A 144,179-nucleotide genomic window follows, 5' to 3' on the forward strand; every position below is an offset into this window, starting at 1 on the left:
AAAGAGAGGGAGAGAAGCATCGACTGGTTGTCTCTCCTATGTGCCCTGACTGGGAACCAAACTTGCACACCAACACTCCAACCAACTGAGCCACATTGGCCAGAGCTATTTTTTTATTTCTTAAAAAAAGTCATATTTATACTCTGTATCTGAAAAGTCTACTATCTAAAGTAATTGGTGATCTAACTCTGTTGTTGACTTTTGCTAATTCTTACTAACTATGGCTTGATTTTGTGAGTGCTGGTAATTCTTATTTTGAACTCATGTGGTTGAGTCTCAATCAGGGTGATTCAGAGTGGCTTACAAAGGAATGCTTTCCTCCCAGGATGATTTATGCTTGCTTCTGCAAGGTGCCTGGAGTCTCTTAGACACATACTTGTCAGTACTTGTGACATCTACACACACACACAGTTGCAGTTCAGTCCCTGACAGTAATCAAGCCCTTTGATTTAATGTCAACTCTACTCTCTTCTTCTTATCTGCAGAGGAAAATCTGGGTATTGTCCCTTTTCTCTCCCCTACCACCAGCATTTGCCTCCAAGTACTGCTTGCCAGTAGCACCCTATCAGAAGAGATTGTCCTGTTGTAATTTTCAAACTGCAACTCCTGAGGCAGGGGTGCTGGACTGGCTGCAGCCCCTTCCTAATTTTTTTGCCTAGTAAATATGGACTGAATACAAAAGTTTGTGTGGCACTGTAATAGAGTATCTTCCTCCCTTTTGCCTGTGGCGGAAGATAGAGTCATAGAGGAGGCAGTCTGGCTGCATCTTGGCAGGAACCGGGGCCTTCAGAGCCCATGACTGGTGTGGTGTGAGGGCTGCCTTCTGGCTCTTCACCTGGACTTCCCTGGCTTGGCTTTGTCTTTGTGGGGGAGGGGGGTCTCAACTCACAGCCCAGGTGTTTACAGGACCCTTTCTCCTTGGGGTGTAAACTAAAAGTTCAGGCCACCCAGCATCGTGAGCATACCGCATCTTTGCCCAGCTTTGGTTTAGTTTCGTTTGGTTTCTTAGCCTCTCACGTTTCTCATGCACATCTTAGAAATCAGGAAATTGAGGAGAAATTGCTTGCAGACTCAGTTCTCTTTGGCTCCTTTTTCTCTGTCTTGGCCCATCAAGTCCCACAATCTTGTATTCCTAACTCCATTTTTATTTTTTGTTTGTTTTAATCCTCACCCAAGGATATGTTCATTGATTTTTAGAGAGTGAGGAAGGGAGAGAGAAAGAAACATCAGAAACACAATGTGAGAGAGAAATATCAGTCAGTTGCCTCCCTCACATGCTCTGACCAGGAATCAATCAAATCTGCAACCTAGATATGTGCCCTGACAGGGAATGGAGCCCCCAACCTTTTGGTGTACAAGACGATGCCCCAAGCAACTAATCCATTTGGCCAGGCTCCATTGATTTTTTTCTTTGACTGAAGCAAACTATTAACAGTTCTGTCTAGGTTCCACACCCCATGCCAGGACCTGAATCAGCAGCTGCTCCAAGGACACAGGAACAGGTGTAAAGAAAGGAATCACTTTGCTGCATTTCTCTCCTGTCTAGCATCTTGGCCCTTCCAATCCTGGCAACTCTGATTGCTCTTTGAGGCTCAGACTACTTTCCATTTATTTTATTCGGCTTTCACAGCTCTTCAGCACCAGGGTTATTCTGATACAAACTACTCCTTCACAGCCAGAAATGGAAATCCTCCTCCCTCAAGTTTTTTTTTTTCCTCAAGAAATGTACCAGGTGGCATATTTTTTATTTAATGAAAATGTCTTTCTATTGGCTTTAAATATGAAAGATAATTTGACATAGAACAAAATTCTTGCTTCACAAATACCTATCCCTCAAAAATCTGTAAATGTTGTTCCATATTCTTTGTGCATTTAATATTTCAGAGACAACTCTTATGTGAATCTTTTTGTTCCTTTGTAACAAGTGTTAAAATTACTTAATGTTTGGAGCAGGACACCAAAAAGGATGATAGCTACAAAGCAATGTCTGCGTAGGTTTTCCAAGTAGGTGGTTGAGAAGAGATTTCAGGATTTGAGCCTCCCTGCAGAAGATGTGGAGGAGGAGCTGGGATGACTTGTGAGGAGGATTGGGGGGGATGCCTTTGGAATGTGTTGTGAATCCCCACCAGGGGACGGAACCCTCCCCTCAAGTGTGGGTGGGTGAGGGACTTCAGTGGACACTTCGGATCCTTGAGAAGATTCCCACCTTGAGATAAGGAAATCCTTTTCACACAGCCTTTGATTAATGTTTGTATATTGGCCATGTTTAAAAAGTAGCAAATACCGTATGGTCTCACCTAAATTAAACATGCCCAGAAGAAATATTTTAAGGAAATACACCAAAAGGATTATTATACTTGGAATCTCAGTGATTTTTATTTTTGTCTTCATATATTACCTTATTTTGCCAAAATTTACAAAAACATACTACTTTTTATAATTAGATAGCCTGTTTTTAAAATACCTAAATATAATGATTTTAACATACACTATGTACGCATTTTTAACATAATACCATGTAAAAAAATCCATATTGGAAAAAAAACCTGGATAGAAACACTCCCCCCGAAAAAAACCTGAACTTGTTTTTCTTTGGATACTGATTTCCCTGTATATATTTTCAAACTGTTACATAAGGCGGGAGGGGACTTGAAGAAAATGCCAGATCCAGACACCTGGTAGGTCTGTGTATTGGGGGGCCTGAAGGGTGCACAGCAGTGTTCTCTCCTGCTGCACAAAGTTAGACGAGGCTTCATTCTGCAGGTCACGCGGCCACGTGTTTGGTCCTTTTCCTTCGACACCTTCACCCACTCACTGCGCCTTCCCTCCTCTGGGCTGCTCTGCTGCTCACAGTCAGCCCCTGTTAACGAGCTCTTGGTACACATCCTCTCACATTTTCACTCAATTATTTCGGCCTTCTTTTGTGAGTCCCAATTCCCCAGCAGCCCAGGACATCCTCGAGGGCAGGAATGTGACTACACCCATGCTCCTGCTCTAGGCTGAGCCAGTTTGGGGCTTTTCCCAAATGCGATTAAACTGACAGGCGCCTCTGCACACTCTGCCTTCCACAGCTTGCTACGTGCTTTGCCCCGTTCTATGAAATTCCCAGCCCCTTGTTTTCCTTGAAGACTCAAACAATGCCAAAAGGCACAAAGAAGCACATAGAGGAGAGAAACAAGGTCTCTCTCCCAAGTCAGAAGTTAGTGGTCTGGGGGTAGGGGAGGGCCATCTTTGGCACCGTCAGGTCCTTAATGGCTCATGACCCAGAAGCTGCCTTCAGATCAACAGACAAGTGAATTGCAATGAAAAATTCATCAGCTTCTGCTCATCCACAGCCCAGATCAGCAAGGAACACGTGACCTCGGCAGAAGCCAGCAGGCAATTAAGGCAGGCACTGCGGCAGAGGGGAGGCCAAGCTCCGGACCCGGGGAGAGCCGTGCTGGCTTAGCCTGCCGCCTGCAGCACCCACCTGCCCAGGAGCGCTCATCGCAGGGAGGCGCATGGGCTTGGCCCCTGAGGCTGAGAGCTGTAGTTGTCTCTAAAATGCTAATGGAAAGCACGTCCCAGGCTCCCGGGACCCGCCGCCCCTCCCCCACCCCCGCCCAGTGTGTAAATAGGCCGGCCTGGATACTGGGCAGCCCAGCTGGAGCCTATTCTCTTGCCACCAGCTACCAGCTACCTTAACCAACGCTCAATCAGAGAGCACCGGCTGGTGTGTGGTTGGCCAGAGCCCTCCGGGGCTGCAGCCCTCCTAGCTGGGGTAATGAGGGAGGGTGGGGGACCAGAATTAGAGACATGCTACAGAGCCGCAGGTGTCTGGAGGCCTCTGCAGCCCCTTCCATCTGGGCACAGCGGAGACAGACGTTGCGTGGGTCCCCAGAGCTCGCCAGCTCCGCACCACGCTGCCAGCTACACTGCTGCGGCTACAGGGAAGCTCCACGTCGGGGACTGCAGGGAGGTATGCTGGCCCGGCATATCCGCTTTCCAAGTCTGCATTTTGAAGTCATTTTCCTAAAATCAAACTTTAAATAACCATGGATGACTTTCCTATGGGCCACGCAGTACTGTGAGATGCAGTATTCTGACCGCGTTGGGATGCGCAGCATTTTTTCTGCTGTTTTGTTTTCGAATCAAATGCGGTGGTTAAGGAGGTTTTAGATTCAGGTCAAGCTCTCCCAGGACCACCAGGTTAGGAATGCACTAGATCTTAAGCCAACAGCGCCATCTGGTGGTTGTTGTCAATAGGTATGGGGAGACAAGATGAGTGATGTAATGGTCCACATTAGTTCTGTTGAGAGGGCTCTGCAGCAGAATCTGCAACGCCAGGCATTTTATACTGCAGTTTTCCCTGTAAATGCATCATCGTAAAAGGGGTTCCTCCATAGGGCCAATGTTATATATTGTAACCGAAATTTCCCTCTTTAACTGCAATCTATTCTAGAGCTCCTTGTTTTGAAGCTGAAGGGGATATGAAAACCTAAGGCAGCCTCTTTGATTCACAGCCTTGAACAGGGGCGGTCTTGTGACCTTTTCCTGGTTCAGCCCAGTAGGGACCTGACTCCATGCCTCTGATTCCAAACTGCATAATTGTTTTACATTCTTGTGCTCTCGTAACAGCGACCAGGTCTTCTATTCTCTGAGGACTGAAAAACTGACTCCTCACCACCTGGAAAACTTGGGGGGCAGATTCTCTCAGGGGCTCCCTCAGGATTTCATCTCAGCAGGGCACCCTCTCATTCTCCCATTCCTTTGCTGTTGCTCTTCGCTTTACCCTGCACCCTAACCCTGGCCAAAATCTTGAGCTGTTTCCTCGCATTCATCGGCCAAGGTCACCCCACTGGAGCACGGGCCAGCAACAAAGTGAGGCTTTTGGACTTCAGAGGAGCCTTCACTGCCACTCAGTGCTTTCAGCATTTGTTGATTCCTGCATTGCAGATATTCCAAACGTTTCCTTTTGATCTTTAGCTCTTGCCCTTCGCGATACCTCACAGTTGCAGAAACAAATTCTCCTAATTTCCAGAGGCAAAATTTGCCTCTGGCTAGTTTCCTCAATGTTGCCTCTTTTGCATTAAAATGTTTGCAAATGTTTCTTATTTTTTTCATTCTCTCTTGCATCTGGGGGGGCGGGGGGCGGTGGTGGTGAGGAGAATCCTTGTCTTCTCCAAACTGAATGCATCTACTTCTACCTCTAACATAAAATATTGAGCCCTCCCCAAAAAAACAGGAAAAGAAAAAAGAACTCAAAAGAGAAAACACAAAATCAGAAAGGAAACTTCAAGAACACATCAATAACATTCTCAGGACAATGAAAAAAAGATATTGCTTTCCTGAAAAAATAAAGATGCCACAAGAAAAGTAATACTCAGTAACAGGAAATACTTATTGGAAATTAAAAAGTATGAAAGCAACAATGAAAGATCCCAGGGAAGAATTAGAATAAAAACTTAGGGACACCTCCAGAAATTTGAACAAAAAGGTAAAAATCAGATACTCTTAAAAAAAAAGAAAACTGGAAAGTTAGTACAAAAGGCAGCATCAGCTACATAAATTGAGGGGCTCAGTGTGAAATGACAATGTGGGATCCCTTGCTTAAAAGGCATAAAGAATTTCAATATGTTAACAGCAGAGCATTAGCTCATGCATAGGGCTGGTGCACTGGAAACCGTTCTCTGGTCCCTCTCTCTTTCCTCATAGTTTAGGAATCTCATCAAACCACACCATGAGGAATCCTCCTGATCACAATTTTCAACTGCAAGATCACTGTTTTGGGGTTGCTGGGAGGCAAAGCCTCATAGAGTTAGAATTGTGCTGTCCCATAGGTTCTACTTCTCACACTTCCTAATTTCTGTGAATGCCTCTGATCAGCAGGCTTGAGTAGAATTCAGCTATCAAAGGGGTCTGAAAATACAGTGACTAGTTTGAAAGCTCCCAGTCCTGGGGGTGAGAAGGAGAGGGTAGCAGGAGGAGGCACAGAGACCTTCTATAAAATCTCTCAAAGATGAAACTGGTAATGTAATTGAGAGTATTAGCAGGAAAGTCTTTGGCTGACTATGATTGAATCATTGGCAGTGAAACAGAAAACTAGGAGAACAATAAAAAAGTTTAAATAAGTCAATTACAAACTCCAGGGGAAAAAAAACAAGAAAAAGTTGTGCAATGAAGGAAATAGTTACAATTCACTACTTGGTCCAATTGTGGACAATGTTTCCATGGTCATAATAAGATAAATTCTGAATACTGATTTACCAAACATAGTGTATAATTTTATTGGCATGATGTGTAAATAAATAGAAGAGTGCATGAAAGAGGAGGTGAGTTTGAGCTCTAAGTCATCATCTCCCAATGGCAGTTTTTAACACATAACTTCAAACCTGAGGAGAAAGTCAAGAAATAGCACTTTAAGTTGGTTATTTATCTGTATCCTCAAAGAAAAAACTGAGTGGTTCAAATAGGGAATGGGTATCTAGGATGGAAGTGGAGTAATAGTACTGCAGTTTGAGGTGGTAAGCCCCAGTGAACCATATCATTTGCTATAATGATGAACATATATTCCTTTGAAAAAACATAAAATTTAATAAGAAGTTTTTAACTTCATAAACACTCTGCCCTCATTTAAACAAAACCCTCTACTAATCATAGAGCAAGCATTGTAGACACAAACTTATGGTAACGATGAAAAGAAAATGCCATTACTGTAGTAGGAAAATGATACTTGACAGCACTGAGGGGCATGATTTATTTATGGAAGGCAAAGTTGACAGAGCGAAAACTATTATCTTTAGCAAGCATTCTTTACCCTAAATCCATATAAGTCTGGCTGTTCTTTGGATGAGCAATTGTGGTTACAAATACTGTTTTAGGAGGATAATATACAGCATGTTATTTCAGACTCTCAGCCATACCAAGACTGTTAGTTAGATAACTTTCAAATCCATGCCAGTTCATCAGAGCTAAACTGTGTCTGGATAGAGACATTTACTGCTTGGCAAGTATCTACCCTCTTGTAGTCAGACAGGGCCCTGTGACCTTCTGGCCAGTAGGCTATGCGTGGAAGAGACTTGTGTCCCTTTGACCAAGCATTGAGGGGGCGGTGCTCAGCTTCTCAACCCTCTCCCCTGCAGCCTTGGTGATTACTGGGGAGAGAGTCACAAGACGGCAGCAGTGTCTCAGGGCACGGAGTGACCACAAGGAGGAGGGTTGTCCTCAGTGCCACCCATCATTCAGTGGCCCAAGTGGTTCAGAAATAAACTTTTATTGTTTTAAACACCTGAGATTTGTCATGCATCTGTTACTTAAACACAATCCAACCTATTCTTGCAAAATGTTCTTTTCTTTGTTTCACCTAACATGTGTGATTTAGGAAGCTCACTTACTGACCCACCATCATAAATCCATCACTGGGTCATTTAGGCCATGAATCTAGCCAGAACAATGAGTGTATGCCAAGCCCCCCACTCCCTGTTACACAAGGCCCCTAAGATGGCTTTCTCTAAGATGGTTGTTGGGAGATGGAGGTACAGCAGGTGGCCACATTACAGGTCTTTTCTTGGGTGAACTTAATTTTGAGGGGACAGAACCCACAACCAAACAGCCATTATATTGTAGTTAACTGGCAGCTCACCAAGGAAACAACTAAAAGGGTTAGGCTGTTTAGACTGAGTCCAATATTTCAATCAATAAGTCAATAAAGTTAATTCAAAGCCTGATGATTTCAGTCATTGAGCCAAGTATAGCATGACACTAAAAATGAATGGGAGATACAGTTATCTTCCCAAAACAAAAAAGAAGGACCACCATGGGAAAGCACTGTAAAACATTCCTGTACAATAGCATCTCAACAAATACACAATAATATACTTCAAATTTCATGCTTCTGCTGAAGCCAAGGAACTAAGGAGACCAGAGAAATCACTCAGTGGAGGATTCACAGGGACGGTGTTTCAAGCTGGGCTTTGTAGGAGCCAAAACAAGTATGAGTAGAAAGGTGAAAAGAATATACACCCGATGAAACTATGGCACAGAAGAAAGTGCAGGGGAGAGCAGGGCATGAGTAGAAGACAAGAAGATCAGTGTGAATGGGATGGTAGTTCCTATAAGGGTATAAAAAGGATGTCAGTTGGGTAGGGAGAAATTAGTGAGGGACTCTGAAGGCCAGTGAAATAGACCATTTAAGGAGAATTACTTAAAGAGTTTGATATAAAATAATATGGAAAGGGGAGAGATTATAGAGGTGGGGAAAGGACCAAGTAGGACACAGTGCCATGATTAAACTATGAAATTATGGATTGGGATAGTAGTTGGGGTTTAGAAAGGAGGGAGAAAATCCAAGAGACAAACTCAGAAAGATTTCAAGATGGATTGGATGTGAAGGTTAAAAGGAAGGTGATGCGTTTTCAAGTTTTCAAGCATGGGGAAATGAAAGGGTGTCTATTTGGGGGTAAGTGAAGAACTTCCAAACCCAACACTAGTATTTTCCTATAATCCCAGTGGGAAGAACAAACTAAACCAAAGGAAGAGATAGAGAAGAGCAGGTAGGGAGAAGGATGACCCCAATCTTTTAGCTTTTGAAGGTGATGATCAAATGTTTACTCATCTTAGTATCCTCCTTCTGTGTCTAATATAAGGACTAGCCCCTGGAACCAACCAAAGAATAGTTATTGAATGAGAAAGTAAATTGATTCAAACTGACTTAGCTTTTCTGTAGACTAGAGATGTCAGAGTGACCTGTATCCTTCCACAACACACTGCAAGGGGTGAGGTCTCATTCAGGTATCACCAAAGGACTTCTCATAAGAAACTCCATCTAAGTGGGGAAGGAGCCAGGTTTAGAAAGATTGAGCTCATAATAACATCTTAGGCATCAGAGGGAAGGTGTGGTTCAGCATTGATGGACAAAGTGTGTCCTGCACATGTCTGAGTCCTGAGTGTAGGACCTTAAGATGAAGGGTTGCTCCCTGCCCTTCAGTGGAGCATAAGTGCCGGCCATGACACCATGCAACTTTAGTGCCTCAAGTTTGGGGTCAACCATCATAAAAGCATGAAAAGCTATAGTACTCAGAAGAGCAAAGATGGAAAACAACATGCTGACCATTTGGAAAAGCAGGATGGAGGCTGCAGCTCTGTCACTGCACAGTAGAGACCATGGGAGTATATTTATTCATAAGGTCACATGAAAGTTCTCCCCACATGTCCCAGAGGTACTTGAAGAGGTGGGAAATACTGCAGAGAGCTGAGGTCTAAGCATTAGTACACTGACACCATTCTGTCTTAGTCAAGAAGTCATCAGAGGCTTTGCCCAAAGTATATGAGACTGTGATAGATAGCACCAAAGCAAGTGTATATTGCAAATATTTAAAAATACATTCCAGAGGGGCCACTGCTGCCCTGGGAAAGGGGAAAGGAAGCATTAATAGCTATCCAAAGCTTCTGATCAATAAGATGTACCCCATATGTTATAAATCAGTTTGTTACCATAGTAAAAAGAAATGTGCAAGGAATTAGAAAACAATGAACTGAGCCACACAGAAACTATTGTACAGATTTCTGCCTCACTCACATTTAGCCTCCCAACATGTCTTGCACTTTCCTACCTGTACTTACCCACCATCCAGTCTTTGCATCTTCTTTACCATCTTGTTCTGGGAAATGTGCACAGCAAGCCTGTGGAGTTGGGGAACACCATGGAACACATTTCTGGGATGATCATGAGTCTCTGGGCGATGCTTCCTTGCAGGCTTTATGAAAAGGGGCAGACTCCCCAGGTATGTGCCTTTGCCCTTTCTCCTTCCTCTACTTACGAAGGATGTAGAGTGGCCATCATCTTGTGAATACAAGGCTTGAGACACATGAAGACTAAAGCCATGTGCCCAGGATGGCTGAACGGAATAGAGATAGAAGGAGAATAGGGCCATGATGGCATCAAGGAGCCATTATACTAACCCTGGGTTGCTTACCTGAAGACATTAGGTTAAGAGAGAGAAATACTACTACAGGGGAGTTCCAGCAAAATGGAAGTGTAGGTAGGTATGCTTCACTTCCTCCCACAATCAAAAGAAGGCTAACAACCAATTTAAGAACAAAAAACAGCCAGAACTGCCAGAAAACCAAACTGCATGAAAGTCTGACAACCAAGGAGCTAAAGAAGAAATATTCATTCAGACTGGTAGCAGGGGTGGAGATGGGGAGCTGGGCAGAGAGCACCTGTGGCAAGGCGGCAGGTGGCAGACTTGGGAAGGTGGGGCAGTGACTGGTGGACTGGGATATCCCACTTCTGTGTGTGCAAAAGCTGGGAGAAACAACTAGGGGGTGAAACAAACCATGCAACCCAGTGTGGGGGAAAAAGCCACAAAACCTCTGGCTGTAAAAACCTATGGAGGTTGCAGCAGCGGAGAAACTCCCAGTCTCACAGGAGAGTCCATTGGAGAGGCCCACAAGATACTAGAGCATACACAAAACCACCCACCCAGGAATCAGCATCTGAAAGGGCACAATCCACTTGTGGGAAGTGAGGGAACTGACAGAAAGTGGGGTGAGAGCCAAGCAAGGAGCATTGTTCCCTCTCTGACCCTCCCCCACATACAGTGCCACATTGCAGTGAGGTAAATTGCCCCGCCCTGGTGAATACCTAAGGCTCCACCCCTTACAGTGTAAAAGGTGTGCCAAAACTAAGAAATATGACCCAAATGAAAGAAGAGATCAAAACTCCAGAAAAAGAACTAAGTGATAAGGAGATAGACAACCTATCAGATGCAGAGTTCAAAATACTGGTAATCAGATGCTCACAGAAATGACTGAGTATGTTCACAAAGTAGAGGAAGAAATGAAGGCTATACAAAGGAAAATAAAGGAAAATATACAGGGAACCAACAGTGAAGGGATGGAAACTGGGACTCAAATCAACAATTTGGACCAGAAGGAAGAAATAAATGTTTAACCAAAACAGAATGAAGAAACAAGAATTAAAAAAAAAAATGAAGAGATGCTAAGGAACCTCTGGACCAACATTAAATGTTCCAACACCTGAATCATAGGGGTGCCAGAAGGAGAAGAGGAAAAGAAATTGAAAGTTTATTTGAACAAATAATGAAGGAAAATTTCCCCAATCTGGCAAAGGAAACAGACATGCAAGTCCAGGATGCTCAGAGAGTGCCAAAGAAACTGGATCCAAGAAGAAACACACCAAGACACATCATAATTACATTACCCAAGATTAAAGATAAAGAGAGAATCTTAAAAGCAGTAAGAAAAAGGGAGTTACCTAGAAAGGAATTCCCGTAAGACTGTCAGCTGATTTCTCAAAAAAATGTTACAGGCAAGAAGAGGCTGGAAAGAAGTATTCAAAGTAATGAAAGGCAAGGACCTACATCCAAGATGACTCTATCTAGCAAAGCCATCATTTAGAATGGAAGGGCAGATAAAGTGCTTCCCAGATAATGTCAAGTTAGAGGAGTTCAACATCAGCAAGCCCTTATTATATGAAATGTTAAAGGGACTTATCTAAGAAAAAGAAGATAAAAAACTATTAACAGTAAAATGATAACAAACACAATTATCAACAAATGAATTTAAAAAACAAAAACAACTAGAACAGGAACAGAATCACAGAAATGGAGATCACATGGAGGGTTATCAGTAGGTTAGGGTGGAGGGAGAGTGGGAGAAAAGGTACGGGGAATAATAAGCATAAGTGGCAGGTACAAAATAGACAGGGGGACGTTAAGAATAGTATGGGAAATGGAGAAGCCAAAGAACTTATATATATGACCCATGGACATGAACTAAGGGGATAGGGAATGCTGGAGGGAGAGGGGGTGCAGGGTGAAGGAAGATAAGGGAGAGAAAAATGGGACAACTGTAATCGTATAATTAATAAAATATACTCAAAAATAATAAAAAGTAAAAAAATTAAAAAGAAAAAATAATATTATGATTAAGTTAAGCCATTTGCTGGGCTTTCATTGCAGGTAGCCAATGCAATTCCCAACTGATCATCCACCTTTGCTCTTTTGTTTGAGCAGTTACCTGGCCTGAAGTGGTCTATTCCCTCTTCTTAGCTGATTGGTTGCTGTCTGTCCCCCCTGCAGACCCACGCCTGCCCTGGCCTCTGTGTACAGTGATCCCTCCTTCACCTACCCTGCACTGGTTGCTGGCTGTGTCACACGAGTGGCATTTCCATTTCCCTGGCGACTCTTCTTTTGTACAAGAAGCATCTTCTCAATGACATCATAATATTCTCCTGGCAAAGACCACACCTTACACATCATTGCTTTTCTTTTTTCACTCCCACAGAATCCTTCCAGGGTAGAAACTATGTTCTTCTGAGTGCTTGCTTCCCTTGTGGAATGCTGGGTTAGAAAGGCAATTTTATCCTTGTTTAAACAGTATGGAGGGTGAAGGCCAAAGTGGGAAGCTTGTTGAAAATCTTTTTAAAAATATAATTTCTGGGCTGAGGTGAGCAAAATGGATGAAGAAGGGCTCAAAATGTATACATTTCCAGGTATAAAATAAGTTAGTCATGGGGATATAACATTCAGCATGGTGACTATATGTCACACACACACACAGAGAACTTTTGTATTAAAGGTTCATGGGCTATTTGGTCTCAACTTCAAATTCATGTTGCACTAATTATGGTTTATTCAGCATCATACCACCAGACAGTGGCCCACACGCATGGCACCAGACACTGCCGCTCCGCTCCTGCAGCTGTTGTTAGAAAACGCCGGTTCTGGGGCGTTCTTTTATGTGAGCACTCCCAACTCCTCCCGAGGAATCGCTGAGTGGCTCATCACTCCCTTCCAACACTTCCCCTCTCCATCTTGTGCCAGGTCCATCTGGCTTCCTGTGGCCAAAATAGCATTCTGGGATAACGGTCCTAGAACATGCCAGAATGAATAGACGGAATAGCGAAACCCTTTCGGAGGCACTCGGATGATTTTCTGGAACAGAAAATAACAGCGGGTCTTTTCTGGACCAAATCCTTTGTTTGACCTTGTGTATCAATCTCGCTTTGCTCCTTCTGCCCTGTCGTCTATGCAGGGTCATGGTGGGTGACCTTGATTCTAATGCCCTTGCTGTTGCCTGACTGAGCAAAATTATGCCGGGGCCCCATGGCGTGTTTGTACCCAGCCGGCCCAGGTAAGAGCTGCAGCCGCGCACACAGATCCACTAGGCGCAGGACAGAGTAGGCTCCTCAAGACTCTGTTGTGTGCAATTTAAACCAAGGACTTCGGCCCTTGATGCACCCCAGTGACCCACCACACTACATTTAAATTTGGACTAACTTGGGGCCTGTATTAAAAAGGTCTGAATTATTTCTTATCTGATCCTCGAACACGTGGTTCAAATTCCAGGAGCTTTGCCAGAAGCTGCGGACTAGCCAGATAGCCACTAGGGGGTGCCCTACTAGCATTTGTAGTTTCCCCTTTATGTAGGAAGCAATAATAATGGGCACAGTCCAAGTGGGGACTGTTTCAACTTTGTTTCACTTCCATTTGCTTTCAGAAAGAAACTAAATTTAACATTGACCAGCAGTATTGAAACGGGGTGGGGATGGGTGGCAAGCCACCACGCAGGAAACCTTCTCAAGAAAGCCCCAGCAGGGCCCTCTAATCCAGAAATGTAGGGCACATGTCCATGAAGGCATGGAAGTTTTTTTAGTGCTACCCAAACAGGATATTTCAGTAGGGAAGAACCAAACGTCTTCTTTTTTATTGAAATTTTTATTGAGATGATTATAGATTCACATGCTTTTCTCAGTTTTCCCCAATAATAACATATTTTAAAACTACAGTGCAATATAACAACCAGGATGCTGACATTGATACAACCCTGCGATCTGATTGGTTGAGACTTTTACATTTCCTCGAGATTGTGTGTGTGTGTGTGTGTGTGTGTGTGTGTGTGTGTGGTTCCACACAGTTTTAGCACCTGCAGGCTCGTGCAGCAGTCACCACAGTCAGAAAACTGGGGGTTCCCACCACCACGATCATCCTCAGGTTGTCCTTTTATAAACATGCCCAAGCCCTGGCAACTGCTAATCTGTCCCCCATTTCTAAGACTTTGTCATTTCAAAAATATTGTGAATGGAATAATACAGTATGTAACTTTACAGGATTGGATCTGTTTTTTTACTCAGCATAATGTCTTGGAGATGTATTCAAATCGCAGTCTGTACGTGCAGCAGTGTACTTAACCACTCCCCTCTCAGCGCACATGTCTGCTGACTCAGGACTGGGCTATTAAAAAAATGCTATCGACTTTTCATAGTGTTTTTAGCACTGCTGGCTGAACGTTAAACATTATCATGTGCTAATTTTCTAGCTGTATATCCTCTTTGGTAAAACAGCTCTTCATCTCATATGTCCATTTTCCAATTGTTCTTTGACTATTGAATTTTGAGGATTCTTTGTACATTCTGGATACTAACCATTTGTCAAACATTTGTCACCTGTAGCTTGCCTTTCCATCCTCTTCACATGGACTTTCGCAAAGCAAAAGGTTTTAATTTTGAAGAGGTCCAACTTACTAATATTTTAAAATGAACTGTGCTTTTAATGTCAAGCCTAAAACTTTTTGCCAACCCCAAATTATGAAAATTTTATCCAATTTTTCTAAAGGTTTTATAGTTTTATATTTACCTTTAAGTCCATGATCTATCTTGGTTAGCTTTTAAGACATGAAGTTTAGGGAGGGGAAAGATGGCGGCGAGGTAGGTAGGAGCTGAACCCACTTGCCCTTGTGGGACACCAGCCAGTCTTCCGAGGAACAGAGTGAACAGCCAGCAGAATGCCAGCTGATAGGAAGTTTGGAAGCCAAAATATACAGAGAACATTTAAAAACAGACAAACTCAGGAAGATTGTTACAATGAAAATGAAAGTTTGAGAACTGGGTGAAAATTACAGATCACATGAGCCAGTTGTAGAGGATGATACAGATTTCAGGGGTAACTTGTAAACTATTCCAAAGGCTGCACAGTCCCAAGAGCTGCCACCCACAAATAAACTACCAAGAATGTCAGGGAGGATTCGTGTGGCTCCAGACACTCTTGGCAGCCATATAATGACTGCAAAGGGAGCCCATCTGGGAATGAAGCTGGTGGTGTGATGAAAGAATCTGTGTCTTTGACGGCACTGTTAAACTTTTTAAACAATGACCCTGCCTCTGGAATTCCTCACGTGTAAACCAATAAAAAGCACTTATTTAAACCAAAAAAAAATTAGAAGTTTAGGTCATCTTCTGGCTGGAGGGGAAGCTACGTACGTCCAACTGTTCCAGCACCACCACTTGCTGAAAAGCTATTTTTTTCTCCATTGAATTGCTTTTGAACCTTTTTCAAAACCACTTGGGCACTTAATGTGTGGCTGTATTTCCAGGGTCTCTATTCTGTTCCATTGACTTAATATGTCTTTCTCTCCACCTACACCACAATCTTAATTACTATAGCTATGGAGTAAAATTTACCCTCAAAATCACTAATTTCTGCCCTGATCAGTGTGGCTCAGTTGGCTGGAGCATTGCCCTGTATACCAAAGGGTCATTGGTTCAATTCCTGATCAGGGCACATGTCTGGGTTGTGGAATCGGTCACAGGTCAGAGCACGTACAGGAAGCAGCTGATCAATATTTCTCTCTCACATGGATGTTTCTCTCCCTCTCTTTCTCCCTCCCTTCCCCTCTCTCCAAAAATAACTAAGTCAAATCTTTTTTAAAAAAATAGACTAATTCCTGCCTTGGCTGGTCTGACTCAGTTGGTTAGAGTGTCAACCTATAGCCAAAAGGTGGTGGGTTCGATTGCAGTCGGGTTATGTACCTAGGCTATTGGTTTGATCCCTGGTTGGGGCACTATGGGAGGCAACTAATCCATGCTTCCCTCTCCCATTAATTTTTCTGTCTCTCTTCCTCTCTCCCTAACAGCAGTGAAAAATGATTTAAATAAAAAAGACTAATTCCTCCCTCTTTATTCCTCTTTGTCAAGATTATTTTACTTATCTCTTGCTGGTGTGGCTCAGTGGATTGAGCACTGTCCTGCAAACCAAAAGGTCACTGGTTCGATTCCTGGTTAGGGCACATTCTTGAGTTGTGGGATAGGGTCCCAGTTGGGTGCTTGTGAGAGGCAACTGGTCAATGTGTTGCTCATACATGATGTTTCTCTTCCTCTCTTTCTCCCTCCCTATATCTCTCCCTTCCCATCTCTCCAAAAATAAATAAATAAAATCTTTTTTAAAAATAAGATTATTTTACTTAGTTTCTAGCACCTATATTTCTACATAAATTTTAGAATAAGCTTGTTTATTTCTATCTATAAAAAATTACTTTGCTTATTTTGATAAGGATTCTCTTAAAATTATAGATCAGTTTGGGTAGAATTAACATGCTTACTATGTTGTTTTCCAAACATGAACTTTTTTGCTTTCTCTCATCAGCATTTTCTAATTCCTACTCCATAGGTCCTATACATATTTTACTACACTTATCCCTAAGCATTCCATTTTCTTTGGAACACTTATATATGATATGGGGCTTTTCAGTTCAGTTGACACATGTCCCTTGCTAGCATATAGAAATGTGGTTGATTTTTTGTGTGTGTTAATCTTATCTGGTGACTTTACTGAGCTCACATCTGTTGTAGGAGTTTGGTTTTGTAGATTCCTTGGGATTTTCTACATAAACAATTATGTTTCTGCAAATAGTTTCTTTTTAATCTCTATATCTTTTTTTTCTTTTCCTTGACTGATTCCAGTGTCTAGAACTCCCAGTATTATGAATAAGTGTAGTGACAGCAGGCATCTTTACTGCATTTCTGATATTACAGAGAAAACAAGTCAGTGTTTTTGGTTATGACATGGGCCATAGTTTTTTGGTAGATACTCTTTATTCAGTTGTGATAATTCACTTTCATTTCTAATTTGCTAAGAGTTTTTAATCATAAAAGGAGGTTGAATTATGTCAAATGCTTTTTATAACATCTACTGATATGATATATGATTTATAATTATGATATGATAGATAATACTGATTGATTCCAAATGTTAAACCAGCCTTGCATAGCTGGAATAAATCCCACTTGGTCATGGCATATAATTTATACATTGTTGAATTCAGTTTGCTAAAATTGTTGAGGATCATCCTGGCTGGCATAGCTCAGTGGATTGAGCGTGGGCTGCAAACCAGGCATCACAGGTTCGATTCCCAGTCAAGGCACATGCCTGGGTTGCAGGCCATGGCCCCCAGCAACTGCACATTGACATTTCTCTCTTCTCTCTCTCTCTCTTTCTCCCTCCCTTCCCTCTCTAAAAAATAAATAAAATCTTTAAAAAAATTGTTGAGGATCTTTGCATCTAAGTTTATACATAATATTGGTCTGTGCTTTTCTTTCTTTTGTATTGTCTCTCTAGTTCAGTATCAGGATAAAACTGGCTTCAAAAAATGAGTTAGCCCCTTATCAGAGATATTGTTTGCAAATGTCTTCTCCCACTTTGTTGGTTGCTTTTTTATTTTATTGATGATGTCTTTTGCTTCACAGAAGCTTTTTAGTTTGATATAGTCCCATTCATTTAGTTTTGCTTTTACTTCCCTTGCCTTTGGGGTCAACTTCACAAAATCGTTTCTAAGACCAAGGCCCATAAGCTCAGCGGTTATGATTTCTTCTACATATTTTATTGTTTTAGGTCTTATATTTATGTCTGATCCATGTTGAGTTCATTTTTGTGTGTGGTGTCACCTAGAGTCTAGTTTCATTCTATTGCATGCGACTTTCCAAATTTCCCACCACCACTTATTGAAGAGGCTTTCTTTTCTTCATTGTATGTTTTTGATTCTTTAGTCAAAAATTATTTGACCATGTATATGTAGGTTTATTTGGGGGCTATAAATTTTGTTCCATTGGTCTATGTGTCTATTTTTCTGCCAGTATCATGCTGTTTGGATTATTGCTGCTTTGTAGTATACTTTGAAGTCAGGGAGTGTGATACTGCTGCCTTTTTTTTTCCCCCTCAGGGTTGTTTTAACAACTTGGGGTAGTTTTTGGTTCCATAAAAATTTAATGACTATTTTTGTTCTATTTCTTTGAAAAATGCCATTGGGATTTTGATGGATATTACATTAAAATATACATTACTTTGGGTAATATGGACATTTTAATTACATTGATTCTTATAATACATGAACATGGAATATCTTTCCATTCCTTTGTGTCTTCTTCAATTTCTTTTAATAACATCTTATGGTTTTCAGTGTAGATAGGTCCTTACATCCTTTGTTAAGTTTATTCCTAGGTACTTTATTCTTTTAGTTATAATTGCAAGTGGAATTGTGGGGTTTTTTTCATTTCTATTAATGAAATTTCATTGTTAGTATACAGAAACACAATAGATTTTTGTACATTGATTTTTGAATCCTACAACTTTACTGTATTTGCTTATTGTTTCTAACAGGTTTGGTTAGGATTTTTCTATATAAAAAATAATGGCTAATATCAAAAGTATATAAAGAACACTTACAGCTCAGCAATAAAAAAGTCCAATTAATAAATGGGCAGAAGACCTAAGCAGACATTTCTCCCAAGAATGCATACAAATGGCCATCAGATAAAAAAAGATACTCAACTTTACAAGCTATAGGGGAAATGCAAATCAAAACCACAATGAGCTACCACCTCACACCTGTGAGAATGGCTATATCAATAATACAAGTAATCACAAGTGTTAGAGAGGTTGTGGAGAAAAGGAACCCTCATTTACTGCTGTTAGGAATGTAAACTGATACGGTCACTATGGAAAACAGTATGGAGGTTCCTAAAAAAATTAGGAATGGAGCCACCATATGACCTAGAAATCCCTCTTCTGAGTATCTGCCCCCCAAATTGAAACCATTTATTTGTAAAGATATAGGTACCTCTATGTTCACTGTACCATTATTCATGGCAATGAAGATATGGAAGCAACTGAAGTGTCCTTTGATGGGTGATTGGATAAAAAAAGATGTGACTCACATATACAATGGAATAATGCGTAAGAAATGATAAAATACTGCCATTTGAGGCAAAATGGATGGATTGTGAGAATGTCATGCTAAGTAAAAAAAGTTAGACAGAAAAAGACAAGAACCATATGCTTTCATTCATATGCATGATATAAAATAGAAAACAACAAACAAAAACTCATAGACACAGACAGCAGTATGGTGGTTACCAGAGGGGTAAGGGTGTGGTAGGAAGTAGAAAAGGGTACAGGGAGTCAAATATATGGTAACAGAAGGAGACTTGACTTTGAGTGGTGAACACACAATGTGATGAACAAGTGATATATTATAAAATGATACACTTGAAACATATAATCTTATTAACAAATGTCACCCCATTAAATTTTAAAAACTGAGTTAGGAAGTGTTCCTTTCTCTTGTGTTTTCTGAAATATATTGTGTAAATTTTTTTAAAAAACTAATTCTTACAAAAACTTGCATGCAAGTTTGGCCCTGGGCTAATGTTTGGAAGCTTGGGTGGCAAATATGTCCCTAAAGTGATAAAGCACTTTCCTTAAATGCTAACAGTGTTCACAGTGCCTAAACTGTCTGTTCGCGTGATGTGGTTCATGCTAAACCACAGCTTTCCTTCTGGCCATCTGGAATTTCTGGGACTGTGGTCGGTCATTCAGGCACTGTGTGCCTGCATAAGCAACCCTGATGAAAAAAAGCCTTGGACTTCTAGGCTCAGGCAAGCTTCCCTTGTAGACAAGACTTCACATTGGTGGTCATAACTCTTCGCTGGAGAAATTATTTTACTCCACTAGAAAGGACTTTCGAAAGCCTGCACCTGATTTCCTCGAAACTTTGTCCCATGTGCCTGTCCCCTTGCTGATTTTATTCTGTGTCCTTTTGCTGTAATGAATCTACAACAGTACGCTGAGCTTACGAGTCCTGCTAGTAAACCACAGAAACTGGGGATAGCCTCGAGGACTCCCAACACATGCTATGAAACCACTGGGGCCTACGGGTTTCTTTTTTAGAAGGGTTTTAATTATAAATTCAATTTCTTTAATGGTTATGATATAGTAAGATGATCTATTTTATCTTGGTTAAGTTTGAGTAGCTTGCTTTCAGAGAAAAAATCCATTTCTGCCAATTTTCAAGTTCATAAGCAAAAGTGTTCCAGCATTCCCTGATTATTTTTTCAATGGCTGCAAGATCCATGGTGACAGCATCTGCTTCATTCCTGATGATGGCAGTGATGTCTTTACTCACTGTATTTTTGTCAATATCGCTTAGAGACATTTTCATTTCATTGCTTTTTCCAAATTTTTGTTTCAGAGATTTTTCCTATTATTTTTCTACTTCCCATTTTATTGATTTCTGTTCCTTATTATTTCCTTTGTTATGCTTGCTTTGTATTTATCTTGCTTTTTTTTCTAATTTCTTGTAGTAGGAATGCAGATTTCTGATTTGAGACTTTCCTTTATTTCTAGTGTGGGCATTTAGTTCTATAATTTCTCTCTCAGCACTGCTTTAGCTGCGTCTCACATTTTTCTGTTATCTTGTGTTATCATTTTCATTCAGTTCTGTGCTTTTAAATTTTTTCCTTTGAGAATCCTCTTTGATCTGTGGATTATTTACAGTGTGTTGTTTAATTTCCACATGTTTAGAGATTTTTCTGTCACAATTTTGTTATTGACTTCTGGTTTGATTCTATCATGGTCAGAGAACACACTCTGTATAATTTATTTGAAATTTGCTGAGTTTTGTTTTGCGGCCCAGGATACGATATATCGGTGAATATTCTATGGGATTTTTAAAAATGTGTATTCTGCAGTTGTTGGGTGGAGCGTTCTATATACATCAATTAAATTCTGCCAGTCAGATAGTATTGTCCCAATACTTTATGTCCCTGCTGCTTTTCTGTCTAGTTGTTCTAGCAGTTGCTCAGAAAGTGATGTTGAAGGCTCCAATTATAATCAAGGTTTTTCTATTTATGCTTTTGGCTTTATCCATCCGAATTCATGTGTTTTGAGATTTAGTCCTTGATGCACACATATTTAGGATCATTGTGCCTTCCTGATGGATTGATCATTGTCTCAGTATGTAATGTACTTCTTCTCTGGTTATTTTCTCTGCTCTGAAGTCTACTTTATGAGTTAATAATGTGGCTACATTATTTCTAATTTCTTTACTAACATTTTCATTAACATATATCTTTTTCTTATCCTTTTACTTTCAATTTGTGTCATTATATCTGAAGTGAGTTTCTTAGAAGCAACATATAGGTTGGTTATTTTTTAAAATTTATTCTGCCAACCTCTTTCTTTTGATTTATGTGTTTAGATTATTTACATTTAAGGTAAATATTGATATGTTAGTTTTTGTGTTGAAATTTAATTATTCTCTGTTTATTTTGTTTCTTATTCCTATTTCTCTTTTCACATCTTCCTGTGGGTTATATAGATAATTTTTATGATTCCATCTTTATTTATTCATGTGGTTTCTTAGTATACCTCTTTGTCTAGTTTTCACAGTGGTTGCTTTGAGTATTATTCATTTTGGATATGTGACTTACATTTATGTGGATAGTCTACCACTATCCACATAAACACTGGGAGGGAGATGTAGAAGTCTCACTGCTATTTTGGCCCATTTGACTTCCTCATTTTAAAATATTGTCTTAAGTATTAGGTGCATGTTATAATTTTTGTTTCAATCCTCTAATCTGATTTTGCAGAGTTCAGGAGTTCCTGACTTCTCACACTAACTGCAAGTTTGGGGTCTCCAAAGCTTCAGGAGTGAGCTTACAGCACTCACAGTGCTCACTGAAAGCTGCTCATGGTTATGGTTTATTGGAGGAAAAGGAGATGGATTAAAATCAGCCAAAAGAAGAGGTACATGGGATGGAGTCCAGTCGTCCTCTCCCAGTGGAATTGTGGACAGTCATACCTTCTCCTGGCAATGATGTATGTCAATATTCATAGGGTATTACCAACCAGGGAAACTCACCTGAGTCTTAGTATCCAGATTTTGTATTGGAGTTGGTTATATAAGGTGGATGGCTGACCCAAGTCTCCAGCCACTCCAGAAGGTGAGCTGATACTAAGCGGCCCATAGCCCACACTATAAATAGACTGTCTGGTGTGATACAAGGTTCCCAGGTAAACAGCAACATTCTTACTGGGTAAGACATTCCAAGGTTAAAGATTACCTCCCGAGAGTCAAGTGCAAAGGCCAGACCTCTGTTTAGGTAAGGTTAATTCTTTACTACACAATTTGCAAAATTCATGAGGAAAAGGATAGTCTACTGCATACACCTGTGTTTCTACTCTTTCCATTGTTCTCTCTTCCTTCCTGATGATTCATAATTTCTTTCTTATTTTTAATAATTTCTGCTTGATGGTTTCCTTTACCCAATCTTTAAGGGTGCACCCAAAAGCAACACGTTCCTTTAGTTTTTCTTTGTCTCAGAATATCTTTATTTCCTCTTCATTTCTGAAGGAGAGTTTTACCAGATACAGAATTTGTGGTTACAGTTCCTTTCACTTAGCACTTGAAAAATATTGTGTCACTTCCTTCTGGCCTCCGAGGTTTCTGAAGACAAGTCTGCTCTCTTCTGAATTGGTGTTACCCTCCAGGCAATGTGCTGTTATTTCTTTCTGCTTTCGAGATTTTTTTAGATTTCAGAGGTTTAATTATGGCCTGCTTGGCAGGGATCTCTTTTAGCTTATCTTGTTTAGGGTTTTCTCATGTTTGTGAATCTGTTATTTTGTGTTCTTTGACAAATTTGGGGAGTTTTCAGCCATTATTTCTTCAAATTGTCTTTGAATCCAATCTTTCTCTTCTTCTTCTCATACTCTGATGGTACAAATGTTGAATCTTTTTATTGTCCCACAATCCCTGAGGCTTGGTTTATTTATTTCCAGTCTATTTTTCTCTCTGTTGTTCATATTGGCTGCATTCTATGGTTCTGTCCCCAAACTCTTTGATTCTCTCTTCTCTCAGGGAAGACTGCTTCCCCTGGTTGCTCATTCTTGGTGGGACTCCAAAGGGCCAGGTATCGGCCACAATGAGTGCGATCAGAGGACTCCCCTTCAAGGTAAGGGTGGAATTAGCCTCCCTGGGCTGCTTTCCACCACTAGGCTGAGGGGCGGGGGACAATGGTAGGTCTGGGTGGCCTTTTTCTGTGGCTGGGAGTTGTAAAATGCCCTGTCTCTATGCTGTTCCTCTAGGCCCAGGATCTTTAACACATTCATCTTTTTCTTTCAGAATTTTCCTTTGCTTCTGTCTTACATTATTTTCAGAGTTTATAGTTGTGTTTCAGAGGAAGAGTACAGAAAACGGGGATTCAAAACCTTGATAACCTTCCCTTAGAAGCCTACAGAGGGCTAAGCAGGAATGCCCAAAGTCCAGAGTGAGGGTCTACGGGTTGGAAGAGTCATTGTAATTGTGCTTGTATAGAAGCTGTGCACACACATTGGAGAAATTTCACAGAGTAAAGAAAGGAATTACAAGTAACCCAATGGCCAAATAGCACAGCATGGCCTATGGGTTACTAGGATAATTTTGTGGATCAAGAGAAGAATGGGAAACCCTTAGTTAAAGGGGAAAAGAGAGGCATCATATTTAAAAAATTATGAACTTCAATAACTGTTATTATACTACATCATTTACAAAAGAGGCACTGAAGCTCAGGGAGTTGCATTAACAGCCTCTGAGAGGCAGAGCTGGGCTTTGAAGCCAGGTCTTCCCATCCCTAGAATGAATGCTTCTTCCAATACACCTCCCTGCCTCCTATGAATGGGTCCAGACCTCTGTCTTTGAAATCAGGAGGACATACATCCTGGAAATAAAACTAGGTTGGCTTTCCTTCTCACTTTCAATATCTTCTCCCTTGTTGAGACTTGGTAGCAGTGAAGCATCTGGACTAAAACCAGGGAAAGTGCTAACCAAAGACTCCAAGCATGAGAAAATTCTGTTTTCTTTCAAAGAGCAAAGATGAAGCCATCTACCTAATGGGTATTTCCCAGGGGTCCTGCTCCTCACACTGCCCACTGCAGCCTCATTTCTTCAGAGGCACATACTGGGTCCAGTCCAGGCATGGTGCATGATTATTCCCACTGCCCCCACTCCCAGGCTGGCCCACCCTTAGTGAGAATTCCTCACCTTTGGTGCAAGCAAGTACAGTAAATCAGTGTGGCTGACATTGGAAGACAGCTAGGTGGGGTGGTGTTGCCATGAAGAGATGGCTGCATTGGTGTAAATACAGCCTATTGGGGAAGAAGGAGGAACTTGACACTAGAAGGCCATTTTTTTTGTTCTTCAGAGTTAAACACTGAAAAAGGCTGAGATGCAACAAGACAAATTCTCCTCCATCTTCATCTCCACTAGGCCCAAATTGAGACATTTATTAGAAATGACTTTTTAAAAGTTTAAATCTCTTCCATCTTAGAGGGAAAATAATTGTGTGTAGCTTGTGCATTCTGTATTAATGGCTATAATTAATCTGTTGTAGGTCTGTGCAATTCAAAATGCAATAGACAGGAGCTCTGGCTGCTCCTAGGCTTTGCAGCCTTTGGCTTCAGAACAAAGGCTGAAGGTTCAAAGGGGATGACACAGTGTCAAATCCAAGGGCCACCTTTTGTCAGTGACATTGCTATAGCTTCATCTACAATGGCCCGTGGATATCAACTTTTAGGGAAATGTTATGTTTTAAATATCAACTCTTCCAAGTCTGGCTATAAATCTCTTATGGAAGTTAAAGATGAAAAACACATTTCTTTTTCATTGGTCTCATTTGTCTAATAAATGCCTTAGGGACTCACGGCTCAATCAATGCTTCCAATCTCCTGAAATTAAGTTATCTTTCTTTCATGTGCTAGATAGAAATGATTTATGCAGGTTGAATAGTTTGGCTATCTTAGTGTTATTGACTGAATGGCACTATCATCAATATTTTTCCCTCCTGAGTTATTTATTTCAAGAACAACCTGGGATTTCTGCAAAAAAGGAAAATTATTTCACTAGAGATCATGTTTATAGAGGGTGCTTTCCCATTTACCCTTTGAATGAAAGTGTAAACGTGAGGCCAGTGGCCTTCCTCAGGTGAAAAGTAGATTTGGTTTTCTTCACATCAGAGCATTCATAATAAATTTAGAGCATTCATACATAAGATAACATAAATACACAAATTATGGTTACATAAGAAACATAGAAAATGTCTTGAACCTTTAATGAGAATACTTTTTCTTGGTATTTTTCACTTGTTGTTTATTATACAAACATGGCTAAACTATCATTATGTACTAGACTCAAGGCCAGCCTCTGTGGAAATAAAGGTGAATAGCACAGAGGCCTGGCGCCCATGCACTTTGTAGATGGAGAAGTACAGACATAAATAAATAGTGCTGATACAAATAATGTGTGTAAATGCTATAGTTGAGACATATAACTGGGGTCTGAATGGGCAGGAGTTGAGGATGAGGGAGCCCAGGTGATGCATGTTCTATAGCAGCACTGTCCAGTATGATGGCCCCTAGTTCCAAGTGACTATTGAGCATGAGAAAATTTTAGATTTATTTTATTTTAATTAATTTGAAATGCCCCTAGAGGCTACCAGAGTGGATAGCATAATTCTAAAGCAATGATTCTCAAGCCTTTAGTCTGCATCAGAACCACCTAAAGAACTTACCAGTTCTGATTCAATGGCCCTGGGGTAGGGCCCAAGAATTTGTGTCTTTACAAGCCCAGATGCCTCTCATGCTGCCAGTCCATGGATCTCACTCTGAGAAGCACTGTTCTCTAAAGTCCTTGGAAATCACCATAGTGCTAACAACTGTCCTTGGCCACATAGGCTTACTATGAAGCAAATGAAATGGGCTCTAGAATCCTCACTTCCATGGCCCTTTGGAGACTTAGGAGGGTCATCAGCAATGTGTTCACACAGGTCATAATTGGCAAAATTTGCAAAATCCGGGATTGATTAAGACCACCATCTGATAAACTGTCCATCACAGTCCCCCTCCTGTTGGCTGATATGGAGGGGCTAATGGCATTTAGGAGACTGGGCTTTCATTAGCTGCCTGAGTGGGGTATATCGTTGTGGTTTGCGGTCACGTGCAGTATACAGGCACTGCAGCTGTTTTTGCTGTAAGAATCGCATCAGGGGTGCTCCCACTGCATACTCTGCTGACCTGCGGGCACCCAGGATGAGGTTCAGTGCTGGAGGCTGTCACTTCCCAGACTCTCCATAGTACCAAACCAGAGTATGCAGGTTGTAGGAAACACAAGGTTTGAAATGGAGACTGTGGGGTGTTTTCAATCATCAAACATTTATAATTATAAGTGGAGGATTCAGTTCCCTATAGACATCTAGTCAAGGTGGAAGTTCACTGCTATAGAAATGTGCTGGATTCAGCTAATACAGAAAAAACAACCCATTTTCTCTTTTGTGTTATTTCTTGTTCTGAACAGAAGATATTTTGATACAGTTTGAACACACTGCAATTTTACTTGCAATTTGGGAAGGGGTTTTAGAATGTATCAATAAAACAAGACAAATTACAGAGTCCCAATTGAGTTATTTATTTTGGTTATCATTAAATATATTGAATCCAGCTGAAAATAAACAAAATATAAAATAAAATTCATAAACATAAGCAACATAACCAGTAGAAATTATTCTGATATTGAGAAATAACTTGTAACAAATATTCATATATTTGCAATTTTTTTTCTTTAAGAGGCCCCATAAATTGTGAAAGTGTTAGGCTCTACAAAACCTAATTTTACCAACGCCCTTCTTGAAGTATTTTTGAAGTGAATTGAAATAATGCTTCTATAAGTAAATTGACTTAGGAAATGCTTTCTCTACTATGGCACCCACAGCACCTAGTACATTGTAGGTGCTCATAAAACATTGCTAAAGAGTAAATGAAGAGTAAGTCCCTGAGTGAATAATGGCAAGCAATTATCTGAGACAGCTCCACAGGGGATAGGTCAGGAGGAACCTTCCTTTTACACAGCCCCTTTTGCTTCTCCTCAATAATTCAGATTTATTGGTCCTATGACAAACACTTCCCTAGATTCGGAAGGTGTAAAGGTGTCTCTGACAGCCCCTCAAGGAGCTCTAAGTCCAGGTAAGGGAACACACCTATATCAGACAGTGCCATTGGAGTGGTGAGGTAGCCTGGCGGGCATCAGAGGAGAGACACCACCTGGGCCCAACGTGGTTGAGACAAGTTCATGGAAAGAAGTTCTGAAGCAGAAGAAAGGAGGAGGTGGGGAAGAGCAGCAGAGGCGAGGGATACAGGTGGGAACCCACGTGGCTTGCTTGAAAGGGGACAGAAGGCCACCTGGTTGTTGTGAGTAAGGCCAGACAGAAAAGCCCTGAAGGAAAAGCTTGGAGCTACTTTGGGAAAATCAGCTGTGAAGGCCAACAGATCAAGGGGCTTGGCACCATCCTAAGCGTAGAAAAGAACACAAAAAGGGTTGTATTTATGGGAGCCAAGTGCCCAGAGAGATGCAGAACGCCTTGTTCCCATGGTACAGAGGACAGCTTGGAAAGAGGGACCCCAGTCAGGGAGACCAGACCACAGACTACTCCACTGGCTCAGGGGCAGGGAACACAGGCCAGGTCTGAGGAGATGGCACAGAGGCACAGTACAAGAGAGAGGGGCTCACTTGGGCTTTTGTTTTGTCCTGTTTTTTTTTTGGGGGGGGGGGTTTGGTTTATTGAGTGCCTGGTATGCAGCAGATACTTTTTCGTGGACTATTTCATTTAATCCTCAAACTAACCTGGGAAAATGGAGGCCATCACCCCATGACACATAACAAGGAAAGTGGGGCTCAGTGAGGTAAACATATGGCCAGGCAGGCAGGATTCAGGGGGTTCCAGTGAGCACATTGCTTCCTGGGTCATGCTCCTTCAATGCCCCACACTGCCCTGGGAGGAGAGAGACAGGTGTAGCAGGAAACAGCCAGCTTCTCAGTGAGCTGCAACATGGAAACTGAGAAAGGCCTGCCGGAGAGAGTTGGTGGGGGAAGGAGAGAAGTGGCCAGTTTTAACCAGAATCTTATGGAAGAATCGATTTGTCTTTGAGCAGCTGGAGGACAGCTTCTTTCTCCTTGTTCTTCCAGCCTGACAACTATTTTGAGCCCTGGGGCTATGAGAGAATCACTCCACAGCTGTCCCTGACATTTAAAAAATCTGTTCCTGGTTTGAATTAAGCGGAGTCTTCACTCTTGGATATGAAAGTTATTGCAAAAAAGCTTGTAGAAAACAGTTTATTTCAGCTTTTCTTCCATGTTGCAACTGACCTTCTAAATAAAAATGTGCAATATAAACAGACCTCCCTGTCCCTGTGAGGGAAAGTCTGGGAGATCAGACCCACGGCCATCCAAAGTTCCATGGCCTCATAGCTAATTCCCAGACAGGGGTTGCTCTGCCTTTCTCCCCCAAGGGCCAAGCCATGGCCCCACTCGAGGTTAAGCTAACACATGTGACCACAATACTGCTTCTACATCTGTGTTCTTTACTTTTTGCCAACTGTCTGAAGCTCAGTCCTTGCAGGAAATTCAGTAACTGGGGTATGCTCAGGAGAGAGTGCTTCTCCTGTTGTACAAGTGCTATGTGGTCATTGTAAAAGATACGCATGTCATAAAGATGTAAATCTAGAATATTCCTTCCTTTACTACCTCTTACAGGTTCTTATACTGTTGTGAAAATTACATGTAAATATTCAACATAAAATTTATAGTATGTATTTCAGGGATAGTGTCAAGTTAGACTGTGATGTATAGGATCACTCATGACTCTATGCTTCTATAAAACAGCCCTGGTGCCATCAATTCAGCTCAAAAAGCCCTTCTGAGGTGATGAGCAGTGGCTCTGAAATGCCTGCCCACAGACATGAGGAAGTACGTGAACCATTTTTACCAAGCCCAGACAAAATAAACAAAGTAAGAACAACATTAATGTCATTGTGAGGTTGCCAACGGTATTGATTATAAAGAGCTTTGTTTTAGTTTAAGAATGTGTCTTTTCTCCCTTTTTTTATTGTAAACTATCCTTTCTTTAAAAGCAACTATAGCAATAGGAGATGATAATTTGGGATTTCTTTGCTTATGTCATTTATGTCTTACATCAATACTTATTTAGCTTATTTTTAAACCATTTAAACATCCTTACCTGTACAATTAAGTGACATTAGTTACATTCACAATGTTATGCAAACATCATCACCATTTTCAGATTTTGTATCACCCTAGATAGTCTGTAACCATTAAGCAATAATTCCCCATTTCTCTTTCCCTCCAGTCCCTGGTAACTTCTATTGTACTTACTGTCTCTATGAATTCACATATTCTAGGAACCTCATATAAGTGAAATCACATATTTTATCCTGTAATGTGTGTCTTATTTCACTTAGAAAAATATTTTCAAGGTGCATCTGTGTTGTAGCATGTATCAGCACTGTATTCCTTTTCAAGGCTGAATAACATTCTGTTCTACATATGTACCAGTTTATCTATCCATTCATTTGTTAATGGATATTTGGGTTGCCTCTACCTTTTGGCTATTGTGCACACTGGTGCTATGAACACTCATGTACATGTATCTATCTGAGTCCCTGCTTTCAATTCAAGTGCTAATGTAGCAAATGGCCAACCTATTGGACAGCCCAGCTCTAGAGCAACCACTAACAACATAAAAGAAGGAAGGATAGCTAACAAGCCAACAGAGGAGATAAAATGAAATGCTAGAGAAATACTACATTAACCTGAAAGAAAGCAAACAAGAAAAAAGGTGAAATGGGAGGAGGTGAGGAGGGCTGGGGGGGTGGACTGGGATGGGGTTAAAAGGCAGAAAACTATACTTGAACAACAATAAAAATTAAAAAAAGAAAAAAGGAGAAGAATAAATAGAACAAATAACATATGTAGGTATGGTTGATTAATGTCTCATTACCTCCAGCTGGAAGAGAGCACAGGAAAGGGGAGCAAGAAGGCTTGAGTAATGCAAAGTTTTAGTCCCAAACCCACCATTAATATGCTTGGTGAACTTAGATAAGAGACCTAGTCTTTCTCACCCTGCATTTATTTACCATATAACTTATCTTTTTACTGGAGCAATAGAGTTTTATAGTTAAGAAAATGGACTTGGGTAGTAGCCCCAGATTTGAGCCTCAGATCTGCCATGTGTGACCCTGGACAAATTACTTAATTGCTCTAAACTTCAGCTTCTTCATCTGTATAATGGGTATTACATAATACTTACCTTAAATACATATAAAACACAATGTATGTCACCTTGGAAGCCTTTAAAATATTAGTTGTTTATTAGTAGTAGTTTCAATCCCTCAACTAACTCCAAGGACAATAAACTATGGGTTAGACATCATTAAAGGCAGCAAGGATTCAAAGGTGAATGGCAAAGTCCTTTACTTCCATAGAAAAGTCAGACAAAATATCTGACTCCTGACCGAAATGGCTATGAGGCTGAAGTAAGAAAGTCAAGAGAAGCACTAGGGTAAAAATATAAATGTTGTTATGTCAGTGTTCATATTATGATGTATAATCTTTTTTCTTGGCAAAAGACAGTAAGTAAGGTACCTGGAAAAATTATGAACATAGTTCTGGTCCAGTCATTCTTTCCAAAAATTAGTAGGCTTTATTTTACCAGTGAATAGGAATAAATTATTCTCATTTAACTTAAAAAGAGTAGGTTCTACTCATTCACAAAGAAGCTCAAATCTTCTGTATCTTATTCAGTTTTGTTAGGTATTTTGTTGATATTTTACTCACTGATATCATTTTACAAAGTATTATGCTTATTTCAAGTAGCAGCCATCTCAGATTGCTTTATACCACAGGTATGGTGGCCCTGGGAAAAACACAAGTAGGGGCTAACCATGGCCTGCACCACCCAGAAAACCCCAGAGCCTATGCACCCCAGTTACAGACCACATTGGAGTACCACCACCTTTCCCTTGCACAGCTGAGCCTCCACGGAGGGTAGAGGTTGATCAGTGGTCACAGTTAGTCCTTGAAGCTGCCTGGCCTGGGTAAATCTCTCCCATTGATCTTCCAACAGCAATCAAGGCTCAACCACAAGAGGAGGGTGTACTCATCCCACACAAACGGCACACATCAAGTACCTAGCTTGGGTCCTAGGGGAGGCTGGGCCACTGGACCCTATAGGACACCTACTACATTAGGCTGTCACGAAAAGTAGTCATAGCAACTCTACCTAATACATAAAAACAAACACAGGAAGGCTGCCAAAATTAGGAGATAAAGAAACATGGCCCAAATGAAAGAACATATCAAAACTCCAGAAGCAGAAGTAAACAAAATGTAAATAAGCAATCTATCAGCTGCAGAGTTCAAAATACTGGTGATAAGGATGCTCAAGGAACTTAATAAGAATCTCAGCAGCATAAAAAGGAACCAGTCAGAAACAAAGGATACAATAATTGGAAGAAAGAACAATTTACAGGGAAACAATAGTAGAGTAGATGAAGCTGAGTCAAATTAATGATTTGGAACATAAGGAAGGAAAAAACAACCAATCAGAACAACAAGAGGAAAAATGCATCCAAAAAAATGAAGATAGTGTAAGCAGCCTCTGGGATAACTTCAAGCAGTCCAATATTTGCATCATAGGTATGTCAGAAGGAGAAGAGAAAGCGCAAAAAATTGAAAATCTATTTGACAAAATAATGAAAGAAAATTTCCCTAATTTGGTGAAGGAAATAGACATGCAAGTCCAAGAAACACACGAGAGTCCAAAACAAGATGAAAGCAAAGAGACCCACTCCAAGACATATCATAATTCAAATGCCAAAATTTAAAGATAAAGGGAGAATATTAAAAGCAGCAAAAGGAAAGCATTTAGTTACTTACAGAGGAGTCCCCATCAGACTGTCAGCTGATTTTTCAAAAGAAACTTTGCAGGCTAGAAGGGATTGGCAAGAAATATTCAAAGTCACAAAAATCAGGCCTTATAGCCAAGATTGCTATACCTAGAAAGGCTACTATCATTTAAAATCCAAGGGAAGATAGAGTTTCCCAGACAAGAAAAAAACTAAAGGAGTTCAGCATCACCAAACCATTATTATATGAGATGGTTATATAAATATATGAGACTTATTTAAGATAAAGATCAAAACTATGAAGAATAAAATGGCAAAAATACACACCTATCAACAACTGAATCTAAAAAAACAAACTAAGCAAACAAGAAGAACAGAGACAGAATCATGAATACGAAGAGCATTTTGATGGTTGCCAGACTGGATGGGAGTGTGGGGAAATGGGTGAGTTGCTGAGGGGATTAAGAAGTACAAGTAGGTAGTTACAGATAGTCATGGGGATGTAAAGCACAGTATAGGAAATGGAGTAGCCAAAGAACTTATACGCATGACCCATGGACATGAACAATGGTGTGGGGATTGCCTGAGGAACTGGGGGGCACTGGGTGGAAGGGCAAAGAAGGGGGAGAATTGGGAAAACTGTAATAGCATAATCAATAAAATATAATTTTTAAAGAAGAAAAAATAAATAAATGGAAAGACCAAAAAAAGTATTTTGTTTATTTATGTATATGACCCAGCCCCTAATTTACAAAAGAGAGTTTTTCTTAATAAGGATTACCAGGTTTTTAGTATCAAATATACAACAAGCATTGTCCATATATACTCATTGGTGGGGTCAGAAGGAAGAATGAGTCCACCCATCCCATGAAGCTTCACCCTTACAATGGTTCCTCTTCTTGTGGGTGCTTACAAGAGAGCGGTTGTTGAGAAATAGTATTTCCTATTCATTCAAAGTATAATGAATTAGTCTCATATCTTCAACTGCTCTTAGCAAACATTTGGAGATACTCCGAGGAAGTCATATCCTCCCAGTCTCAGTAGCAATAGCGGCAGCAGTCCAGACCTTGGTGTTCACTGTCCAGAGTGGTGGCGGAACAATGCACCCAAAGAAATCTCCTGTTCCCACACAGCTTCTAAGTTAATCATCACAAATATAAAGAATTTACACAAGCAAATACAATATCTTATCTAAAGAATTCTTTTTGTGTGTATATTATAAGTACTGTATATTTTATTAGTTGTCTATATCATCCTCCTAGTAAACTTGAGTCTCAAATAAATCTCATGGCAGGCTTTTCTTTACCTGCACCAGCCCATAACACAGTTTATCCAAGGACAAAGAGCACATGTGAAAAGCAGGTAACAATAAATGTATGTTAATTATTTAGATTTTCATGAAGCTCAGCAGTCTCTTACTTTCTATTTCTTTTCTTTAAATTTGATATCATAATAGAAAAAAAGCAATAGCCATGCACAGGCATTTACAAAGGAAGAAATACGAATGATCCATAACAATAGCATGAAAAAAATATTCAACTATATTAGTGCAGAAATAAATATAAATAAATGTAAGGAGAAACAAATGTTTACTTACTATGTTGACAAAAACAATTTTTAAATACTAATGCCTAACTGCTGGTGGGATTGTTATATCATTAATATATCTGGAAACAATATGCTAGCAAGCATCAGAAGATTTAAAAATCTGGCAATTCTTTTTATCGAGCATTTCACTTTTAGAAATTATATTGAGGAAGCAATCATGCTTGCACAAAAATATAACAATAAGGAGATTTGCTATTGTATCACCTCTTATTTTTGCTATAATAATTCAAATGTCTAAAGCATAAATTGGTTAAATAGATCATGGTTAATTCATATGGTAGAATATTATACAGTCATTAAAAGTCATGTCATTTAAGAATTCTAAATGATCAGTGTTAAGTAACGTAAGTTGCAGTACATGCAGTTTGTACAGTATGGTCTTGTGTGTGGGTGGACTGGAAGGATATTTCCCAAAACGTCAATAGTGGTTATCTTTGGATATTGAGATTATGAATGATTATTTTTTTCTTTCTTTTCAGCTTCCCTGTCCTATCTCCCTACAGGAATAGATTTTCCTGTATAACACCAAAGTCCTTCAATCAGACTATATTACTTTAAGAATGAGAAGCAAAGAGAGAGAAAATGAAATTGTAAAGCTCTTAGGAAAAGATGGCGTCATAATTTGTCTATGATCCTTGGGGATCATAGACTCTCCAGTGAGAGAGAGAGCTGCTTGCTTTGCCTTACTTGCCCTGGCCCACTAAGCCCAGAGGTGCAGTTGCTGAGACTAAGAAGACAAGCTTTTTGGGCCATACCCATCCTCTGTTTTCCATCCATTCTGGCTAAATGGCTTCACTGAGTACCTACTATGTGCTAGGCACTGGGCATACAACCATCAGGAGGGAGAGAGAGAGAGAGAGAATAAAGGAAGGATGGAAAGACAGAAGGGATGGAGGAAGAGTTACTGGTTATTATAAGGGAATCTGACCTTAACTGATGAGGGCCTGTGAGCAATGCTGGGAAGAATGAGCTCCATCTGGCTGTACAGGCTTCTTTTAGGGGGAGTTTCCCAGTCCTGGCAGAAGAGCTTTCTCTGGAAAGCAGGCACTAAGCTGAGCTCTGAAGGAAGTATAGGCATTAAGGCAAGGAAGGGGACAGAAGCATTCCAGGGGAGGTAAGATCATGTGCTGGGGATCCTGGGGCAGGAGAGAGCAGAGTGATGCAGGAACTGAGGGAGACCTGGTGCTGGAGTAGGAGAGACCAAACCAGGCAAGGTGTGCAGACATTTCCATGGGCACCAATGAAGGGTGTGGGTAGGGCATCTCTTCCCAGATTTGCATTGCAGCAGGTATCTTGATACCAGCTGGAGAGTAAATTTGCAAGGAGGCCAAGGTGGATCCTGAGGGACCATGAGGACACTCATCTAGGGAGGCAGCAGTAGGGACAGCCAGACATAGACTCATGAGACCCTCACAGAGTCAAATGAAAAGCACGTGGTGATGGACAGACTGTTTTTAAGTGACTTCATCTTTGATCCCTGATGGGTAATCTCCAATCTTGGAGTTCAAAAAGTGTGAACAAAAGAAAGACCAGCTTTCTGAACAAGAAGTGAAAACTCAGCCATGGATTTTTAACACAATTACACTCCAGGTGAGCAGAAGTCACAGCCATAGAAAGCATCGTTTTGCCTGACAAGTACAAAGTGTTTTTTTTTCCTGCTTTTTTCATCAATAACCTTAAAATTCGAACTGACATGTCCTAAGCTTTAAAGGAAAAGCAAAGAACTCAACTTCTGAATATTAAGTGCCTTGCGGCGCTGACACCTGACGATGCGTCTCAGAGGTGTGTGGGGGAGGGGGACAGGTGCCATCATTAGACCCCTCTGGGGCTTGTCTGTTCACTGGCCACTGGCCACGGCCTCTCTCTTCTGAAACTTCAAGGTCCTGTTTTTCACTGTCACTTCACATTTCTAATGGGAAGATATTGCTCCTAAAAGAAGATAATTTTGTCCCATATAACCTCATCCTTATAGTCACCTTGCCACAAGGTTGAGGGCCTGGCTTTGGCTGAAGAGCCAAGTGTGTAAACTAGGTCACTGAGAAACTGTCTAGCCTGTTGCTCAAGCCTTTCCTAGTATCTGGTTTCCTTTAAAAAATATTAATAAAAGCAGTTACCATTTGTTGATTATTACTGACATTTTCAAAGGTAAAGAAACCTATAGTCAGAGAGGACATGTGACTTGCCACTACCACACAGTAGAGGTAAGATTTCCAGCCACACCTTTCTGACTACAAAGCCCCTTTCCTCTGCACTGCTTCTATTTGCCCCTGCCGTGGCACCCACTTTCCCATTGTTGCAAATCTTCTCTGACATCATTCTCTTAGTAGTGGGGATAATTTGCTTTCATCTCACTAGAGAGGAGGATATGCAAGCACAGAGGAACAGTAGTAAAGAAGCTGTTTCCTCTGGGGTCAAAGACTCAGGTTTAAGAAGCTGTCTGATTTCAACTTGGCTTTACCACATGTGTGATCTTGAACTAGTTACCAACTATGCCTCTGTTTCCTCATTTTGATAATGAGACTCACCACAGAAAAGTCCAGCACCCCTTAACTGAAATATTTAGTACAGACATATCTAAAATTCAGAATTTCTTTATTTAAAAAGAGTAATATGGTTTATGTTTTATAAGACCCCAGTGGTAAGAACCCATAGGCCACTAATCAATCACATTAATATTTCTACAATGAAAGAAATTAATATCCATTTAGGTATAGTGAATTAAGTCTCCAAATTAAGACTATTAAACTGATGAGACTATAAAGTCTAGATTAGACTTTTCCACTAAAGGAATTTTTAAAAACTCTTTTTTCCAAGACTTTGGGATTCCAAAGTTGTGGTGCGGAGAATTCATGTTGTCACGTCTACCTTGTAAGGCTGCTTGGAGGATTAAATAAGGGAAGGAATACGTATTGAATGCTTAGAAAAGTCCCTGGCACATAACAGGCATCCAGCACATTTGTCTATTCTTATTTACTCCAGAGGAGAAAAAGAAACACAGGCTACTTCAAAGATTATTATTTATACATCAAAATTACAGCTGAGTAAACTGACTACTTCGGGGAATAGAAAGCTCTCCCTGATTCCTCTTCAGAAGAATTCTAAGTGCCCCCCCACAACTACCCACCAAGAGAGAGAAGTCAAGAAAATCTCCTGGGGTCTGGTGCAAACAATGGGTAAGTTATTTCATTCCAACTACCACATGCCAGTTGAGTAAAGTATGCTCTCAAACAATGTGGCCCAAATATGACAAGTGCAAATTCCATAATGACCAACAGAAATCTGGTACCATCCACAGTTGGAGGTACACGTTGAAGCCTGAGTCCAGGGTTCAAGCTACACCAGCTAATTAGGACCCTTCTTCATACCGCATAAAGGAACTCTCCCCATTCTATACCATACTTCTGGTTTTCTCACTAATGCTTTTTCTTTAGCTTATCAAAATCACTTTAATCTTAACAACATGAAATCTTAACATCTGGATCTGAGGAGAGTTTTAGCTATAAGTTGCTAATTTCTCTCATGCTGCATAGAAATTTTGGACAGTGTACATGAGTCCTTTCAGACTGGACCTGCTCTCTCTGAATCTCAGAGCAGTTTCTTTTGCCTTAATCAGATATGCAATTTGTTGCCCTTTCAACATTGGGAAATTGATCAGACTGATCTGTAAAGCCTACTTCCTTCTTGACCTAGCATACATGTTCTCCAAATAAACAAAAATCATTTCTGTTTGTAGTTTGTCATAGATTTTATAGACACATTTAGGAATACAGTAGTTTGCATATTATGTCCCCAGAATAAATAAATGTTAATGTTAATAGGCAATAATAAGGCAAAATGAGGCAATAATAAGTAAATTGGAAGAGGCAGTGTTTCAGATAGGCTTGCTACAGTTTATCTATTGGGGCAAACAGTTATTGCAAAGCCCTGATAAACCACCAGTCTGGGGCAAAATTTTTTAAAACAGGAGTTTAGTTTATAAATGCAATAGTAAGCTGAAGATATTTCAGAAATCTCAGGCCAATTGTCTATGTGGAAACCAAGCAATTTTTCAAGAAGTAAAGTCTCTTTTCTTTTACTAAATAATTGTACTAAACAAATTTGCTGATTGCCTTCTCCCACTAGAAAGCAAGCTCTGTGACATCAGGGACTACTTTATTTTGCTGTACTCTAGGACATGGAACTCTATCTGGCAGCTAGAAATGTTTAATAAATATTTGCTGAATAAATAAGTGAATGAATCCAAAACAGGTAAATAAGTCAATTTAAAAAATTCCTGTTTTCTGTGGAAATCAGGCTGTTTCTACATTTTTCTGTCAGATACATACACATAATATATGATACCAAAAATCTAATGGGTTTTATGAGGATCTTACTATTTCCATGGGGTGAATCTTCCAGAAATCTGGGAGATTGTAGAATGATTCTGCTGAAAAGCTTGGTAGGCGGGCACCAACTCTACAAGATATTCATATAGCCCAGGTAACAGCTGTGTAAAAGTAATTAAAGAGTAAAGCCTCTGCAGTCAGCTGGGGAGCTGCTAAATGGTGTTACACAAGAAGGAGCTTGGCTTCCTGACTTCTGCATGCCAGAGGAGCTATTTTTAGGTTGCACTCAGTCTGGAAGCAAGAGGAGATCAAACCTGCCTCTCTTCCCACTGTCACGTGGCAGAAATACAGAGATAGGCCACAGAGCAAAAAAGCAAAGTGGGAGTGCTACACAAAGGGAAATTGTTGCTTAATAAATATTGGGGGGCACTAAAGGAGAGCAGCCATGGCTGAACACAGATGATGGTAAAAACACATTTGCTGTTGGAGACAAAGAATGCTATGGCATTCCGGTTCACAGTTAAAGAACAGTTAGGTGATCTACCATCAGCTGGCATATGAAATGTAGATAAAATAGGCCAAAAGCCCCTTCCATGCACTGTGGGAGTGCAGTGCCCACCCCAAGACTGAATCACTTTCCAAGCAAGCAGGATTCCTACGGCTCTTTGATGCAAACATGAAACTCCGCCTTTTCTAACTTCGTGCATGCGCGCGCGCGCGCGCACACACACACACACACACACACACACACACACACACACACACACACAGCATTTTTACGTGTGTAAGTCCCCACTGAACAAGAGTGGGTGACAAAGTGGAGAAGGCTGTCTCATAGCACACTGCACAACAAACAATCTAGAATGTGTCCTTAAAAGGGCTTCGGCTCTCCCCACCTGCAGACAGGCCACTTCACTCCACCCAACAGCGGCCTTTCACCCCCTCGCTCCCTACCCTTCTTTCCTCCACTGCTTTCTCTTTTCTTCAGCCTGCTCTCTGCAGCAAAAACTAGTCCATATTACTTTCTCTTGTGGAGCAGCTTCACCCTTACTTCCTCATGTGGCTGGATTCTTGTCCTCACAATCCCACATTTTATTCTTAAAGTCTCTCCTTAAACATGAGTTTTCTTCTTAAGAACATTTTTAGGGACAGCCATCCAGATAATAACATTTTTACACTTCAAAAAGATAGGCACCATCCCAAGCAAAACTCTATGAAAAGAGAGAAGCTTAAGGCACAGAGGAAGAGGGTTATCAAAAAAAGTAGAAGACAAATCTGAACGAGACCTGAACAGCACTTCCTTAAGGTGTTGAAAGTCAGGATCGGAGCCTGACAATGTATTTGGTTATCATTTACATGTATAAGACAGTATTTTAAGTAACTATCATAAATTGATTCTAATTTTATTCTATGGTTAGGGAACAGGTCATTCTCAATAAACTATTTTGTTATCATTACAAAGCTTCTAGTTAAAGAACTCCTCAAGACATCATGGACTGATTGAATTAAAGGAGCCATGACTGATGATTTCATTCACATCTTCGTTCTCAGAAAGCTGAGCTCCTTGAAGAAAGTGGTTTACTCCTTAATCCCTATTTGGGTGTGTTATATATTTTACAAAATGTTCTCTATCATATAGCAAATGAATGTTCTGTTAACAAGAGGATTTTAAAAAATTGCACACCCTGCAAGAGAACAAATTTTATAATCTAGAGCAGAAATTCTCAAACTGTGGCCCCAGACCAGCAGCATCAGCATCACCTGGGGGCTTGTTAGAAGTGCAGGGTCTCAGGCCCTACCCCAGACCTCCTGAATCAGAAACTCTAGGTGCAGAACCCACAATCCATGTGTTAACAAGCCCTGCAGCCAATGCTGATGCCCACCCAAGTCTGCTGACTATGGCTCTGGCATCACCATGCCTCCAGAGTCTCTCAATGATCCATTCTGAACATCTCTAAATGCCGGGCCCATCTGCTGGTGCATTGGTCGTGCCATGCTCTGCAGGATGGAATGGCTTAGCCTAGGTTGCTCTCCTCACTCCCTGTGCAGAGCTCTCACAACAACTTTTAGAGAACCCAAAGCTCCCACACGAAAGACCCATGTTCCTGTCCTAAACTACCAGTGCTTAAATGCTCCACCAGGGCCCACGACTCTAAACGTTAAGCTTCTGGCTCTCACCTGAGCTCTTGTTCACAGTGCTGCTGACTTCTGTGCACACACACCATGCCATGCTGCCTTGTCTCCTGAGAGAAACTCACTCTTTTGGGGGGCTCAAGTTTCACCTTGAGTTCTAAAAAAGCCAGTGCTTTTTACACCTGAGTATGTCAGACTTAGCAGGGGAGCTTATTAAAACACAGAGTGCTGGCTGGGCCCCACCCCAGAGTTTCTGACTCAGTTGGTCTTTTGCATGTAGCCCAAGAATTTGCATTTGTAACAAACTCCTGGTTGAAGTTGACATCATTGTCCAGGAACCATACTTTCAGAACTACCTTTGAAAGCCAACAGCATTATACTTATCTGCAGATGAGTACCTGAAAAAAAAATCCAGACCTGTCCTCCTGCCCCTTTCCCAAGTGACTAGTCCCTGACGTCCCCTAAGAAATGCAAAGCATCCATCCATTAAGTTAATGTATTTGTTTGTCTTTATTGGCAATTACATTCCATTTACTTAAAAAAAATTTGAGGTGACCTTAATTCTTATTTAGCCAACGGCAGAAATACTTAATTTGCCTAGTGTGCTCAAAGTAATGCTTTTCCTCCCAGATGAAATAGTGTTCTCTGTTGCTCCTAAAATCTGCCGACTCTGGCCCTGACTCTGATTTTCTCCAGCTAAGGTGCAGTTGGGGTGGGAGCATGGGATCACAATTCAGAAACCTTGCTGTCCTGAAGCAGGGCAACAATGGTAGTGGAAAAGGGGGACAGAATCCTGGCTTTGAAAAGAAAGTGAGATGTGGCATTAAGAAGCCCACACATGACCGAAACAATTAAAGTGAGGGTATCCCCACTCTTAAAAGGGAGGTCCTCACTTCCCCATCCTTCCCTACCCTTTCCACCAAGCTGGACCCAGACTCAGAACACAGCTCACTTCATCTTCCACTTCATCTTCAAAAACCATGTTTGCCATTCCCAGGGAAAGGCACTATGCTAGCAACTACACAAGTCACTGCTGACATCCTCACCCAGAGAGGGAAGTGGAGACCAGAGGAGAGAAAAATGCCATTATGTCAAAAGCCTCATTCCAGACCACAAATGACCTATGCTGCCTGCCAGCCCCAGGCCGGTTCCCAGTGCACAGCCCACATCAGAAACCTGCAGAGACTTAGGAACTTGCTGCTGGAAAACACAGTGGTAGCCTGTGGCTTACTTACCTTTACTGAGTTCACTGCTCCCCCTGGGGTTGGGGTTCTTAGGATGGCTATATTGGGGGACCTGAGTCATAAGGTCATATGTTACTTGCTAGTTTCTCACTGTGAAAGCAGAAAGTCAACATCCAACCTACCCCCAACCTAGACTAGCCTCACCCTGTTGATTCAAGTGCCAAAGGTCCTAGGGGAACAGTATTCAAATGCTTCTGCTAACTGCCTTTAGCTTCTCACAGTGGTTCCCCAAGAGCATAAAATATGAGAAGTGAAACTGAACATGTCACCCCCTTAATGAGGGGAGAGGAAGAACCACCCTGAAGGTCTTTTTTACTGGGCCTGTTATTTTTCTGCTGGTCACACACACGCCCTCACCATGAAGGGGCTCGCTGCTGCCTTCCTTGTCTGGACTCTTCTTTCTCCCAAGGGTGGTGGCAGTCAAGCCTGGCCCACACACACAGCCTGCAAGGACGGGGGCTTGGAAGTGCTCTACCAGAGTTGTGGTAAGGTTTTTCAACATAGCCATTTGTGCTTGGGGGGAAAGTAAGGCTCTCAAATGTGGGCTGCTGTAGAGTTTAGTTGGGTTGGGTAAAGAGTGAGGAGAGCAATGGCCAAACACTTTCTACACTTGCAATAGGTATGCAGGGGCCATTTGGAGCTCTTGGGAGAGAAGAAAAGAGCCTGAATAGAGTGACAAAGAGGACAAGAAAAAGACGCCAAGAATCTAAATATAGCAATTCACTAATATGACACAGCCTATAAAAAATACAAAGACCAATGAGTCTACAAACCATGAAATCTCACTTGTTCAAAATTAGAAAAAGATACTCCAATTCCCTCTCCTGCAACTTGTACACCTGGGTAGTTGATTTAGTTTGCAAGTTGAGTGAAAAGATCACTTAGGTTAAAGAGGACAGTCTGGCTCTTCTTATGACACTCCTAGACACTTCTGTTGCAGCAGCACCATTCGTCAATTAGGCAAAAACTTATCTTGTGCTATTAATGCTGGGGTTTCCTCTAGTGCTAGACATAACAAAAGGAAATGAACCTTGGTTGTTATTCCAATGGGGCAAACAGATAAAACAACAGAAATTGCAATCTAATAAACGGAATGCAAGGAATTGCTGTAATCAGTGTCTGAATGAACCCTGTGGGGATTCTATTAGTCTGTCATTACAGAACACCACAGACATGGTGGCTGAAATAGCAGACATTTCTTTCTTACAGTTCTGAAGACTAAATGTCCAAGATCCAGGTTTCAGAAGCATTGGTTTCTCCTGAGGCCTCTCCTCTTAGCTTTCAGATGGCTGTCTTCTGTCTGTCCTCACATGGTCTTTTCTATATGCCCACACATTCCTAGTGTCTCTTTCTTCTTATAAGGACACCGGTAATACTGGATTAGGGCCCACTCATATAACCTTGCTTAACCTTAATCACTTCTTTAAAGGCCCTATGTCTAACTGCAGTCATATTCTAAGGTACTGAGGGTTAGGACTTCAACATATGAATTAGGGGAGGGACCCAATTCAGTCCATTAAGGGGCACTGAGTGGGGAGAAATGAGCCTAGACTCAGGATCATATCTTGAATGAAGAGTAGAGAAACAGGGTCATGAAAATACAGGACATTGTGAAATACACTTTGGAGATAGACAGTGGGCCAAATATGTTTCAACTGAAGGAGGTGGAAAGGAGATGCTTGTTAAGCATCTAAGTTGTCCCTACTCTAAGCTGCAGAGTAGTGGACATGTTGTCTTTGACCAGGCAGCTGGTCCTTATAGCTACCACCCAAGGAGCTGACTATCTGGACCTCTCTGAGACAGCTCCACTTTTGGCTTATTCCTTTAAAAAGAAGGAACATGGAACATTAAAGTACCCAAAAATTTTTTGTTTTTTAATGTAAAAGAGAATGAATGGCTGGATGTTGGTGTGTTGATCTCATCACTCTTGCTCTTTCTGTGGGGATGAGATGCTTTCTGCTGGCTTCTAATCATTTTAGGTGCAGAATGGCAAGCAAGGTTTGAGATGAATGGACTGCTCAGGATTTGTTTTCCTAATTTATCCTCGCATAAAAGTTGCCATGGCTTGTCCCTCTCACTGACCAGCCTTCAGCCTACAACCAAGCCTGGCACAGCCTTTCAAGCTGCTGCCACAAGAGCCAAGAGTGGCTGGCACATCAAGGAAAGAACAGGAGCATAGCACTTGCCCCCCTGGGGATAACTCCTCCCTCTGCTCCAGGGAGTCAGTGAATGTAGCATAAGCCCTCCTCTGGAACCCAGAAAAAAGGAGTGAAGGAGATGCTATTCTCATCCAAGAGTAGGTGGAGGGTCAAACAAATAATGGGATAAATGCTTTGTATAAAGGGCTGGAATAGAGGCATGCATTGTATACCAGGGTTTATGGTGGTTGGAGCAAGTGAGGTTGGGAACTAAATCTGTCTGAGGAAGGATCATCAAGCTTGAGTTTAACCTTTTAAAGAAAGATACAAATGATAACTCTGACATCATATTCATGAAAGATTTCTTTTTTAAATATTTTATTTATTTATTTTTAGAAAGAAGGGAAGGGAAGGGAAGGGAAGGAGAAGGAGATGGAGAGAAATATCAATGTGTAGTTGCCTCTTGCACGCCCCCTACTGGAGACCTGGCTGGCAACCCAGGCATGCCCCAACTGGGAATCAAAATGATCACCCTTTGGTTCACAGGCCTGTGGCCAATCCACTGAGCTACACCAACTAGGACTCAAGTGCTTTCTATGTGTTGCTTTACAGATGTGTAAACTAAGACTTAGAGATGTCAGATAACCTTTCCAAGGCCACACAAGCAACAGAGGCAGAGTTACATCCCTGGAGGCACTGAGAAGGTGCTGAGTAAATATTTATGCAATTAAAATAAATTGATCCAAAGCCTATCTAACTCCATAGCTTTTGCTCTTAATTTTCTGCTATTGTTTTGCCTGAAGGTAAATGGAAGACAGGGGGGAAGGAGGGGATGTCATGTGTGAAGTAGGGAGATGTGGCCAGGCAGAGTTCAGAGCTCTGCAGAAGGATGGGAACATGAGGAGGTGAGAGATGAGGTGGGTGATGTGGGCAGAGCCCCAGTGTGGTGGTTAATTTTATGCGTCAACTTGATTGGGAGAGTGATGCCTAGAGAAATGGTAAATATTATTTTGGGATGTGTCTATGAGGGTGATTCCAAGAGAGATTAGCATTTAAATCACTGGACTGAGTAGAGTTGGTCACCCTCATCAATGAAGATGGGTATCTTCCAGTCTCTTGGAAGCCTGGATGGAACAAAAAGGTGCAAGAAAGGAACATTTGCTCTCTGCCTGACTGCACCTGACCACTGAGCTGGGCTCTGTCTCTTGCTTACAGCACTCCTGGTTCCCCAGGCTGTGAACTATACCATCAGCTTTCTGGGGTCCCCAACTCCCAGGTAGCAGGTTGTGGCACTTCCCAGCCTCGATAACCATGGGAGCCTATATCTCAAAATAAATCTCTTTTTAGAATATATATGTATTAAATATGATATGTAGCATCTATAATATGTATATATTACATATGCAATTCCATCAGTTATGTGTCTCTGGTGGACTCTGGATAATATATCAGGAGACCCAAACAAGGTTGAGTTGCATCCCTTTGGCAATGAGGAGAATGCATTTTGGAAAAGGTCCCTCAGGTAATGAGTAGGAGCACAGATATTAGATTGAAAGCTCTTTGGGGTTACAGGCAGGATTTGTAGTTTGTGGAATCAATAATTTAGGAAAGACATGATGGGAACCTGACCCAGATGATTTCAAGGGCCTTAATGTCAGAGGGGATATTTGATACACTTTGGAGTTAGCAGAAAGGAAAGCAGAGTCCTTGGAACTTCTCTAGAGATGGGTGCTGCTTCGTGTCTTGAAAGCCATCAAGCTGTCAGAACCCAACTGGTTGCATGCCCCTTCCAGATGAAGATGGTCCCCTTTCAGCCTCTGAATGCACAGTGGGGCAGTCCCTCCCACATCCCCAAGGACTTCACACTGATAATAGAGTGCAAAGGCTACATGTTGTGGTGCCCTGCCCAGCCCTGGTGTTTGGGGGCTTCAAGAATTTCAACACTCATGTTGGGGGGGTCAGCTGACAAAACAAAGGGTCCATTGTTTTCTGGGTTTACTGCTTAATTTTTCCCTACTATATTGCTTTGTAGTTTTAGTAGAAAGAGGAACTCTTAGGCTACAAATTCTTCTGAATAATACAAAACTTCTTGAAAAGAAAGAACCTCATAAGCATTCACTGGCCTCTGAATACTGACCAGGAAGTGAGCAAAGTTTTCTGAAAAAAAAACAGAAGTCTTGCTCTGTCCAACTGTTAGTGCTACAGTAAAGGAGAGAGCAACAGTCTTTACAAAGCAAAGGGGGAACAAAAGCAGCCAGGGGCCTTTCTCTGGTTAAATCATAAGACACTTTGTAGACCTAGAAAAACCCCAGGGACCCCACCTCATGCACATGGCACAAATGTCCACCAAGATATTTATATGCTGCCTCTACCACACCAAGACAGGAGGTAGATTACAAAAGCACTCATGATGAGAAGATTAACTAGCAGTGATAGGAGCTGGATAAAGGGAGGGAAAACAAGGGGAATAATAAAACCAGGGCGGTCAGGACACACAACAGATGAGGCAGTATAAGGATAAGATCTTGGGTCTGGATCTCATCCCAACCCTTGGGCAATATTCTCTAAGTCTCCTGTTATTGATTGTAAAGAGGGTGTATGAGTTTCCTATAGCTGCTGTAACAAGTTACCACTTGGTGGCTTAAAATGACACACATTTATTCTTTTAGAGTTCTGGAGTTCAGAAGTCCAAAGTCAGTTTCCCTTGGTCAAGGCCACACTGTCTTGGAAACGCTAGGGGCAAATCTCATTCCTTGTCTTTTCCAGCTTCAACAGCTGCATACTTCGCATTACTCGGCTCACAGCCTCTTCTTCTATCTTCCAAGCCAACAACATAGCATCTTGCTTCAGCTATCACATTGCTTTCTTCTGTGTCAAATCTCCCTTTTCTTCCTTCTTATGAGGACACTTGTGATTGGCATAATCTCACTATCTCAAGATCCTTAATTTAATCACAATTGCTAACTTTCTTTTGCCAGTTAAGGTAACATTTAGTGGAAGAAATGGATATCTTTGGAAGTCATTACTCATCCCATACAAAAGGATAGTAAACTAAGCTACCTCTCAAGACTATGAGGATTAAGTGCAAAGGATTGCGTGGAATGTTCTGAGCATGTACTGCATGCTCAATCTTCGGTGCTGATTATTTTTAAGATATTTTACAGTTGCTAGAGGTATATTTGACTCTGAGCTTTCTTGATACCAAATCAAACAAGGAAATGGTATTATTTACAAGGTAAAAACAGTTTTTAAGGAGATGTCCAGCTTTTCCTGGTACCTGGATGAGCTATGAGGGAAATTTCTCCTTGGAGAGATGACATCCTGGGCAGCACCTTGATAGGGGATGCCACAGTGACTCAAATTTGTGATTTCTTGTTGTGCACCTTGGTATGGAACAAGGGCTCATTACTGAAATGCAACACAGGATCAGTTTGCAATGGGCCACAGCAGAACCTCCCACAAATGCAGCACATGCAGGTCTGGGGTGCTCAAAGGGCCTGCCTGCAGGCAGGGATGAGCTGCACACACTCCAGGCAGCCATCCATAAACATCATTAGTGCTGCCATTGTTGTTGCTGCTGTGATGGGGTTCTTGACAAGGATTGGAGAGCAGAGGTCCAGCTGTGTTTTCTGCAAGAGCCTTGAGTGTACACCTCAGCATTGCTCTTAACATGCTCTGACATCAACCAGGCAGAGAGGAGGGTCATAAAAAGTAAGGGGGTTGGGACACATTCCTAAATGACTTCCTGTCCCCTTTTTAATTTCTCTGACACTGGTAGTCATCCTGGCCATTCAAGCAGCTCCTGGGAGTTGTTGGGGGCAGGGCAGGGGTCAGCAAGTAAAGCCCTCAAGCCAAATCCCACTTGCTGCCTTGCTTTGTCTGGCTGGTATGATAAGAATGGTTTTTACATTTTTAAATAACTAAAATTTTCAAAGAAAGAATCATATTTGTGGCATGTGAAAACCATATGAAATTCAAATTTTTGTTTTGATAAATAAAGTTTTATTGGAACACAGCCGCACTTTCTCATTTGTGTATTGTCTATGGCTGCTACATGCCACAACGGCATTGTTGAGGAGTGTGGTAGTAACTGTGTGGCTCACAGAGCCTAGTATATTAACTATGTGGTCCTTTATGGAAAAAGTCTGCTGCTCCCTGGTCAGGGTTAGGGAGGAATCTCTCAAGCTCATCACCAGATCAGAGGCTCAAGTTCTAAGTCTTCTGGATGATTCGAGCCACAGAGGGGCTATATGGTCAAGTGAACTTGACACCTAGGCCACCATGATTGCAAGGAATTTATAGGATACCTTTGAAAGAACCATTGTTGCCCTAAAACTCTCCTGTGTCTGAATAACATTTTACAGTCTATAAAGTCCTTCCATTTATAAATTCAAATCATTCAAATTTTACTAACAGCCCTGTGAGGTACGTAGGATTTTATTTCCATTTCCCAGGTGGAGAAGCTGAAACACATACATATTAACTATCTTAATTAAGTAATATACTGGAGCCATGACACAAACCCAAGTGTCTTACCTCATACTCAGTGACTTCAGACTAGACTGTAGAATTCTAACAGTGAGCAACTCATGTTATCTGATTCCAGAAACACAAGATGGGGACAGAGAAGGCACAGCTCAAAAACCAAGTCTTTTGGTGAAGAGATAAAATACCCAAGTATTCTATGGACTAGAAAAGGAAGGAAGAGGAAGTAGAGAGGAGGAAGGGAAGAGGTGAAGGAGATTTATCTTCTGATTCAAGGGTTGCCGACCTTGCCCCACTCCAGCAGCCGCTTTCTACACACTCTCAGAGCTGGGCCAGTCTGGTTCTTACCCAGTACACACCAGGGACCTACAGCAGCCATAGAGGAGAAGAAACGCTCATGTCCACGCTTTTCATCCATGTGTACCGAGTTCTCTTTTGTTGCAAAGGTGTCTGTAGATAACACCTACCAAATTAAAATGACATCTCCCATTCTCTTATTAGTGACAGACTATTTTTCAGTCAGAACACTCCTATACAGTTGGCATGCATATTCCACAGGGAAACCCTACATCCCCCACATCTGACAGCGGTTTCCTCTGTTGAGAAATTAGTGAGTGGTGAGGAGGTGCAGTGTAAGAACCCTGTCTCTGGCAGTAAGCTGACGTCTATGGGTGATCCCTAGGGGGCCCAGCCAGCCACCTGGGAGGTTCTAGGGTCAGGGGACCATAGCATTCAGTCACATGCTTCGAACGTGTAGTGAACACCTGCTTTCCTCTCCTTGAAGGCAAGTGGCCTTGTCCATAGCTGCATAAATAGGTTTTGTGTATTGCCAAAGTTGCTGCAGGGCAGGCACTTTACCTGACCTCCAAAAAGTCCTTAATTAAAAAGTCAAAATCAGGTCATGTTCACCAGGATAATCCATCAAGATAGTCAAACAGGACAATTAATCAGACTTTAAGAATGCAAACCAATGCTAGCAACATCTCCTCCAAAACAGAGGGTAACTTGTAAATGACCTAGCTACAGAGCAGAATGAACAGGCATGTTGATAAAATGTTCATAGGAAAATTTCAAAATTGCCCTGGTAACAAAGGGACGGAGAAAGAAAACCCTGCTTTTCTCAAAACCTAATAATTCTGAAGTAAATGGAGCATAAGACAAACCCCAAAATAGCAACAACATTGAAAAATAACAGTAGTAATGGAAAACATCACTGGCTAAGTAGTCCTTTAGCAGTACTTTAAAATACTGCGCACAGAAAGTATTTCTCTATTAGTTTATTTTCCAAGACTAATAGGGATATTAGAAAAGTGCAATTTTTTTAAGTAGACAAATAACCAGAAAAACAAAGATGAAATTTCAAAGAGTAAACTGTGGGCATGCAGGATTAAACGGCAAGCTGCCTAAAGCAGACTTGGGCCTTTTGGCCCACATGTAAAGGCAGGAAGTTGACCAAAAAAATTATTTATGTATATAGTACATAATACATTAATATGATATATAATATAGCTACACTGAGATGCAGTTGTTTTTAAAGGGAATGGGGAAAAATTAAGGGTGAAAAGGAGCTAGAACAAAGCCTACTGGTGAGTTTCTGCTATGGAGCCACTGGTTCCTCCTTGTTAATTCTCCCAAGCATTTTTTCAAAGAGATGCTGAATAACTTGAGAATAGGGACCTAAAGAGGGAAAAAAGCTAAGAGTCTGTGAGTCTAAGAGGCCTCTTCTATGCAGACAGGAAATGTCTTCCCAGGTCTTTCCATCCTCAGGCAAAATCTTGATGGGCATCTTTGCTGCCATTTTGGAGGAGGATCTTTGGAGAGGTGGGAATGGGGGAAGGCTGTCCTCTAGCTCTGCAGCTATGTTTGTAGAAACTACGGCACAGACAATACACAAAGCAGCTGCCAGTGTGCAGTCCTGGGCTGGAGGCCTTAACATTCGGGCCAGCAAAAGGGGGAGGGAGGAACAAGGCAGGTTTTTTCCTGAGGCCAAGAAAGGCAAAGGTGAGCAAGCTGTCCCAGTCCCAGCTTGTGCAGCTGGAGCACCTCACAGAGGCTTGCAGCCACCAGGCTCCAGGGACAGAGGGGCTCCTGACTTACAGAGCCCTCAGCAACTTGATAAGAGCAGTGTGAAGCACACAGCAGGGTCAGTGGTCAGGGTCACACAGATGAGGGGTAGGCACTCCCCTCCAGAACTGAAACAACATAGTGAAGATTTTAATGGAAAGAAAAGGGTGACTTGCTCAGGAACTCTGTGCCACCTGGGTTGTTCAGTTCTTTTCTGGGATTCCTTGTAAAGTGATGTCCCAGGCCCCTGATCTAGTAATTTTGTTCTGGGATCCCAGAGAAGCCACATGGGCATCATTGGAAGGTGCACTCTGGGGTTTACCCAGAAACAAGTACATGTATGTCCATCTGGCTGCAACCAGTAGGTGATTCCCATGCAATGGGCAGTATGCAATCAACATCTGCCAGCTTCCTTGTGTGGGATCCAAAAGGCATCATTGTGGGTTCCTTCTTGAAATTCTATCCTAGTACCCCTCCAGTGTCTCTCTGCCTTCAGGACAAGAGCAAGCAACTGGTAAGCAACCCCGTGGCTATGAGGAGAAAGAAAAAGCTCCTAGCCCAGAAAGCACTGCTTCCAATTACAATTTATAGCTGAAGATTCATTCTCACACTGCCTGCTTAGCCAAAGTGCTGCCAGTGGGCTCCCTTACTTGAAGCCTGGCATCTCCCCTTTATGGCTAGGCAGGAACTGCGCCAGCCCTACTCAGAAATCCAGAATGCAGTGTCCAGGGTTCCCACTGTAGTGAGCCATTAGACTCCTTTCCCATGGCTGGGAACTTTCTTATTCAAAGGCTCCTCTGTATGTGTTCCATTTAGTCTTCCTATACTGTAGTGAAAATGTCCCTTTACACAATTAAACACTGCCTGCATAATTAATAAATCAAAGCTTTGTAAATTAAATTTATTGCTGACATACATACATTGGTCACATATTTACTAATAGAATTTTAAGCCTTTAATCTAATACAGCAGATTGCCTTAAATGCTTTAAAAGCAGGCAAAGCAAACACAAATTATCACAATGATTATTCTACTTATTATATTTTTCTTAGTTTCAAAGCATTAATAGCATGGGTTTATATTTATTTCTTCATCATCTTACATTGATATTTATTTTTATATGTATTCTTATACCTTCTTGGAATTACAGCAGTACTTAGTTCAGTATTTTCCTAGGTGTCTAGTATGCTCTAGACCAGAAATAAAGACCGTCATCTCAGACCAGCTGAGGGTGCAGGTTATGAGTTACCAACCGATTCTGGGTTTGTTGGTTAGTCAGCAAGCTCTCTTTACTTAAACTTGACCTATTAGATCCTCAAGACCTTTTAAGCCCCTTCCTTTAAAAAGTTCCCTCTCCCCTGGTGCTTTTTCCTCAAATGGTGTGTGTTTTGCTGTGCCATTGTGATGTTACTCATAGTCCTTGTGTTATACACTAACCTGGTCCATCAGCATTGCTGAAAACTCACACCTGCCATGGTAATGTCAAAAATATAATTAGAGGAGTTATTTAAATGAGTTGATAAATTTTGTCTGCACAGCCCTGGCTGAGTGACTAAGTTTGTTGGAGTGTCATTCTGTACTCCAAAAGGTTGTGGGTTTGATCCCCAATCAGGGCACATACCTAGGTTTCGGGTTTGATACAAGTGATCAGTGTTTCTCTTTCACATCTCACCGCCCACACCATCCTCTCTCTCTAAAACCAATTTTAAAAAATATCCTCAGGTGAGGATTAAAAAATTTTGTCTGCAAAGTTCAGATATATCTGTAGAACACTTTGCTGACTCATCATCTTAGGACTGTCTCTCTACTTGTATATTTTATGTGATCGCTGATGCTGATTTGACTGTTGTCCAGCATTCTATCTAGTTTTTATATGAGGCTACTTAAGCTTATCAGTTCTTCTGTTCTATTTTTTTCTGGCTCATTCACAACTCTTTGTCCTTACTATTACCTATTTTAAAAGAGAGCAAAAACTGCATACTTCTCTCTGATATAGCCATAGGGTTGGAGACACTCTGAATCTCCAAATGACTAAGGACAAGGCTTCATGCTCCTCTAGTGCTTAGGATGTGACCTAACTTCCTTCCTGTCATTGTTAAGGCTACATCACCCAGAAATGCTTGCTAACTAATTATTAAAAACAGAATCACAAAATATGAGATCTTCAAGAGCTCATATTCAGTACATCAAAATATCAAAATATGAGGTCTTCAGTACATCTTCCTTCCTAGTCCCAGCCACTGCCTGACATTGCTAATACCATTTGCTCCAACCAGCAAAACAGAAGGAAGTTTCCAGGTTGGGGAAACTTCCAACCCTACCCACTCTGAGTCAGAAATGAGCATAACAGGCTACACTAGCATGGCTTTCAATCTGTTATCAATACAATCCCATGGCCAGTGTAGCCAATCACAGATCACAGTGTCTGTGTAGCTGACGATGGAGGAGACTAGAAAATGTTCCAGCATAGGGCAAAGTTGCTGGAGTGGTTCTTGGGAAGAGCATTATGCTTGGTGAGACCAAAAGATCAGTTTCTGACAGTCAGCCTTGTGGCCACATATTGTGGTAATAGGTGTTAATTGGTTCTGGGGTAGGGCTATAACATGACCATCTATTTCTCCACAATCCTAGCATTTGCAGGAGAAGCACGTAGGGAGAGTCAGCATCATGCCAGTCCTTGCCCACAGGCTCAGGGTAGACTATGGACCTCTTACAGAATTGGAAAATGTTCATGCCAGAGAGAAACTCAGGGCTTCAGTCCAAGCATTTCCTTGTTCCAAAGAAACTCAGAGCCAGAGTGGTATGTGGCCTAACCACAGCCCCAATGCTAGAAGGCAGCAGAACCTGACAGGACCCTCCCAGGTCAGCTCTGCTTCCTCTCTCAGCATAAAAGCCATGAAGGGAACTCATACAGTTCACTTCAGGTCAAAGATAACACATACACCAAGACCAGGCCCTCTCGCCCACATCCACATCCCCGAAGTTCAGAGGGTCCTTTTTCTCTGCAGTGCTTCTCTTAAGGCATTCTGCACACATCCCTTTCAGCCCAGGCCCCTATAAAACAAGAGCCTCTGTATATACAAAAGCTCTGTGGGGCCTCGTTGACAACATTGAGAAGACCAACAGTTCCATAAATGTATTATCATGGCAGACTTTGCATAGAAATGACATAGTTTCACAGAGCAGTTAAAACAAGAGCTTGTTTAGACTAAGAGCTGCAATCTGTGGTATGAGCCTCATTCAGTATTCTAACAATGTTTAGAAAACAAATAACCGTAACAGAGGACAGCTGAAAAATATGACAGGTGACTTGAGCTCCTAAAGCCCTATAAAGCTTGACGGCAGCAGCCTGCTTCTCCTGGTCTTTTCTCATGTAGAAAAGCTTGCTGAGGACAACAAACATCAGCCATCAGCCAAATAACCAAATCTTTCCACCTCCCCACCCCGCCCACCACCATCACCTCCTCGAGGGTCATCTGGCTCGGTCTAGACTGTGGATGGAGGCTCTTTCAAAAAAGGAGATACTAGCTAGGAGCTTCAGTTCTCCAGAGATGCTAAAGTTCAGCCTGACCTACACTGAGCTGTTTGAAATCCAAATGGAATGGAAAATCAGCAGCAAGGATATTGTTCCAGGATGAACAATGAGGCTTTTCTGCCTCACACTTGGCTTTGGTTTTAACTAAATTAAAGAGCAATTCTTATGTAAGTGAGTGTGTACATTTCAAAAAAAGATATCTGAGAAGAAAATTCCCAATGGCTCTTTGTTTATTTGAACCAGCGATTGAATAGAACACAGGCTACTAACAAAAATGTGTCTGAGGTTTCAGAGCAAACAACCAAAATCATGAGCAGGAGGCTCCTCTACAAATATTGCCAGCTCTCAGGGACTCAGCAGTGCTGCCTTCTCAGAGCATGGACCTTCAGAATCCTGGATGCAGGCACAGGAGAACAAGCAGGAGGAAAAAGGCTGCAGTTACCTTCCTGTCAAACCAGTCACAGCCCCTACATCTCACCCATTCCAGAAAATGTAGAGCTATGGTCAAAACCTCAAATACCCTTATGGAAAAGGCAAATAATGAATGAAGTGGTCAGTTGTAATATACATACAATAGAAATTGACAGAGACTAAGGCACTTGCCTTATCTCAAGAGAATCTACTCTTCATCTCCGTCTGATCTTCATGTGGGCTTGTGGGACCTTTGATGTCCAATCTTCTAATTTGTTAAAAGAAACTAGAGTTTCTAATCTAGCAACACAACTTCCTAATTTATAAATATGCAAACTACTTTAAGTGTTTTTAAACATTATGCAAGCTAACAAAATATATCTGAAAGCTAGAAGCAAACCATGGGCTAGCAGTTTGCAGCCTCTTTTGAAGAGACAGGAGAATTTAGTCTTTTGTTGCCACTCAGAGCACCTCTAAGAAATCATCTTGCAGTTCATTTTTTGCCATCACTACCCTCTGTATCAAAGTGATGTCACCACATCAACCCCCAAGAAGGCCAAATATATAATAGTTCGGTATCCATGTATTCGATGTGGAATATTCTTTCTGGCCCAATGATCAAGTAATCAGGCATGTCCACTTCATGTTATTTTTCACCATCACTCAAACACCTGGAATTGCTAATTAGATTTGTGCCATTTTTTACCTAAATCTGTTGAAATGCTTCTTGCTACCTACAAACATCACTAAAAATGTGTGTTTCTAAAAGACAGCAAGAAAGCAGGAAGCCTAGAGTATAAATTACTCTAGAGATGAAACTATTTCTTAGACTCTATCTTTGAATCTACAATATTTAGTAACACTGCATACATAGTCGATGCTCACTATAAATATTAAATTTTGAGTTTTCTCAAAAATGGTCTTTGATGCAGGAATTGAATGTAAATTTATTTGAGAAATGATCCCAAGAAGCAGTGAAGATCCCAAACGATCCCAAAATAGAGTGAAGAAGTGAGACAAGGGACTAAATGGAGCCAATCCAGGTAACCACTATGGGCAACTGGGGCTTTGTCCTTCTGGGGACCTCTGGGAGACCCTGTGATAAAACATTAGTTAGAATGGCCAGATCTGAAGGGCAAAGAAACTGGAGTATTGATCTATCAACTCTTATCCATTGTGGTTGCTCCTGGTGACATTAACTCCCTAGCACTTCTGTCTTGACTATGATGAGACAAGCTCACATCCACATTCAGAATCATAGGTGTTTGCAAGAAGAAGGCTTTGGAGAGAATTAATGCCCTGCTGCAGTGTCCTTGTGCATTTGAATCTGTGATATACACTGAAGCATCCACAAACAGGACACTAGCAAAAGACAGACCAAGATAGCACACTGAAACAGCCTGTGCTTGTAGAAAAAGTATATGGAGTGGGAAATCTTCCAGTCTACAGAAAATAAAAAACTGTCTTTCTATAAAATATCTGCAAAGAATGAGTAAAGTGTGACACAAGTCTTTTTAAATGCTTAGCTGAGCTTGCAGGAAAGGATGGGAGTTCTCTAGGAGCAAAAACAAAGAGAGAGCCCCCAAACAAAGGAAAGCCAGCACTGAAACTGTGCCTATCCTCAGTGGATGTGTCTTCAGAAACCATAACTTAGACTTTGGTGGCTGTATGGGAGTCTGGCAGAAGTGTCTTGTGCTGTGCAAGGTGGGAAATTGATTCCCCCATGAACCAAAGAACTTAGAGAGTTACAGCCACAATAAAAAAAAAATTGGGTAAGAAAAAAATATTATCCAACAAAAGTGGAAGAAAATTTATCTAACTCTACCTGGCCTCTAGAGAAAATAAGTATTCCCTGAGAATTAGTAACGCCAGACCTGATATCACATAGGTTTGGGACCCAAACGTGTATTATCTCCATGATCCAGAAAATTCCAACCCTAGAAATTAAGTTAAAGGGGGCCTTGATTGGGAACACCTGGGGGATATTGGCAAAGGCAATATAAGTCATCTGGAAGGACACACACCCTCAATTCACAGGATTTCTTAAGATTGAGCTCATAATCCAAAACTTGAAAACACAAGGAAATGAACCACCAGGAGGGAGAGTCAGCAGAAAAAAAAACCAACACCAGAATCATACCAATAAATATTTAAGATTCAGAAAATATAATATTCAAAATATAAAATAAAAAGTATCATTTGTTTAAAGAAATAAAAGAGAGCAAGGAATGTTTCCTTGCTGAAACATGAGCAAGGAAAAGTATAATGTCAAAAAAGCTCAGAAGTTATTTGAAAAAAAGAATAATATGGAACCCCTTAAAATAAAATATTTAATTGTTGAAATAAAGAATTAACTGTTAGGTTAAAACACAGGTTTAAAAAATAGATGAAGAGAAAACTAATGAACTAAATGAAAGTTCTGGATAACTCAAAATGTATCAGAGGAAAGTAAAGAGATAAAAAAATATGTTCTATAGCTTAAAAGCAAAACAGATAAAATGGAAGAAAAGTAATTTCTGAAAAAAATGCTGGAATTTTCTAAAATTAATGAAAGACATTAGACTTCAAATTCAATAAACACAATTTCCATATAAAAATTTCATAAAAAGAATTCCACAGCTAGCCTAATTATAGCAAAACCACAAATCGACAAAAGTAAAAAAAAAAAAAAAAAACAACTGGAATGAGTAGCAAGAGAAATTACCTAACAAGAAATTATACTTAAGCTAATAGCAGATTTCTAAACAGCAACAGAAATATATTCTAAAGGGGACAGGTGTATACACAGTGTGAATTAGACCATATTGGACCATATTGGAGGCTCCCCAACACAGGACATGATACAGCACAAAACTACAAGATACAATAGCACATGAGGGTGGGCTGGTGATAGAACAAAAAGCACCTCAAGTCTTTGTCCTTGTAATTTTTAAGGAGAGCAGAAAGTTAATGGTCAGTTTTGTAAGATGAAAAAGTTCCAGAGATCTCTTGCACAACAATGTCCTTAACACTACTGAACTGCATATTTTAAAATGATTAAGATAAATTTAATGTCATGTTTTTACCACAATAAAAATAAATGCCAAGAAAAAAGTTTTAAAATGATAATGTTTGACTTTAAACTTTATTAAGTAAAACATTAATATTTGAAATTCAAAACCATTAAATGGAAATTGTGCATAAATGGAACCAAAAGTCACATACAAAACCATTAAAAACTAGAAATACAGGGACTTCCATTCAAGATGAAGGCATAGGTAAATATACTTTGCCTCCTCACACAACCAAAAGAAAAACAACAACAAATTTAAAAACAAAAACTAACCTGAACTGCCAGAAAATTGAACTGTATGGAAGTCCAACAACCAAGGAGTTAAGAAGGAACATTCATCCAGACTGGTAGGAGGAATGGAGATGGACAGCCAGAGTGGAGGGAACTTGAGGCAAGGCAGAAGCTGGAGGACCAGGGCAGGAGAGGTAGTGGCTGGTGGACATTTGAATTCGGATAAACCGGGAGGAACAACTGGCAAGCAAAACAGATCGAGCAACCCAGGGTTCCAGTGTGGGGAATTAAAGCTTCAAAACCACTGACTGAAAAAAACTGTGGGTGTTTAGGTGTCAGGAGAAACTCCCAGACTCACAGGAGAGTTTGTTGGAGAGACCCACAGGGTCCTAGAATGTAAACAAACCCACCCACCAGGGAATCAGCACCAGAAGAGCCCAGTTTGCTTGTGAGTAGCAGAGAGAGTGACTGAAAGCTGCCAGGAGAGGAGCAAGTGGCATCATTCTCTCTCTGGCCACTCCCCCATATAAAGCACCACAATTCAGTGACATGGGTTGCCCCACCCTGGCAAATACCTAAGGTCCCATTCCTTGCTATGTAACAGGCCTGCCAAGACCAAAAAAATACAGCCCAGATAAAAGAACAGATCAAAGCTCCAGAAAAAAATACAGCTAAGCAATGAAGAGATAGCCAACCTATCAGATGCAGAGTTCAAAACCCTGGTTATCAGGATGCTCACAGAAATGGTTGAGTATAGTCACAAAATAGAGGAAGAAGTGAAGCCTATGCAAGGTGAAATAAATAAAAATATACAGGGAACCAACAGTGAAAGGAAGGAAACCAGGATGCAAATCAACAATTTGGACCAGAAGGAAGAAATAAACATTCAACCAAAACAGAATGAAGAAACAAGAATTCAAAAAAAATGAGGAGAGGCTTAGGAACCTCCAGGACAACTTTAAATGTTCCAACATCTGAATCATAGGGGTGCCAGAAGGAGAAGAAGAAGAGTAAGAAATCGAAAACTTATTTGAAAACTTATTTAAAGGAGAACTTCCCTAATCTGGCAAAGGAAATAGACTTCCAGGGAGTCCAGGAAGCTTAGAGAGTCCCAAAGAAGTTGGACCTAAGGAAGCAAACACCAAGAAACATCATAGTTACATTACCCACCATGAAAGATAAGGAGAGAATCTTAAAAGCAGTAAGAGAAAAGAAGACAGTCACCTACAAAGGAGTTCCCATAAGACTGTTGGCTGATTTCTCAAAAGAAATCTTGCAGGCAAGAAGGGTCTGGAAAGAAGTATTCCAAGTCATGAAAGGCAAGGACCTACATCCAAGAGTACTCTATCCAGCAAAGCTATCATTAGAATGGAAGGGCAGATAAAGAGTCCCAAGTAAGGTCAAGTTAAGGGAGTTCATCATCACCAACCCCTTATTATATGAAATGTTAAAGGAAGTTATCTAAGAAAAAGAAGAAAATCAAAATTATAAACAGTAAAATGACAACAAACTCACAACTATCAACAACCAAACCTAAAAAAAAAAATGAACTAAGCAAACAACTAGAACATGAAGAGATTCACATAAATAGAGATCACATGGAGGGTTATCAGTGGGGAGGGGAAGGATGGAGAATGGTGGGAAAGGTACAGGGAATAAGAGGCATAAAATGTAGGTTAAAATATAGACAGGGGGAGGTTAAGAATAGTATAGGAAATAGAGAAGCCAAAGAACTTATATATAGAACCCATGGACATGAAAAAGGTGGGGGAATGGTGGTGGAAGGTGGGGGACAGTGTGGAGGGGAATAAAAAGGGAGAAAAAAATGGAACAACTGTAATAGCATAATCAATAAAATATATTTTAAAATAGAAATATAATATATAACTTTCAAACTAGAAAAAGAAAAACATTTTAAATACTGCAATCAATGCAAAATACTGAGAAAAAGGGGGAAAATGAACATAGAAAGATCCAGCATAAAAGAAATAAAACTCAAATATAAATGAGAAATAATTACAAATACATTAAAATTCCTAATGACTATAAACTGATTAAAGAAACCTGACAATAAAAAGAATGCCAGATTGAATTCTGAAAATTCATTCTCTCTGCTCCTTACAAAAATGCACCTAAAACATACATCTGTAATGAGCATCACATTTACTGGTGACACATTGAAGGCAATTTCTTTTAAACTAAGAATGAGACAAGAACGCCCTCTATCACCCCTTCTAGTCAACATTGCACTGCAGGCCCTAGCCAGCATAGTAAGACAAGAAAAATAAAATGTTTAAACATCTAAAAGAAAGAGAAAAACATTATTATATGCATACAGCATGATTACCTATACAGAAAAACCTAATCTAAAAATTATTGGAATTAAAGAATTGCATTAACAGCTTATTTGGGGACCAATTTCTGACACTTCAGAAGATAGCACGTGTATCTTTTGGTTAATTTGTTTTCATGGCTATAGAGTATAAATTATGTGTATAGATGACAATCGTATCCATTCTTCTAATGTTTAGGTTACTTCCAATTTTTTACAATTACACATTGTTATGAGCATCTATAACTTATGTTTTCTTGTGTCAGAGAAAAATTTCTGAGTTCAGGGCTTCTTTTCTCAGTTCTCTGAAGCTTAAGCCCAGCAAAGGTACTTAGGAGAACTGCTCATAGTTTCACCAGTTTTGTCTAGTAATGTTTCCATACCATAACAGTTTTTCAGTGTTGTGTTCTGAAAACACAAACAGATGGCATGAAAAGGCTGAACAGTATCCAAATGGTGACAGTGATGTCATGAAAGAGATGGGTGAAGTGTGGGGCCAAGGGTGTGCTTGAAACTGTGCTGGGATGAGCTCATACGTGGTGTTTGACTGGTCTTTGGGGTCGGTGGGGGCAGGGGCTGCAGTTATTTGGCAGGTGCACTATTCTCATCTATTAACCTGAAGTCAGTTCTCTCATCGTACTTTTTTTCTCCTTACTTTTCATGTCAGTTTGCTATCTTCCCATATGATTCTTTTTATATTTTTAGCAAAGTATTTTTAATCCTTTAATCAGGAGGAAAACACTAGGATTGTGTTGATTCAGAAAGCAGAGAAATGAGTCTTTTTTCTTGGGTAGGAATCCAAGTTGCTGGAAGAGAGGACTCTTGAAGCAGAAGCCACAGGAAGCTGGTTCCTGTCTCTCCCAGCATGGACCAGGAAGGCCTTATAGTCCTGTATTATCCCTGCTGTGGGATTCTTTCCCCAGGTGGTCTATGTGACACAAATAACAAAGGCAAAGAAGAGGTTTGGAGTTTCCCATAGAAACATCTCCCTCCTTCTCATCAGGGAGTCAAGGAGAGTTCTACTGGAGCTGGGACATCCAGCAGACTCAGCCTATCTGGCTCCATTTCACAATGTAAGAGATGCAGAAAAAAATGGTGGATTGGTTTTAGGAATAAAGAATTCTGCTTCCCTGATTTTAGTCCAAGATATCCTGGTAGAAACTCCCATTGGGCGCCCCTTAACCTTCTCAAGAACTCTCCACGGTATCTTTAAGAAAACTCAGTTTCATGTCCCTGTGACAAACGTCTGTGACCCTCTCTGAACACTTCCTCTCTTTGCAAATGCCTCTATGTGGGGGCACTTTCTCAGTCATTCTAAATCAGGGTGGTCGCATTCAGGCACAGAGTCACTCTGTGGCCCATTTCCTGACCCAGAGGGGAGGGTCTTTACATGTGTTGTAGGCTGTATGTTCGTCTCCCCAAAATCCACATGTTGAAGCTCTAAAAACCAATGCGATGCCATTTTGAGGTGGGGTCTTTGGGAGGTAATTGGAGTCGGTTGAGGCCATGAGGGTGGAGCTCTATGATAGGGTTACTGTCCTTATAAGAAGAAGAGATCAGAGTTCTGCATATTTCCTGTGAGCACATGTGGAGCAGTCAGCCCTGTGCAGACTGGGACAAGGGCCCTCACCAGGGACTGCACCAGCCTGCATCTTGATCTTAGACTCCTCAGCCTCCAGAACTGTGAGAAATAAATGTCTATTGTCTAAGCCACCTTGACCGTGGTGATTTGCTGTGGCAGCATGATAGACAACATGTCAGATCTGCCAATAGGCTTGCTTTTGAGGAAAAGTGTGAATTGATTTTCTTTCTTTTGTGAGTCTGATGGAGGATTGGAAAAAGCAGAGGATGATTCTTTACCATGTGCAGGACAACAGTACTCAAGGAGGAAGAAAAATATGTTAAGTGGTTCTCATACTAGAAACCACTGGGGAAACAAATTTCAAGAATTAGCACTTGTTCTGCAGCCTCTGTAAGGCTGAGTGTGGCGAAAATTCCATCAGGGCCTCTGGATGCAGCTTTGGGAAGGAAGGGTGGAGGCTAAGTAAGGAACCCACACGACAGTCATCCAAGCTGCCCCTCCCCTGCACAAGCATTGAGGACAATTAACCATGGCTGCTGTGCACTTCCCAGCTCCTAGCATAGGAATCATTTCTGGGAAGATTCTTCTCTTGTCATGGAGGGAGTCCTGCCAGAACCTCCAAGGCTGAGTGAGTATAAAAGTTGTCAAGCCAGTGTTGGACTACAAGCTGCTCTCCTGATTTCTCCCTGGGGAACAAGCTTCTCTGACAAGAGTTTCTCCTTTTAAAAAGGACCAGCCTACATTGCCGGAGGGAATGTGAAATGCACGCCCACTCAGGAAAACAGTTGCTCTGTTTCTTATAAAACTAAACACATACCATGTAACCCAGCAATCCAAATCCTGGGTATTTATCCCAGAGCAATAAAAACGATATTCATACAAAAAGCTGTAACTGAAAAATCGTAACAGCTTTATTTGTAATAGCCCCCTACTGGCCATGTCTTTCCACAGGTGCATGGTTCAACAAGCTGTGGTACATTCACACTGTGAATACTGCTCAGCAATAACAATGAATGAACCTTTGATACCCACAACCTGGAACGATCTCAAGGGTATTACAACAAATGAGAAAAGCCCAGTCTCAAAAGGTTACATACTATGTGGTTCTACTGATATAACTCCATCAGGATGGGAAGGGGGCTTGGGGGTATCAAAGGGCAGCATGAGAGAAATTCTTTATATCTGTGTTCTGATTATGGTGGCAGTTACATGAGAAAAATTGCACAGAAGTTCACATGAGCATGTGCACACACATGCACGCACGGAGTACACATAAAAGTTGGTGCAACCTGAAGGCGGTCTGCAGATCGTGCCAGTGTTGGTGCCCTGGCTTTGATATCCAGTTATGTAAGATGTTCCCATGAGGGGAGGCATGGAAAGGGCACACAGGACCTCTCTATACTTTTTGCAACTACCTGTAAGTCCATTATCATTTCAAAATAAAAAGTTAATTAAAAACTAAAGGCCTGGTCCTGGCTGGTGTAGTTCAGTAGATTGAGTGCACACCTATGAACCAAAGCGTTGTCAGTTTGATTCCCAGTCAGATACCTGGGTTGCAGGCCAGGTCCCCAGTAGGCAGTACCACAAAATGCAACCACACATTGATGTTTCTCTCCTTCTCTTTGACCTTCCCTTCCCCTCTCTCTAGAAATAAATAAATAAAATCATTTATAAAGAATGTTTATAAAAACAAAATAAATGAAAGTCTGGCCACTAGCTTTGAGCCTAATGCCCTGCATCTCACTTACAGGGTCACTGTTGACAGTGCAGGCCCTGACCCCCAAGTGCAGGCTCCATAGCCCTGGCCTCTGGGCATCTGAGAATCTGGCACCAGAGTAAAGTGTGAAGCTTAAAATGGTGCCAGTTTCCTTGTTTTACAGGTGAGGAAATGGAGGCTCAGTGAGGCCAGGTGATTGCTAACTATCACCCTAATTTAAATTCTGAGTTACATGGAAACAGCTGTTCCTAGAACCACTCCACCAAAGAGTGCCCTAACATGGTGAGCCTAGAAGGCCAAAGTGAGCCAGGGCTGGGGTTTTTGTATTTGTGAAGTATGTGTGTGCTTATTAAAAAGCTGCAAAGAATAAACTACGGGCATCAATGAAACAGTAATTTAATCCCACCTGATGGGCAGATGATCAGCAGTCAGAAAAGGGTGAGCAGGCTGAAGTTTACCAGCAAGATATGGCCAATGATGGCAGTGGAACTGTTTCACCAAAGTCTCTCCTCTGGAAGTATATAGGAAGAAAGTGGAAGGCTACCTGTCTGGTGCCATATAAAACAGTAGAAGAAAGAACATGAAGTTCTTACCAGGATCCTCCCAGAGCTATCTCTAGAATCTTTAAAGTCTGCGCATGTCCCCACCAACACCAACCACCTCTGACCTTGAGTCTCCAAAGAGGAAACTCAGCTGGTTGCATTTATGATACTCAGGGTGTATGCCACAGGTGCAGAATGGGCTTGATTTCACCAAGGACTTTTGTCAGCAACTGGGGAGTTCCCAGAAATCACATGTTCTTTGAACTTTAGTCTTTGTGTACGTTGTTCTCTCTGCCCCAAGGCTTACAGAGAAGACTTTGTGTAGACCCTGGGTAGAGGGTCTGTCTGGTTTCATACTCCAGCCCTCCCAGAGGGGTAACCCTGGACAATTTCTTTAAACCTTCTTTGCCTCTGTTGCCTTGACTGTTAAGATGGAGAGAATAGTATTTCTTGTGTAAGGCCTTTGTGAGGATCTGAATTAATGTACGTATAGTGCTTAGAACAGCACCTGCATGTGGTCAGAACTGTACAAGCGACCTCTCCCTTCACATTCCCCTGGCTGCTCTGCAGCCTGGAAGACTGCATGCCCTCTGGTGTCACTTCCACCACCTGCCACCCCTGGTCACCCATGCTGGGTTATGTACACCTCTCCTGAGTTCAGGGGGCATCTTGTGGCTACTCTGTGTGGCAATTGTGTTTACATCCTCTTTCTCCTACACTCAATGTTCTGAAAAGTCAGGGGCTATGCCTAAACTAAATCATCTAGTATCCCCACATGTAGCTAAGTGCTCAGCACATAGTGGGCGCTCAAAACACATCTGATACTGGATCAATTACCAACAGGTATCAGGTTTCTTGTCTCCCTCGTCAAAGTAGCATCTGCCACTCTATTTCCTCAGCATTTGCCAAAAATAAGAAAAGTCAAGTTTCTGGCATGCTCAGATTGCTGCTCTGACTTCAAACGTGTCCCAAATACAGTCTCACTGGAGGAACATCTGTCCCTTCCTGTCTGAGTACTGAGAACCATGAAGAGAAAAGTAATCTTTATATCCCCTTGTATTAGCAGAGAACAAACTAAGGGTATTTGAAGGTTAATTGACTTATTAAAAAGCAAATATGTTAGCAAAACATTTGAGGAGGTAAAGAAGCATGCGGGCCATTTTCAAAGTCAGTTCAATGACTGCTGAGGAAATATGGTGCCTCACTTCCCCTGTCTGACTGTGTGTTGATCAGCATTCCTTCCTTTGCTCAGCAAACATTTGTCCAGCACCTATCACAGTGAAATGACCAAACAAGGTATACTCAGAGTGAGGAATTCAGAAATGGTGAAGGGACTGTGTTGCTTTTACTTTTTCATTCTCAAACTCTTAAGGAGTTATCCTTCAGAGAATTTATAGTTTAAACCCTTCTACCTCTCTCTCAAAAAAAAAAGTTGTTCTTTCTGTTCAGCCTTTATTTGTACATGTTCAGGATGAGAGGCAGTCTCCCAAGAAGTAAATAGTGTTCAGGAAAAAAGTAGATGGATGAGTTAATATTTTATTCCCAAAGGTCCCAGAGTTTTGTGGAGACACTGGGTACACACAGCACAACACAACACAACACAACACACTTTGCCCTAGTTTTCACGGGGGAAGAAATGAACCCAGAGTTCCAGACTGTGCACCTCAGCCACCTCCATGAACACAGAGGTTAGAGGAAGACAACGCCGATCAGGCTGCAGAAGATACTGCTGTCTCCTGCGTTCTTAATTGAGGCTGAAGGGCTTTCATTTACAATCACAGGTGGTTTTGTGTTAGTTTAATTTCAGGGACGGCTTTGGTTCCACCCACGGGTGACTGCTCTGCACCTCAGCTCGGAGGTCTGACTGAGCCCCTGCAGGCACGCCACCCCCACACAGGCCCCAGGGATCAGCCTAGCTCATCCAGGCCCACGCCTCCCACTCTCTCTCATCTGCTGTGCTTGCATGTTCTTCCCACACTCGGAGTTTGTTATGCACGCTCTGTCTACATGTCTGCGCTCTCCCAATAGCCCTGATTGTCCATCGTTTAGCTTTACCCTGTTCATCCCTGGACCCCCATCTCAAACCTTTCTGTGCCTAGGTTAGTGTTTGGCATAGAGTCAATAATTATGAAATGAAATAGGAAAAAAAAGTTCCCTTAGGGGCTGTTTCAGGAATCCTAACTAAGCTGAGCTCTGCTTTCCTGAAAGAATTCCTTAACAAGTCACTGGGGTAACTGCTGAGGCCCCAGGAGGCCTGGTGTGGTTTCCTCCACATCATTGAGACAGGAGAAATATTTCGTTGTTTCTCTAGAGAAGGAAGTTAGAGAGATGATGAAAAGAAAGGGAGGAAGGGAGCCAGGAATATGGTGACAGGTAGCTTGTGGGGAGGGGCACAGCTCCTGGAACGCCCCCAGTCTTCATAAATTCTATGAAACTTGTGAACGGTTTTGTAAGCAGATTTCTAAAGAAATCTCTGAAGCGGGAAGAAACTTTTAGCCTGGAGTGACACATTGTAGATCTGGGAGCCCCCCCCCCCGCCCCCACCCGCAAGCTCATGCACCTGGGAATGAGCACAGGACTTGGTGTGGCTCATTAACAGTGGATTTCCGATGAGGCAGAGCCATAGAATCACCTGGGGAACATTGAAAAATTGTGATGTTCAGTCAGCCCCTGGACTTCTGGGGTGCAACCCAGGCATTGGTATTGTTAGAGCTGTCCAGGTGATTCCAATCTACAGTCAAGTTTGAGAACGAGGGGTGGTGAACCTCCCCAACACAACTGAACAAATTGTGTTCAATACAATCCCATTTTTATCTCAAGAGCTGGAAGGCCCTCGCTGATATCTAGGTTTTGTTTCAAAAATATCTATTGGACTTGACTAAATTATTTTAAACAGAGTACTCTGAGGTTTAAAATAAAATTTCTAGGAAAAATTGGTTTCATTTTCCATAGCTACAATGAAAATGGTCACTATTTCCCTTCTATCAAAATTCACCCTTTTTTTTTAAACTATGACCCAACTTTTGAGTATCTACTCTTTGCCAAGCACTGGCCTAGATGCTTTACAAAATTTACTCTTCTTAATTCCTTCCAAAACCTTCCAACGCCTCTGCCTTTCAGTCTACCATGCCAGTGTCTTTGAGCTGAGAAATAGCTGCTCCTTCATAGAGTAACAGTGACTTGTGGGATCCTAGCCAGCAAGCCTAGCAAAACTGGGAAGCTGGGTTTTTGTTCCTTCCTGTGATTCACGTGCAGTGTAAGGGGAGAGTCTCAGCGCATGTGTTTGGACTCATTTTGCCTCTGTCCAAAGCTCTTCTACTTTCTTCAAATTAGCGTCCTCACTTGCCTTTGTCTCTCCCATGTGTCAATGACGGCAGGGCCTCAGGGAAAGCACAGAGCAGCACTGAGAGCACTGGAGGCAAGACAGTCGCTTCACTGCCCTGGAGCTCAGCCTCTTCCTCACAGATATTATTAATACCCTTTGTCCTGGCCACTCACAGATTTGGGAGAGAATTGATGATTCAAGTACATTTTAGAACCTCCAGGTACTTGGGTTCAAATCCAGTTCTCTAAATGAGAGAAGCCAGGGCTGCTCTCACATGTTCCCTCCCAGCCAGTCTACCAGCATCTGTCACTTATGTGTTATACTCCACAGCACCAGAGGCCAAGGACAAACACCTTAGCTTTTTTGTTTTTAAACCATACTCAGGTCATAACTTGCAGAGGCAAGAGGGGATTCTTTTCAGCATCTCCAGCCTTATCAAAAACTCCCCAGAGCTCATCTTTACCACCATACACAGTCCAGAAAACCACCCTGCACATCAGGGCCCAGTCTTGGCCCCATGAGAAGATGAACAGATTTGCACAAAATGCAGAAATCAGCCATGACAGGTGTGTTTAGTCATGTCTCAATGTCACCAAATACTGCCATGGTTCCCACTGTTCCTAAGCCAAAAGTCATGGAGTCACTAAAGATTCCTCCCCAGTAGGGGGTTCTGCCTGCTAGTGGGACTGAATCCCCCACCTTCAAAGTGCAGTACAGACATGTGCTCTGAATTCTACTCATCCACTAAAAACATGCAAGCACACAAACAGACCAAGCTAGCTTTTCTCAGTTTTCCTATTCCACAGGGAGTGACTCCAAGTTAAACAATTATCAATACCAGACAGAATAGGCAAGTTCCCCAGATGCTTCTAGACTTGGCGCAGACCTGGTAGTTTCATCACTAATTAACCAATACTGAGGCTCTGGGTAAAGTGGCTTGGCCAACGGCCTGCTGCCTCACTTGGTTCCAATGTAGCTAGTAGTGTCTGCCACATACTACACAGTTCATGAATGCTATTAACAGAGTGACCAGCAACAGTGTCACTAAGATGGAAAAGGGGCCAGGCCAGGCAGACTGAAGTGAGTCCATGGCAGACACCTTGCGCAGAGAAGACCATATATGTTGACTTTAAAATGAGAGATCGATGTATACAAGTGTCTTTTAATGTGTCTATCACTCAGCTGTATAGTATTATAATTAGACAATGGAAGTGTTGCAATCCAGATGAGAGCAGAAGCATTTTCTGATTTGTCTTTTTACTCACAAGGCCTAGTGCTCTTCCTGCCAAATGTCAGATAGATACTCAGTGAAATGAATGAGAAGCTGAATTGGAATTTCCATTTTCAAGCCATTATGTGTCACCTATAAGATAGATTCAAGTTTCCTCTCATTCTCATGTTAAGATTCTGAGCTATGTGTCACCATGGTGCCCTCTTGGTAACAGGCAGTACAACCGTGCATTTAGTGTTCATTTTTTATCTGCTGCTAAGATGCAGAAAATCAAGCATCACAGCCTCTAATTGGTCCCATTTTTCTCAAGACATTTGTTGAGGAAGTTTGGATAAAAACTTGTCTTCATTTATTTCTTTATGGTCTCTAATGTTTAAGTTATGATACAAAAACCATCTCTTCCTAAACTGATGGAAACCAAGCTGAGGTTATTCTGGGGGAGTAGACTTTGGAAGTCAAGGGGACCTTGCAGGTAAATACCCCTTTTACATCAATAATGACTTCTATTGAATTCCATTTCTTTTACAGTTAGAAGCAGACAAGTGAGGGGTCTAGAATTTTGAATTTGGCAGCACAAACATACCTTCATACTCAATAATGCATTTGGTAAGCTTACCAGACAGCCTGCAAGTTGCTCTTCTTGTCCTCTCATGTTATAAACAATAGATAATCCACTGTGATGGTGCCCATTCCATTTTTGTTGTAGTTGATATCAAGAACATAGTTAAGTATTTTGAGAAGTCAAATCATATACTGACTTAAATGTGAGAGTGTATTTCCAATGAAATTCTAACCGAAAAGACTAGCATGGGAAGAAACCACTCTTATTTGAAATATTGGCTCATCAAGGGCCTTAGCTTTGCTGTTCTACAGTGATATGGTTTGACAGGTGAAAAAAGGGGAAAAATCATAAAATAACAGAACAACATAGAATGCATTTGCCACATTATAAGTCATTGTCAGGGAAGGAGTACGAGTGAAGGGGTGGAAAGGAACACTCCACAAGGCATCAAGGTACCAAGGACAGGCAAAAGGAAAGTTAATTTTGTGTTTCTATGGTAATGAACTTCCAGCAATGGCATCTCACTGAAGCCTTACTCATCATCCTCTTTTTAGTGATTCTCTATGACCTTTGAATGTTATCCTATAAATCACACAGGAAAATTAAAATGCCCCAATTAAAACATAGCCATGCAAGGCGGCTAATTTTCAGATTCATACACAACTAAACCTGTATTGTAAACAGGGTACAAGCTTGCAGAATTGGTATTCACCTAACCCAAAGGAAGATGTCAAAAACAAGGTCTCCTTGTTGCTTTGTTTTATTTGAAAAATAAATCTGAAAGATGACAGAGGAATATCTGCTATTATTTGGTCTGGGACTAGGTTTTTGACCACACTCAGAAACTCTATCCTAAGTGCCAAAGCAAAATCCCACTATTATGATGGCAAAGCTACCACCTTCTCAGAGAGCCTTCCAAGTGTGAGCAGTAAGCAATATTAGCAACCTCACAACTTAGGCTTTCCAAGTAATTGCTGGCACCCAGCAAATCTGCAAGTAAAAGCTCAACTTCCCTTCTGCTATCATCGAAGTATCTAACCTTCTCTCCTTTTCATCTATTTATCCAGACAACTGACATCCACTAGAGTGGACAGTGGCTATCTGAGGATGAATAAAACATAGTTCCTACCCTAGCATAATCTATGAGACATGCAAACTAGCAACACTTACCACATTCATGATGATAAAGGTATAATAAAGATATACACAGCATGTCGTGAGAGACCAGAGGACAGACAGATGAGAAAAGCACAGATGGCATCTTGGAGAGGGGTGTGGTTGATCTGGATTGTGAAGGTAGGAAAGGTTGGAGAGAGGCAATCCAATTTTCCTATATGAGATCTAAACCTCTCACAAGAAATTATTGGAAATGGTCCAAATTGATTTTTATACTGCAAATAGAGGGAAACATGTTTTCTGAAAGTAGAGAGTTAAAGCAAGAGCCATTGATTCAACAAACACTGAGTTAGCACCTGCCATCGCAGGTGCATGTCAGACACAATGAGAAAGGGTAAGGGTAATCAAAAATGTAAGAGGATATAATATAATAAGAGATGATAGAAAAGTCTTGCCCTTGAGGATCAGATATCAATTGAGAAGACAAAGCATTGAGGAACTACACAATGTAGTCTGTTACATGCTAAATAACTGGCTTAGATCTTAAGTTCATAGGAATGGAGGGAAAGAAACTTATGAGATGAGATGTCATGACCCATAGAGTCAGGACTTGGATAGAAAAGAGAGAAATTAATGCAAGCAATGAAATCACAGATCACATCATGTCACACTCTCCCTCTAAAATCATCATTGGCTTCCCAAGAAGTTATTGGCTCACTCTTTGTACTTCCATAGGACCCGGACATCCCTATTCTTAATACTCCTGAATTAGGTAAACTAAGATGGCTTTTTCTAAATATCCCAAGCATTCAACCATTTTCTCCCATAAGTTTGGGCTCAAAATTTTCATCCCACAAACATAGGGAGCCATTTAGAGGCATTTGAATCTTGCTCTAAGTATTGACCAAATAGGAGCAAGAAATGTGAATACACAGTCAGAAGAGCTGTTGAGGATTTGGACAAAAATAGAGGGCACAAAAAGCCCTTCATGTTGGTAAACTTTATGCATGAACTTGGTTAGGCTCTGGTGCCCAACTTTTTGGTCTAGATGTTGCTGTGAAGGTGGTTGTGGACGTGATTAAGATGTACTGTAATAGACTTTGAGTGAACAGATTATCCTCCACACTGTGTGTGGACCTTGCTCAATCAGTTGAAGACCTTAACAGGCATGACTGATGTTTCCAGAAGAAGAAGCAATTCAGTTTCTGCAATCCTGAGTTTCTGGCCTGCTGGCTTGCCTTGTAGACATCAACTTTGACCTGAATTTCCAGCCCACTAGACTGTCCTATAGATTTCAGTCTTGCCAGCCACAGGAGGTAGTTTCTTATAATAAATCTCTCAGATAAATAAATATATAGATATATTAGACATATTATATACGTTTATTCTATATGAGATCTGTCCATAAAGTATCCAGCCATCATATAATATGAAAAATAGAGACATTTATTAAAGAAAATACAAGATACAATAAACATTGTACATAGGATAATGATGTCTCAGTCCCCTTCAAAGTGGGCAACTTGGGGCCTCACACATTTCTCCCACTTTCTCTCCCATTATTCAAAACCCTCTGCAAAATCCTTTGTTGTGGTATTGCCATCAGCTGTCTTGTCATATTTTCCTGAATCTCATTGACAGAAAGGGAAGGACATCTCTTCCCTTTCAAAGGTGATTTTAGTTTTGGGAAAATCCAGAAGTTGCAGGGCACCAAATTTGGGCTGTAGTGGGGCTGAGTCACTAGGATGATTTGATGTTTCACAAAAAAATTTTGCACAAGATGTGATGCATGAGTGGGCACATTGTTGTGATGAAGCTGCCAATCACCAGTTGCCATAGCTGTGGTCGTTTTTACCATATTACATCTCTCAACTGACAAAAAACAGTGAGGTAGTACTTCTTATTAATTGTTTGGCCTGGAGGGGCATAGTTGTGATGGACAACACCTTCCCAATTAAAAAACACAGTTAACATGGTCTTGATTTGGCTGCGACTTTGCCATGTCTTGTCTGGGCATGCAGAATCAAGCAACTTCCATTGGGATGACTAGGCCTTCATTTCTGGATCATAGCTGTAGACCCATAATTCATTTCTGGTTATGACCTTCTTGAGGAAATCTTTTCTTGAGGAAATCTACTGGTTTGAATCAAGTCATTAGCAAGTGCAGTGCATTGTTCCTCCTGCTCTGATAGCAGAAGCCACAGGATGAATTTTGCCACGACATGTTTCACACCAAGATCCTGCCTCAAAATCTCAGACACAGTAGTTTTTGGAATCCCCAGGTCAGCTTCTAGTTCTTGCACTGCCAGTCACCAATCTTTGGTGATTGCAGCCCATACACATTCAACATTCTTATACATTCTGCTTGTTGCAGGCATTCCAGAACATGGATCACTTTCAACAGATTCTTGACCATCTTGGAAGCATTTGTGCCACACTTTTGTTCATGATACACCCATTGCTTCATCCCCAAAATCCTTCTGAATCATCCAAATAGCCTCCTCAGATGAATGTTCAAGCTTAATGCAAAATATGATGCACATCCATTGCTCTACTCAATCATTTTGAATGTGATGCCCACACAGTACACATGCTCACTCAATGGCACCTACCACCCAATTAACTAGTACAATGAAGTTGTCATTGTTCATGCATGTGAATTCCAGTCCACTCTCCTTGGCTCCCAGGTTACATCAATGTTGCACAAACCATTTTCATTATATTAGCAATGGCTGGGCTTTTTCCAGACAGACTTCATATATTCTCTATGTAATACATATATTATACATATGCAATAGAATATACATATTCTCTGGAGGATATATACATATGCATTAGTATATATTCTCTGGTGAACCCTAATATATCCCCTTTTATTAATAACAAGAAGCTACCTAGTGCTACTTTATTAAGCAACCAAAAGTAAACCAGCTTCACTCACATTCTCTTTGCACAAGTTTTTCTTCTCTCCATAAACTGTTAGAGTTGATCTTGCTAGTACATCTAAGCTGTACATTAATGGTAAGACCCTCCCCATTCTCTATTGTGTTTCCCTACCCTCCCCAAGCTGTGTCTCTGGGGGCAGCCTGTTATGAAACATGCTTTATAATATCTAATGCTCCTGGATTCAGCCTGTGTTCTGCTCACAGAACATGCAGGAAGCAACACCAGCTCCTAAAGTAATGTGGGTTGCAGGGAATAAACCATGAGGATAAGGTGTGTTAGAAGAAAAGTTATCATTCTGGATCTCAAGATGTCATCCATCTAAGTACTAGAGGGGTATAAGGAGAGAGAGGGAGGGAAAGGGAGGGAGGGAAGAAGCAAAAGGGAGAGAAGGGAGAGAGATGGAGGGAGATGGGAAGGAGGGGGAGAGATTAAAATATGGTAGTGAAAGGAGGGAGGTAGTGAAAGGTAGTGAAAGAAAAGAGATGTGGGAATGGGGAAGAAGAGAGGAGGCTGGTAGAAAGAGAGAGAAAGAGAAGTGAGAGAGATATGAACTTCATACAGCAAGAAGGACATGGACAAGCTTGGGGATGGACTTGGACATGAACATGGGGAGGTTAGTAGAGGTGAGGCTGGAGAAGGGTCAGCTCTTTTTCAGGGTGGTACTGTAATAAATATTCCACCCTCCCATGAGAGCAGGAAAGCCAGTGCTGCACCCACTTTGCAACAATTTTTAAAACTTAAGCAGCAGAACTGTAAGGCATGTATGTACACATGCATAAGCATGCATTAATGTGTACACACACACACAAGTTCATGTAACATTGCTAAAATCTGAGTAAGTGCTGTGGGTTATATATGTCAGTTTCCTAGTTTTGATATTGTACTATATTTATGTAAGATGTTATCATGGGAGGAAGTTGGGTAAAGACACCTGAAACCTCTCTTTATCTCTTTGCAACTTTCTGTAAGAATATGATTATTTGAAAATATGAAGTGTAAAATAAAACTCAAGCAGAGCTATGAAATATAAAAATGGCACTAGCAGCACAAGAGCTGGCTCTCCTCTCTCCCTGAAACCATCCAACCAGCAACACAGGCCAGTGATGCCGTGGACTCCAGGACTTAATGACACCTGGTCTGAGACCACACTCACAGGGCCCAGCCAAGTCACAACCCAAGGCCCATCAGGCTTATGGCCCCCCTGTCCTTGGTGGAAATTGCACTTTCAGAGGCTGTGCCACTGGTTTTTGATCTCTTCCCCCTAATTCCAGTTGAGACCCAAACACTGGTTAGAAAAAAACAAGGCAATCTTCTCTTCTGGTCAGCCACCCAGTTCCAGCTCAGCCTGAGAGGGCATAGGCCACCATCAGAGCTTAAGGCACAAGAATGTTTCTGGAGCTGAGCTTTGTCAGACCCTGCACATGCTAAGCTTCCCCCACCCCTCCTTTTATCTAAGTCTGTTCTACTCCATGAATGAGCCCCAAACAGTTTCAGGATATGTTGACTGTCACTGCCCTACTCAAGCAAGGCAGATGCTGCAAGCTGCTTTTCTGAAGCCTCTTCCTCAGTCACAGGGGGACTGGCTCTCAGCTGTTGAGAGGGGCCTGCCTTCCATGCACCCATCTCCCAGGATGGAGGGAGCAGCAAAGTGATTTGGAGGCATGCTGGGCTCATTCCCTGTAAGTACCATCTTCCCTTGGGTGGAATACATACATGTCAGCATGTAGCTCAGAGAGGAAGGAAAAATAGTGAAATGAACAGACTGTGTATTGCACCATGAAGCTTTGCTTCTTCCCTCAGTTTGTTTGCCACTTGCTACACAATGAAGGGTCTGGAAGAAACACTTCTCTCTGCCCTCGAAGCCCCAGAACACCAACTCTCATTAACTTTCCAATTTATTCTTTCAAAAGATACAAATTTAGAAAATCCAGTAAATATGTATTAAAAGTTACTTGAGGCAAGTGTCCAGGGGAAAGTCTCCCCTCACCCTCTGATCAGTTCTAACTCTAAATACAGAGAACTACTTAAAAAATACAATCCACTATCTTTTACTTTGGCAGGTGATTCTCAAGCAGTTGGTAATCTGGTAATTAAAGCAATTCTTTAAAAGAGTGGTTTTCCACCAGGGGCAAGTTTCCCTGCAGGGGACATTTGGCACTGTTTGGAGATATTTTTGGTTGCAATAACTTGAGTTAGAGGTAGGAGTACTGCTGGTATCTAGTGACCAGAGGCCAAAAATGCCTCTTACAATGCACAGGACAGTCCCACCAAAAAAAAAAAGTACATGTAACCTTCATTTTTCATTCAGCAAACAATTACTTGGAACCTAGTGTAATTTTAAGACATTATGCTGGGCCTGGAGGCTGGGAAGCCCACTGTGCAGCACCTAGTAGAGGAATGACAGAGATGTACACGAAAATGTAATGCTAAGTGCCTGAGCACAAATACAAATCAATAGAGCAGAGGAGATGAGTTTGTGAGCATGGAATTGGGGAGTGGGAGGAACTGATGCCACTTTCCCCAAGATAACTGCAAACTGCATGCTCACTCCCAAATATGAAATTGAAATAACTGCTAGGAAAGATCACCAAAACCTTAAGCACTTTTAAAGCAATCTAATTTTCTCTTTCTATAAACACATCTTCAGAAAGAAGCAACCTATCTATCTCTTTCTTTGTGACTTTGTTCCTTATTAAGGTTATTTTTCTAACAATATTTTTCCAGATTCAAAAGATGTCTTATTTCCTTCTTTTGCCCTTAGTTATTCTCTCTATCTCTACCTTTAAATATTGATAAACATACAGTATAATTCTATAAATGCTAAATAGCTAAGCATTACACACTTTGCTTCTTTTATCTTTCCTCAGATAGCAACCAAAACATATTCACAATTTTGAGATGTGCTTTCCTAAATGTCTGTTAGTTGGACTTTCTTCTTCAATAATGAGTGCCAAGTATGTAACAGAAACAATTGTATTTTTACCCTTTCTTCCTATTTTTCAAGCTGAAGGGAGCTGTGGGACAGCACAAATATGCTTATGAAGAAGTAAAATGAGCATATGACAAAATGGCTTTTCCCCCCAGAAAAGTTAGTGACCAGATTAAAGGGGGTTTGATCAAACAAAACTGCACTAGATTAGATTTGCAAGGCTGAAATTGCCTAGTGATCATTTCCATGGCAGAAACCACAGACAATTATGCATCTTCCAGGTCAGCAATGTGGGTGATAAAACTGTCTGGATGACTATCATTGACAAATGTGAGCTCATAGCTCAGCAGAAATTGAAACCAGTTATGAAAGAGAACTACCAGATGCCTTAGGCCTGCACACAAAATATTCTAGGCATTCTTGCAAATCAAATAATTAACACACATCTTTGAGGATCTATTTTGTGAATGTTTCTGCACAAAACTAGGTGGCAATTGTTTCTGTGTTTGTTTTTAAGTCTGGTTTTGATCTTGACTCTGCAAATTAATACCACCTCTCTGAGTTTATATTTTCCTATCTTTGAAATGGGGAAAATTGTACCTATCTCTCAAGACCATTATTTATTGACAAGTCCAGGCAAGATGGCAGTGTTGGTAAACACAGCTCGCCTCCTCACCTCCTAGTTGTAATATCAAAATTACAACTAAACTGCTTAACAACCATCATTCAGAACCACCAGAAATTGAGCTGAATGTAATTCCTACAACTGTGGAAATAAAGAAGAAACCACATGAGACTGGTTGGAGACACAGAATGAACTGGTCCCACACATATGTGTGGCAGGTAAAAATCAGGAGGGATATCTCAGGAGCAAGGGATTCCAGCTCCACACTAGGTCCCCCAGACAAGGGTCCCAGGGCCAGGAAGGTAAGTCCTAATAAATTCTGGTTGTGAAAACCAGTAAGGATTGAGGCTGTGGATGGAAGAAACTTCTGGGGTCCCAGGCAATTACTCTTATAGGACCTGCCCATGGACTTACTTGGACAACCCTTTGAGCTTCAGTGTGAGGGCAGCAGCTTGAAAGGCACCAGAGACATGGGAAGGAACTGAGTTGTCCAGCATCGGGGTGAGAGCTGAGGGGGCAGCTTTCTCCCAGACAGAAGTGATGTCGAAGGCCATTGTTCTTTTTACAGAGTCCTCTTCCAACAGAGCCAGCAGGAGAACACCATATCTGAGACTCCATCAACTTAGCTCACACTGTTGCCCCATCTTGGTGATTCCCTGAGGTCCCACCCCACCCAACTTTTGGGCCCACCCAAGCTGTTTGTGGTGGCTTTTACATATAAATGACCTGTCTTGGTTCATACTTCAGGTTTTCCTAAATTCTCTCAAACCAGCAGCATCTAGTTTTAGTGTGCCCCACATCTCTTGCTAAGTGGTCCCAGGCTTGGCACTAGCAGCAGCCAGCCTTGGTTCACAGCTTAGCCTCTCCCGAGCTCCTCCAAGCCCAGCATAAGCAGCAGTCATCTTCAGATCACTTGGTACCTTATGCCTAGTGACCTTGGACAGAACATAGGTTGTGGCTAAGCTTGGATGCGCCAACAGCAATCAAGGCTCAACCATAAGAGGGGGCTGTACACAACCTATATGATAGGCACACCTTGAGTACCCAGCTTGGATGATAGGGGAGGTTGTGCTGTTGGAATCTATAGGACACCTACTATGTTAGACCACTCTTTCAAGACTGGGGGATGAAGCAGCTCTACCCGATACATAGAAACAAACACAAGAAGTCTGTCAAAATGAGGAGACAAAGAAACATGGCCCAAATGAAAGAACAGAACAAAACTCTAGAAAAAAAAACTAAATGAAAATGCAAAATGGAGATAAGCAATCTACTAGATGAAGAGTTCAAAATACTGGTTATAAAGATTCTCAGTGAACTTAGTAAGAACTTCAACAGCATAAAAAAGATCCAATCAGAAGTGAAGGCTACACTAATTTAAATAAAGAATGATTTACTGGGAATTAACAGTAGAGTGGATAAAGTTGAAAATCAAATCAGTGATTTGGAATATAAGGAAGAAAAAAACAATAAGAACAGCAAGAACAAAAAAGAATCCCCCCAAAATTAGGATAATGTAAGGAGCTCCTGGGACAACTTCAAGCATACTGATAATTGCATCATGAGTGTGTCAAATGTAGAAGAGAGAGAGCAAGAAATTGAAAATTTATTTGAAAAAATAATGACTGAAAACTTCTCTAACTTGGTGAAGGGCATAGACATGCAAATCCAGGAAGCACAGAGAGTCCCAAACAAGATGAACCCAAGGAGGCCCACATCAAGACACATCATAATTAGTGCCAGAAGTTAAAGACAAAGAGCAAATTTTAAAAGCAGCAAAAGAAAAGCAGTTAGTAACCTACAAGGGAAATCCTGTAAGACTGTCAGCTGATTTCTCAAAAGAAACTTTGCAGGCTAGAAGGGACTGGCAAGAAATATTTAAAGTGATGAAAAACAAGGACCTACCACCCAGATTACTCTATCCAGTAAAGCTATCACTTAGAATCAAAGGACAGATAAATAGCTTCCCAGACAAGAAAAGCTAAAGGAGTTCATCAGCACCAAACCAGTATTATGTAAAATGTTAAAGGGTCTTCTTTAAGAAGATCAAAAATATGAACAATAAAATGGCAATAAATACATATCTATCAATAATTGAATCTAAAAAACAAAATAAACAAAAAAGCAGAGCTAAAACAGAATCAGAGATACAGAGAATGTTTTGACGGTTGCCAGATGGGAGGGGATGAAAGGGATGAACAAAAAAAGGTCATTCACTTTAATGGGTTAGGTACAAATAAGTTGTTACAGAATAGCCATGGGGATGTAAAGTACAGTATAGGAAATGGAGTAGCTAAAGGACCTATGCATGACCCAAAAGACATGGACAATGATAGAGGGATTGCTGAGGGTGTGGCTGGGTGGGGTGGAGAAGGGCAAAGGGGGAAAAATTGGGACAACTGTAATAGCATAAACAATAGAATACAATTTAAACTTAAAAAGTTCTACCTAGAACATATAAAAAATATCGTTATTTATTGTAGCAGTCTGGGTCTGGTCAGGAATACAGGACCATGTCAGTTATTTTAACAAAGAGAATTTAATATAGGGAATTGGTTAAGCAGTTGTTAAAGAACCAAAATGCAAAATAGGGATAGTGAGGAAGCGGTGACCACCACCAAGGCTGGGAGAGCAGAGAGGAGAGGTTGGAGCTGTTAGAACCCAGAAGCTTGAAAAAAAAGTTCTATGGAGATGGAACAAAGACTGCCAGGGAAGGGGTGACAACTTCTGAGGTACTGTCATCACAGGAGCTTAGGGGCCCATAAAGCTGAGCCTTTGCTGATTCTGGAAGGTGCAAATGAGAGCCACTGAAATCAATTGCCACTGCCAGGGTAATAGGTCATCACCGTTTGACACTCTTGAGTATTAACAAGTATGCAAGTTGGGTTTGGAGCTGAGACACAATAGCTTAATGCATGGCTCATTCATCCTGTGTGCATTTATGGAGGGCTTACTGTGTGTTGGACTGTGAGGCACTCTGCTAGACACTGGGGAGTCTGAAGAATTAAATAGAAAACTCCTTTAAATAAAGTGCACAGCTCGGTGACTAGTGCAATGTAGACCCAGCTCTCCTCTCTTGGGCCCAATGGGAAACACAAAGGAAAAAGAAATGGAAAACCAACAGAACACCAGCTCCTGCCTTTCATAAGTTCCGTGTTTAGATTAAGGGATAAGTCAAAGAGCAAAGTACCAAGTCATACATATACACTTTAAAAAATATTTCAGACATAATTGTTTTAAGAATTCAGAGAAGCAAACAAATACTTTGAGGACTATCAGGGAAACCTTCACAAAGAAGATGGGAAAGAGCACCATCTTAGTATTTCAACAATGGCCCAAAGTGGCGGGGCCATAATGAATGGGAGAAAGCACATGCGCACCTCAAACACAGTGGGAACTTCCTGTGCTCTGACACTGCAGCCTGATCTCAGGGAATGGAGGGTGGGTTTGTAATATAGAGGATGGGAGGTGGGGCCAGCAGAATGTTTCCTGACTCTCTTTGAAGGTGAAGATGAGCTTTTGGAATTTTTTGAATAAGTAGAAATTATGTGTAAAAAATTACCTTTGTAGTCCTTATCCTATCTAACACAATACCTTACACAGAGTGAAATATTTGGAATAAAAATATTCTTTGAATAGGATGGAATGGAATGAGATGGAATTTTAAAGTCAGGTCATAATTTAGAGAATATACATATATTTCCCTCTGTTTTAATTATAGTAATAAATACTTTGTGAAATGTTTTGTGCAATCAATGAGGAATTTTAAATCTAAGCTCAGGAATAAAAAGATTCAAACAATTATTACAATTTAACAAGTGAAGATGTAACCCACATATCAAGACATTGTGCCCATTTTACAGACTGAACATGACATTGCTCAGCGTTGACTTTGCAGAGACTGGGAAGGGCTGTTGAGAGTATCATGGGCCCTATGCAAAAAAGTATTGGGCAGTATGTTTTTGAGTCAATTATAGTGATTCACATGGAAAAAATAAAAATAATATAATTGTTGTGAATTTTGAATATGAGTTTGCAGAGTAGACAGTGTAGTCACACCTAATCTGTTGTTTTTTTCTTGGCAGATCCATTACAAGATTTTGGCTTTTCTGTTGACCAGTGTTCCAGACATTTAAAGTCAAATCTCAGCATTAGATTTGGAATGATTCTGAGTAAGTAAAAACTATTGTCATGAAATAAAACATAGCACAGACTCTCCCTGGTCCACAAACCCAATTACTTGTGTTAACTGCAGTGGCAGGCTAAGCCACTGCTCCCCATCACTCTTGAGAATTAACTCTATTTCCATCTTCATCTTCAGTTCTCTCTCTGGGTATTATCCAGACAGAGTAAAACTTTTATTTAATGCTGTGCTTTTTGTACTGAAAAAACTCCAGGCACTCATTTGGATGATATAAGTGCCTGAAATCAGTGTATCCAGCAAAGAAAGAAAATATTTTTAGCCTAAGCATTGACATCTTCTCAGGAGAGAGTTTTTGTTTAGTTATCTCAGCAACAAACAAGTCTATTACCAGCAACATTGCTTATCTTTGTGTTATTTCATTTCCCAAAGAGCTAATATAAATTCTTAAACCTTGACACACCCCAAGCAATGAACCAGAATGCTATCTGATTGTATATATTTATATGGTCATGCTATTATAATTAGTCATTATATTGCTATAACTACTAAAGTAGTTCCTTTCTAAAAGAGTTTTATCAAAACCAGAGCAGAAGGATTCCATGAACTTAGCATGTGGAATCATTCCACAGAAATGGAGGGAACATTCCCAGAGTCCAAGAACTCTCACGCGTCTTTGTGTCCCCAAAACTTTGCACAATATCTGGACTCCATAGCAGCAGCTCAAAACTTTGGAAAGAAAGAGAGAAACACAGAATGGAATGAGGAGTGAGCAGAACACAAAAGGGAAGAATAGAAAAAGAGTTTCAGAAAGAATTGGAAACCAAAACTGCAGAGCGCCCTGCAGTGTCCTGGGTAACTATGCTACAGTATCTGCCTAGCAACAGTGGGGTTATGCAAGCTTGCCTGCACTCCAGAGCTATCAGGAGGCATCTAATACTATGTTGCTGAAAAGTGGTGGAAACCAGACCAGCAGCCATCACATTAAGGGGCTATGCATCAGGGCAGGGGGACAGATAAACGCTGTTGCTCCAAGCAGTTAATGTTTGTGAAAGGGCCTTATCTTATACCCAGGCTGGTACCATAATGCTCTGTGGCAATGCTGTTTTGCCAAGAAAAAAAGAAAACTGTTCTCTAGATAGGACAGACTTCTGGAAATAAAAGCTCTCAGGGTTCATACTTTTTAAATTTTGAATGCAGCAAAACCCACACTGAGAGCAAAGCTGATCTTCTCTTTCCCTTTAGGAGAGGACATCAAAGAGTTGTTTCTCGATGTAAGTCTCTTCAGTGAAGGCCTGTCCATTTTGAGTTACTCCTATCCCATCTGTGAAGAGGATCTACCCAAGTTTTCTTTCTGTGGAAGAAAGAGAGGGGGTAAGCTGTCTGGCTCACTGCCTGCTATGGCCCAGGAACAGAAGCTAGCTGCTGAGGTCAGGACACCTGGCTGAAATCTGGGACCTGCTCCTCACCTGTGGACAAGCTTCACCTCACTGGTCAGCATCTAAGTGCTGTGCCATAAGCTGCTATATAAAAATAACCATAAGGCTCATCCACAGGGCCTACCTTACAGGGTGGATGTGAAAATCAAATGAACCATGCCAATGAGGTATTTTACAAACAGAACATTGCATTAGTGGTAACATCTTATTTATAAAAAACTAAGGGCTGGCAACAGAAAGAACAAATAGCTTCCCCAAATCCATTGCCACTCAAAGTGTTTCCAAGTTTCTCCTCAGCAATCTCTTTACTAGCAGGGTCTCCTCAATAGAGCAATGGACTCTGAAAAAAAGAAGAGATGAAAAAACAAACTTTCTAAATGCCAGCATTTTACTGTGGCCTTTCTCATTTGAGTTATTGACTGATGGGGCATCAGGTGGCTAAAGTCAAAGTAAAGAAGTATAAAACCCACTATATTATCCCCTCTTTCTGCAATCCCTAGCCCCCGCCCCATCATACATACCTCAAAAGAGCCCCAGAACCCCACTCCAGCCTGTTTCCACCTTTCCTCTCCTCCTTGTCCTCACCCAGCATCTTCACGGAGGCCCTGAGGTGCCTCTGTTTATTTAACCAAAAGTTGGGTCTGATCTGTGACTGTTCTTACCCAGAAAGTCTTCTCTTCCTCCTTCCCTGTGCCTCCTTCCTATTCCTATTGGCCAAGGGGGAACATGTCCCTAACCACACACCCCAGATACCCACTCATCTATTTACTCATTCAAGGAAGCCAGAGGAAAATCACCCAAATATGCTTTTTAAACAGAGATCTAGAGACAGTTGGGGTTCTCTGCCCATCTTGAAGATGCAGACAAAGGTAGTGTGTCTGTGCTGGAAAAGAAAACAGGGAATTTAAGAGAGTGGAGGCTGGATGAAGCCAGGTGGACTTTACCATGTTGTGTAGGTGACCAAATGCAGCTCAGCCCTCCCTCCTGACCCGTCTCTCTCAAAAGTGTATAGTGTGTATAAAACTGTATCACAGCACTTGTCATGTTGGCCTATAATCTTTATTCCCACTTGTTATCCCCAATAGACCATCGGCTTCTTGAGGATGGGTAGTATCATCACATTTTATTCCCAGGATCTTGAATGTACCTGACACGTGGGGAATGCTAAATACAGCAAACGTACTGAGTGAAAAAGCTAACATTATTACCAGAACTAACATTATTACTTAGAACTGTCACACAAGGCACAGTTCTAAGAGCTTCATATCCAGTAAGTCATTTACTTCCCACCCCAACTTTAAGAGTTAGCACTATGAATACTCTAACTTTATAGACGCAAAAAGTGAGGCACAGAGTTTAAAGAACTTGCACCAAGTGAGAGACCCATGGCTCAAGCTCAGCTAGGCTGGTGCCAGGGCCCGAAATCTCAGCTTCTAAAGCAATGAAGAAACAACAACAGACAGATGAACGCGCCTCTTGGCCAGGAGTTTATTTAAAAATAATTATTCAAAAACTCTTTCTAACCAGTGATATGACTTTGTTCCAGATTGGGACATTTTTTCTTCCTAGCTAACCTGCCGTGGAATGGTTAGTCACTTTTCTTTGAACTTACTGAAAGTGCTTCTGATTAATCAGGAGCATCTCTGTATTTCCTCAACATGGTGAGCTGTTCATTAGCTGATCCCTATTTAGTTTTTCCTACCTGCCCTCAGTCATTGTTGTCCCAAACTCCTCACTCCACAATTAGCCATATTTTCCTTCCTTTCTCCCTCCCTCTCTCCCTCCCTCCCTCCCTTCCTTCCTTCCTTTCTTTTCTCCTTCCTTGGTCTCCCCTTCCTTCAATACTAAGTCCCTACTGTGTGCCAAGCACTTTGGGGAACCTGAAGATGAACCAAAAATAGTTTCTCCCTTTGAAAACATTTATGATGACCAGAAAGAGATCAAAGATCCACAAAGTTGCTTCCTTCCAAGTTGCTGTATGTGGTGTGTGCTTTAAAGAGGTACAAAGAAAGTGCCGAGAAAACTTGAGAGGTATAGTTTATCCCCAATACATTCAACCTGTTGGAATATGGGAAATCTGGGAAATTTAATATAGAATTATTTTCCTGTTTGCCTTAAAGCTATTTGAAAGTGTGTTATAGGCTTTTCAGCATTTAATTGTGTATAGCATAATAATGCTGGTGGTCTGCACACATTCCTGATTTTATAGAATGTTTTGAGGAACTAAAGCATTTTGATAATTAAATAATAATCCCTGAGAAAGACTGACAATTTCATAGGCTGCCACCTAGAGCCAGCATCTACAGCCCTATCTCCCGTGTGTGCTTGTCCTTCCAGTTTTTTCCCAAAATAAGTATTTCTGAACCCAAACAGGTATGTTTGAAAGTACTACCAGCTTAGTTCCTACTTACTTTTATTCCCTGGATCAAGTCTCCCTGTCTCCCTCCTGGAAGATGGGAATGACCTCCTAAGTGATTTTCCTACCTCCTTACTGCTGCCAGGGATTAGTCTTCTCAAATACCGTTCTGATCACGTCATCCCCCCTTCCCACCTGACTTCAAGGTTCCCATTTCTATAGAACAAAACCTAAGTTCTCTAGTGACCAAAGTTCATTATAGATTTAACCTTAATCAGCTTCTCCAGCCACATCTTGGTTCATATGCATCTTTAGCAACAGCTTCAGCAAATCATTTGCCACTGTCTGCCATACCCTGTGTTTTAACACACATGATGCTGTTGTGAGGCTTTCCTTAGCCTCTAATACCTGTCCCCCACTTCTCCTCCATCCTGACCTCAGTCAGGTATCACTTTCTCTCAGAAACCTCCTCCAACCTCCAGCCAGTGAATTGTTCCCTCTGGATGCCCGAGGCATCCATTCCCACTTATCTCAGACATAATTATATTTTGTATTCTATAGTTATATTGTGGGTATATGTGTATGTGTGTCCCTTAAAAGCAGACACTTCAAACTTTGAAATCCTTGAAGACAGGACTATGTCTTGCTCCTCTGTCTCTGCAGACTCTGCAGACAAAGAAAGACTGGTACAGAGTAAAGATGCAATAAATATTTGTTGTATTGAATTTGCATGTGACAGAATGAATGCAAATATGCTACCTCAAAAGTGACTATCTAATGATGCTTATGTGTGCCACGAAGACACAGGCACATCAGAACCCAGCAAACAGTAAATTATCTTGATTCTCTAAGTTTAAGAATACCTCTTTCCCCCCTGTGAGTAGTTTTAATAGAATTAATAAAATAGAACAGATATTGCCCCCTTAAATTAATGGGTCCAATTCAGTTTAGCAGTTCAAAAAGCTGGTGTTTGCCTTATTCAAATGTTGGGCAGCCTTTCAGAAGTTTATTTGCTTTATTGCTATGGAGTTGATAGCTGCATAGGCAGTGAGAAGCCAGAACTTGGGAAATTGCCAGGAAATTTCACATAGTAAAAAAGATCAGAAAAGTGATATACAAACGCTGCATGAACAAATAATTCTGTAAGTGACTAAACCAGAGAAACTAAAACCTTAAACTCAGAGGCCTCTTTGGTTACTAAATTTTTTTAACCCACCTTACCAACCTACTGCAGGGATGATGCTATTGAAAATAAGTGATGAATTTTAAAACCAGAATTAACAGAAAAACACACCATCAAGAACACATGTTAATCCAAACCCAAGCATGAGCTGCCTTTGACATATTAAGCAGAAGGCAAAGTCCCTCTGGGACTTTGCAGGTCCTTCTCAGCAGAGCAGTGAGAACGCTTGGCATCCACAGTGGGCAGCTCATTGTGGTGTCAGTTCTAGCTGAATTGTTTGATATTCCCACAGCATTACAATGCATCCCTCTGCAACCTGCATCCCCACTGGCTGTTCTCTGAGCCAGACAAAACTACAAAATGGGTCAAGCTTAGGGAGACTGTGTGGACAAAATGTTTTCTTCTGCATCTTTCCCAGCTCATTCTCAAGCAAGAGCACATTGAATTTGAGGGCCAAGTGATATTCTTTTGGCATTATCATTTATGGTATAATTGGTAATTTGGGAAAAACAGCTTATATGTCTGATTATAGGTGATTGACTAAGTAGATTATTGTCCAGTCAAGCAAAAGTACAGTAGGCTGTGTATTTAAATTACATGAAAATAAACTCATACAGGTATTATTAAGTACCAAAAAGGTTTTTATAAAAGAGTTATCACTATTGCATCCTGTTTTTATTTAAGTGTGTGTAAGTGTATACACCAAAAGACCTCTCAAGTATACACTTAGGTGCTCAGAAGCAGTTATCCCCAAATGATGGAACTGCAGATCTTTATTTTTGTCTTTTTTTATCTCTTTTGCTTTTATAATAAATGTACATGGTTGCTCCCTTAAATATTAGTTGATGGTTGTAGAGAAGAGTAGAGAGGATTAATTCTCTTTCTCTGTAGCGTAATTAAGAGTTCTGAATAAATCACCGCCTACTTAATAGTCAATAATATTTGGAGTTAAATAGAAAGTTCTGAATCCAAGAGTTGCATAGAATGTCAGAGGATCCTTTACTGTACAATCCGTATCCTTTCTCCAGGACACCCCCACCCTCTGTACCTCACTTCACTGAGAAGGAAGCTCCTGTTTTACTTCCTGCTCCATTGGTGCTAGTTTAGGTCTCCTCTTATCTCTGCTGGTCATAAAAATTAACCTGCTGTACTTGATCTTCACGCATTTAAACTAGCTCCATCAGCTCCACATCAATTTTTAAGACTAAATTGGAATTAAAATTTAATGTACCCAGTGACCATACCTAATTACTAACCCTAAGTAAGGAAGATGCAGTAACTTCCTTAATATTCAAGTTAAAAATAGTAATGCTGGAAGAACCTCTGTGTGGTTAGTTAGCTTTGGTATGGTCCATAATCACAAACTGTGCCATTTCCCCAGGTGATCTCAATCTTGGTTACACATTAGTTACTCCCATGCTATTGTGGTGGTTACAAATCAGTTAGTCCCATGCTATTGTGGTTACACATTAGTTAGTCCCATGCTGTTGTGGTTAAACTTTAGTTATGCCCATGCTATTGTGGTTACACATTGGTTAATCTCATACTGTTGTGGTTACACAACAGTTAGTCCCATGCTGCCGTGGTGGTTACACAACAGTTAGTCCCATGCTGTTGTGGTGGTTGCACATTAGTTAGCCACATGTGGCTACTTAATCATGGGCACATAGCTGATCTAAACGGAGATGTACCATAAATATAAGATAGTGACTCAATATGAAAAAAAGCATAATATCTCAATTAAATTGTTATATTGGTTATAAATTGAAATGATAGTATTTGGGATCTATCAAGTTAAATAAAATATATCATTAATACATTTATCAACAATAAACCATATTATATTGTCAAAATTAATTTTACCTATTCAAATATGCATACTAAAAACATAAAATCATACATGTGATCATCATTATGTTTCTATTGGGCAATGATGCATTATAATCTCCCTTTAAAATTTCCAATATCCCAATACCACACACACAAGACCAATCAAATCAGAATCTCTGGGGTCAGACTCTAGCCAGGTGATTTCAATATTCAGCCAAGGTTGAGAAGTAGGACCTTAGCCCCAGGCAGGCATTTCACAATGACAACCAGCATTACCATAGCACTTAGTATGTGCCAGGGACCTTACCAGGCATATTATGTGTAATAACTACTTTACTGCTTACACCAACCTTATGACATATAGAAACTATTTTTATTAGCCTTGTGTTAACAAATGAGAAATTGAGACCCAGAGGGGTCAAATAACTTACCCCAAGTTACACAGTCAGCAGGCAGTGGAGCTGGGTTTCTCTCCAAAAAATTGGGCTCCAGAAACTTGCTCTTAACTTGTCTGCTATATACTCTCTTTGAAAATAAAGAAAAATCTACTGGAGAAGTATAATTCATTTTATTCCTCTACTAGGACTGAAAAAGAACTTAAAAGGCATGACCAAATTTAATCAAATCATCATCTTTAGACATAACAAGCCATTATTTAAGGCAATGTTTCTCCACGTGTGGTCCACAGACCAGCAACATTAGCAACATCCAGGAAATTATTAAAAATGCAAATTTTAGTTTCTACCCAGACTTACTAAATTAGAAACTCTTGGCTTGGGGCTTAGAATTCTATATTTTTTGAGTCCTTTAAGACACTGGTCAACAAACTTTTTCTGTAGAGGGCAAGAGAGTAGACATTTCAGTCTTTGCAGACCATCTGGGCTCTGCTCCACTCTGCTGTCACAGTGTGGCTGGGGCTGCAGACCACGCAGAAACGGCAGGCATGGCTGCGCACCTACAAAACCTCATGAGTACTATTGTCTGAAATTAAACTTCATACAGTTTTTCCATATCTTGAAATATTATTCTTCCTTTGAGGGTTCTTCTACCCTTTAAAATATAAAATCCATTCTTACCAATCCACAACTACCTAGAACAGGCATTGGGTGGGATTTGGCCCACAGGCCATAGCTTGCCAACCCTGCTCTAGCTGGTTCCATTGCAGCTGAAATCTGAGAAAGACTGCTCTAAGGTAAATGAGAGTTGGGGCTCTTAACCATGATTATTGAGCACAGGTACCCTGGGGCTGTTACTTGATGAATATCAACCTAAGGATCAGGAAAAATTCAGATCCAGAGGTTACTTAGGAAAAATGTAACAATTTCACTTTAACTCTGCTTTGACAGTGCGAACAGTTTAGGTTTGAAGCAAAGAAAGTGGACAGAACACAAAGACTGACGAGAGTCAGCTAGCAGGGAAGAAAGAGCACCTTGTGAAACAGCCAGAGAGCAGGACTGATTGTCTCCACCCCGCAGCTGCCATTTACAGGCTGGAAACAGGCCCATCTTTCTGAAGGATCACCTAATCTCTGATTCTCGGCTATAAAATAGGAGTAACCACAATTCTTTGTTGGGTACTAGTGGAAAACTAAATACTAAAAGAGGTAGAATATGCCTGGTATGTTAGACAGCATGCAATAGACATGGTAATGGCGTGTCTCTGCTTCCTCCCCAATCTGAGGGACCTTGAGGCAGGGGGCAGAGCAGCTTAAATAACCCACGGCTGCTTCATAAACATGGTCTAGGGTCTTCCATGGAAATAAGCTAGAGGTGACGATTGGCTCAAACCAGCTCACCCGAAGCCGGGAGCAGCTGACACAATACTCTGGCCTGCTCAGATCCCAGGATTTCCTCACTGATGACTGAAGTCTTTTCTTCTTGTGTCTCTCTGTCTGTTTGCTTTCCTCACCTCAGTCTAAGGTTAGCCCCTGACATTTCCAGTTTCTAACCCTGGCTTGACTACCTTTCAGAATGAGTGACCGTGGGACTGTCCATCCCCTTCAGGGAAACCTGATGCCTGCCCATGGAGGTGAGGCCTATCCCTGTGGGCACAACAAGATGATCCCACTATTGTCTGACACAGGGACTTTTCCCAAAGTCTGGGATGTCCACACTAAATAACACCACACATGAGACTTCCACAGGACTGTCTAGCTGGGAAATGAGTTGAGTTCACCCAGAACTCAAGTTTGAGTTCACTCTTTTATTCTCTTCTCATTTATCGAATGGTCAACACACCTTGATGTCCATTCTCAATAAAATGGGGTTCATTTTGCTCAACAAGTTCCCTAGGATATCCCACCTCAGTAAGAGGAGAGTGAAACAGTAAGTGAAATAGGACAAAAGTTTATTGTAGAACTTATAGTCTGGGAAGTAGGAACAAGTCCCTCCTGGATATTCTCTACCCACATAAAACACGCAGGGTGGGGGAATTACTCAAAGAACAGGGTGGCTCATGTTTTGACTGTCTAGAATATGTTGTGCAGAAAGGAGATTCTCAGATGGAAATGAACCTGGAGATTTGGACAAAGATCCAGATTAAGACCATAAAGTGAATAGAACGAAGACAGGATTTTTACTCTTGATGAAAAAAGACACATGGACTGTTAAACTGGGTTCTGCCCAAGCTGCTGTGAGTTCCAGCCAGGGTGCGTCAGCTGAGGTGACAGACACTGGTTTCACAGACGAAGTAATAATTGGTTTTCACAAACCATTTGTTTTATGGATTGATTTTCAATTATACATACCTTCTTACCAAAACTGACTGAAATTAAAGGCTTGGAGGAGTTAAATGAGTCAATTGTGTGTATGTGTGTGTGTGTGTGTGTGTGTGTGTGTGTGTGTGTGTACACTGGATACATAGAGTATAATCAAAAACTAGACCTGTTGGTCAAGGACTCTTCTTTGAGGCCTTGACAGTGGTGATTGACACAGTTGAAACATGATGGAAACCTGAGAGGACTTTGCCTTATTATGTGTCAGAATCCCAGAGAGATGCACGAGAAAGCAGGCCCTGTGAGAACTGCAGGTGCACAGCGCACCTTTCCCTGTGTGTGTGCGCTAACCCCTTTCGGTAGGAGCAGAACCTACCACAAAATACACATGCCAGATGTTGATTTATTTCACTTCATGCAATTTCTAAGCTGCAGGAAAAAAAAATTGGTTGGGTACTTAATTTTAAATGCATTTGGAAAACTTGTAATTAAATATTACCATGGCACTTTTTGCTGGCTGAAGAATTCTGTACTTGAAAAACTAATTGCTCCCTGATTTATTTTTTGTGTAAATCTGAACTTTCCTACATTAAGTCTTTGTTCAAAGTGGGGAATATATCATAATTAGGTGAACTTCATTATAGGACAGAGTAGATCCTCTGAGAACTGTATTTAAAATCTGATGTGACATTGCCCACAAGGGAGATATTACCTCTGATAACAGCTAAGGGATTCTGCAGTAATACTCACTAGTTTTACATACACAAATAAGACCAAGATAAAGACATAGTGGGCATTCACGTTGGCCACTTCCGTTTTTATTAACTTGAAGTGTTTCTCATCTGTCCTGGTTTAAGCTGAACACCTGTGTCTGACCATCCTCAAAGTATCATTAATTGCATAGCCTTCTCAATCTTGCCATCTGTAACTATTCAAAATTCAGTCCTACTAGCAATTCAGATTTCTTTGGCTAGATTTCTATTGCCCTAGCTAGCTCTGTTTCTATGTGCTCCTTTTCACAGGTCTATAAAATGGAGGAGATTGGGAAACTGACTCAATTTGAAAAAGTCCCCATGAATGCTCTCTGCAAAAATGCCTTACACATTGCAGTGCTTTAGTAAAAGACAGTGCAAAAACCACCTTCCAGGAAAGTGCTACCTTAATGAAGCTCCACCACTAATCCATGCCGACAACCTGACAACCTCCAAAAAGCACACCCACAGTCATCACCCCTACAGTGGGCCTTGCTGTTCATCTGTGTTACATCCACCACACAGACATTAACAAATGCATGCCCCAGGAGTACAGTCATTGGTTTCTGCTACAAGAGAAGGGGAATAAGCAGCTTTATCCAAGGCTGTAATTTTAAAGCACGTTTTTACGGGGGTATCACCTCAGTCCCACCTTTTTGTTCACCTTTAGTTTCTGGGCCATTTTAGACCATTTGCTTCTACAAGCTCATTTGCTTCAGGTTCTCTGCTGTACTGGTCCTTCACTTTATTCTCACTCTCCCAATCCCAGGTTCTGTTTCCATCCTACATCAACCATGCCTAATAGCCCCAACGACAAAGTGGTTTCACTGGGAACTCGTGGTTTCACTTCCCATAGATGAATCAATGGATCTGTAGGGGTAGTGATGGTCCTCTGTCACCTGGGAAATTGTAGAGTTTTTCCCACCATCATCATTGGCACTGTCATTCTGTGATGGTAGGCAGCATGCTACCAAAACCAATATTATTCTTTTTTAAGACTTAATTTGTTTACTTTAGACAGAGGGAAAGAGAGAGAGAAAGAGAGGGAGAGAAACATCAATTGCGGTTGCCTCTTGCATGCCCCTTACTAGGGACCTGGCCCACAACACAGGCATGCACCCTGACTGGGAATCAAATCAGTGACCCTTTTGTTCGCAGGCCAGCGCTCAATCCACTGAGCTGCACCAGCCAGGGCACTAATATTATTCTTAAAGAGTGTTCTGTTGGCTGCCAAATTGCACTGCAGTGCTGCATCAGAAAGCAGGGGCCTAGCCTGGCTCAGTGGTTCTCAAACTCGAGCATGCGTCAGCATCCCTTGGAGGACCTGTACAACCACACAGTGTCGGACCCATGCCCAGTGTGCAATTCAGTACATCAGGAGAGGAGCTTGAGAATTTGCATTTTTTACAAGTCCCCAGGTAAGGTTGATGTTGCTGGTCCAGGGACCACACTTTGAAACCACCAGGTTAGCACATAATAAGCACAGGGTTTGAAGCTAGACCTGCAGAGCAGACCCTTACTGCCACTTACTATTATGTGACTTCAGGCAATTTACCCAATCTTAGTAATTGCATAGCCTTAGTTTCTTCATCTGTATGATAAGGAAAATACAAATAACCTTGTAGGATTGTTATAAAGATAAAATGGGATAACATATATAAAGCCATTAGAACAGAGTTTGGCACACAGTAAGTAGTGAATACGTGATAAATGGTCGCTACTTCATGAGCTGACTGGGGATTTCTCAGGCAGGGGCACTAAACCCCTGAAGTCATCCATCTCAGAGTGGAAGTCTGCATTTTAACAAGGCCTGAAGAGACAGCACAACCTTTAAGGTGTTTTTCCTGAGAGGTAGCAGAAACTTGACTTTCATCCAAGCTGCATATTCTCTGACGGCTGACAAAATGGGGGCTGCATGGCCCACTAGCAGCTCTGGGGAGAGAGCCCCGTTTGCAGCTTCTCATGGACTTGGAAAGTGGAGGCAGCAGCTCCTCAGCCTGCCACCTTTCTTCTCTTCATGTTTTATTCTTTGTCTGCATGCTTCAAAATATTTCAAGCAGCAGTGGATCCCTGCTTGTGACTGCCACTGCTAAAAATTCAGGGAGAATCAACAAAAACGGTGGTTTAGTATTGAATTAGCAGAAAATACCTATTCTTCCACTGCAAAAAAAAAAAAAATAGAACTAGAAGCAATGGTCACCTTAGAGAGGGCACCAGTAATGACCAAGTAAAAGAGGACTTTTTCTTGCTAAAAGACAAAACAAAACATGAAAGGAAACACATCGCTTATTAAACAATCCTATAGCCCTGGGAGCTTTCCCTCATTCCTCAAATGAAAGCCTATCAGCCAATAATATGGTGAAACTGGCCTGAGACATCAATCAAGTCTCTATTTTAGTTGAGCTCAGCATATTGAAACTAATTATGACCTAGGACCAGAAGCACTTTTAATTTTCTATTGTGCCTCCTATGGAATTTCATACATCTGGCTCAATGACTCAAACACTTACGTGTAATAATCATTAGTAGCTAATTAAGGAGGCCAACTCCCCCTCCTCCATATCACACCCACACCCTGAGCCCACAAATCACTGGTGTTTCCTTTTTAACAAATACCCCAAGAGCTCTGATATATATGGACCCCAGAGGCCCCCAATCTGAGAAAAAGCTACTCTCTGTCACATCGATTTCAGTTTCCAATCACATTGCTCTTTCCTGTGACTGCCCAGGTTTCTGAAGATCAATTAATTCAATGTCTTCTCTTTCCTCCCATTACCATCTTCTTCATTTCCATTTCTGGGAATCCACTCAGCCCACCGATTCACAAGTTGTATTTTGAGAGTTATGTTAAGTGTTTATCCACAGAAATCCACAAATAGGTTGGTAGAGAAAAAAAACTGGAATTCTCTTTCCTTCCTTATTGCCAGAGTTATGAATCTCCTGGAGGGAACCTGGGCAGTAAAGGCAAAAAGGAGAAATAAAATTTAAAACAAATCATTTCACTTTTTGAGCCTCAGTTCCTTCTCAATGACTCAATAATTGGCCCTCTCCAGTACAACAGCCACTAGCCACACGTGGCTATTGAGCACCAGAAATGTGGCCAGTCCAAAGTGAGGCACACTCTAAATGTAGAACACACACTAGATTTTGAAGACTGTGCAAACAAAAGTATAAAAATATTTTTAAATATGTAATACCTGTTATATTGATTATATATTAAAATTATGTTTTTAATATTTGGCTTAAAAATACATATATTATTAAATGAATTTTACTTGTTTCTGTATTCTATTTTTCAAGTGTAGCTACTAGAAAAATTTAAGTTACATAAATAGCTCACATTTTATTTCTAGTAGACAGTAAACCTAAAACTTCACTGTCTAGGATGGTAGCCACCAGTCACATGTGGCTATTTAAATACTTTACATTTAAATTAAACTTCAGTTTATCAATCACATTAACCACATTTAAAGTTCTTAACAGCCACAGCCACATGTGTCTTGTGGTCACCACATTTGATGATGCAAGTGTAGAAGAGCCCCATCTCTGCAAAATGCTCTGTTAGCACTCACCTAGTAGTTTCTGTAGTGCTCTAAATGTTTTTTTAACAGCCTGCCCTGAACTTGTATGTGAAAGTTTATGTTAGAGCTTTTATTCTCTGGCCCTTCTGTAAGCACAAACACCTTCCTTTCTGTTCAAACCCTAGGTTGTGCAGCAGAGATGGCAGCAGCAGGACCATGAGTGAATAAGCACGGAGGGATTCTCATTCGATAGTTATAAATGACCCATCACAAGCACACAGTGAATGTTTTAAATAACAGAAGTTTCTCTAGTAGTGAAAGAGCAAAAGAAGATCTCACCAGCCTGCCTGAATGGACAAGTTAGCATAGGCCAAGCTAATTCATGTAGTAAGCCAAACTCTAGTTAGATACTCATGAGCTCCCAAGCCCAGTTGTGATTCTGACAAGGACCTAAGCAACGATTCCCAGAACACACTGACTGACCCTATGTACAGCCAAAGGGGACAAATAAGATGGAAATAATACTGGAAATAAAACTGAGCATGTTCTAACTACTGAGATCCTCTTAGCCTGAGAAATAGTCCTACCAACAACAGGGTTACCTGACATGACAAGGAATTCCAAAGTTTGTGAATACAGTTTATCACAGTACACTTTAATCATTTACTATTCAGTGACAATAAAACACCATCCAATGGAGTGAAGAAAACAGACCCTGGGGCTAGCTGTGCTCCTCTCCCCTCCTTTCCCTGCCCCCTCTCTCCCTTCTCAAACTCACTGCCTCCCTCACTGCCACCCACCCATTCCTGTTCATCCCCTTCCAGGCGCAGCTGTGGTCTTCACCTCCTTGTCCCTCTCTCAGTCCCTGTCTTCTCCCACAGGAACAATCCAAGGTATTCATTCTCCTTCCTGCTCTTTAGAGCAGCATTCAGAGAGCAGGTAACAGACAGGGTGTTCAGATTTACCTTCTGGGCTGGGTGGCTCCGTCATCAGAAAACAGGTCCAAACTCATCAGCAGCAGGTTTCTAGGACCAACACCAGCTTAAATTGGCCTTCATGTGAATCAAAAAAGATGCATCTTCTACCAGGAAGTGTTCTTAGTTGGGAGGCTCTACAGCCAAGTCAGAGACAAAGACCTGGGGGTGAATAGTTATTGAGATGTGATGGCACAAAGCAGGAGTGAGAGGTGAGGAAGAGGGACGCAGGGCAAGAAGATAGGCCAGGAAGTGAGGTGTTGAAGAGCTGACGACCAGTGTGGGGACCCTGGGCTCTGCCCCACTGAGACCTTTGGGTATTTGCAGTGTGTGTCTCAGCATCGTCCCTCTGAAGGTTAGGAGTCTGTAGCATTTGATTCCAAGTCTTCTAGGTTGAGGCCTTCCCCATGGGACCAAGTGCCTATACTTCTTGGTTGCCCCACATGGGTGCTCTGTAAACAACATGGGGGGCAAATGTGGAGGGGGCAGGCACAGTGGGCAAGGCAATGAGCACAGGTACCAGAACTATCTGCAGGTGGGACCAGCTTACCCCAAGGTGCACAGCCTGGCCCAGTGGAGAGGGAGCTGGGGTTCTCTCCCCACGCTCTGGCTCGGCCAGGCCCGGTGCGTGTGACTATATGTGGTGTGGCTGCAGGATCACTTCTGAGATGGTATAGGCACACCTATGCCACCAAGTCCTCTGGTGTCCTTCATTCAGGAGAGACAAAAAAAGATGCTTTAGAGAATAACAGGTAAAATGGCCCAGGTGATGAAGAAACTGACAAATTAGGACACACTAAAATATATATAATGAAAAATAAAACTGGGCCTGGGTTTAGCCTAGAGCTACCTTACTCACACTGCCTGGAATCCAGTGAAAACCTGAAACCTTAAGGTTTCCAGGGCCCCCAGGGATTCAGTCTACAGGCACATTCACCCTGGAGGCAATGGATGGTCTTCCAAGTCCCCAGCCCTAGGCAAGTTCACTATTAATTTAAATGATGCTCTGACCAACAACCAGCTCTGCACCCTACAGGATGAGAAATACAACACCCTTCAGGGTCAGAGACTGAAGAAAGCAGAGCTCACCTCAGAGAGGAGGAGATGTGCAGCAGGGTGCTGGAACTTGCCACCTGCCAGATTTGAGTCTGTAAGGAAATACTGAAGGCAGGGAGAGGAAGGGAGACTATGTTTAGAGCTCACCCAAATGAAGTAATACACTTGCTCCCCTCACTCCAGAGACAACACTCTAGGTCTGCCTGGAACATTCTCCCCACCTCGTCCTCACTGTGGGAGCACTGCCCACAGGAGCCATTGTAATGGGCCTTCCTGGACCCTGAGTTCCCCCCACTCACTGGAGGGCAGGCTGAGGGCTGTGTTCTTCTAGGTCATCACTGTTCCCCAGCCTCTCACTGGACCAGACAGAGCAGCTAGGAGAGCAGCTGAATACTGAATAAATAAATAAATGATAATTATTTTTCAATTGTTCTGAATATACTGATCAGCCCATTTATGATAAATTGAAATCTTAAGTATGTTATACTGTCAAAGCACTCTCATAACTTTTAAAAATTGGACATTTTTGTAGTAAAATTAGAAAATTGGAGGAGTCCTGGCTAGTGTGACTCAGTGGATTGAGCATCAGCCTGTAAACCAAAAGGTCACTGGTTCAATTCCCGGCCAGGGCACATGTCTGGGTTGTGGGCCAGGTCCCCAGGTGGGGGTGCATGAGAGGCAACCATGCATTGATGTTTTTATCCCTCTCTTTCTCCTTCCCTTCTTCTCTCTAAAAATTAATGAATAAAATCTTTTTTTAAAAAAAAAAGAAGACTGGAGGAAATTTCAGTAACACAATAGCAAGGACTAGGAAAGGGTGGGGAGGACACCTCACAAAACCCATGCACTTGATCAGGCCATCTTCGGTACCAGTTACTGAGAACAAAGGACTGGATGGAACCACAGCCCAGAGTCTCATATCAATGTAATCCGAAACCCTTTGTGACCTTTTATTTCCACAATTTTCAACTCAATTTCCTTTCTAAAAGACACTATGTGCCAACCACATGAAGATCTGGGTCAAAAAAATTGATTCACATAAATGATTTCATGTGTTGAGAACTAGGAAGGTGAATTTCTTTAATCCACTACACATTAAAAACTGATAAAGGTTTTAAATGAAGGAAAGGAAGAAGTGGGTACAGATATACTGGGGCTCTTTTTATAGTACTGGAGTGTGAGAATGTTAATTAAAGAAAATCTCAGAATTAGAGAGGATCTGAAAAAGGAAGAAGCAAGAATTTAATTTTAGGTGTCGTTTCATCAGGTTTTAAAAAAAAAGACAGTTTCATGCATTGCGTGCAGCAATTCTCAGGAACTTCATGGGCCCCCAGAATAGCTCCTGTTGAAAGTGTAAAGTGTTTTATATCTAATGACACCCTCTCACCCCAGTAAAGACCCCTTAACAATGAAGAGCACAAATTAGCACATCTTTGAACATTAAGTGAGCACAGTAAAATGTTTAATATCACCCCAATGGTATTCTTCAAAGACACATACTCATCCATTTTTCTTAAGGAGAAATTTTTTTAAAAAGAAAGAAAGAAACAGTTCTTAGCAAATTGTGCTTATTGGCTTGGCATAAAGGTTCCCAAAGCTAGTCTCGGGCTGTTCCTCAGCATCTGCCAAGTGAGTTTTTACTATGTCATATCCACTGAACAATACACTAATACAACTGATGACTTTTGTTTCTACCCTACTGGAGACCCCATTCTGCTCAGTGAGTTCACATACAAGTTCTTAAATCCTCTTAATGCCCTTCAGGATAGGCATTCCTATTTCTGCTTTGCCATGTGAGGAAGCTGAGTCACAGGATGGTTAAGCATATTGCCCACCAAGACTTAGCTAGTGAGTAGGAGAGGTGGGTCCTGATTCCAAGTCTGTGTGTTTCTGAGATCAAATCGTTTGTACCATGCCACCTTAGAAGAATAAGCAGAAACTAAAGGTGTGTGTAACGCATGTCCACGAGAATCCAGTCAGACCAGACATGGATGGGAACACCCAGTTCCCATCCTTGGACTCTGCTCCTGAGCCATACTGTTCATGCCAACAGCAGTCAAAGTCCCTGAGTTGCAGGAGATAGAAATCTACTCCATTCAACAAGAGCAAAGGCATTTTCTCAAAAGGAGTCACAGAAGTCACAAGAGTCACTGAGAAGGCTGCTATGCCCGGCAGAAAGTAGGCAGCTCTAGAGACTGATGAGTTAAAATGAAACAAACTGTCTTGCCAGAATAGATTGGTCCCAAGTTTCTTTGTCCCCCCGCTCAGACTTTCCTGGTTTGGGTCAGAGAGTATCCACTGGGAAAGAGATAATTTTCTAAAATGAAATCATGTACTAGGAGATGGGGCACTGTACTGCTCAACTCCAGGGAGCACCACTCACATGGACTATAATGTGAATGGTATGCCCTCCTGTTGTGCAACACACCAGAGGTACATATGAATCCCAGAGAGACCCCCTGAATGCTTTGCACTTGTTGGATATACTGCCCACCCACACCACACACTCCTCACACAAGTAACTTTCTGTATAGTTGAGTTATTGCATCTTTTTCAGGTGCACTGGAAGATTCCTAAGGATAGGACCCAGAATATTAACGTCTCTATTTCTAACACCCTATCATACAGAACAGTAGTTTCCAATAAAACTCATTATATCCACAACCAAATATATATTTCATTTTTAAAAATGAATGGACCAGTATGCACAGTGCAATGAAACAGGAACATCAGCCATCTGACACACACCATGTTTGCATGTTTTCCTTGCAAGTTACCAGGAATTGACCATGCAGGCAAGGATAGATATGTTGAGGACATGGGCATTTAACAGAAGCCAAACTCTGTGTCAAGAACAATTGATCATCTAGTAGTTCCATCTTAGATTGACCTGAGAAGGCCTTTTTAAAGGATTATCCTCAAATGCCTAGCATTGTTCCATGTGGACAGCTGCTCATGCACCAGCCATGCTGCCCCTGGCCCCAAACTCCTTTTAATGTGGAGTTTGGACTGTCTCCATATATTTACAGAATAGGTGCTGTGTGAAGCAGGAAGTCCCTGTATCATTAAAAGAGCTCAGTAACTACCACCAATAAGCATTTATTCAGCTCCATCCTCCTCTACCATCCCTCCACCCTCACCACCAGGTTGGTTCATTCCCTAGTCCAGTCTCTGGTGTCAGCATATCCCAGTCCCAGGCCCTTTCCACTGGTAGAGGACCACAATAGCAGGAGCAAGAATGAAATTGGTTGGCAAACCTGTGTCCTGACTCTGGATCTCCTTATTCTATAACCCCATTCAATAACCATACATTACACCCTGCTGTGTGTTAGACTCTGCAACGTACTTGGAACCATGCAAACAAGAAAGCATGAAAGCCCATTCTAGTGAAGGAAACAATCCTGTAACCAATGATTATAATTCTGGGTGGTCAATGATTCAAAAGTTTCACATAATATTCTCATATACTACTGTATCCAGCACCTAGAAGAATGCCTGGTATATATTAGATGGACTCTCAGTAGTGTGGAGTGATGAATGAATATTTTAATGGCAAATACTTACTGGGTGCTTACCAGATGCTATTATAAGTTTTACATGTATTAACTCACTCATTGATATTCATAAGAACCCTGTGAGGTAGATGTTATTATTACCCATATTTTATGGTAGGGAAACTGAGGCACAGAAATGTTGGGTGACTTGCCCAGTTAGTAGGAAGAAGAGTCAAGATTCAAGCTCAGCCCAACAGTCTGGCCCCAAAGTCTGTGCTTTTAGCCTCTGTTTCTAGCACACTACATGCATGGTGCCGGGGAATCCCAGAGGAGGCAGTCACCATCTGAGGAGCCAGACAAGATTCCATCCTTTCTACTGACTGCAATATTGACATGGATGCCTCACCCAGGACCATGATGCCTCAGTGCCTTAACTACCTTACTTTCAACAACCATTTCCATCATTCCACCTCAACCACTGCCTCCCATGTCAACTCTGCATCTTATCATCGCCAGTGAATGCACCACTTCTGAAATCTCATTGCTAAGCCTTTCTGCCCTCCTGCTTCACCATATCATCCAGCTGCCTATTCTAGGACCTTAACTGCAATACTAGAAAATTCAACTGATTCCACCACTGTTTTTGCTATTAATCACCTCCTCCTGCCTTCATTTTCTTCCTTACCATCCTTAGATTCCATGCTGTTTTTGTAAGCTTTCCACTGAATCTATTCCTAGCAGCCTTGCCTTTCTCTCCTTATCATTTTTGTCCAGGAAAACTCAGATCCAACCATCTACCCTCTCTAGTTTTGCATCAAAGCTACTGAATATTGCTGAGAAAATACACATCTGAGATAACCAGAGTATCTGTAAATTCATGGCCACAAACCTCAAAAAAACACTCAATACTGCCTACTATGATTTTCAAGTAAAATATTTCCCCACTGTCCATAACTATTATATACCAGTTTCTTACTCCTCAATAGATCAGAGTCTTCACCCTCAGTTTCCCCTACATCTTTGCCCATGACCTTCACTGAGAAAACAGAACTAAACAGATCAGCATCCTGCCATTTGTCCATTGGCCAATCTACAAATCTATCTACATCTGAACCTGTTCTGCCTTGTTTTCTCTCCCACAACTGTGGGAACAATCATTGTGCTCCTCTCAAAGGCAAATCCTTCCCCTCCCATCTCCTTAAACACTTCATTCCTTCAGTTATTCATGCTTTTCTGCATCTTTACTTTCTCTGTTTACAAGATCATTCCCTTCAAATGACAAACACTGTGAAGTATCTCTCACCTTAAATAAAGAAACAAACCACTCAACCCCACACCCTCCTCTAGTTGTCACTCATTTTTTCTGCTTCTCTCTGTAGAAAAAATGTCTCACTTCCTCACCTCCAAAGCACTCTTCAACTCACCCCATTTGGGCATTTGTCCTTATCTTCTCCAATGATCTTATCATGGTCACTATATGACATCCATGTTGCCAAATCTACTACACATTTTTCTTATCTTAAACAAACTCAGCATCATTCAGCACAGGTGATCATACCCTCATTTTCTGAAGATCATTCATCTCCTGGCTTCTTAGATCCCACCTCTGGTTGCCCTCCTTTCCACACTCACTCCTTCTTGGTCACCTGGCTGGCTTCTCCTCCTCTACCCCACTCCTGAAAGGAGTGGTTCTGGCCTTTTTCCATTTTCTACCTATTAATTTTATTTTCCTGGGGTGAGGGGAGTTTCATACTGTTCCATGGCCTTATCACCATATGCATGTTAATGACTCCAATATTCATAGTTCTCTCCCTTACCTCTTCCCTAAAATTCCAGATTCATGTATCCAACTGCTCTCAAGGACCTAGAGATAGAGCTCTATTATCACTGTCCCTGCCCCCAGACATCTTCCCCCGCAGGCTCCCCAGTCTCAGTAAGTTGCACCCCTATCTACCCATATTCTCAAGCCAAAACTTTCCCTTGCCCTCACTCTCCACGTGCAACTCATCAGTAAATCCTGTCCTGATTGCATTCATTTTTCTCCATCAGTATCACCACGCTTCACTGATCCATCACTCATCTCAGCCATGGAATGGGCTTCACTATAGGCCTCTCCACACATTTGTCATTTGGATTTTTACTACCTTTCTCCTACCATGTCCTCAAGGTCCTGAAATATCTGTCTTTCCTCAACGTTCACGATCTCTTCTCAACACAGTCCCCTTTGTTCACTATGCTTCAGCACACTCATCTCCCTTCTGTCCTTCCTTCCCAAACTCTTTTCCATATTAGGGACTTTGTCCTTATTCTGGTGCCCTGAAGTTCTCTTTTCCCAGTTCTTTAAACAATCACCTCATTCTCCTCCTTCAGAGTTAGCTCCAAGGCCATCTCCTTAGAGGTACCTTCCCTGACCAGCCATCCTGTCAGACATGGCATCTCCCCAGTTTATACTTTTAGCAAGCATTTATCGAGTGCTTCCCAGACATTGTTATTAGTGTTTTCCTTGATTCATTCTTTTATTTTTCATAAGTGGATGAAGTAGCACTGTTATTGTCATTATTATAACCATCTTAAAAACAAGAAAACTGGGTCCAAGAAGACAATATCTGTCCAAGGTTAAACGACGATCAGAGAGGGTCTCAGGATTTAACCCTGCGCAGTCTGGCTCCAGTCTGGCCTCTTCACCATCGCACCATCTGACTCACTCAGATTACTGCATGTCTCCTTCGAGCACTTTTTACATCTAGCTACTGTCTTGCTTCTCTGTTCATGTATTGTCAGTCTCCTCATTAGAATATAAACAGTGTTTGGACAAAGAGCTTTTTCTTCATCACTGGATCCCCAGGGCACAGTGAGCAGAGATAATATAAGAAATCATTTTTGTTTTAAATGGTTGAATAATACTGTGTATGTTTTGTATATTTTTCAGAACAGATTTATTATGCTGGCCCTGTCAATAATCCTGGATTTGATATTCCCAAGGTAAGGTATTGGTTTTCTATTTTGCTTTGTTACTTAATCATTCTATTGAGCAGTTTCTTGAAGCAGAAGAAGGTGGAAGTGATGGGAAAGAAGGGAGGGGAGGAGGAGGAGGAACAGGGAATTAAACAGTTAAGCCTTCATAGGCCATCAGTAAGAAGACCATTCCTCCATAAAGTTGATACCTCAAAGTGGGCACTTTCAAATGTTTAACACACTGATCTGTCTTGTCATCTTGGTATTTAACATTTTATGTCATGTCGGACCCTGGGGGATCTTCTGGGTAGATACTCCCAGCTAGAGGGATGCAGGCATTCTGACCCTGCAGGACTGCTGTGTCTTTGGGGACTCTGTGTGGCTGGAGCTGCCGGGCGTTGGGGAGGCAGGCACAGGCTTGCTGTCATTCGTGCTGGTAAGGCTGGCCATTTAGAGAAAGGAAGAAACACACAACCATGAGGACTTAAGTGTCCCCCAGTTACCATCCTTGCACTATTATTCATGGGCTGCTACCAAGTAAATAAAGCGCCCATGTCCTAAGCATTCACTTTTGAGCCTCACAACCAAGAACTGAATTTTCCTCTAATTCCATTTTTCTCAAAATAATGTGACTTTAATAGATGGATGGACTCAAGAACCTCTGACATAAGCAATACATTTTCAGCATGCTATTTGTGAGAGAATCTTATGGGACAGTGTAAAAATAATCACAAAAATGTAATAATTATATTTTTTTGTTTTTAACATCATCCTTTCTATCTTCCAAAACTAGAATGTGGCTCTGAAAAATGGTCTCCTTCTCCATATGGAATTTGTTTAAATTAATTTCAATTCTCCTGTATGTTTCCTTTCTGTCCCAGCCTCCGGGCTCCTAAGGTCAAAACCATCATGTCTCCAGATGATCTGGGACTTCCACCAGCGCTGTTCTAGCAGCTGGGAATTGTCCTACCTTCCCATCCCCCTCTGGGGTTCTTCTTCTCCAGACTTTCGTCTGCAAGACTTTCAGTATAAATTTAACAAATTCTCATCACTTCTAGAATGTGGGGCCCAAATTCTCCACATAGATTTTTCTTCCAATCTTTATTTGAATTTTTTCCTTCCTCATTTTGTTTCTGACCCCTACACACACACACACACAAACACACACACACACACACGCTGAAGACTGATTTAATATTTGCAAACTATTGATTTCCATCTTGCATTATTGAATTTTTTAAAAAATAAACCAGTTCCCTTTAGTAATTGCTGTGAAATAGAGGGCGAAAATAACTTCTTATAGTCATAGAATCTCTTTATAGGAAAATTTACCTGGAATGTAAAGAGCTTTCTGTCCTGGCATAATGCCAGGACACCTGGGTGAGTGCAGTACCTACGTTCAACCAACGATGGCGCTCAACAAGATTGCTGGCCAACATGAGGGCAAAGGTGTGGTCACATCTCCTTGATCTGGGTCTGAGTGTTTAACCACCCACAGACTCTCTTTACCTGATCCTCTTGCCTCTTCCATTCTGAGCCCTGGGCCTGGGAAGCAGAAATCTCCCCAGCCCTGACCCTGCCCCAGCCAGCTGACACCCAAGTAGGACACATGCAGCCTGTCACATGGCAGCAGAGGTAGCTGGAGGCCTTAATCCCCACATGGGCTCCCATGTTGGCCCAGGACCAGCTGCAGGCAGCTCAGGCTTCCCTGGCTGAAGGCCAGCCAGCAAGGCTCAAAGATTTTGCTTCCTAATATGGGACAGAAATAGTGCAAAGCTTTTTGGTTTTAAAAGATCCCCTCCTCCCATCAAATCCCCCAGAGAGGGGATCTGTGCTAATTCTGTACCTGCTTGGCTGAAAACTACTGCACTCAGCAATCAACCTTTAGTGTCTTGGTATTCTTTACTTAACAGAACCAGTCCCTTGGCCCAGATTTCAGTCCTGCCTAGAGCTCTACATCTGTCTATGACTGCTGCTTTCTGAATTAGAATTTGAGACCCTTGGGCTTCTGAAAGCTCATGGGCAACTTATAGGTAAAGCCTGAACTACATAAGTGCCCAGAACTACAAACCCCTAACTCACAAATTCAGTGCTCATTTCAACAGCAGAAAGGCCACTGCCCTCTGTCCCTTGTCCCTGCTCTGCCCCTCCTGTCCTCTATATCCTTCCACCTGCCTAGAGTTGGGCCAGTTGCCTAAATACTCTTGCTGGTTAAAGCAGAGTATGTATATCTTATAACTCACAATCCAGAAATCCTTCCTTTAAATACTATATCTTTGCTCAGGTCTATAAAGCAATAATGAAAACTTCATTTTGTTTTCAATAATTGTACAGAGTATGTACTTAAATGCATAGAGAAAGTTAAAAGAAAAATAGATGATCATAACAATGATGATAATGAAACATAATCAGATGCAAATTTGAGCTGGTCTTTACTTATTATTTATTCTCTAACTTTTACAGCACTTTGGTTAACTAACACTGCTTCTGAAATCTCAACTGGTTGATATTTGAGCAATCAGACCCACGGGAGCCTATACATCACAGAGTCCTCCAGTTAAACGGTGCCTGAGGGCTCCAATCAATCCTCACACCCTAATCACCATCCTGAGCAGAACCTGGGTGTCTTGAATACAGTTTTCAGTGGTGGGAACTGGCTTGCTCCTGGACCTCTGCTAACTGCCAGGAAGCGTTTCTTCTAACAAACACTACTTTTCATGCAACTTCTACCCAGTCATCTGATGTACTCCTTCCCTCTGTCTTACACAGATGAAACTCCTTTCCTTTCTCTGGTGACAGGCACATCAAAAATGTGCCAGGAGTCTTATGCATCCTTCCCTCTTGGGCTCTTTGCCCTGCGCAGCACTACAGTCACCCACCCCGAGCTTTTCTTCTCCAGACTGCAGAGTCTACAGATGCCACGTGGGTCCGTGGGGGCTGGGCAGGGTTCTGCTGGGAACAAAACAGATGTGGTCAACCCCTGGGCTCCTTCTGCAGCTCCACACAGGCCTGTGCAGCAGCCACGACACACAGACAAAAGGGTTCCTCTGTGGAGTGTTGTTCCAGAAAGAAACCCTAAAAGGCAGCGATAGCGCATGTTGGTTTCATGCAGTAGAATTTAGCTCCCCCAGAAGTCTTCTCTGTCTCAGCAAATGACCCTGTCCTTCCAGTTGCTCAGGCCAGAATCCTTGGAGTCACCCTTAACCCCTCTCTTCCTCTCTCACCCACATGGGCTTCCTCAGAAAATCATGTCAGCTCTTCTTTCAAAATCTATTCAGAATCCAGCCCCCAGTCCCTCTCCACCATCTGCTCCAAGTGCTCACCATCTCTCACGCGGGCTCATGAAGTCACCTTCTACATGCTCTTCCTGCTGCCACCCTCTCTCCCCACAGCCTTCTGTTAGAGGCAGCCACAGGGGTCCTCCTCTGGGGAAAACACTGTCCTCACTGGCAGCCTCCAACCCTTTCAGAGTCAAAGCCAGCATCCCCATGGCCAGTGAGGCCATCCATGGCCTCATCTCCTCTCCTCAGGTCTCCTCTCCTCAGGTCTCTGCTCCTGTGGTTCCCTGTCCCTAAAGGCCCACTGACTTCTTCACTCTTCCTGAACATGGGAGCACCAGCCCCCAGGGCAGCATGGTGTAGGCCTGCACCTTCTCTGCGGGGCCTGCCTTGACTACCCCACTTAAAATTGCCAGCTGGCACTCGTCCCATCCCACCCTGCCCTGTGCTGCCCAGCACTCCCATCCTCCCCCCTTCCTGCTTGAATTCTCTCTGTAACATTGGCATGTGACGTACCACATACATAGCTAATGGTCACATGCATTGTCCATCTCTCCCAGCGAGCCCACGAGCTTCACAGGGTGAGATTTGGTTTGTCTTGTTCTACTTTATCTGCAGGGTCTACAGCAGTGCCTGCACATAGAAGGTACATGATAACTATTTTCTAAACAGTTGATTATTCTATAGGTTGCACACCTCACACTTTCCCTGTGTCCCTTTCAGGGAGAATACCAGGTTTTGCTGAAACTGTATAATAAAAACAATCCCATGGTGGCCTGTGCCAATGCTACCGTCATTTGTTCCTGAGCAGCTCAAAAGCACAGCGATCCATCTCATGGGAACTGCAGGCTCTTCAGCCTGAACCTACTGTGCAAGACGAGCCAGTCAACTGCAAAAGGAGCCTCAAGGAGCTTGTTGGATGTGCCAGTGCTGACTTCATCCCCAGCACCAGGTGCCCCAGGCTCCACACGTGTAATGAAGTGCCAGAAAGTACCTGCTTCTAAGGAGCCTTCTAGTATTCACTGAGCAGTCTTGAGGGTCCATCATTCTTCGCCAGATGGCCACCTCACACCAAACGCCCTACTTCTCAGCTCCTTAGGAGTGCTTCCTCACTTACCCAGAATAAAGAAAGCTGGCCCCAAACCATTTCTCGTGGTTATTCCAAGAATCTGAGTCTAGTCCTGGAGTTATAATGCAATTTCCTCCAGACACGGTCGGGGGCTGGCACAGCATGCATAGTGCTAAGAGATTGAGCAGGACTGTGGCACTGCTAAAGTCAAAGCGCTGGGGACACGTGCCCATCCTTCCCCTGGGCCAGCCCCGCACCTCGGACCACAAGGGTGGGGAAGCCGATGAAACCTTGTAACGAGTGACATCACAGTCCTCCCTGATGGATAACTGCTGAACAGAACGAACCAAGCCCTGCACTCACACTCCAGGGAGCAAAACAGACACTGTCCCTGCCATCACGGAGCTTGCTGTCCCTGAAATATTAAAAAGCCGCACGTTGGCCAGTGGACACATCTTGCCCATGCAGAAACACCACAATGCCTTTCCGTAATGAGCAGGGTGCCTGTCTGCTGCCAAGGCTGTTATGGCAGCCCCATCTTCTCCTGCCCCCAGGATGTGCGGAATTGAATGGTGGGCTCCACAGCCCCTTCGCCGTCCTGTGTCCTTCTCCTCTCCCCTCTCCTTCCAGGCTCCCTGTGCCCAACGTGTCTGTCTGGCCCTGTGGCTCCCACTAAGGGGCTAGAATCAGGTGACTGAGTTCATTTGATCATCTTCAGGACTTTTCTATTCCTCAAAGTGCCATTACATTCGAGATTTAAAGAGGGGGAAAATTCATAGTTTAAAAATGTTCATTGATATTAATTATTCTCTGTATATATAATTAAACTACCTAGTATAGCAGCCCATGTGCCTGGTGAATCAAAACTTTAAATCAGAGTCTGAGGTTTTCTGGGTTATAAAGAGGCAAAATTACAGTAGTGTAATAATGCTCCTAAACGCTCAGGAGAAAAGACCAGCTGTGGCTGTGCTGGGCTCAGGAGCAAACCTCCACACTCAGGGTGGGACCACTACGTGCTCAAACCGCAAACTGAGTTTCTTATCCTTCACCATTGCCTCTAATGAGACTCATTCCCCTGTTCCCTGCTTGGTAAACACCCCTGTTCTAGCAAAGGCCCCACATGGCTTCTGGGCACACTTGTGTTCAACAGCTCAGGATGGCGTCACAGCCTTCCGGCGGCAGGGGAGGAGGAGAGGATGAGCTCACTCTTATTTTTCTGCAGCTCAGCTGTTTTCCTTCCTAGTCTTTGCCCTCTTCTTAAAAATTCAACATCGTGTGTATGTGTAGGTGTATGTGAAAGAGTTTCAGGTGCTGTACTTTTGAGTTAAACAAGGAATTTCATATACAGGGCCAACTGTAACCATGACTGAGTACACAGCAGTTGCACTAAGAATGCATGATTTGAGAGAAAAAGAAAGTGTTTTTCTGGCCCAAGATACATCTGTCCTTAGTGTCCTGTTATGGGCCTTAAATTTCACCACGAATTTCACTCTTGCAAGTTGAGAAAATCGCTTACTGTTTACAAGTCTCCCATTGAAATACAAACAGTCCTGGTAGGAGAGGCAGCCAAGATCATTATCCCTCTTGAACACTCCGGCAGAACGCGGTAACTCGGGTGACATTTGGCACTGGCCTCCGGGCAGCAGGAGGTGTAGAGGAGGTGGGCAGCGCCAGGCAGCTCTCTTGAGGGGCACGTCTGTGTGTGCACCTGGGGGCGGGGGGTGAGTGTGCACAAAGAACTTAATTTACTTCTCATTTTCTCATACACAGAGTTTGCTGCTGTTTCAAATCATATCAAATATTCTAAAAATTTCTCTTCAATAAAATCCTCCCCCCCAAAAAAGTCAATTTGGTTCAATTTGAAAAGTCAAATTGATTATACTGTGCCTCCAGAACCAAACAGCTCTTGGGGAAATCAGCCAGCCACAGTCACCTGGGGCCTCAAGCCTACACACACACACACACACACACACACACACACACACATTTTATTTCAATATGCTTTTACTTTTTTATTTTATTTTTTCATCACCTTTTATCCCCTCTATACCCTCCTCTACCTCCACATACTCCTCTCCCCTTTGCAAACTTAACCTCTCTGTGTTTACTTTTTTTTCTTAAAGGAAATGCCAGTGCCCAAGGGAAGCTTTGCCAGGCTAGGGTCCAGGCAAAATTCTGAAGATTCACTTGGGAGAGTGTGATCACATCACTCAAAATGTTTGGTCTATGAGAAAGAGAGACTCATCTCAATCAGGCTTATGCATATGGGGACCTCATTGATCCCTGTGACTGCTCAGCCCCGGGGTTCAGTGTTAGCTGTGGTTTGCTGCAGAGGTTCATGCTACTTTCAGCACTTCACTTCTATTCTTCTGCAGTTCTTTCACCTCTGACCTCCCTGAATATTGACCTCACCCTCAAACAATCTTTTCTATAATTACAAATAATTTCACACTTGTGCAAAATACAAAAAAAAAAAAAAAATGAGAGACAACTGTATCTCAAAACCCTGCCATTCATTTTGAGTGCAATGTCTTGGGTCACACAACCACTCCTGACCAATCATGTTGGCCCTGCACTGATTGCCTTAGCCTTAATCACATGACCCACTCCCCAGTGCTAGATTCAAGTTATTGAATAGCGGAATAGTGGAACCATGCTATTCCCTAAGAAGAAACTGGGGACGTGAAAAAGGTAAAGTGAAAAAAGAGAAAAGATACTAGGAGTCCAGAACACATGTAGAATTACACAGGCCAGTTTTCAGTTCTAACTTTCCTAGCTATTAACTCAGCAAGTGCCTTAAATTCTCTGAGCCACAGTTTCCTCATCTATAAGTGTCAACAATAATTATACCTACCTCATAGAAATACTGTGATAATCAAATAAAAAAATGCATGTAAAGTGCTTGGGACAGTACCTGTCTTATAACTCAATCAAAGTGAGTTATTATTATAAAGTGGTGCCTCATTTCTTCAGGCTTCTATAACAAAAATGCCATAAACTGGGTGACTTATAAATAATAGAAATTTATTTCTCACAGTCCCGGAGGCTGGGAAGTCCAAGATCAAGGAGGAGCTGGCTGACATTGGTGTCTGGCAAGGGCCTGCTCCCTCGTTCACAGACAGCCTCTCTCTGTATGCCCACATGGCAGAAGGGGCGAGAGAGCTCAACGGGGTCTCCTTTACACGGTCACTAATCACCTAATCACCTCACAGCGGCTCACTTCTTAACACCGTCACTTTGGGATTAGGAGTTCAACAGATGAATTTACAGGGGACACAAACATTAGTCAGTAAGAGGTGGGTGTTCACCTGTGGAACTGAAGCCCTGTTTCCTAGTTTACTTCTCCTACATTATCCTCAAACAGTGCCGGGCCCAGCTCTCACCCAAATCCCACATTTCTTTGTAAGTCCCGGAAAGGTTCCTTGACTTCTTCTAAGTGTAGCTAGTTTTATTAGACCCTTGGTGGGGTCATATTGCGGAGCTATATGCTTGGACTATTAGCTCGGAGAAGAAGTCAAGGAAGATCTTCAGTTACCAGTTTTCCCCAAAACAGAAACATTATAACTAGGCCAAAAGGGCCTACAAAAGGAAATGTGTGTAATATTTAATTAAAGTTGTTTTCTGTTAAAAAAAAAAAGATAGGTATCCAAAACATGAAGAACTAAATGTAACATCTGCAAATTTAACAATTACATCTGCCTTCAGAAAAAATAACCCAAAGTAACTAGTGGGAGAGTGGGAAGGGCCACGTCCTGACTTCAGGGGACGTGTGAAGAGAAAGCTAGTCAACTCAGCAGTTCGATTTCAGACTTGCATCAGCTACAGGTTTCTCAGTCAGCAAAGCAAGTTCCTCTAACTTCCCGATCCTTTTATCTGGCAAACAGTGGTTCCCGAGGAGTTGGGAGAGAGCCCTTCTACATCCAGCCAGTAAACAACTTCAGTTGTTCCTTTTGGAACTGAAGCCTTCAGCTGCCTTCAAATATACCAGCCTAAAATTGTTTCTCTCCTCTAAGCCAGCTTTTCTTTAAAATGTGTGAAAGAGGAAATTCCTCCACTATCTTGGTCTCCTCACTGCTGAGAATGTACACATCAATGTTCTTTTAGCTGAAAACAATGAGCTCTTCACCAAGCTGACAGTTTTATGGATTCCCTGAAACTGAACCAACGATGGAGGGAAAAAACAGCCTTGCCATGTACACCCACATCACTTTACTGCGGCTCCCCTCCCTCTCTTCCACTCAGAAATGGTAGAGGAGCATTCGAGAAGAGGCCAGAGAAAATTATTGAAATGATCAAAGGGATACTAAGTATTCCCACATAAAGGTAGACTAAAAAGATTAACATGTATAAGTTGTAGAAAGACGTCTGAGAAGGCAGAACAACAATAATAGCAACAATTTTTTTAAAGCTACCAATTATTTGAGCATTTGCTATGTGTGCACACTTTTACCTGCATTCAACACTTAATCTCATTAACAGCCCAGGGGTGTTAATGCAGTGACCTCAGGTGCAGAAGAGGAAGGTACCATTAGCAAACGGAGGAGCCTGGCCCCCAGTTCCTGACGGCTGGGCTCAGCAGGCTGGGATTCAGATCTGTCTGACTCCATCCCAGGCTCACTCTAGCTGAGTGGCTGCCCTGACTGTTTGGTTGGAGGCTATGGAATAAAAACACTTTATGGTCTCAGTTATGGGCTTGCAGAATTTAAGTCAAGTAGCAAACAATCTTAAAAACAAAATAGGCTAAAAGGGGTTGGATAAATTCACCAATGAGAGCACAGCAAAAAAAGAAAAAGACTATGATTTGAGTTTCATTATTTGGAGGAACTGCACTATGTTCTTCAACAAATAAATCTTGGATCGCTCACTCTCAAACTCACCTGGGTGAATGGATTGGGATAATCTGGCTTTCTCACTTTCTTTTTTCCTTCCTTCTTTCCTTCCTTCCTTCCTTCCTTCCTTCCTTGCTTCCTTTTTCCTTTCTTCCTTCCTTCCACCTTCCTTCCTTCTTTTTTTTTCTCCCTTCCTTCCTTCTGTAAATATTTGTTGAGCACCAACTATTTGCTGGAACAAATTGTTGTTGAACAACAACAACAACAGTCTGGTTGCAGTTGTGTTGCTGTTGTTCAATTTTTAATTGGATTTTATTGTTCAATATTTTATGTTCTGACTTTGATGTTTCACAGCCATATTCAGGCTTCCAGAATGTTAATATCAGGAATAGGACACTGAAGTCATTGCTGAGAGCCAGTGGCACCTGTTCGTGCTCTCAGGGACCTCGCTCCCAGGCACCCTTCACGGCTGGAGAAGCAGCCCTAAAAATGAGGAATTAAAATTCAGCACAACTTTAGAAGGAAGTCAGTCCTCACTTTGGCCAAGCACACGTCATGTCTTCTGGATATTTTGGGGGTGGAAATGACGACGTTGGCTTCGCCTTGTGGGTGGGCTCCTGGGGGCAGAGACGTGGCAGAGAGGAGGACCTGGTGTCTCGTGTCCGCACCCAGCCACTGGGATGCATGGCAAAGCCTCCAAGGGAGAGAAGCTGCAGCCAGGAGCTGAGCCAGGAGCTGACTTTACACAGAACTCACAGGAACTCCAGGGCACCGGCAGCATTTCGTGGGGCCTCGGTGGCAACGCAGTACGGGGGCAGAGGGTGTGGCACAGCTTGGCTGGTTTCATAACCCAAGGGGGACCCAGCACAAAGAGGGGCAGGAGAACCAGGCCTGGGCTTGGGTACCGCACTTCCCCCTCCCTAAACACACAGCCTGGGAGGAGCGTGATGCAGAGTGAAATAGGACAGAACTTCTCCGGAGCTGGCTCAGGGGCCCAGAAATAACCGGCGGAGAATGTGAGACGAGTCTGAAGAGATCTGAAGAGATTCTGTAATATGCTAGAAGAGTGGTAAGTCAGGGATATTTATTAAGTTGTCATTGGTGGAGTGTCTCCCTACGAACCCGCAGGCCAACACAAAAGGAATTCCAGGTGTGCGGCAGAGCAGGACTTTCCTGCCCCAGGCCCACAGCAGAACAGGAAGCCCATTCCCTCACAAGTGCGCCACCCCCCTCCTTCTGCTTCCCCACTGACATCCGGATGCCCATTCGGACCCACCTGCAACCTGGGACTGTCCCCAGGATATTGGTTTTCCTTCCAAGACGGGCAGGGTGTATTGCTCCTGCTGTGACCAGGGTCCCTTCCTCACCATCCTCCTGAGAAGAAGATCCAGGCCCATTGTCTGTTCATGTTCTGGACTGGAGCTCAGCCCTCACCCCCCACAGCATGGCCAGTTACCCTCCCCACAGCAAACCTGCAGTGCGGTCCAGAAGAGAAGTCCCAAGCACAGAGTATTTTACAAAGTACTAGACATTTTTATACATGACAAGAATGAGATTTTTAAAGGACATTGTCCTAGCTATACAGACAATATGTATAACTCAGATTTATTAACCAACAGCTTTGGCTTTCTTGTGTCCTTTGCTCTCTAGCTCCACCAAAACCAGATATGATCTCAACGTCAGGAGGATGAGCCAAAAGCCATACAGCAAAGGTTCAGACTGGCAGGTTAACGGTCAGGCAGTAACTCAGCTGATGAGATGGAGCTCCCATGGATCCAGACCCTAACTGTATGATAAGGACTCCTGGGGCAGCCTCTCCACATGCACGACAGACTTATTTTCACAGAAACCTCGTCATGCCTCGTCACACAGCCAGACCAAGAGCCATGCTTGGAACCAGCACTAGGGGTGATGACACCTTTGTGTGAATTGGAAACCAGAATTCTGAGTGGAACAAGAACCAGTGGCATACTATTTGGCAAGAAGGTGCCACCTTCACACAGAGCAAAGGGGAGCTGGTCCTCTGGGCAGACACATGCTCGTGCCCAGACACGTGCTTGGCAAGTGTGCGCACGCTGCGTTCCAGCCCCGGTCTCCCTCCGCGCCGTCCACACCCTACGCAACGGTCCCCGGTGGCCGAGGTCACGCTTTGCATGGTGCATGGTGCATGTTGAAGAAAGAGAGCTGCCCAAGGGGAATATTCTGCCTCAGGAAGACGTTGGTTTCTGCCTGTTGACTGATGACCCCTGATCTCATTATTGCCCTGCCCTACCTCAGTTCCCACTCACCATTACCTACCAACCAACCACTTCACAAGACAGCACCTTAGTTAAAATTTATTCTGGAGTCAAAACTGCTAAGTGAACCAGACACACAGGCTTCTCTCTAATCTTGTTTTTGCCCTGAATATTTTCATATCGACTTGGAACTGAGCATGTTCCATTAGAACAACAAAAAAAGTCATTAACAACCTTGCTCCATGAAAGCCTTGCTCTTCTCCGAAACACCATTACATCATTTTTGGAATATCGCTCCCTCCAAGAAGCTGTCCCTGTCTGATGCTCAGGCTGGGGTCAAGGTCCCCCTCGGGGGCTCCCCAGCAGCCTCCCTTCGCCTAGACTGAATCATGACACTAACCACACTCTACCGCCACAGTCGTTTGCTTGTCATCTGCCCTCTCGGGACATGAGCATCCCGAGAGCAGAAGCAAGGTTTCGTTCACCCTTGAACAAATCTCCAACTCCTGGTTTGAATTTTGGTGAAATGAATGGTCTAGGGAAGAAAAAAAGCATTGATTGTGCACAGTATTAGTTTGGTTGGCCTGCTGTTACAAAGTATCACAAACTGAGTGTCTTCAAACAACAGAAATGTATTGTCTCATGGTTCTGGAGGCCAGAGGTCCAAAATCAGGGTAGTGACAGGGCCATGTTCCCTCTGAGGCTGCCAGGGAACAACTGCATGCTGCCTCTCCTAGCTTCTGGTGTCCCCAGACATGCCTCGGCTAGTGGGCACAGCACTGCAAACCTCCGTCTCCACACGGCCTCTCCCTGGCCATCTTCACATCACCTTCCCCCAGTGCGGGTCTGTCTGTGTGTCCAACTTCACAGGAACATCAGTCATATGAAATTTGGGCCTACTCTAATCATCTCATTTTAATCTGATAATTGCTGAAAAGACCGTATTTCCAAATAAAGTCACATTCTTAGGTACAGGGAATTAGGACTTCAATATGTCTTCTGGTGGGGGATACAATTCAACCTGTAACATGTACCTACAATCTAGCCAACGTTCTCATGTAGATAATTTTACTTAATCCTCACAGCAATCCAAGGAAGTAGGTAGTACAGTTCCCATTGTTCATAATACTATAGGACTGAGGCTTAATGAGAGGGCACAGGAAAGTCAGAGTGGAGGCAAGTGTAGTGCCCACGTGAGTGTGACTTCAACACTAGACGCTGGACCGTCCAGTGGAAATGAGCATGGACATGGAGCACAGGGGGACCTCAGCCGAGGTCCTGCTCCTGCCCACTCTGGGCAGCATGACCTCCATCCCCTCGCCTGTTAAATCTTCCTGTCATTGGGAGATTATGTAATATCTATTACAGAGGCTGACAAAAATTAGTTAATATCATATCATAATATAACTCTAACTACACCTTCCTAAGAAGCGGCCCCAGGAACAGCAGCAGAATTCAGTTAGACTGTATTCAGAATACAGTCAGAAGCCTACATTTCCAGTTTATCTCTGGAGAGGATAAGACTTCCCTGGCGAAGTCCACCCATCCCTGTATCCATGAAGAAGCCACCTGCTTCCTTTTCAGCACTTGCCTCATCCACCTCAGATATAATATTCTGAGCAAAACAGGGATGTCTAGGAGCAGCGGCCCGGCCCAGGCATCCACCCCTCTGCCTGGAATTCCATTGCCACTAGCTCCCTATACTTGCCCCTTTCCTTATCTTGTCCCCAGTGTCACTATTTCATAAAGACAGGCAACAATGGGACTACTTTAATGTGAACACGAATCACAGAAGTCCTTTATTGGTCCTTTCAGTCCAAGGATTCATGAGGCAGGAAAAGAGCTGACTGTTGGTCCTTAAAAATTTCCAACAAGGCAAAAGCCACACTTTGCTAGAAGTATCTCTCAGTAACTAGCAGCCCAACAGTCCCAAAGTTCACATTTCACCCAACCCCTTTCTCCTTCTTTCCTTTGGGATGAAAGTTGTCTACAACACCTGAGAGCATGGTCCCACTGCAAAACCGACGGGAGTTGAGTCTCAGCTCCATCACTTCCCAGTTGTACCAACTTGGGCAAGCTGCTTGATTCTTCTGTGCCTCAGGCTCCTCATCTGTAAAACGGGACTTCTCACATCTGTGAGTCTCTGCCTCACAGATTGTTGTGTGGAATATATAACACTTGGGGTTTGGTGGCGCTTGATAAATATTTCCTCTTCCCTTCCCTTTTTCCTCTGAGTCATTTTTGACTGCTTGTATTCAAACAAGTATGTGATAGCTATACAGAACAGTAGAACAATTCTAAATACAGTCAACGTAAAAATGTGGACCCTCAAGTCTGTGACGAAACTTGCATCTTAAAAAAACACAAAGGTGAGTTTAGGGGATGAAGCACTTCGAGACGAATAGCACGGACAGCTACACAACAAAGTGATCGCACTCAGTGCCACTGGAAACCTCAGAACAGTTTTACAAGTAAACTTTGTCACATATACTTTACCAAAATATTTCTTTAATTTTTAAAAGGTAAAAAAATAATTTATCTTGAAACTATTTTTCTTAGTGGGCAAGGAAAAAACAATGGAACCATGAACATTTAATACTGGACATGCCCTTCCAAAAAATGTAAGTTTCTTGTAAAGCATTCACTAATTTTTTTTTTTGCAAAGCATTGTATAAATCTATTCAGCATTCTTTGATCTTAAAATTTTGGCAGACATTGACGCTATAATAAAAGTGTGTTCAGAGGCATTGTTTAAACTGTTCTCAAAAAGCTTTGTTCTTTGTAAGGGTTTTGGTCCCTTTAACAGAGGCTGGGAACAGTTTCAAACTCTCTTAATGGGACAGGAAAATATCTCTTATCAGAGAAACACAGAAAGCGAAGCTCTTGGCCCCCCTGAGATTCATAACACTGAGAAGGCTCCCTCCACCCACGCCTCTGGCCCTCTGGCCCTCTGGCCCCGGCCAGGCCCCATGAAGGGCCCCTCGCCTCACCACCGCGGGCCCCAGGGCTGACACAGTGGCTTTCAGCTCAGCATTTGTGCCACGTGGGACACAAGGTAGGGTTGAGAGTGTTAACCAGACGCACTCTCCGCCCAGCCACGTCACCTGCTGTGCTACCCCCTCCCCCTGTGCTAGCACAGGTCCCTGCACAGCTTTCCCCCCACTCTTCCAATGGCTCGGCGGGGGAGAGGCCCACCCTCTGCCCACTGCCATCCTCTCTTGGATCTACCTGTCACCAGGGGTGCGCTAATAGTTCAACAACAGGTTCTCCAGGGGATTGAAGTATTTACAAAGATTCCCACCAGGTCCAACCTCAATATGTAACAACCAGCCTATACAGTTCCTGAAGTTTTAATAATCACCTCTCCCGAGCTGGAACAGGCAGCCTCAACACACCTTGACCCTCTAACACTCTCCATCCTGTCCAACCAGAGGCAGCTACCTCTCCTGCCTCTTTCTCACTATTTTGTTTCTCTCATCATCTCCCAGCTTAAGCGGGGATGGATTTTCTCCCTTCCTCTACCCAGAGCAGTAGGCTGCTTGACTGAGACAGGCCTCTCCTTCACACTTTGCCAAGACCCCTAACATCCAAGTCCCTCAGGCTTGGTTTAAGGTGCTAAACAGGAGCTAAACATATTAGAAAACTACTTTCTTTTACCAAAGCTTGTTGTCAGGCTGTAAAAATCAATGTTGAATGTCAGGAGCAGAACATTCTGTTACTCGTATTGGATCATTCTACTGGTCTATCTACTAGTTCACTGACCCTTTCCTCTACATCTCCATAGAGCCCAATCAGTTTTATGAATTTTGGTTATCATATTTTTCACTTCTAAAATTCCCATTTGATTCTCTTTTCTACTGAGTATTTTCTATTTTTTGCTAAGACTTCTACCTCTCCACTGATCTGGGGAGGATTTGCCCTTACTTCTTGGAACACTCTTATTGTTGCCGCATTCAATTCTTTGCCAGACACTTCCAACATCTGTGACACCTTCACTCAGGCACCTGTCAGTTCTTCTTCCATGCAAGTTAGAGTGCACCCAGTTCTTCCTATGCTAGGTAATTCTGGGTTCTTTCATGGGCATTTTGGATATTACAGGACACAGGGATTTATTTAAAACCTATGGACAATGCTGATGTTTGTGTTTAAGCAAGAAAACTGCTTTTTTTTTTAGCAGATTGTTGGGTTCAGGCTGCCAGTACTGCCCAGCCTTCTGTCCATGTGGTTTAAATGTCAGAGCCATTCTCAAAGCTTTGGCAGTGCTATTCAGATGTGTCCCACAACGTGCCACCCAGCGGGTGGCCTGGGTGCTGGACTGCAGTCTCTGGCATGGTTCAGTTCTCAAGGCCTCTGACACTCTATCTAGGGTCAGAACCAGGCTATTCAATGCAGGGGTGAGCCTGGGGGTCATATGCAACTTTATGAGGTTGCTTCCCTGAGCTCCTTCCTCTCCATGGTTTCCCCAGAATGTCTGGTTCCCTGGGGCTCTTCTTTTCAGTCTCCAGCCATAAGGCTGGGGCTTTACCGGTTACTCGTTCTGCCACACACTTGCTGCAACTGAGTCTGTGTCTGGGACTAAGTGGTGGAAGAAAAGTCCATGCTCTCAGGCCTGTGGCTCCTCCAGCTAGAAGGGAAGTTTCCCACCCTCAGAGTTTTGGAGTCCCCTTTAGTATCACTGCTTTTGCAGCCTCCTCAGACTTGCTTAAGGGCTGGGATGCAAGAGAATGGAGAAAAGGAAAAGTATTGGGGGGGCAGTGTTTCCCCTCTCTCTAGCATCAGAAGGTCCCTCTCCCACTCCTTGAACCTGACCCAGGCTGCTTCTCTTGGATTTGTCTCTGTGCTGATGCCATTTGCAGGATTCAGGCTGTGCTGAGTCTAGGAAATATCAGAGGGGAAAATGTAAACTCGCCACCAGTTTAGGGGCACTTCAGATGCTGGCCCTCTTTCCCAATCCACTTGCTACTGTTTACCCTTCAGAGTCCTCAAATACTACTTGTGCATTCTGTCCTGGTTTTATAGCCAGTTCCAGTGGGAGAGGAAAGGTGGGGTGTGTTTAATTCATGTTCCCCAGAAGCAGACCCCCCACAATGTAATTAAAGAGCTCTTTCTAAAGCACAAGTGTGGCTTGTCAGTCCTCTGCTTAAACTGCTTTAAAGCCCCCACCTCATGCCCTTAAATCCCTTCATCTGTGAAACTCCCCTCATAGTCTGGCCTCTCCTCCTCCCTCCAGCTTCTGCCACCCCCACCTTTCACTCTGCTCCGAAGCAGCACTGGGCCTCTTGCAGCCGAGGGAGCCACAGCACTCTGCTGCTCCCTGACCCTGAACACGCGTCTCCCTCCTTCCCACCAACTTTCCCACACAGCCTAGTCGAGATGCTGCTTTCTCTGGGACACTGTTCCTTATCCGCAGAGTGGATTTGCTCTCTCTGCAATGGGCACAGCAGGTTGTCACTTGTGCTGCAGTTACTTGTTCACCTGTCTTCCACCATCTGTTCCACTAGACTGTGAGCACCTTGTAGCCAGGCACTTTGTTTTTCCAGTTTCTAATTGAGGGTGTTGAACAAAGTAAGGTCTCATAAATATCTGTGGACTGAATGGTGTTTGTACCAACAGTGCCCCTGAGAAGTGGATTTCCTACCCCTAAACTGCTGCCCCCTTGGTGGAGGCCTCTGCTAACTCCCTGCCATTCGATTTTCTGTCAACGATGTGCTCCACCCGGAACCTGAGGCTGCACCCTGGGTCCTGCCTTGCACCTCTCCAGCCTGACACTGCCCGCGTCCCCAGCTTCCCAGCCAGTCTTTAGACTCACGTGGACTGAGTGCAGCTTCCTCAGATGATCACTCCTTGACCTCAGTCAGTATCTGGGGAACTGAATTGTATCAGTGTCTACAGTGCCCCTGGAGGTAGATTCCCTCTCCCAAACCTCCGCCTTTTTTGTCCCAGGCCCTGATAACCACCAGATGCTGCTCGAGGGGGCCACGGGCTCCTGCTTCACTTTGCTGCTCACCCGTCCATCTGCCGAGGCTCAGGCTACCCAAAGCCTGTCTGAGGTCAAGCCATACATGCAACTTTAAATTTTCTAGTGGCCACATTTAAAAAGAAAAAGAAATAGGTGAAATGAATTTCAATAATATATTTTATTTAACATGATATACCTAAAGTTTCTTTAAAAAATTTTAAACTATCAGGGAACTATTTTACATTCTTGTTTTCATACTAAGTCTTGAACACCTAGTCTGGACGTTATTCTCACAGTGCAGCCCAGTTTGGACCAGCCTCACTTCCAGAGCGTGAGGCCTGTGTGTGAGCAGTGGGTACGGTGCCAGACAACACGGGACTGGATAGGGTGTCAATATTAACAGCAATAGCTAATGCTTACTGTGTGTTCACAAACCCCGCCCTCGACCGGGCCTCTGAGACTGTTCATGCTCTATTAAAATTAATCCTCACAGCAAGCCCATAAGTGAGGGACTGTTTTAACTCCACAGGGCCAGTGAGGAAGCAGTCTCACAGACCAAGCCCTTGCCCAAGGTGACACAAGCAGTTCAGTGGCAGAGTCAAGGCCAGACAAGGTGGGTGTGTCTCTAGGCCCATCCTCCACACTGACTCCCCACTTGCCAACACTTAGTAAACTTGGGACGTGCTAGCCCTCAGATGCCACACATTGAAAATACACATGAGGGCTAAAAACACTACAGTTAATATAGCCAAAAATTTTTTGTGAGTAAACTTATGTTTTGAAAGTCATCAGAGAGAACCACCACACCCACCAGAAGGTGCCTGCCCCACGGTGCACGGCCAAAGCGTGGTTCTGGGGTGAATCAATAACAAGTCTGGAAAAGGGTAAAATTTACCATGTCCTCAATCTTTGAAAGCCTCAAAAAGAATTACGTTAAAGGAAGTTAGTTTTCAACAGATTTAGCAGACAATTAAAATCAAGCTAGTTTCCTTCTTAGTCCCTTCATTCGACAAACCCGTTAACCTCTGAGGCTGATGTTCTTAGCCTGGCACACAGAAAGGGGGTGGGGTGGTTAGCTGCTTTCTTGCATGCTATTTTCAAAGACTTCCCTATGATGAACATAAGTGGTTTCTTTCTCTTCTTCTTGCCAAGAGGGATACCCTCCTAATAATAAGAAGCTGAGATCTACCCACTACCACCCTCACCGTAGGGAATAAATATTACCTTCTAGTAATAGCCCTAGGTAATTAAACTTTCTTAGTGCTATGATTTATCCTCTGGGAAATATTTACTCTTTTAACCTTCAAACTTTACATAGAAAAATCTAGATTTTTTTCAGTTAGAATTAAGTTTTATTTCAAGGAACAGAGAAACAAGCTGAGATTTAGACAAGTCAAAGTTTATTTCTTTCTCCATTGAAACTAGGCATCTCATCATCATTGGGGCTTCAGTTTGCTTTGTTTTGTAGCTTCATCATACTCCACAGATGGCTTCTGTCTCATGGTCCAAAACAGCTGCGTAGGTCTAGTCATCTCATCACATTCCAGCCAGCAAGAGAGGAGAAAGAACTGAGATGGAATAACCCTCTTTTTAAAGGACCCTTCCTGAAAATTGTATATATGGCTTGCACATACACTATATTGACTGGAACACAATCACAATGACATCCAAGCTTCAAGGGAAGATGGGAAATATACTCTATTCTGAGTATCTTTAGCAGCAATGAGAAAGTTCCTCTCAGATCTCTGAATGCAGAGGATGTAAGCTACTGCTCTGTTGAATCCACCACCACATTTGCAGTGAGATCCTTCTCCCCACAGGCTGCCCCCAGCCAGTGCTGAGCACATCAGGAGTGTTAACTAATGTAGGCTCATTTCTAGGAGTCCGCCAATGGGCAACATTGTCTGAGAACTCTATGAACTATCTGTTGCTATATAACAAATCACACCAGAATTTAGTGGTTTAAAACAACACACATTTATTCCATCACAGTTTCTGTGGGTCAGGAATTCAGGTGCAGTTTATCTGGGTCCTCTGCTTCAAGAACACTCATAAGGCTGAAGTTAAAGTGCCATTCAGGGCTGTGGTTTCATCTGAGGCCTGACCAGGGAGGGATCTGTTTTCAAGCTCACCAAGTGGCTGTTATCAGGATTCAATGTCTCACAGGTTATTGGACTAAGGGCCTTAGTTCTTTCCTGGATGTGTTACAGAGCAACAAGGAGGGGCCTCAAAGGGCAATATACTATTCCCCAAAGAAACCCTCCTAGGTTCGTTATGTCCGCCGCCAAAGGAAAGATATCTCTCAATGCCCAAGGTTCAGTGGAAAGGAAAGGAATTGATTATTCATTTGAAATAACACAAACTAAAGTTCCCCACAAATGTACACAGTCCTCCCAGCCAGCACCCTCCACGTGGCAAAAGGGAGCACTTCCAAAGCCTCGTGGTCCTGAGCCATGTGGCACTCTCATCCAAGCCACACGGTCCTAAACAGACATGTGGTCCCAAAAGAGAGATGCCAAATGGCTGCCTCGCTGGGTTTAAATCCCAGCACCAGTCTTCTTCTGCAGTCCCATTTCTGGCTCCTCCCACAATTGGCTACAGCTACCAACATTCTGGGCAGGTGTGCCCTGTGGTGTGGAGCCAATTATCTCCAAGCTCTTCTGGACCCTATTACAAATCCCTATTTTGGGCTCCCCTCTTGGCTGCACTCTGTTACAGTTGTCGGCTGGAGGCTGCCCTCAGTTCCTCCTTGTGTGGGACTTTCCAACATTGCAGCTTACTTCATCAAAATTAGCAAAAGAGAAAGTCCAGTAAGGAGGAAGTCTCAGTCTTTTGTAGCATCATGGAAGTGACATCCTATCACTTTTGCCATATTCTAGTCATGAGAATCTAGTCCTAGATTGGGTCCACCCTCAAAGGAAAGGAATTTCACAAGGGCATGGGTACCAGGAGGTGAGGGTCATTGGGGGTCATCTCTGAAATCTGCCTGTCACAGGGACCCCTTACAGCAGCAGTCCCCAACCTTTTTGCACAAGAGACCAGTTTTGTGGAAAACAATTTTTCCATGGACTGGGGGCCGGGGGGTATGACTTTATAGCCTGCCACCAGATGCAGTTTAATTGTCACTTGCCACTCACTGATAGGGTTTTCATGAGTCTGCAAGCAATTGATTTATTACAGTCTCTGTGCAGTCAAACCTCTCTGCTAATGACAATCTGTATTTGCAGCCACTCCCCAGTGCTAGCATCACCACCTCAGCTCCACCTCAGACCATCAGGCATTAGATCCTCATAAGGAGTGCACAACCGAAGATAGATTCCTCGTTTGTGCAGTTCATAATAGAGTTCGAGCTCCTATGAGAATCTAATGCCACCACTGATCTGACAGGAGGTGGCACTCAGGCAGTAATTAATGCAAGCAATGGGGAGTGGCTATAAATACAGATGAAGCTTCACTCACCCTCCTGCTGCTCACTTCCTACTGTGTGGCCTGGTTGGTTCCTCACCTGTCCGTGACCCCTGCCTTACAGCTTTACAAAACTTTGTTAGAACCACACTGGAATTTAAGAACTTACTTTCCTTCTTCCCTCCCTCCCTCCTTTCCTTCCTTCCTCCCTCCCTCCCTCCTTTCCTTCCTTCCTCCCTCCCTCCCTCCCTCCCTTCCTTCCTTCCTTCCTTCCTTCCCTCTTGCACTTAGGGACAGGCCTACTCAGTAGTCTGGTGGTCCTGCCAGTCTTCCTTAGCTCCCTCCCCATCTTCTCTAACAGATGTTCCCCCTAATAAGTTCCTCGCACATATAATTCCTTCTTAGCATCTGTTTCTCATAACACCCAGACTAACACAGTGGCCATGGGCCAGTTGAGAATCTCCAGTTTCTGCTGTTGAGGAAGGAGAGAAAGGATACTAAGAAGTTTCTGCCAATATCCTCAATACAGTTTTGAAATTGCATTCCTGTGATCTCAGCACATTTGATATTAAAGGTAAAAAATATAACTTAAATAACTGGAAAAACAGCTCTACCTCTGTCAATATATGTGTATTGTAAATGTGCTATAATAAACCTTTTTTTAACTTAGAATTTAAATTTCTAGAGAGTAAGACCCTGAGAATAAAACCAATATGAACTAGTGATGAGGACATACCAAATCTAATATTTCATTGCATAATTTAAAAGCATGCCTTAGACCCAGTAAGTTTTATGTTGTAATTTTACTGAAGCCCTTAATTTTGCACCACTTTTCCAAAATGATTGGTAAAATTGGCCTAAAGTTGCTAAGATGGCAGCTTTACAGAGTGGGCATGAGGTTTAGGAACTCAGATAAAGAGGCTGGACACTTATTTTCAACAAAACAAAATCAGAAGTTATAATAAATTGCTCAGATGAATTCTCCTTATTGGCTCAAATGTTTTTATTTACCATTCTTGTGTATGCTTTATCATTGTTCTAATATGAAAAATACCAATAAATACTGTATTTAAGTAATTTCTCTTTCTCTCTCTTATTTATTTATTTGCACTACAATGAGCTTGTAAATGGGGGGAAATGAGGCTACATGCAAGAATCTTAGTTTCTCTAGGAAGCCCATACTATGTAGTTAACAGACTCAGCCAGCAGGTGGCAGTAGTGACCAACGAGAAATTCTGATGCTCTGCGTCTATCAGCTTTTCGCGGTCTTGCGATGCTTCCTGGATCTAATCTGATGCTTGTGAAAGCGATTTCCTTCTTACAAAAACACCAGGCCCAAACAGAAACTAACCTCATCCTGCAGATAAAGAATGTTTGTGCCTCACAAGTTGTCAAACTATCCCAGCTGTAGCCAGGCCTTCCATAAATATTTTTCCAGCAGCAAAATGCAGCTGTGCATTTTACACAGCAGAATGGTCACACTCCCCTGCAGGGAAGCCTCGCACTTGATTTGCTGGGTCCTCAGGGTGTTGAAAAGGTATATGAAGGAGAGGAACCCCAAGCTGCTAGGATGGTCCCAGCTCAAGGAAGGCTGAGCAAGCTGAAGGATTCTGCAGGAAATAGCAAGCAGAGTAACTGTTCTGTTCCTAAGTCCTGAGTTGCTCCAAGGGCTTTCCCACCAGCAACATCCAAGTGTCTTTTCCCCACAGGCACTGGTCTGACATTGTTTCCTGAGCGAGGTTTCAACAAAATGGTGTCATTGCCCTAGCTGCAGTGTGCCAGCTCAGACAATGACCGGCTCTGGGGGACGGGGGAAGCCACTTCAGGGGAGTAAGGCAACTAACTGAAGCTACAAGTGTCCATAAAAAGAAAACAGAGGGAAGGTCTCAAGTTAAATAGGTTTTCTATCCCTGAATCTCAGCATCTAACCACTTTTATTGTATTTCTATTAATGTATTTTAAGAATGCTGAGGAAAATTTTGGCAATATGTTCTTAGTTCCTTCCTCTACTGCATCTCCGGAGGGAAAGCAGCCCGTTTCCATACGGTTGCCAGGAAGACAAACGAGGGTGGAACAGCTCACGGACTGTAGCGTCAGAAGGACCTGGTTTCAGGATTTGGAAAGTAACAGTGCTCTCAAAACTCTGTTTCCTCGTGTGTTAAATAAGGAAATGGTGCTTGGTGCAGGGATTGACGGGAAAGTTAAACGGGATCACGTATATAAGCCCTTAGGACAAAGCTTGAGCTATAGTTAGCACACAATAAACAGTTATCACAGAGGGCGACTTGACCTGAAAATGGTCGAGAAATAGAGTGAAGCCAGCCCTGTGTCTCGTCACACCCACCGACAACCAAGCTATAAAGACCCACGCACACATACACACGCAGGGGCGGAGAGTCCTTCCTCCATCTCCCACAAACGCATGGGTGCGGCCTAGTCACGGCTTTGCTTCAGCTGAGCTGCCCCCGAGATTTGCCTTTTCCATCCACATGAAGCTGCTTGCAGAGAGCCCACCCTGCGCTTCAGTCCCTCAGATGCTGCCCCCTGGGGTGACCTTGACTCTGGCCCACCATCCAGGGCTCACCTGAACAAGCCTCTGCTTTCACCATGGCCAGAGAAAAGTCACCTGCTGACTTGATAAGAGTAACTAGAAATGTTTCCTTATATGGCATCAGAAACCTTGAGACAAAGCCAAGGCTCTGGCACATGTTTGAACTACAGGAAAGGGAAGTGTCCTGCCAAGGTTAGAAAGAAGGTGGGAGCTTGTAGAAGCCACAATGAAGAGCACTGCCCATAAATACCAATTTCACATCTATTAACCCCTAAGTGTGAGCTTGCACTGGCCCCAAGTGTCTTGTGCAGGTGAACTAGGTGTGTCACTTACCCTTCTTTGGGGCCTTGGAGTGCTGACTGTTCTTGCCTGGAGTCCCATAAGAGCTTGTGTGCTTTACCAGAGCCAAACAAGGCAGGCACATATGGATCACACTTTTGAGTGGAAGCTTCCAAAGCTCTAAAAAGGGGTCCTATGGAGGGTTAGCAGGGGGTGGTAACTGGATTTGTTTAACAAAATCTATGCAGGCTCTGGCTTTCAGCTGACTGACTGTGCTCTAAATGCAGGTTTGAAGCAGTTTGGAATGTGCTTTCTGATCAAAACAATGAGGTTTGGGGCAGTGCATTTGCAGAACTCCCTGAAAACTAATTCTACCCACTCTAGGGCTTGTACAGAGGCCAGGGAATGAGGGAAAGCTAAGGAGTCTGGGGGGACCGAACCAGGTCCAGAGTGGCAGAAGAATTGATGCAGAGGGCCAGGGAGCAGTGGGAGATGCACAGAAGCCAGATGATGGAGGATTTTGGAAGCTGCTATAAGACTTTGGACCTGTCCATGAGGGCAATGGGGTGCCATCAGAAGGTTTTAAGCTGGGAAGCCACCTGACCATAAAGGCTGAAACCCTTCTCCCTCTCAAGGTATTGGGATACTGGGAGCAAACTCTGGCCCCAACCTAGAACCCCAGAGGCGCCAGGCCAGCAGGGAGACGAGTGCCCATGGGAGGACCTGGGCTCCCTGCCATGGTTGGCAGGGGAGGGGGGCCCTGAGGACCTTGGCTTCAGGGTTGGGGAGGAAGATGAGTTGCTTATTCAAAAGACCAACAAGGCACTGGAGCCCAGATGAGGGAGCTGGGCTTAGGTGGGAGCTGTATCTAGTGCAGGCACACACAAATGGGGGTCTGCATTCTGCTTTGTGGAAAGGCAGTTTCCTCCCAGCCCAGAATGGTCTGTGAGCCAGACACGATGCCTGTGTGGCAGTGCCAGTACTGAAAGGATGGTGCAAAATGGAAAGAATAGATCTGTTTTCCATTTATCTCTAAACACGTGACAAAGCCGAAGCTCGTGCCCCTCAAACCAGACTCTCCTGGTTTTTCTTTATGCCCCAATACACTCCGCATGAAACTTGGAGCACATGGGAAGTAATGTAAGTTTGAAAATTTTTAATGATATTAGTGTTTTTCTAAAAGCAAAGATAGTATAAATAAACACACCTGCAGCTCCAGTGGTAAGGTTAAGATTTTCTGTTTAAATACATTAATAAATAAACCCATGGGGCACGACCAGGGGAACTCAAGGACACAGGCATCTCTAACTGTGAAGTTATTAGCGCAGGAGCGAATAGGCAAGGCTTTGAACTGAAATGTTCTTATCGAAGCCACACCAACTTTGTACAACCGAGCTTTTGTTCTCTAGGTTTTATATTTTATAGTGCGAGCATTTTCATTTTGCTTGTCTTTCATTTGTTTTATTTTATTTTAATTTTTGTTTTAGACAAATGCTAGCCCTGGTCAGTGTAGCTCAGCTGGTTGGAGCATCGTCCTGTAAACCACAAGGTCATGGATTCAATTTTCAGTCGGGCACATGCCCATGTTGTGGGTTTGGTCCCCAGTAGGGGGGCAGGGGAGGCAAGAGGCAGCGATCTGTGTTGTCTCTCACATGGATGTTTCCCTCTCTCTCTCCTTCCGTTCCCCCTCTCTAAAATCAATAAACATGCCCTCAGGTGAAGATTTTAAAAAATGCTAGGATTAACAAAAACTTACCCCAAATATATATAATATTGGAACGTTCTCTCTCAAGAGCAAGAAAGTTTCTTAGCTAAATTTAAAAAACATTGGCAGGCTTCTGTGAGATTTTGAGAATAGTTTAATGGCAAGATGACTCACATATTTCTGCACGAATACATTAGAAACAGATTGATAGCTATTGAAACATCAAACAGAAACACCACCACACTCCATGGAATCTAGACCTTCCGCTGTGTGAGGTACACCGTTGTTCCACGAAACACTAAGAAGACAGGGATGCTGATGTCTCACTGCATGTGCCACAACGCTTTCTTAGCACTTAGGATTTTTATTTTAAATTTATTAGAAGAGCTCTTTTAGACCTTTTTGGACACAGAATTTTTAAACCCTATGTTACTCTCCTGCATACACAAAAAGGAAATACAGGCTAAACAAACCCGTTACCATGTGACTAAAACAGCTTCACTTTCAGAATCTACCTCTTGGAGTCACTCCGATGCACAACTTTGAAATCCATATTTTTCTAGACACCATCGTCCTGAGTCATCAAAAACTTTGGGGAGAGTTCTGTTAAGGCCGTATTTCCTTTCAAAGTGCTCCACAATTGTCTTTGGGATTTTCCTCCAAGCCTCTGATTCCCGTTCGCTGAGTGTGGATGCTTTCACAGCGGCAATGACGACTGTGGCGCGAGGCTGCTTCCCGCACAGCCAGAACAGTTAAAGCAAGAGAAAGTGCTCCTCCCAGAATCGATGAAGCAGGGTGCTACGGGCTGTGTTTATGAGCCCCCAGTCTCTGGCACTTGGTCATGGTAGCCTAATTGAGACACACGGCTACACGGATTCAACATGCTCTTTTGTTGTCTGCTGTCGCCATTTCCTCCCACCCAGATATAGGTGTGTGTGTGTGTGTGTTTGTGTGTGTGTGTAATAAAGATAAAAACTTTTGAGGAAGGAGGGAAGTCTGAAATCTATAATAAAAAGTAGAGAAAAATACGTCTGAAAAAAACAATACAAACCCATGACTTCGTGGTTTGGGATCCCTGTGGTGGTGGACCCCCCAGAAAATCAGCAGCTAGTTCACTGCATGAGTTCAGGGAGGAGAGCAGAGGCCTGGGCTGCGTGGCCAGCTGGACAGCACTGCCTGGGGTCAGCTCACCCAGTGCTGCCCCGGTTACGGATCTCTGGGAGCTCCAGGATGCTCATCTCCAAAGGGGAATTACAGCACATGTCTCACAGGGTTCCATGGGAATAAATAAAGTGACCTATGTCAATGCCATGAATAAATGTTAAATACGTGTCAGTCCCTGTTTATTCCTCCTTAAACATACAGCCCCCAGCATCACACCCAAGGACTGAGAGTAAATCAGAACCACCAGAAGAAAAAACAACAACAAAAATGAAGCCTGTTTTGGTCTGTATTTCACGGAATTCCTGAGTGGAGACAACTCCTCCTGCACATCATTTTTATTTTTCACCAAGACATAAAAACATAACAGCTAACCACTGGGTCAATCTTTTTTTTTTCATTTTACTACAAGCAGTTATTTACTTTTTTAAAGAATAATATGTTAGCATGGCTCAAGTTTGTAGAGAAATGAGCTGCATCCTGTCCTTTGGTGTCCATAGATAGAGTCAGAGAGACTTCCCTGGCCATACAGGTCCTGTCAGGGGAGCCCGTCAGCCGGTCAGCAGGTCAGCCATGATGCAGTTGTTCCCAAGCCTGCCTTGCTCAGAATGGTTACCCTCCCCTCCCTTTCCCCAGGCACACCGACCGCAACACTCCCTGGGCTGCACCCAGATAAAGGCCCCAGCACACGGCATGCAAATGCAAACCTCTGCCTTCCAGGAAAGCCGGCAAACCTTCCCTGGAGTTCCAGTAAAAGGTGGGGTCAGTGGCATGGGCAAGAAGCCCAGATGGAATCCCAAAATCAGCAGTGACTTTCTTTCTGGTTTTGGGAGATTGGTTAATCACTTTGCCTTGGTTTTCCATATTTATAATGAAAACAATAGCCTTGCCTCTTCTACAAGTGTGTTTTAGGGGTTAAAAATTTGGGAAATATGACTATTTTGTGTCCTCTAATGGGTGGAACATAGGAGGCATGATAAACACCACATTGGCGTCATTGTGGGCGAGCCTCCAGCCTGGCCATTTCATAAGCCATGTTCTTAAGAGCCTAGTTTCCACCACTACTGAAGGCCATCATATATAGTGGATAGCCTCAATCTCTCCTCCTATTTTTCATCTGTGCGGCTTGTTTCTCCTCTGCTCTTGGAAACAGCACTCCTTTCCATTGGGCATTCGTGCCTTCCCCACCCTAACCGCAGCCTCTCATTCTAGCCCACTCCCATGTGGGAACCTCAGGCAAAGACCCAGGGCTTGGACCTGGCTAGTTATAAGACATATTTGCCTCAGCCTGGTTTTCCTTGAAAGCAGAGTGTTACATGCAGTATTTTATTTGGGAAGAGGGTTCAGGGATCAGGGGGAGGGAAGGAGGAAAAGTCAGAAATACAAAGATGTGTTATAAAGTTGGCCACCCAGGCAGATGCCTGGAGAAAGATCTTGCTAGGGTATTTGAAGTGCATCTCAGAATCACCTGTCTGAAGGACGAGTGGCAAGAGATTTTCCCATTGGCCCTTATTTCCAGGTTAAGCATATCTGAATGCTGGGGGAAGTCCTGCAGACACTCCTCACCAGGGTTTAGGAGAGCACACTGGGAAGCTAGAGGCAGCCCAAGTTGAGGGGAGGCACGTGTGCAGCCCAAAGAATCCTGACTGAGGAGCATGGATTTAGCACTAAGCCGGTGGCAGAGTAAGGATCACGAAAGGAAGGATCATGCCTACTGGGGAGGACCATTTTGCAAGTGACAACCATTAAGGAGCCCCTTAAACTTGTACTTGAAGACCAAGAGTTTCAGCCTCTAATGATTATGGTAAATTTTCTATGAACATGTTTAGATAATTAGGGACTCCCAAACAAAAGCTCATTTTAGTAGATATATTTATCTATATTTTATAAAAATGAGGGAATCATTTTCTACTGCCTATTTAGCAGCCATTTTATATTAAGTATGGTCCATATAATATCATTCAATGGGATGATTTATGAAAAAATTATGCTAGGACAAATAAATTTGACAGATAGTGTGCACTACCACATTTCCTTGAGTCTATAACACATTTTTTCATGGTTCCTGAAAATTTCTAAAATCACAATTCATTTTATAATTAATATGCTGTGTTTCCTTAACTTCCTCTTATGAGCTAAATTGTGTTCCTCCCCGCCCCCCCCCCTGAAAAATTCATGTGTTGAAGCCCTCACCCCCAGTACTTTGGAATGTGCTACATTTGGAGATAAAGCCTTGAAATTAAAATGAGGCTGTTGTGTGAGCCTAAATACAATTGACTTGAGTCTTTGAAAGAAGATGTTTGGACACAGAGATGTGCATGTACAAAGGGAAGACCAGGTGAGGACAGGGAGAAGGTGGCCATCTTCAAGGCAAGGATAGAGGCCTCAGGAGAAACCTGCTTGAACCTTGATCTCAGGCCTCCAGCCCCCAGAACTATGAGAAAATAAATTTCTGTAGTTTAAGCTTCCCAGTGTGTAGAACTTTCTATGGCAACCCCAGGAGACTGAGACATTTCCTATAAAGCTGTTATTAACCAATGACACTTCTAAAATAATAGCAGTTCAAAATCTGGAAACACAATATATCTCAGGGAGAGTCACAATGCACATTAACATATTACATTTTCTGAGAAAGCTCACAGCCTCCTTAACGCTGACCCCTGCTCCCTGTGCTCAGTCACCCTCAGAAACACACTGAGGAGCATGGCATGGAAGCCTCTGTAGAAAGCCTCAGGTAAGCAAATTCCCCTCAGATGCCTTTTGAGCAATGGGTTCAGATACGAGGACTAAATACGCCATTTCTTGGAGAAGAAAAGCTCATCCACACATGATGCTGCCATCAACAAGAACTGCTATAAACTGAAGGTCAGGAATAACAAAAAAGCTCACTGATAATGTATGCCTTGTTTCATCAGATACACAGCACAGCACAGAACATACAGGCAGCCCTCCCCTTGCATGCTCCCCAGATGCACAAATTTCAGTTACCCCACAGTAACGACAGTTAAAGAACACCAGCCCCCCAGCAGCCCAGTGCCAGTATCAGTTACTAGCGTACTCTGTGAGTAATTCACCAAGTACGACTCTGCTGCTTGCTCCTCAGGCCACACATCACTACGTAAACTGCAGAGGTGCCCGGGGCCGGGAGACCCATGCAGTCACTGAGTCTGCCGGCCACTGGCCGCGGGGCGTCTGTTATCAGCGGACGCACACGCGGCAAGCGCGCGGCAGTGGGGCCTCCTTGGCTCCCCATGATAGCCCACATAACATTTTACAGGAAAGGATGACCAAAAGAGAGACACAAAAAGTGACAAGGCTGGAAGTGAAAGTTTAATCAGGCCTGAACAGAGTTCGAGAGTCATGCCCAGCCGCGGGAATACGGATGCTGCTGTTTTTGGAGAGATGCCAGATACACAGCCCTGGGAAGGTGAACCTGTTGAAACCGATGAGGCAAGTGGTTGTGACAAAAGGGATGAAGATGCTACAAAAAGAATTCATATTAAAGGAACTCTCGGAGATGTTTTATGGTATTAGAAGTGCCAAAAATAAAATATCAGAAGCTGACCCAAATTTAGAAAGGAGCATGACAATTCACCGAGGCACAGAAGGGATGCTTGGTCTACGCTATAAGCTTTGCAGTAAAAGAAGTAGGCAAGCACTGCTTAAAACTCTTGAAAATTTTATAAAGAAATAAAACATTAATTCTCAATATTTAATCTATAATATGCTAAATAAATACTAGTTTGCCATCTTTAAATTTCCTTGTATATTTATAACTAATGATGAGAGTCTTTAATGTTTTGACAAAATTTTTGAAGTTCATAAGAATGATCTACCATGATTTCTAATCTGTTCATTAGGCCTTAGAAAACCTCTTTGGCCTGAAAAACATAAAAGTTTTATCTAAACTTCCTTTACATTTAAAAAGTCTTCAGAGCTAATATGATATCTTTGTTAGATCACCTGTATCCAAGTAGTTCCTCTGAGCCAGTGTTACTCAGCATCCTTCCCAACTAGTAGGTAATTTTTGTTGTTGTAGGCAAAAAGATTTTCTATATGTGTACAGAAATCAAATATTAAGATGCTGGTGGGGTTTGTTCCTTCTAAAGCTTCCCTCCTTGGTTTGTATATGGCTGTCTTCTCCCGGAGTCCTCACTTGGTCTTCTCTCTGCATGTGCATCTCTGTCTCGTTATGTGTCCAAATTTTTTAATTACCTCTTTAAGACTTTATTTTCTAAAGCAGTCACTTTCTGAGGTAGTGGGTGTTAGAACTTCAAAATATGAATTTGGGGCCACACGATTTAGCTCCTCACATATGTAATTAGATTGATTGATCGATAGATAGATCCTAAAAATGTCAGCATGGATTTTAGAGATCTAAATATTCTGATTAATCACAATCTCTTAGAGGTCTCATCTCCTCTTAAACTCTCAATTTTCACCTCCGAGCAGATGCCACAACTCTGGCATCCACAACTCTGTGAATCCACAACTCCGGTCCTCTTCTGAAGTTCCGACCCACATCTGCTATGTCCAACTGGCATTCCCTCCCAAGCACTCTGCTGGCACTGTCAGCACTACAGCTGTCAGACAAAACCCATCCCACCCACACGAAGTCTCCTCTTCCTTCTGAACTCCCTGCTTCCCTGAGGGCCCTGCAACCTTCCAAACAATACAGTCCTGCCTGGCAGGCTCTGTCACTGTCTCCGCCCTCTTCCTTAACTCCTGATCCAACCAGTGGCCTCTGACGTGTCCTTCCCCTACTTGCAATGCCTCTTGTATAAACACTGCTGAAAACATCAGTGGTGGTGGCACTGCTGCTGCTGTGTGCTGCAGTAGGACCCATGGGCTGCTTTGAGGAGAACCCATTTCCATTCCATGCAGAGTTGCCCAAGGCCAGTCTGATTAGTTAGGAGACGGAAAGAGAAAGAAGCAGACAGAAAAAAGTTTTTCTCTTTCCCTCCATCTTTACTCTGAACCCAGAAGACTTGGGTTTTTATACCATTAACACAATATTTCTAAACCTTTGCTCAGTTGACACAAACGTGTGCCCCTGTGGGAACCCTCGGAGAAGCACATACCTCACCTCACCCCACAGAGAACAGCGTCCTTACAACCCAGCCCACAACCCCAGCCACTCCATTTCTGCACATACACCCCCAACTGTCTCCATCCTGTCCACACTGTGGTTGCAAGAGCCCCTCCACCCCCAACTTCCCTACATCAAAAATTGGCAAAGAACTCAAGGAAATGAGTGTCCTCCCCATGAACCAAAGCTTTGCTGTCGCACTGCTTGGACAACAGTATCCAAACAGAATACCCGGAAGTCACAGAATATACTCATTAAACCCAGCTCCCAGTTTAATAAGCCCTTGAAATGTCTTGGGACTCCCAACAAAGAGTTTTCTGGGGGCAGAGAGTCAGGCCGGTGCCTAGACCCTATTTGGGAACAAGATTTCATTTCAGAGACGACTTGCTACAGAATGTTTCAGGGGCTGAATCAGGCCTCCCTGTGGAAAAATGCTATCATGAACTTGTGACATCTGCCCTGACATGGAAAGGGAAGTGGTACATTTTGTCATCCTCAGTGGGGTGCATTCTCAGGCATTGTCTCATTCGACCCTCACAGCTTCCTGTACAATGCGTATCAGCCTCACTTCATAAACTAGGACCTGAGAGTCTTGCACTCAGAAGGGAGGGGATGCCTGGTGTCTGAAAGATGAGGGACTCCTTTAATGAATGACTTTGCCTCCATGACTCCCCACCAGCCTGACCGCAAGTTTCTTAGACATGCACCACAGGTGCTCTGCCTTTCATCCGCCATCCACTGGGGTTACACCTGCCTCTCATTTGAGAGTGCTCACTGTCTTCTTCACCAGGTAGCTGGTGCCCCTTGGGAACTCTCCACCTCTTTGCTCTACTTCTAAGTGATAACTACAGTTGAGTACAGCATAACCTAGTTGAGGATGTGCTGTTCCTGAAAAGGAAGGAGAGAAATTACCCTCCAAAGTTGCTGTGAGAATTAATCATATCTACTGGCAGGAGCTAAGGGAGTGCTCCTAGAACTGACTTTTGATCAAGAGAGCCAGAATAAATGACTGGAGAGAGGAGAAATTCATTGACTCAATGGCAATTTCCCCAGAGTCAGAATTTAACATCTTGGCAAGAACTCCAGGGCATGAACAAATACTCTGCCAAAGAAACCAATGGGCACCGCTGGGTGAAGGTGACATTTCCAAGCTGCCCCCGAGGTGGCTGAGGAAGGGTTGAAGAGGCTGAGGACATGCTGGAATGGGTATAGTCGGTGACACAGAAGATGGATCAGAAGATGGTTCCCCACAGGAGCCAGAGGACACACCTTTCACCAAGGCCATTGGGAATGTGCTGGTGACAGGGCATCAGCATCGACACTCAGGAGTAGCTCTGCCCTACAGGCCAAGGCTGATCATAGAAAGGGTGGCCACAGAGCTGGGCTCATGAATATGCATGCTTAGAATCTCAGAATGTTGGGGGTGGGGCTGAAACACAAGCAGCCAGGAGGCTGTACTTAACTACCAGAAGCTATGACACTGTATCCAGCTGGTGAGGTCACAGAGGCAGCTGAAGAGGTGGGAGTCATGGACATGGTAAACTGAGCCTTGTGTCCCCAAGGGCAAAATAAGCAGGCAGCCCAGGAGGATGCTGCTTAATAACAACAAAGGCAAGAGCAGAGTAGCAGAAGGCTGCAGAGACTGCCCCAGTAAAATATCATGGTTCCTTATTTAGTTTCTAGATCTGAGTCAATTTTCAGATTCTAAACCCTTTGATTAAAAAGTTAGAGTTCTGCAACACCATTGCAAGCTGTACTGTGATGATAGTTGTATCAGTTTCCTAGGGCTGCTGTAGCAAAGTACCACAATTAGGTGATTTACAACAACTAAAATTTCTTCTGTCATGGTTCTTAAGGCCAGAAGTCTAAATTAAGGGTGTGGCAGGGCCATTCTCCCTCTAGAACCTGGAGGAGAATTCTTCCTTGACTTTTTCCAGTGTCTGGTGGTCTGCAAAAATCTTGCCATGCCTTGGTGTGTCACTTCGATCCTCCACCTTCACACGAACTTCTCCCTATGTCTTCACACCATCTTCCCTCTGCGCATGTCTATCTTCATGTCCAAATTTCCACTTGTTATAAGGACTTGAGTCATATGGAGTAAGGCCCACCCTCATTCACTGAACTCATCTTAGTGTGGTTAAATCTGCAAAGACCCTGTTTCCACATAAGGTCATACACACAGACAGGTATGAGGGTTTAGGACTTCCACGTGTCTTCTTTCAGGGCACACAATTCAACCTACAATAACAATTCTTCCCCACAGGTCTCTCAATAGGTGAGTAGTCATGGGGGGAGGGGAATCCAGGCAATTCGAGGGCTGTTGGACACAGAGTCTGTGCTGACACTGACACTTGGAGATCCAGAGTATCAGCACGGCCCCATTAGTGTGGAGGCTGATGGAGCCTTCAGTGGATGGGGTCCTGGTTCATGTCCAGCTCACAGTGGTCCTGCTGAGTCCACTGCATGTCTATGGTCACTTTCTTGTTCCCTAAGTGCAAAATTGTAATTGATATTCTTGGTAGTTGAATTAGTTTCAACACTGTGTACCTGACCCTTGGAATAAGACTTAATCATAGTGAAGAACACCAAATATAAAACTCTGAAAATATCATCCAAGGTGCTAAGTCAAAAACAGTATTGCACTCTGAGGAGGCTGGCAGAAATTTGTACCAGCATTAAAGACCTCAAGTATACTAAGGGTATATTAAGAGTACCAATCGTATTTCCATGTAATCTACCAGTCTGGCCCGGCAGAAACTGAATACATCCTGAGGAATGACTGTCATTTATAGCAAATTAAGCAAATAGTAGCCCCGACTGCAGGTCTATGCTGAACACAGTCCACAACATGCACTCATTTACCTGGTAGTGTTTGTGCAACATCTTTTTAATTCCAATCAAGACAGGGATTTAGAAATGGTTTATATTCATGTGAGACAGAAAACAATATTTAATAAGAGCTTTGCCTCAGGCCTATGTGAGCTCTCCTGCTTTTTCTCATAAATAGTCTGAAAGTATGCAGACCATCTGAACAGCCCACAGAACAGAATGTCATGGTGATTGTACAAAAGAAATAATAGGTGGCTAGTTCACTGGAGACTTTGGTAAGATAATGCACTAGAGAGGATGAGGGATAAACCCAAAGATGATTCAGGCGCCTGCATTTTAATAAAGATTTTAGAGATGCAAAGGTCAGGGGTGTTCCACAATGACCCCTCCGAAGCAAAATACAAATTGCTGCAACTTGCATCCCCTACCCACAAGTAAGAAGCACTGTACCTGGTGTGCCTTATTTTATTCTGAAGGCAACACATTCTAGGAATAGTGCTGTAGCCTGTACACGGGTGGCACAGCAGGGTGCTAACACTGAGTAGAGGCTGGAGTCGGAAAGCTCTGCAGCAGGTCCAGACTGAGGAGCAAACACACCTACAACTAGAGCCATATGAACTGGTGAGCATGTGAGGTTGGAGGCATCAGTAGAGGGACAAGATGCATCATGAGACGGAGATGGTACACTTGAGATCAAACCTGGGAAGAACCATAGGGCACAGGTAAGTTGTATGAGTTGGTAGCCCAGATCCCCAAGTTACTCTCCACTGCTATACTGGGTCCCTTCCCCAGCTTGCACCTATGGTCATAGTGAGAGGGGGGTCCCGTATCACCAGCAAAGCATGTGGAAGGACATACAGGAGTGGGCATGAAGTCTGAAATTTCTGTGTCACATGTTGACACATACCAGAAATTATCCACCACAGGAGAGGCATTGAATGCCAATGTAAATCATTACAAAATTACTTGGCCAGTTGACATTGGCCAGCCTATACCACAGGCCAACCCAGGGCCAGCACATTCAGCATGCAAATGGAATGGCCACAGGGGCCGGGATGGGGGCTCTGCATGGACCCAACTTCGTGGAGTCATTTACCAAGGCCAGTGGATCTACTGCTGCCTCTGTCCACCTTGCCTACAACAGAGGCCTTGCTGAGGCCCTGATATGGAGACCACTGACATATAGAGGCTCTGATATATTGGTAAATCTACTCCACTGGGTCCCTTCCACATTTGAACAGCTGGCAGTTCTTTACAAGATATATAACCATTCCATGTATAAGTTTGCCTTATTGCCTAATGAGCCTCAGCCAGCACCACCAGCCATGGCTTCCGGGATGCCTGAGCACAGACATGGAGTCCCACTCAGTCAGGCATCACATTGCAGGACCCCTTTCATGGCAAGGGTATTGCAGGAGTGGGCCCATTGCTGCGGTGGGACCCAGTGGTCCTGTCAGATGCTGCAGAAGTGGCTGATAGAGTGCTGGAATAGCCTTCAAACAGTGCAGCTGAAGTGACAGTGCAGAGGCAGTTTTCTGAAAGGACAAATGTTATCCTGGAAGACACATTAAATTAGAGACCTGTTGATGGCACTGTGTCCCCACCAGGAACAATACCTGGGTCTAGGGACCAAGGAGTAGAACAGGTGGGTGTGGGCCCCACTTACCATCACTCATAGTCACCTCTGGGAAATGTAGTGCTTCCCATTGAACCTGAAAGCCGTAGCTCCGCCACCGCACCTTGGACCTCTGTTCCAGGAGCCCTCAGGTGAGAAGACCCACTGTCCTGGCAGGGGTTAGTGACACTGACCAGCAGCAGGAGAAAAGGCTCCTTTTATACAATATGTAGGAGAAATTTGGGTGGGACCCAGGATCCCCTGGGTCACTTTTGGTACCCCTGCACTGTAGTAACTATGAATAGATCCTCTCAGGCACCCTAGGCTTAGAAGGGATTAGGACTCTTACCTGGGTCACACCACCAGCATCTGGCAAAGTGAGAGGTAGAAGTGAGGGAAATCAGGCTGGGTGGTGGAGGAGAGAAAGGATGAATGTGAGGTTGGTCCCTCTCCCACTAGTTTTCCTCTTCTAAGTGTCCCCTCTGGACAAGAGGCCCCTGGGAAGCACGTAAAAGCTATTCCCAGAACCTGTAGGGAGCAGATGGATGTGTACAACACAGAGCTGGGCCATGGAGGCCATGAGATGTACCTCTTGGACTTCTAGCTGCCGAGAGACTACAAGCAGCCTCTGCTGCTACCCCGGAATCTGTCTCCTCCCAGCCAGTGACTGAGTGTGGCAGGAACACTGGCCACAGTTCCCACAAAACTCAGGACTCTTCTCTCAGGCACTGGGGCTCAAAGACATTGTCACTGGCCTTCCAGAACATCCTGAAATCTGCACTGCAGTCTAAGATTTCTTCTCCAGCCCTCTAGCCTTTCCGCCCTCCTCAGCAAGGGTTAGACCCCTCCTTGTATTAGCTTCCTGTGGCTACTGTAGCAAACCACCACAGACCTAGTGGCCTAAACAACATGCATTTATTACCTTATAGTTCTGCTGGTCTGAAGTCTGAAATAGACCATCAAGCTGCATTCCCTCCTGAGGCCCTAAGGAAAGAACCCTTTAACAGTCCTAGGAAAGAATGCATCCCTTGCTTTCTCCATCCTCTGAAGGACACCTACATTACTTGGCTCATGGCCCCTTTCTCACATCACTTGGACCCCTACTTCCATCACCACATCTCCATCTTTGACTCTGCCCTCCTGTCTCCCTCTTAACAGGACCTGGTGACTACATTTAGGGCCCACCCAATGGACAATAATCTCCCTATCTCAAGATCCTTAATTTAATTTCATCTACAAAGTCCCTTTGGTCACATGTGGTAAATATTTATAAGTTCTGGGGATTAGGCCATTGACATCCTGGCATTATTTAGCCTTCCCGCCAGAGGGATGTTCCCCAAGAAAATTTCTTGCACATCTAATCCCATCTTGGTGTCTGCTACTTGGAAAACCCAAACTGACACCTGGGTCATTCACCAGTGCCCCTTAGAGCTAGGCAAAGAAGGGTTCTCACAGGGCCCTAGGCTTTGGAGTGTCCTCTCCAAAGTTTCTTAGTCCTCCTCTGAGGCCTGGGGTTGGCCAGGCTGATGGTGCCGCCCAGGCAGGCTTCCTGGACCTGACTGAGACTTGGGTGGAGGGCAGTTCCCATTTCCTGCTTCAGAACACTCTCCAATGCTGCATGTCAGATGCTCTGAAGAGCCCTGAGACCGTGCCTGTGGGGTTGTCCTGGCCAACCTCATTTTCAGAGGGGAACCACCTGAAGTGGTTTGCTAAGGCTCACCTCCTAAGTATTTCTTGTGGATTGCATGCAATTCAGCCAACAGGGCAGTACTCACAGGCTGATTTTGGACGACTCTCAGTCACATCCGGTACAGGATGAGTTCACTGCTCTGGGAGAACAACAGTCTATCACAGACTCTTGGTTTGAGCAGCATTTGTGGCCCACAAAACAGCTTTCCCCCTTCATGTTCATGTCAGGCAATCTCCTGAGGACTCTGGAAAGGCCTCTGAGTGTTTTCTAGCCATCATTCTGCAATGCCGATGGGCTCTTCCAATGCAGGTCCTCTCTTACTCCAGTCAGTGTGATGGTGTCCTGCTCCCCGGACCCTCAGGCTCTGCTAGAGGAGGGGCAAACATTCCTTGCTGAATGGAACCCTCTGGCTCCTGCACCCAGGGCCCCTGGCTGTCCTCCCCACTGGTGGCAGTATGTGCCAGCAGGAGTGGAGTCGACACGCGAAGAGCACACACTGCAGGGATGTAGGGTCATAGCCCAAAGAGTTGAGAGAAGACATGTTGGAAAATGGGTTCTTCTACCTTTGAAGTATAAAATTCACTCTTGGGGGGAGAGGTAATAAATATTGTATCATTATTATTTTTCTTGCCATGAGAGTTTTCAAGATCCACTCTCCTAGCTACTTCCAAATATTCATTACAGTCACTATGATGTACATAACATCTCTATGATTTATTCATTTTATAAGTAGAAATGTGTACATTTTGACAGCTATACAATAAAATTTAGAACAATGCATTTATGACCGGAGGATGACTTACTGCTCACATTTCTCTGCATGCTCCAGGTAAAACCCGGGATCACAGTCATCATCAACAGCACGCAGCACCAATTTTGAGAGTCAGAGAAAGCCAGCACACACAGACTCGGGTGGATGCAGCGGCCACACTGCAACGACGGGACTGTCATTAAATACAAGGCATTGGAGAGCAGAAGAGACGAGAAGATCTACGTTGCTTCAGTCCAAACAGGTCCAGAGGAGCCATGGCATTATGAGTGGTAATCATGTAGCAAGGCAGATGTACACTTAGCTAAGATTTTAAACAAAATATGAGGTTGTTGGATCTGAACAGAAAGAAATGGAACCTGGACACTAAGAAGAACATTTATAAAGACAGAACAATAAATAAATTTGTAACTACATCTTCTGTACCCATAACTCTAAATCTATTGATCAATCACTCAATCACCATGCCTCACAGGGACCCATGAATTTTGTAATACATTTTTAAATTATTTTATGTTTTAATTACAGTTTACATCCAGTGTTGTTTTGTGTTAGTTTTGGGTGTATAGCATAGTGGTTAGACAATCATATACTTTACAAAGTGCTTCCTCTTATATTTCCAGTACTCACTCGGCACCATACATAGTTAACAAAAGTGTTTATGGTAGACAGGGGCTCCATAAAAATAAATCAATAAATATCTGTCCCAGGTTTATCAACAACATTTACCAAGTTCTAATGTGAATAAGAATTGTGCTAGACATCATGGATGCAAAAAAGAATAATGCACAGTCCTGGGCTCCATGTAACTCATGGTTTAAACGTGCAGCAAAGTACACAGAGATTATCAGGGTTCCTGTGTCAGGGACGTAGAAAGAGGAGATGCAGAGAGCACATCAAAATACTGATGTTCCCCATTAGTTCGTCACAAAGGTGTCAATGAGAACAACTGTGTTCGTGGGCCTGTTCAATGGGGTTTTTCAGCCATCCTCTGAATCCAAGTTTTTCTCCTCTGATTAAACTTCTCTTTGCTCAGGTCTCCATGGATCAAAGATTCTAGTAAGATGCCTGTGGAAGGATGGGAGAAACTCAGGTCTGTCTGTCCCAACAGCCTGCTCTGAAGTTACCAAAAAGAAGCGAGAAAAAAGCCTTTGATCTTCCATGCCTGTTTTAACTTCAGAATCTGGGTGCAGTAATAAAATCCTTACACACATCCAACCACACATCATGGATCACAGTAAAACTACTGCCTAGAAATAGAGGTCTTTCCAGGTACCACATGCAGGGAAAAGATGAAGTCACTGCCTTCTCCTGGGTTTTCCTTTGGTTCTTGATCAGAATCAGCTGGGAGCCTCCACTAACATGGGGTTTCTAGCCCATCAGTCATCCTTGGTCATACAAGCCCCACAGGGTTCTCATCATCAGGCAAAATGTGAGAACTACTGAGCTACAGGACTCTAAAGACATACAGGACCAATGAGCAACGCGGGGTGCCTATTCTTACTTTAAGAATTGCCTATGATTCCATTTATATGAGATACTTAGAGAAGTCACATCCATAGAGTTAGAAAGTAGACGCGATTGCCAGGGGCCGGGGGAGGGGGAATTGGGAGTCAGTGTTTAATGGGGACAGAGTTTCAGTTCTACAAGATGAAAAGATTTCTGGAGGTAGACGGTGGTACCGGCTGCACACTATGAATATATTTAATACCATCGAGCTGTATACTTAAACATAGTTTAGATGATACATTTTATGTTATGTGTATTTTGCCACAGTGAAGAAATTTGCAATAAACGAACAGAACACGTACTGACACACGCTACAGCATGGATGGCCCTTGGGAACATTATGCTACAGTGAAAGAAGCCAGTCACAAAGGTCACATATTATATGATTCCATTTATATGAAACATCCGGAATAGATAAATCCGTAGGGACAGAAAGCAGATTGGTGGTTGCCAGTGCTGGGAGGAGAGGGGATGGGGAAAACTGCTTAACCAGTTTCCTTCTGGGGTGATGAAAATGTTTTGAAACTAGGTAGGGGTGCTTGTACAACATCGTGAATGTACTAAATGCCACTAAATTATTACTTTAAAATGGTTAGGTTTATGTTATATTAATTCCCCCTCAATAAATTATTTTGTTAAAGTAAAAAAAAAAATGCCAATCAGGCTGATGGATGTGGTGAGTAAAAATACTCAGAACGGGGTAGCTGGGTCCAGTCTGTAGGTGGGATTCAGCCCAGATTCTCCCCAGCTCCGGACAGTCTTTTCTGGAGGCCTAACCACAGTCAGTGTGAAGAAACCCCCACCGCTGGCCTTGGTCACTCCAGAGCCACCCCAGCACCCATTTTCTCATTCTCCTTGGGCTTCTGCACTTATTCGTACAAAGACAGACCCTGTGGATTTGCAGGGAGACACTAAGTATGTCCCCTTGGATCAGAGCAGCAGTGTCAGGAAAAACAAAACCTGTGTGGCTGCTCAGCCCAAAGGCCAGTCAGGCGCCCTCAGCTTTCTAACCATGACTTGGCAAGGCCACGGTGGGCCCCTTGGGCATTGCAGAAGCCTTGTGAAGCACTGCCATGGTGTGGGCCAGGGAGGGAAAGGGTGAAAGCACTTCTGGTCCAGGGAAGATGAGGCCCATCTGCAGTGAGAGGGTGGTAGCTTGAGGAAGAAGCTAAGGTACTGTAAGATGTTTTGTTTTTTACACAGGAGAAGACAAAGCTCAAACACTGACTGCATGTGACAGGGGTAGTGAAGGGTGATGTGCCAGAGGAGGTGGGTAGGGAGGAGGGCAGGGTGTCCAGATGCAGGGAGAGAAGTCAGCCACAGGCAGTGAGGGGGAAAGATGGGAAATGTGGACTGTTTGGGGTGGAGGGTAGGAAACTTCAGGAAGCACAGAGCAGATGGCCTTAATCTTCTAAGTGGGAAAGGAGGCAACATCAAAATTGGCTGGGGGTGAAGGGGGTGGGAGGCAAGGCTAGGAGGGGAGGCTGGGCAATTCCCCAGTGGCCACAGAGGGGCCTAGAATAGGATGTCCTGGGTGAGAAACAGCAGTGCTTGCCAAGCTTGCCTCATGAGAAGAATCGCTTGAGAGAGTGTGAAAATTCAGATTCCCCAACTCCCCCGCTGGAGACTGAGTCCAGCACAGGGTGGATGAGACTGAAAATCTACATTATGAGGACAGCCTGCAAACAGATTTAACGTCAGGCATGTTTAAAGAAACAGCGAGCTACAGAACTGCAGAGCAGCAGGGAGAGCCCTTGAGAGGCTGCAGCGCGTGAGGAGAATCATTCAGTACCCTTCTCCCAGGCAAACTCCGC

At 42.8% G+C, this 144,179-nt stretch overlaps 1 protein-coding gene across 5 annotated transcripts; it reads left to right on the forward strand.

Moving 5' to 3' along the window:
• The first annotated feature begins 41,459 nt into the window (after window positions 1-41,459).
• LY86 (lymphocyte antigen 86) lies at window positions 41,460-116,543 on the forward strand. 5 transcript variants are annotated; one of them, XR_006786021.1, is made up of 6 exons: window positions 41,460-41,639; window positions 80,063-80,149; window positions 81,364-81,492; window positions 102,366-102,418; window positions 111,922-112,636; window positions 113,218-116,543. XR_006786021.1 is itself a non-coding variant. In XM_045841752.1 (5 exons), the coding sequence occupies exons 1-5, from the start codon at window positions 41,513-41,515 to the stop codon at window positions 112,066-112,068; spliced, it is 543 nt and encodes a 180-aa protein (XP_045697708.1). In that variant the 5' UTR covers window positions 41,460-41,512; the 3' UTR covers window positions 112,069-113,211. The 5 variants fall into 5 exon arrangements, 4 of the variants coding, with proteins under 4 accessions (XP_045697708.1, XP_045697712.1, XP_045697711.1 ...); XM_045841752.1 differs by lacking the exon at window positions 113,218-116,543 and having other exon boundaries at window positions 111,922-113,211; XM_045841756.1 differs by lacking the exon at window positions 111,922-112,636 and having other exon boundaries at window positions 41,462-41,639.
• Window positions 116,544-144,179: the final 27,636 nt, after the last annotated feature.

Source organism: Phyllostomus hastatus, unplaced genomic scaffold (genome assembly GCF_019186645.2).
Source record: "Phyllostomus hastatus isolate PE091 unplaced genomic scaffold, TTU_PhHast_1.1 phas_contig_37, whole genome shotgun sequence".
Classification (NCBI taxonomy): Eukaryota; Metazoa; Chordata; class Mammalia; order Chiroptera; family Phyllostomidae; genus Phyllostomus; species Phyllostomus hastatus.

Bases quoted from the DNA above. Each gene is read 5' to 3' on its own strand.
- LY86 (XM_045841752.1), top strand. From the start codon at position 41,513: ATGAAGGGGCTCGCTGCTGCCTTCCTTGTCTGGACTCTTCTTTCTCCC. The intron at 81,493-102,365 runs GTAAGCTGTCTG...TATATTTTTCAG, and splicing joins CTGTGGAAGAAAGAGAGGGG to AACAGATTTATTATGCTGGC. The intron at 102,419-111,921 runs GTAAGGTATTGG...GATGTTTCACAG, and splicing joins CTGGATTTGATATTCCCAAG to CCATATTCAGGCTTCCAGAA.